General features: G+C 40.2%; 3 protein-coding genes and 7 long non-coding RNA genes across 17 annotated transcripts in view; 6 read left to right on the top strand and 4 right to left on the bottom strand.

The window, feature by feature from the left end:
- The first annotated feature begins 12574 nt into the window (after positions 1-12574).
- Positions 12575-19336, top strand: LOC133549739 (uncharacterized). Its single transcript, XR_009806156.1, has 4 exons — positions 12575-12711; positions 18929-18949; positions 19018-19122; positions 19197-19336. It is a non-coding gene; the product is annotated as an uncharacterized LOC133549739 (long non-coding RNA).
- Positions 19337-23804: 4468 nt separating this feature from the next.
- Positions 23805-25002, bottom strand: LOC133548778 (uncharacterized). The gene is made up of 2 exons (XR_009805961.1): positions 24836-25002; positions 23805-24403 (listed from the first exon to the last, which is right to left on the bottom strand). It is a non-coding gene; the product is annotated as an uncharacterized LOC133548778 (long non-coding RNA).
- Positions 25003-42268: 17266 nt separating this feature from the next.
- LOC133549744 (uncharacterized) lies at positions 42269-44810 on the top strand. The gene is made up of 2 exons (XR_009806160.1): positions 42269-42420; positions 42507-44810. It is a non-coding gene; the product is annotated as an uncharacterized LOC133549744 (long non-coding RNA).
- On the bottom strand, positions 44491-45234 carry LOC133549741 (uncharacterized). Its single transcript, XR_009806157.1, has 3 exons — positions 45119-45234; positions 44649-44810; positions 44491-44565 (listed from the first exon to the last, which is right to left on the bottom strand). It is a non-coding gene; the product is annotated as an uncharacterized LOC133549741 (long non-coding RNA).
- Positions 45235-47351: 2117 nt separating this feature from the next.
- Positions 47352-63630, top strand: LOC133549742 (uncharacterized). Its single transcript, XR_009806158.1, has 2 exons — positions 47352-61905; positions 63321-63630. It is a non-coding gene; the product is annotated as an uncharacterized LOC133549742 (long non-coding RNA).
- Positions 47602-104662, bottom strand: LOC133549745 (uncharacterized). Of its 4 annotated transcripts, none has more exons than XR_009806164.1 (4): positions 104128-104662; positions 96768-96856; positions 56150-56404; positions 47602-48972 (listed from the first exon to the last, which is right to left on the bottom strand). It is a non-coding gene; the product is annotated as an uncharacterized LOC133549745 (long non-coding RNA). The 4 variants fall into 4 exon arrangements; XR_009806163.1 differs by lacking the exon at positions 104128-104662 and adding an exon at positions 98809-99320; XR_009806162.1 differs by lacking the exon at positions 96768-96856 and having other exon boundaries at positions 104128-104660.
- On the top strand, positions 65700-73848 carry LOC133549743 (uncharacterized). Its single transcript, XR_009806159.1, has 2 exons — positions 65700-72123; positions 73539-73848. It is a non-coding gene; the product is annotated as an uncharacterized LOC133549743 (long non-coding RNA).
- LOC133549740 (interferon alpha-inducible protein 27-like protein 1) lies at positions 97612-99071 on the top strand. The gene is made up of 4 exons (XM_061895478.1): positions 97612-97746; positions 97851-97877; positions 97983-98144; positions 98843-99071. Exons 1-4 carry the CDS (start codon positions 97626-97628, stop codon positions 98923-98925), a joined length of 393 nt encoding a protein of 130 aa, XP_061751462.1. The 5' UTR covers positions 97612-97625; the 3' UTR covers positions 98926-99071.
- Positions 104663-130472: 25810 nt separating the features above from the next.
- Positions 130473-132142, top strand: LOC133549748 (interferon alpha-inducible protein 27-like protein 2A). Its single transcript, XM_061895484.1, has 4 exons — positions 130473-130599; positions 130699-130731; positions 130840-131001; positions 131915-132142. The coding sequence occupies exons 1-4, from the start codon at positions 130590-130592 to the stop codon at positions 131998-132000; spliced, it is 291 nt and encodes a 96-aa protein (XP_061751468.1). The 5' UTR covers positions 130473-130589; the 3' UTR covers positions 132001-132142.
- Positions 131909-135000, bottom strand: part of LOC133549747 (cytosolic 5'-nucleotidase 1A-like) — a 67602-nt gene continuing 64510 nt past the window's right edge. For 4 of the 5 annotated variants that reach the window (XM_061895483.1, XM_061895479.1, XM_061895480.1 and 1 more), the window contains one exon: positions 131909-133843. In XM_061895483.1, coding sequence (XP_061751467.1) covers positions 133508-133843 — 336 coding nt within the window. In that variant the 3' untranslated portion in view covers positions 131909-133507. The remainder of the gene's footprint in view (positions 133844-135000) is intronic. The other variant, XM_061895481.1, reaches the window with a different exon arrangement.

The following is a 135000-nucleotide window of genomic DNA, read 5'->3' on the forward strand; positions in this document are numbered from 1 at the left end:
GGGAAAATGTAGTGTTGCCAATCAACCTATCCCCAGGTGCATGTCTTTGGAGGTGGGAGGGAGTCACACAAACACAGGGAGGACTTGCAAACACCACACAGAAAGATCCCGAGCCCAGGATTGAACCCAGGACTACTCGGGACCTTCGTATTGTGAGGCAGACGCACTAACCCTCTGCCACCCATGGGTTAAATGTTGGAAAAAAAAAAAATACAAGTTGCCGCTACTGTAACTTTAATAAAAAAAAAGTAAAAATGGGCTCACTCTCTACACATATATCAGAGCATATAATCAAAATGGTATAAAACACTGGGTATGCCTTGAAAAAGCTATATTAATCATCTATATTATTAAGACTATTCTCTGCTAAAATACACCAGCTACGTAGTTGCATATCGAAAAATAAAATTGTCAATGCATTATATTGACAAGCGGTAGAAAATGATTGGATGGATATTTGAATAATGTCCAAGTTGGATTTCTAACAAAGACATGTTTGCTTGAGTTTAAAAGGTTGCTGATCACCCATTAATCACTCACCCATCTGAACAAAATATAAATACCATGAGTTGCAATGTGAAGTCTGGAATGTCTGCTCAACCCAACGACCCTTCCTCCCTTCCTTTTCCTGTAAACACTTTCGTTTCTTGAGAAATGAAACCTAAACATTGAAGGCCAGTCCTTTCCAACCAATAAGACTTCACTTGAGCTTTTGCTTTCAAATGTACTTTTTTTTAATTTCTTGGGTTGATCTTCAAATTCACCAAATAAGGCTGATTTTCTATACATATGAACATTGAAAATGATTAAACACAACTTTAAATATAAAACACATCAACCTAAATATACATGCATTGTCCAAGATAAACTGCATTCGTTTACATAAACGTAGACTTTATAAGCATGTACGGGTATATACTGTAGTTATATATATATATATATGTATATATATATATATATATATATATGTGTGTGTGTGTGTGTGTATATACTGCATTACTAGACTGTTCTCTAATCTAAATATAATGTCCTTATTACTGTTGTTGTTTTTTTTTTTTAAATCATATTTATTTTCAAGTTTAGCTAATCATTTAGCCATTTCAACAACAAAGTGTGTTGTTTGGAATGTCTTGAACCTAATGACCCCTCTTCTCCTCCGCCCCTCCCGTCTTTTTCCTGTAAACACTTTCGTTTCTTTTGAAACGAAACCTAACAATTGATTGACAGTCCAATTCAACCAATCAGAAGCCATTTGTACTTCTGACCAATCAGGTGAACTTTGTTGAGGTTAGTTCGATTAACTTTCTGAACGTCTTGTGTGGGCGTTTTTTTTTTTTCCTGCAACAACTTCCTTAAGGCCTACTGAAATGAGATTTTCTTATTTAAACGGGGATAGCAGGTCCATTCTATGTGTCATACTTGATTATTTCGCGATACTGTCATATTTTAGCTGAAAGGATTTAGTAGAGAACATCCACGATAAAGTTCGCAACTGTCGGTGTTAAGAGAAAAGCCCTGCCTTTACCGGAAGTCGCAAACGATGACGTCGCAAGTGTGGGGGCTCCTCACATATTCACATTGTTTTTAATGGGAGCCTCCAACAAAAAGTGCTATTCGGACAGAGAAAACGACAATTTCCCCATTAATTTGAGCGAGGAAGAAAGATTTGTGTTTGAGGATATTGATAGCGACGGACTAGAAAAAAAAAAAAAAAAAACGCGATTCATTTGGATGGATTCCGATGTTTTTAAACACATTTACTAGGATAATTCTGGGAAATCCCTTATCTTTCTATTGTGTTGCTAGTGTTTTAGTGAGTTTAATATTACCTGATAGTCGGAAGGGTGTCTCCACGGGTGTGTTGACGTGCAGTGTCTCAGGGGAGTCGACGGCAGCTATGGACGGCACAAGCTCAGCTTTTTTCCGGTAAGAACTGACTTTTTGACCACAATTTTCTCACCAAAACCTGCTGGTTGACATTCGGTTGGGATCCATGTTCTCTTGACAGCGCCCTGATCCATTGTAAAGTTTCAGCTCCGGGAATTTTAAACAAGGAATCACCGTGTGTTTGTGTGGCTAAAGGCTAAAGCTTCCCAACTCCATTTTTCTACTTTGACTTATCCAGTATTAATTGAACAAATTGCAATAGATTCAGCAACACAGATGTCCAAAATACTGTGTAATTTGCCGTTAAAGCAGACGACTTTTAGCTGTGTGTGTGCGCAGCGCTCATACTTCCTAAAAACCTGTGACGTCTTGCGTACACGTCATCATTACACAACGTTTTCAAGGCAAAACTCCCGGGAAATTTAAAATTGCAATTTAGTCAACTAAACTGGCCGTATTGGCATGTGTTGCAATGTTAATATTTCATCGTTGATGTATAAACTATCAGACTGCGTGGTGGGTGCTGAATCTTTTGCAATTTGTTCAATTAATATTGGGGAAGTCAAAGTAGAAAGATGTTGGAGGGAAGCTTTAGCCTTTAGCTACACAAACACATGATGATTCCTTGTTTAAAATTCCTGGAGGTGAAACTTTACTATGGATCAAAGCGCGGTCAAGCGAACATGGATCCTGACTACATGTCAACTAGCAGGTTTCGGTGAGAAAATTGTGGTTAAAAAGTCGCTTCTTAGCTGAGCTTGTGCCGTCCATAGCTGCCGTCGACTCCCCTGAGACATTGGCGTCAACACACCTGTAGAGACACACCCCTCCGACTATCAGGTACTGGTAAACTCACTAAAAGACTAGCAACACAATAGAAAGATAAGGGATTTTCCAGAATTATCCTAGTAAATGTGTCTAAAAACACCGGAATCCGTCCCAATGCAATCGCGTTTTTTTTTACTTTTTTTTTTTCTTGTAGTCCGTCGCTATCAATATCCTCAATCTTTCATCCTCGCTTAAATTAATGGAAAAAATTTTAGTTTTCTCGGTCCGAATAGCACTTTTTGTTGGAGGCTCCCATTAAAATCAATGTGAATATGTGAGGAGCCCCCACACTTGTGACGTCATCGTCTGCGACTTCCTGTAAAGGCTAAGGCTTTTCTCTTGACACCGAAAGTTGCGAACTTTATCGTGGATGTTCTTTACTAAATCCATCCATCTTCTTCCGCTTATCCGAGGTCGGGTCGCGGGGGCAACAGCCTAAGCAGGGAAACCCAGACTTCCCTCTCCCCAGCCACTTCGTCTAGCTCTTCCCGGGGGATCCCGAGGCGTTCCCAGGCCAGCCGGGAGACATAGTCTTCCCAACGTGTCCTGGGTCTTCCCCATGGCCTCCTACCGATTGGACGTGCCCTAAACACCTCCCTAGGGAGGCATTCGGGTGGCATCCTGACCAGATGCCCGGACCACCTCATCTGGCTCCTCCCGATGTGAAGGAGCAGCGGATTTACTTTGAGTTTCTCCCGGATGGCAGAGCTTCTCACCCTATCTCTAAGGGAGAGCCCTGCCACACGGCGGAGGAAACTCATTTTGGCCGCTTGTACCCGTGATCTTATCCTTTCGGTCATGACCCAAAGCTCATGACCATAGGTGAGGATGGGAACGTAAATCGACCGGTAAATTGAGAGCTTTGCCTTCTGGCTCAGCTCCTTCTTCACCACAACGGATTGGTACAACGTCCGCATTACTGAAGACGCCGCACCGATCCGCCTGTGGATCTCACGATCCACTCTTCCCTCACTCTTGAACAAGACTTCTAGGTACTTGAAGTCTTCCACTTGGGGCAGGGTCTCCTCCCCAACCCGGAGATGGCATTCCACCATTTTCCGGGCGGGAACCATGGACTTGGACTTGGAGGTGCTGATTCTCATTCCGGTCGCTTCACACTAGGCCGCGAACCGATCCAGCAAGAGCTGAAGATCCCGGTCAGATGAAGCCATCAGGACAACATAATCTGCAAAAAGCAGAGACCTAATCCTGCGGTCACCAAACCGGAACCCCTCAACGCCTTGACTGCGCCTAAAAATTCTGTCCATAAAAGTTATGAACAGAATCGGTGACAAAGGACAGCCTTGGCGGAATCCAACCCTCACTGGAAATGTGTTCGACTTACTGCCGGCAATGCGGACCAAGCTTTGGCACTGATCATACAGGGAGCGGACCGCCACAATAAGACAGTCCGATACCCCATACTCTCTGAGCACTCTCCACAGGACTTCCCGAGGGACACGGTCGAATGCCTTCTCCAAGTCCACAAAGCACATGTAGACTGGTTGGGCAAATTCCCATGCACCCTCAAGAACCCTGCCGAGAGTATAGAGCTGGTCCACAGTTCCACAACCAGGACGAAAACCACACTGTTCCTCCTGAATCCGAGGTTTGACTATCCGGCGTAGCCTCCTCTCCAGTACACCTGAATAAACCTTACCGGGAAGGCTGAGGAGTGTGATCCCACGATAGTTGGAACACACCCTCCGGTCACCCTTCTTAAAGAGAGGAACCACCACCCCGGTCTGCCAATCCAGAGGTACCGCCCCCAATGTCCACACGATGCTGCAGAGTCTTGTCAACCAAGACAGCCCCACAGCATCCAGAGCCTTAAGGAACTCCGGGCGGGTCTCATCCACCCCCGGGGCCTTGCCACCGAGGAGCATTTTAACTACCCCAGAGACCTCAGCCCCAGAAATAGGAGAGTCCACCACAGATTCCCCAGGCACTGCTTCCCCATAGGAAGACGTGTTGGTGGGATTGAGAAGGTCTTCGAAGTATTCCTTCCACCTATCCACAACATCCGCAGTTGAGGTCAGCAGAACACCATCCGCACCATACACGGTGTTGATAGTGCACTGCTTCCAATTCCTGAGGCGGCGGACGGTGGTCCAGAATCGCTTCGAAGCCGTCCGGAAGTCGTTTTCCATGGCTTCCCCGAACCCCTCCTATGTCCGAGTTTTTGCCTCCGCGACCGCTGATGCTGCACACCGATTGGTCTGTCGGTACCTGTCCACTGCCTCCGGAGTCCTATGAGCCAAAAGGACCCGATAGGACTCCTTCTTCAGCTTGACGGCATCCCTCACCGCTGGTGTCCACCAACGGGTTTTAGGATTTCCGCCCCGACAGGCACCAACTACCTTGCGGCCACAGCTCCGATCAGCCGCCTCGACAATAGAGGTGCGGAACATGGTCCACTCAGACTCAATGTCCAGCACCTCCCTCGTGACATGTTCAAAGTTCTTCCGGAGGTGGGAATTGAAACTTTCTCTGACAGGAGACTCTGCCAGACGTTCCCAGCAGACCCTCACAATGCGTTTGGGGCTCCCAGGTCTGTCCAGCATCCTCCCCCACCATCGCTGCCAACTCACCAACTGGTGGTGATCGGTAGAAAGCTCCGCCCCTCTCTTCACCCGAGTGTCCAAAACATAAGGCCGCAAATCCGATGACACAACTACAAAGTCGATCATGGAACTGCGGCCTAGGGTGTCCTTGTGCCAAGTGCACATATGGAGACCCTTATGTTTGAACATGGTGTTTGTTATGGACAAACTGTGACGAGCACAAAAGTCCAATAACAAAACACCACTCGGGTTCAGATCCGGGTGGCCATTCTTCCCAATCACGCCTCTCCAGGTTTCACTGTCGTTGCCAACGTGAGCGTTGAAGTCTCCCAGTAGGACAAGGGAATCACCTGGGGGAGCACTTTCCAGTACTCCCTCGAGTGTTCCCAAAATGGGTGGGTACTCTGAACTGCTGTTTGGTGCGTAAGCACAAACAACAGTCAGCACCCGTCACCCCACCCGAAGGCGGAGGGAGGCTACCCTTTCGTCCACCGGGTTGAACTCCAATGTGCAGGCTTTGAGCCGGGGGGCAACAAAAATTTCCACCCCAGCCCGTCGCCTCTCACTGCCGGCAATGCCAGAGTGGAAAAGGGTCCAATCCCTCTCGAGAGAAGGGGTTCCAGAGCCCTTGCTGTGCGTCGAAGTGAGTCCGACTATATCCAGCCGGAACTTCTCGACTTCGCGCACTAGCTCAGGCTCTTTCCCCCCCAGTGAGGTGACGTTCCACGTCCCAAGAGCTAGCTTCTGTAGCCGAGGATCAGACCGCCAAGTGCCCGGCCATCAGGCGCTCGCCATCGTGCCCCAACTCCGGGCCTGGCTCCAGAGGGGGGCCCCGGTGACCCGCGTCCGGGCGAGGGAAATCTGGGTCCATGCTATTTCTTCTTCATAAAGGTCTTCGAGCTGCTCTTTGTCTGATCCCTAACCTGGAACCTGTTTGCCTTGGGAGACCCTACCAGGGGGCATAAAGCCCCCGGACAACATAGCTCCTAGGATCATTGGGACACGCAAACTCCTCTACAACGATAAGGTGGCAGCTCAGAGAGGAGCTCTACTAAATCCTTTCAGCAAAAATATGGCAATATTGCGAAATGATCAAGTATGACACATAGAATGGACCTGCTATCCCCATTTAAATAAGAAAATCTCATTTCAGTAGGCCTTTAAATGATAAATGGGTTGTACTTGTAACTTTAAGGTACTCAAAGCGCTTTGACACTACTTCCACATTTACCCATTCACACACATATTCATACTGATGGAGGGAACTGCCATGCAAGGCGCTTACCAGCAAGTACTAACTGCAAGTACAGACGGTGCAACACAAAACAGGAAGCGACAAACGCACACACCCAACAACTGCCAGCTTAACTCACGCCCCTCACTGCTCGCCCCGCCCACACACTCAACCACACTAGCGTTCCTCATTTCTCAACTGATTTTCATGCAGTTCACTTAATTGTCAATGTCAAAACAGGTGCAATCAATACACAGCTATTGTTAAGTGTTTCCCAGCGACCTTTCTTTCTATCATACAGCAAGTGTGCAATCATATGTATGTGCAGATATTCTTGTTGTTATCATTTGTGTGTCTTATTCAACCACTGAATGACCTTTTCCCCCATGCAGCCCAAAGCGACTTATTCATGCCCATGAATATAATAAGGGCAATTTTACCGAATCGGTGTATTTTTGGGTATCTTGGAAGTCAAATATACAATGCATGATAAGAAAAATTGTATTGAGCTGTGAGCTCTTTTTACAACAAACGCTACATGTTGTTTCACAACCAGAGTCGTCATGTAAGGGGAAAAGGGAATGACAATTCCAAGGGCCCACACAAAGACCCCAGTGGTCTCTATGACAACATTATGCATACACTGAACTAATGTATATCAATCAATAAATCAATGTTTATTTATATAGCCCTAAATCACAATTGTCTACATATGAATAGATTAGAAAAAAAACAAAGATGCAAGTCATGCAATATTCTAATTTCAATAAAAAATGGTTAAGTCCACACCATGGTTTGTTCTTCCTCGTTGGAATGAAGTGAGGGCGAGCGAACTCCAGCAAGGTTGGGCTGCTCCTGAAAAAGCACAAGTCTGGACACCGGCTTAGAGTCCAACAGTAGACCAGGGGCAGGAGCAGCAGTGCGGGGATCCCAGGACATTAAAACTCTTTTCTAAGAATGGTGAGAAAGTAACACTACAGGAGGGCTGAAACAATTAGCCGACTTGTTTTATGTCTGTCATTTAATGTCTGTAACATCGCTATTGACGGGACACTGTGTGAAGTATGGAGCCTGCGTTAGCTGACATCTGCCCGGGCTACACCCTAGAAAAGTCGCCAGTTCATTTAAAAAAAGTTATCAGTTCATCGACCTACGATGTGCATGTGTGTTACACACACATCACTGTTGGGTAGTGCTCCAGTATAGATAGATAGTATTTTATTGATTCCTTCAAGAGAGTTCCTTCAGGAAAATTTAAAAAAATGCACCCATTCAGAGGCTGCATTGAATTGTATTATGACCCATTCAACTTCTACTCAGTGAGTAATAATTACTACATAATTATTAAACATTGTTAATAATTACTGTCTAATTAATAAATGACCTTTGTCAGATGCTCATAAGGACTAATTTTATTTGACGAAGAGCAGTTCCGTCATCATGATGTGTTCAATGTGGTCTGGTAAAATGCGTTATTAGTGTGACATTTAATAGCCTAAATACAAAAAAGGAAAATGTTCAATGATTTGTTGTTGTTTGTTTTCAAATCAATATAAAATAAGATACACCATAACAGCTGACAACAACAAAGTCCTGACATTTAAATGGTTTAAAAATACGTTTTGCCTTCAAAAGTGAAGCTGTCCAATAGAGCTATGTTTCAAAGAACACCATTTAGATTGTGTCCAATAATAAGTTAGTTCTGCATCAGTTTTTCCATGAAACATATAATATAATATTTACAATATATTGGAACAATACACCTTTGTGTTCTGCCGGTTCAGAATCAGCAGTGGCTGCTTCATCTGAGTTTAAACCCCACAGCAAACGGGACGGCGTGGCGCAGTGGGGAGAGTGGCCGTGCGCAACCCGAGCGTCCCTGGTTCAATTCCCACTTAGTACCAACCTCGTCACGTCCGTTGTGTCCTGAGCAAGACACTTCACCCTTGCTCCTGATGGGTGCTGGTTAGCGCCTTGCATGGCAGCTCCATCCATCAGTGTGTGAATGTGTGTGTGAATGGGTAAATGTGGAAGTAGTGTCAAAGCGCTTTGAGTACCTTGAAGGTAGAAAAGCGCTATACAAGTACAACCCATTTATTTATTTATTTAGCAAACACTCACTCTCAACAGTCCAATGATGCTTGTCAGTTGTGTAACACTGCTTGGCTGGTTTGATTAATTAGTGAACTGGTGTACCTGTAGCAGTGACTAAGACATTAATCAACACAATGGTGATTTTAATCAAACAAAACATATGCTACATTTTTATATCTAAATTTAAACTTTAATTGATATTAGATTAAAGGCCTACTGAAATGAGATTTTCTTATTCAGACGGGGATAGCAGGTCCATTCTATGTGTCATACTTGATCATTTCGCGATATTGACATATTTTTGCTGAAAGGATTTAGTAGAGAACATCGAAAATAAAGCTCGCAACTTTTGGTCGCTAATAAAAAAGCCTTGCCTTAACCGGATGTAGCAGACGATGTGCGCGTGACGTCACTGGTTGTAGAGCTCCTCACATCCGCACATTGTTTACAATTGTGGCCACCAACAGCTAGTGCGATTCGGACCGAGAAAGCGACAATTTCCCCATTAATTTGAGCAAGGATGAAAGATTTGTGGATGAGGATAGTGAGAGTGAAGGACTAGAAGACAGAAAAAAAAGACGAGGGCAGTGGGAGCGATTCAGATGTTGTTAGACACATTTACTAGGATAATTTTGGAAAATCCTTTCTGCTTATTGTATTTCTAGTGTTTTATTGAGATTACAGTATATAGTCATACCTGAAAGTCGGAGGGGTGTGGTGACCGCCAGTGTCTCTGAGGGAAGCCACGGAGGAGCCAAGTGAGTCCACAGCTGCCTCTTTGACAGCTGCAGGAGGAACGACACAAGCTACGCTCATGTCTACGGTAAGAGCTGACTTATTACCACAATTTTCTCATTGAAACCTGCCGGTTGACATGTGGTAGAGAACCATGTTCGCTTGACCGCTCCGTTTCATATTAAAGCTTCACCGTCATCTTTAGGCAATGTAAAAAAACAAAACACCGGCTGTTTGTTTAGCTACAGCCGACCGCAATACACCGCCTTCTACCAACATCTTTCTTCTTTGTAGTCTCCATTATTAATTGAACAAATTGCAAAAGATTCAGCAACAAAAATGTCAAGAGAACTGTGTAATTATGTGATTAAAGCAGACTACTTATAGCTTGGATCGGGCTGGAAGAACATGTCCGCTACAACCAGTGACGTCACGCGTCATCATACGCGTCATCATACGCGTTATCATCCCGCGACGTTTTCAACAGGATACTTTGCGGGAAATTTAAAATTGCAATTTAGTAAGCTAAACCGGCTGTATTGGCATGTGTTTCAATGTTAAGATTTCATCATTGATATATAAACTATCAGACTGTGTGGTCGGTAGTAGTGGGTTTCTGTAGGCCTTTAAGCTTGTTGTTGTTTTCAATATTTGTTTTACAATAATGTATTCCATGTGCTCTTTGTTTTACTTGCACATTTATGTTAAATTCTACATATTTACCCAGAGGACACTTTTTTTTGCATATTATTGCTTATTTTTTGATACAATAAAATACCCAATATACCAATTTGTTGAGAGGTTAATCGAATATAACAATAAAATAACTAATAATACATATTTTGCCAAATATTACCCTGTCTTGTAGAGTCGTTAATTGCAAAAAAAGGAAAACAATTGGGGTATTACACCGGACATCGTCAGGAACAGTAACAAACAAGAAAATTGAAGGCGCCCACATACCAACATGCTTTTAAGGGGCACATAATCAGGGGAAAACAAGCTGAGCCTGTAAGTTTCTACTCTTCTCTAGCTGCCATTTAACTCCTCACTCTGCTTCTTCTTCTTTGTTTTTTATGGCAGACGGCACCATGCGCAAATAACAGTAGCTCTTGCACCTTGAATTGACTCAGCTCCACCACTTGTCGGGTGCTTTGAGTGCAAGAGTGTGGATCACGCAGGGTGGAATATAACTGCTAAAAGTTTTAACTTGCAGAAAATTGTTTTTATACTTGTGAACCTTTTTTTTTTTAAATTTCAGTTGTTTTTATACTGCGAATCGCTTTTTTTTTAATTGACATTTTTATTCTCATTTTTTACTTGCACATCATTGGGTACGAGTAAAAAAAACTGTTTTGTGTTTGTGGAGTTTTGGCAGTAATTTCATACCATTTTTAACTTTATTTTACTCCCAGGAATATCATATATAGTAATGCTGGTGTAAGATACACAATCTTGGGAGTAACAGAAAGACGTTATTGACGGTATTGTTTTCCAGTAAAGAGAAATACGGTAGCCAAGAAGGGTTGCAACAAATGCAAATGCCGCAACACAACAACCTTCAGCCACAACATGTTTGCGAAAGCCACAACAAATGCATATGCTAAAACAGACCAACATTACGCAACAACATTATAATACAACAACACCATTACCTCCCTGCTTGGCAGTCAGCATCAACGGTTGGAATTGGGGGTTGAATCACCAAAAATGATTCCCGGGCGCGGCTGCCGCTGCTGCCCACTGCTGCTGCCCACTGCTCCCTTCACCTCCCAGGGGGTAATCAAGGGTGATGGGTCAAATGCAGAGGATAATTTTGTAAGCGGCCTTGCTGGAAACCAACATCGAATGACCCTGACCTTCGATCCCTCAGACGGCATTGTATCAAAAACCGACATCAATCTCTAAAGGATATCACCACATGGGCTCAGGAACACTTTAGAAAACCACTGTCACTAAATACAGTTTGTCGCTACATCTGTAAGTGCAGGTTAAAGCTCTACTATGCAAAGCGAAAGCCATTTATCAACAACATCCAGATATGCTGCCGGCTTCTCTGTACCCGAGATCGTCTAAGATGGACTGATGCAAAGTAGAAAAGTGTTCTGTGGTCTGACGAGTCCACATTTCAAATTGTTTTTGGAAATATTTGACATTGTGTAATCCGGACCAAAGGGGAAGCGAACCATCCAGACGCAAAGTTCAAAAGCCAGCATTTGTGATGGTATGGAGGTGTATTAGTGCCCAAGGCATGGGTAACTTACACATCTGTGAAGGCACCATTAATGCTGAAAGGTACATACAGGTTTTGGAACAACATATGCTGCCATCTAAGCGCCATCTTTTTCATGGACGCCCCTGCTTATTATAGCAAGACATTGCCAAGCCACATTCAGCACGTGTTACAACAGCGTGGCGTCGTAAAAAAAAGAGTGCGGGTACTTTCCTAGCCCGCCTGCAGTCCAGACCTGTCTCCCATTGAAAATGTGTGGCGCATTATGAAGCCTAAAATACGACAGCGGAGACCCCGGACTGTTGAACGACTGAAGCTCTACATAAAACAAGAATGGGAAAGAATTACTTTCCCCAGTTCCCAAATGTTTATTGAGTGTTGTTCAAAGAAAAGGTGTTGTAACACAGTGGTGAACATGCACTTTCCCAACTACTTTGGCACGTTTGGAGCCATGAAATTCTAAGTTAATTATTATTCGCAAAAAAAATAAAATAAAGTTTACGAGTTTGAACATCTAATATCTTGTCTTTGTAGTGCATTCAATTGAATATGGGTTGAAAAGGATTTGCAAATCATTGTATTCCGTTTATATTTACATCGAACACAATTTCCCAACTAAAATGGAAACGGGGTTTGTACAAGAAATGCAACAAGCTTAGCATACAAAGAGTACTTTGACACGCAGACAATTGTGTGTAGCAATAGTTCTATTTGGTAAGGTTAAGATAAGAAAAAGATGAAAACGTGAATCATAAAAGACAAGACACACTCAACCATAAAACAGAAAACAGGTTAGATAAAAATCAAATCATGTGTAGCATTTACAGTATATGTGGGATTACACAAACAAGGTGAATTCAATAAGGTCTTTGTTTGTGCAAGAAGAAATTCCCCTCACTGTCCCATGTTGATACATCTGTCTTGTTTTATTGCAACAAATCTTTGCACACTTTGCATGTGTTGGTCGTGACGTCATCGAAACCATCCCGCCCACATGTTCCCTGGTAGGTTGCTCTGCGGCCAATCAGAGGCGCTTCCTCCAGTCCTTCTCTTTGTATGTAAAGCCGAACGCACGACGAACAAACCAGATTATTCTCTACATAAACAACCCAAAAAAGAAAAGATCATGGGAAACGGTGAGTAAATAACTCTTACTATTTATCACTATGTACAACGTCTTTAAGTCAACAAATATAACCAATAAGGAGGACTGAACGTATAAATGTTATGTAGACAAGATTATTATTATTTTCCGGGAGAATTTTCAGTGCCCCTCCCGAAAATCCCAAGGTTGGCAAGTATGCAGTTTAAAGCCAAACAGGACATAAAAATTAAGTTTCTGAAAGGTGTAAAAACATGTTTGAACTTGATTGATCTTCCCATTCATCCATCTACATAAATGTTCTTCCGCTTATCCGAGGTTGGGTCGCGGGGGCAGCAGCCTAAGCAGGGAAGCCCAGACTTTTCTCACTTCGTCCAGCTCTTCCCGGGCTAGAACGGGATGTTTCTTCCAGCTATCAGCTTTGTCTCGGCATATGTTACACCCTCGGGTCTCCATTTAGCAAGGTGGCCCATAATACTGCGTTGCCGCCGCCTTGTGCTTCTCTGACCGTTCATGAGTGACTATATCCATTTGCCCACCGTGTTAAGGGTTATAGATAAACCTATGGATAACGTAGACACATATAATAGTCTCCTTTTCAGGTAAGAGAGGACGCTAAAGACAGTGCCTAAAGGCACACCCCCAGAATTTTTGCCGGCTGAAAATCGGGAGAAATTCGGGAGAATGGTTGTCCTGGGAGATTTTCGGGAGAGGCACTGAAATTCGTTAGTCTCCCGGAAAATTCGGAAGGGTTGGCAAGTATGCTCGAGGGAGGCGTTCGGTTGGCATCTCATCTTGTTTTGCTCATATTTCTCCTAAACAACAATATCAAACATGTAAAGGTTTTAAACAGTTTTACGCCTTTGAAAGCATTTTGATCAGATAATGTCACAAATTCAAACGAGTGAAATAACTAATGTTCTGCAAATGTATAGATAGTACTTGTGTTCAAAAGGCCTTTGAAGGTTAAAAGAAGTAATAAAGTCAATTGACAATTTTGAGGGAAACATTTTTATTTAATTTGAACAATAAAGGACTTTTATGTAGTGTATGGCTTCCTGTTTTGTGGAATAACGCCCGATGTGCTGTACACCTGGGAAATTATTGGAAGTTGAAATGTTAACATTTAACAACTCAAGAAAAAGTAAGCCCAAAATACTGAAAATTAATCATGGAAAATTTAAAAAAGTTAGCCTTTTCCCTATGAGGGTAATAAAGTCAAATGTCAACGGTAATTTGTAAAAAAAAAACAAATAAATAAAGTCTTAAAATGAAATGAAAACAATCACGTGATGCCTCATACTTGAACGTGTTTTATGTGCGTGTGTTACTTTTTACTTTTTAAAGTAGCTGTAACTTGCTCACAGTTACACTTTTTAATCCAAAACAATATTACAAAATCTATGTTATGTACCCATTAGTGGTTTGACCGAGCATGTGTTTTTCAAAATGTCTTTGTTTTTCACATTTACTAATCATGTTGAATAAAAAGTGCTTGTCAGACTGAGGAATTTGCACACACACAAAAGCAGTGCAAAAGTAGACCTTATTTGGGTTGGTCATTCCTCCTTGCGTAAACAGTAGATTCCCTTTCAGTTCTAAAACAGCCCACATACTGTATGTCACCATTGTCCAACAAGGAGATATGTTAGTAGCTGTAATGTCTTTAAAATATTTGGTAAACATAATGTATCTTTATTCTTTAATCTTAATATAGCTTTTACATGTGAGGGTGCAAGACTGAACCTAAAGGAAGAATGAAAAAAAAAAACAGCAGTAATTATATTTACTGTATATCATCATATAGTCAATATATTGAATAAAAGTCACATTAAAGTCATGATTTTACAAGAATAAAATCCAAATATTATAGAAAGTAAAAATATTTTACATATACAATAATATTGAATGATATTTTTTATAGCACCTTTTCACTAATGTCTCACATCACTTTACATTGAGTAACTCATACATTGAAACAAGGACACAACAGCACTGACTAGGATAGTGTCATAACGTGGACCTTGGTCTTTGTTTTCCCGGAAGGCAAAGGAAAGTTGGCGCAGGCAAGGCGTGAAGGTAGGGACATACTTATTTATTACTGTAAAAAAAGGAACAGAAGGCACGTTTAAGGCGGAAATACAAAAACTTGGCTAATAAAACAAAAACTTTCACAAAGGCAGAAACTATGAACATGAAACAAAACTCAAGAAATGTGACATAAAAAAACAAAAACTTACGTGGCATGGCATGAAGCAAAACTATGGACAGTATCAGAGGTAGCATGGCATGAAGTGAACAGAGGTAAAGTCACCAGGCTGACTTCCTGGCACCTTTCGGTTTGAATAATAGTAACATGATTAGTGAAAACAGGAACGTGACTCCAAATGTGAAACAGGTGAAACTATGGTTGCCATGGTGACAAAACAAAAGTGAAAAAACAGGAACTGAGTGTCCAAAAACCAAACAGAACATGACTTACACCAAAACATGATCACAGCAAAAGCTGGAATTGTGCCAGGAACTCTCATGTTTCTAGACAGCCACTCTATCCACTGAACCACACCGATAAAAAATGTAGCCTTGATAGTTATCAGGTGAAATTTCTATATCAATATCTAAATATCTGCGTGAAATTGAAATATTAAAGCAAAAATTATGTTTTTTTTCAACAGATAATATTATGAAAAATAAACAAAACAAGAATAAAACTGCAAGTATTGTAAAATTTGTTTGACAAAAAGTCATAATTTTTTTTAAATAATGGGAGGGAAATCTTGGTATTATGAGAAAAAACAAACATTCAGAAGAAGAATGTAAGGAGTAGAGGCTCACAAAGTAGATTAATATCTGAATTGATTCTTTTTTTTTTTTTTAAGTTTTTTTAGAACCAGTTTTTAAAAGGTGTTTTTTATGCGTACTCGCTGTGCCTATACATCATGGTTGCGTGATATATATGCTGTAGGACTTAATTGATAAAAATATGGCCAACGATTTGATGCTATCGTTTTACCGTTGCATGTTGTTGACACAAGTCTTGCATTGCAAATTTGACATAGACAAGCAGACGAACGCTTCCTCAACACAACGGAGCAGTCTTGCGAGTGGCTAACGTCTCTCCACAGTGCAAAGCTGCTTCTAAGTCATTGCCTCCATGGCGGCAAATAAAACATAGTTCTTACGAGTATCATTATCAATAATTGACGAGGAATAGCTAAACATGCTACACTGCACACGGTAGGAGGATATGCTAACCGCCAAAATAGAGCTCTTGAATGAAAGCAAAGGTTGGCGACAAGACCGAAACTTAACCAAGTAGTATTGTATTAGGTCTATACGGCAGTAGTTAGATTTGTATTTATTCTTTTACACAGGGGTGTCGGCCAGCAAATAGGTTTTATCCAGCCTGCGAGATGAGATTGCTATGTAAAAAAAGTGGCTGAAATTTTTGAATGCAAGACACTGCTGCTCTAAATGTGTCCACTGGATGTCGCAATAGCAATTTTTTTGTATGCCCTGTCACAAGACAGCAAATGACTTCAGAGGGGGCGAAGCTATCTGGCGTGTTAAAAAAGAGGCAACACTTCTGTGTTTGAACGCTATGCACTTGTGCTGACAGCAAAAAAAATGTGCTGAAATAATATGTATCCCCTTCTAACTTCATGCGTGATTTATAAAATTAGTCAAAATTCATAAGTTTTGTTGTTGATGACGCTAAATATGTACAGAATAAACCACATGATGTTAGTTCATCAGTTAACCACATGATGTTAGTTCATCAGTTGAGAAAAATTTGTAAATTACAATAACAACATCCAGTAATTTGATTTTAAGATTATCATTAATTTAATTTTCTGATACATTGAAAATGTTCACAGAAGGACCATTTTAAAACTTTGCCAGACTCCATTCCAATTATTTGACAGATGAGCATTATCATATAATGTATTCAAAAAGTATGAACAACAACAAATGAAGATAGAATACTTTTTTTTATTTTATTTTATCTTATTTGAATCTTCTATTTTTTTCTCCCATCCCCCCACTTGTTTACCTGTATCTCGTCTTTTTTGTAAGGGGCGCTGGAAGCCGGCAGACCCGTCACCGATCCTGTTCTGTCTCCCTGTAATGTTTTGTCCGATCTTGAATGGGATTGTGCTGAAAATTGTAATTTTCCTGAAGGAACTCTCCTGAAGGAATAAATAATGTACTATTTTATCTAATCTAATCTAATCTATTGACCACAACAAGCAAGTGTAAATAAAAACCATTAAGATTTGTAGTTTTTCAGAATGTGCTTGGTCTATTTTAAACAAAGAAAACAATCCCAAAGATGTCTTTATTTTTAAGTTGTCATGCCATGATTTAACCTGTCCAGCCCACTTGGAAATAGATTTTCCTCCATGTGGCCCCTGAGCTAAAATGAGTTTGACACCCCTGCTTTAACGTATTGTATTATATTGTATTATACAACCTGAACCTACCAACACGTTCATTGCCTTCTACTGAGAACCAGTGTTCTCTGCAAGGGACATTTGTAGGGATGTCCCGATCCGATATTGATATCGGATATCAGTTCGATATTAGCCAAAAAAGTGAATATCGGATTTTATCGTACTGAATCTAAAAACTCCGATATAAGCGCTCCGATATAAGCTGTCCATTTGCCGCTGCAGCACTTCTATTATAGGTGACTCTGGTTTGATCACACTCCAACACGTAGGTGCCGGCCGCGGAAGAAGAGCGTCTCTGATCCAGCATGCACAGCCCACGTGATCACAACAAGGACAACGCGTGTGCTTGCAGCAAATTGTAGTGATGTCGGCTGTGTGGAACTATTTTAATGTAAACTCGGACAAAGACGTTGCCGCTATATGCAACATTTGTCAGGCGCAAGTGTCCCGTGGAGGGTCAGAACCGGGAAGGTTCAATACAAGCAACCTCGTCGCACATTTGAAAAAACACCACAAAAAAGAACATGAGGATTTTCGCGAGAGCAGCAAGGCGAAGCAACAAACCTCTGGCTCGCTTTAGCAACCCACGCTGGCCGAAAGCTTTGCAAGACGTGACAAACTACCACGGGACAGCAAAAAGGAAATGGCCATAACAGAAAAGATAGCCCAGTTTATTGTGCTTGATTACCAGCCCCTGTCGGTGGTGAGTAATGTCGGGGTTAAACGCTTAATGGAGCACCTCGAACATCACTACATTATTCCTAGCCGCCACTACATTGTAGACAAAACTATACCCCAGATGCACGACGAGGTTAAAAAATGTATTGCCGCAAGCGTGGAGAAGGCAAATTCTATAAGCTTCTCCACAGACTGCACAGCATGCCGAAATGCTTATCTTCTTAAAAAAAAATCTCCACATTATGCTCGGACTGCAGAAAGTGGAGAAGGAGGAGGAGTAAGGGTAGTCAGCACTGACTGATTATTATTTGTTTTACGCTCTTGTTATTTTAGTGATATGTTTATTGTGTTTACACTATTATTTAGTGACGACTAAGAGTAATTACTACATTGTTTTGGGCACAATCAGTCAGTGAAACTGGAGCTGTGAACTCTTAACTTAGAGCAGTTGGACACTGGACAATATTGTGTTGTTTTTGTCCCTGCCCACAGCTGTTTCCAACATATGCTGACAGTAAAAAAATAACTGAAGTGAACCTGAATTGTTTGCACCTTAAAACATTTTTTTTTTTTAATTTTTTTATTTAGGTTATTTTTCAGGGTCTTCTAATTTATTTTTAATCTATTCTATTCAATTGTATATTTATGTTGGTATTAGTGGTTATTTTGCACTTTAAATATAACATTTAGTTTTTATTGGATTTGTTGAGGTAATACTCTTAAGTTGAAGGTTCAAATTTATGTAACCAATTGGTTAATAATAAATGGGTCAGTTTTTCCTATACCTACTCTTGCTGACTATTGTTTTCTGTTTTAACACTACAACATCAGTAACAGTAACATCACTTTATCAAGCCTTTTCTAACATTCCACACAACAAAATAAGGAATATGTATGATTCGTGCCTATATCGTATCGTATTGATATCGGTATCGGCCAACACTCAAGGCTACAATATCGGTATCGTATCGGAAGTGAAAAAGTTGTATCGGGACATCCCTAGACATTTGTTTATGGTCTATGTCCCCTGCAGAGGACGTTGGTTGTCTATAAGTCATCTTTTTTAAATGCTGTTAGAAAATGTAGGGAAAACTAATCAAAGCTTTTTTTCTCTTTCAGGCCCTTCCTCTGCTCCAACAGGTAAGATGTCCTTTCAGTATTAATATGGCAAAGGTGGAATGTGAATGTTTTATTCCTCCAATTTACAGGAATCCCATCAGGTGTAATGACGTTTGCATCACCTGCTGGTGCGACAATTGGTTATCCCCACCCAAGCCCTACTCCTCTCAGCACTGATATCACACTCCCATCAGGTACCTCATTGAGTAACACCTGAACATGGTCATAGACTTCTGTTTGCATGCTAAAGTTAGACATCTTATTGCAGGTCCACCACCAAGCGGTGGTCCACCACCAAGCGGTGGTCCACCACCGATGATGTAACCAAGGCTTTCTCCTTGAAGTCGTTGTGGTTTGTGAAGCTCTTTATGGGCTATAATAATAAAATTGGATTGATTGATGAACCTATGACCTGTTTTTCTTTCCAATGTCTACTTTACATCAAATACAATAGAGATGCGCGGTTTGCGGTCTCATCCGCGGAGTTTTATCCGCGGGTCGGGCGGGTGACATGACGAATAAATAGATTCGGGCGGGTGGCGGTTGAACCATTCGGGAATATTTAATATACATAGTTAAGGGATCGGCGACCTTTATAACTCAAAGAGACGTTTTGACCCATGTCTCAAAGTAAAAAAGACAATAGGAGCCGCAAATCATTCTCACATATATCTGTTAGTGGTCACCCAGTTAACAACAACAAGGGCTTGCTATGAAGCCATTGCCTTCGACGCCTTCTACATCGTGTACAAACTGCTTGCCAGCCCAGCAACATGTTGTATGAAGCCTTCGCAGACACACACACACACACACACGACTGCAAGGCATACTGGTTGACACAAAGTATACTGAAAGTTGTGATAAAACAATTTTAACACTCTAATTTGCACCACACTGTGAAGCCACACCAAACCAGAATGACAAACACATTTCTGGAGAACATCCTCACAGTAACACAACATAAACGCAACATAAAAATTACCCAGAATCCTTTGTATCCATGACCAACGTGCGTCGGTAAGGTGGGCGGGGTTGGGGGCGCGGGGGTGTAAAATATAGTCAGGAAGAGTCACATGTAGTGACTTTTCAAGTAGTGTCATAGTACTTGACACTACTCTTCAAGTAGTGTCAAGTAGTGTCAAAGCGCTTTGAGTATACTCAAAGCGCTTTGACACTACTTCTACATTTACCCATTCACACACACATTCACACACTGATGGAGGGAGCTGCCATGCAAGGCGCTAACCAGCACCCATCAAGAGCAAGGGTGATATGTCTTGCTCAAGGACACAACGGACGTGACGAGGTTGGTACTAGATGGGAATTGAACCAGGGACCCTCGGGTTGCGCACGGCAACTCTTCCACTGCGCCATGCCGTCCCCTATAACATGATGAGACTTGTTTTCTGCCCAAAAAAAATATATCCATTTGGCAAAAGTAAAATGATATACATATTTAAATCAGGACATACACATCATGCCACACACTCTGGAACATCTGAGCAATTATGATAAGAAAAACAAGTCCTATGAAATGGGCACAAACATTTTATAAACACTTTTATTTCCTGGGAAATAACCCAACACAGGTCCAAAGCTCGCTGCATTTTTAAGTGTACATGTGCTGTTGAATGAAAACTACATCAACTGCACTTGCAGCAGTGCACACAAGCCAAGTTGGAAATCCCCCATGAATATCTCCAAACGAGGTGAATAAGTAACCAACACACCGTGGAAAAAGTCCCTCTGCATGTCTGGACTTTAGGTTAGAGCGATTACAAGCCAGAATGATGGCGGTCAAAGGTTTGAAGGTTTGTTCAAGATACAACACATTGTGAACGATGTAATCCGGCCGTTTGTTTTTGAGCTCAGTAATGAATCAAGCAGTCGGGTAGTCTCTGAGACATAGTGCCATGCATCTGAGTCATTTCTGTTCCAACTATGTTTGTACTTCTATCAGTTCTAACTGGACTGAAGCCCAGAAGCCTTCACCCCTGCCAGGACAACAAGTCCATATAAGGGCGGAAAGTGAGGCCGGGATACTTTTCCAGGAGACACAAGTGTTCCTGCTGGCTTCATTGACATTTCTGATAAACACATACAATAAATACAGCAATGTAATAGTAAGCTACTTCCACACTGCAGGCCCACTCTGTTTTTTTCTGCCAATGTGTGACCCTTATCATATTTTTTTATTTTTTTTGTCCTGCCCAGCTTCTCGGGCAAGTCATATAGTTGATGTAGATGTCCATATCGGCTGTACACATTTACTAAGAAATGTGGGATACTTCTCTTGTTGCCTTATTTGTATTTAACTTTATTAAATTGATTTATATTAATATTTGGTGCAGCCGGGCTGGAGCAGGAGGGGATCGAAAGAGAAAAAAAGGCAGACAGAGAGGGAAATTGCGGGAAGAAGAGGGGAATAAGACGCGGAGATAAATACAACAGCAAACACAACAATGACAATTGCAACAACAACAACAACAGAGCAACATCAGCAAATAGGATATGTACAAATATGACGGTAAAAGTGATAGCTAAGAAGCAGTTAGTGAATAAAATATTAATACAGAAATGACCATGAACATTATTCAAGTACTATCTATTCACTACAAATCGGATTTTGAACATAGGGTGAACAGTACAATTCCGACTTTTTTATCCTTTTTTCATGTGGTCATACTTTCCGAAATGTGCGTTCATACGACCTATGCGTCCAGGGCTGCACCTCCCTTTAGCCCAGCGGCGTCAAACGAACGGCCCGCGGTACATAAGGTGCAAATTTTCATGGGAGAAACTGCTGTTTAAAGGGGAACATTATCACCAAACCTATGCAAGCGTCAATATATACCTTGATGTTGCAGAAAAAAGACCATGTATTTTTTTAACCGATTTCCGAACTCCAAATGGGTGGATTTTGGCAAATTAAACGCTTTTCTGTTTATCGGTCTTTTAGCGATGACGTCAGAACGGGATGTCACCGAGGTAACACACCCGACATTTTCATTTTCACATTACAAACACTGGGTCTCAGCTCTGTTATTTTCCGTTTTTTGGATTATTTTTTGGAACCTTGGAGACATCATGCCTCGTTGGTCTGTTGTCGGAGGGTGTAACAACACTAACAGGGAGGGATTCAAGTTGCCGCCGGACCCCCATTGAATTTGCCAGAGTGTCTGCTAAGGCAGACATGTCACAGAGATGTATGGATAACCTGCAGATGCATTTGCAACGATTAAGTCAACGAAATCACAAAGGTGAGTTTTGTTGATGTTGTTGACTTATGTGCTAATCAGATATATTTGGTCATGGCATGACTGCCAGCTAATTGATGCTAACATGCTACGCTAATCGATGCTAACATGCTATTTACGCTAGCTGTATGTACATTTGAAACTAGATACCCACATTTAATGCGAAACAAACACTTACCAATCGAGATATTTAAGTTGCTCCAGTGTCACAAGATGCGAAAGTCCTGATCGTTTGGTCCGCACATTTTACCGGCGATGCTAATAAGGCAGCCATTCTATGGGCCACTTCATTAGGTACACCCGTGCTATGGCCGAATAGCGTCAATAGCTATTCGCTCAATAGCTTCAATTTCTTCTTCAATTTCGTTTTCGCTTTCTGCCTCCATACTTCGACCATCTGTTTCAATACATAATCTGTTGAATTGCTTAAACCGCTGAAATCCGAGTCTGAATCCGAGCTAATGTCGCTATATCTTGCTGTGGTAACCACCATGTTGTTTGTATTGGCAGCCCTGTATGACGTCACAGGGAAATGGATAGTCGCATCGCAAATAGTGAAAATCAAGAACTTTAAAGCTTTTTTTAGGGATATTCCGGGAGGTGTAAAATTTTGAAAAAAACTTCAAAAAATAAAACAAGCCACAGGGAACTGATTTTTATTGCTTTTAACCCTTTTGAAATTGTGATAATGTTCCCCTTTAAAAAAAAAAATCCAGTGGGTGTCACAATAGCAATTCTGTTAGGCAAGCGAGCAAGTATGCGAAGCAAGAGGTAAACATTAAGCGTGGCTGCGGCTCCTCCCCTTCAACATACGTAAATGAAACCAGCTGTTTTACGTCATCTCCCTCGTGCTTTGGCGCTCATTGCCTCAAAATGTCTCCGTCAAAAAAAAATTGTGGGTGCACAGTGTAACTCAAACCTCTTGAATAAAGTCCGTGTACGTCTCGGGCAGCAGGCTAACCATTTTCAACCAATGTCCAGAGACATGGAAAGTGACTCATTTTATTGGTTACCAGGCAGGCAAACGTCGCTCTTCCTCTGTTGTTGTTGTTGTTGTTCCGGGTCACTCACAGGCAGGATACAGAAAAGAGACACTGCCAATGTGCAATCCATCATATATCCAAACATTGAACGGAGAATAGAGAAAATAGTTTTCCACTCGCTGATTTATTTCCTCTTTTCGATTTTCACACGCGCTAAAAAATTGCAATAATGGGTAACGATCCATTTACCTTGTTTTTGTTACTGATAATCAAACCAAAAAACCTAGAAAGTTGATTTTTATGTTAAATTATTTTTCTATTACAGGCATATGATACCTGGAAAACTTTTTATTATTGATCAACGATTTAATATTTTGTTCAATCCCAGATAGGCTGTGACTTAAAGTTTAAATTGCCTTGTATTTACACTGAGACAAAGTATGTATGTTCATTGTGTCCTTTGTTGTGTGTTTGAAACTGCACCAATTGTTTCCTTTAGAATTTCAAACTAACTTGAAGCGTTTTGTCAAGAGGATTGTTAGTGATATGCATATTTTTAGACTGTGCTTTGTTGGGTTAGTAACCAGCGCGTCCAAGAATCCGGCCAGAAAACAAAATAGAAGACGTCAGAGAATCTCAAAGTTAAGTCTTTATTCAGATATCTGGGCGATTTACAAAGATCAACATGTCAACACATGGGCAATTTAAGCAAAATGGCAATGGCTCTCTGGATGATTCGTGTTTTTATTCATTCAGATAGGCGGTGTCTTTTGCAATGTGTCAGTTAATGTAAAAGTACTGCGTTCACCAGAAGATTTAATCTGTGGCTGTTATATGAAGAACATCTGCCTGCCCTCTGTATGACCCGAAATTTGCACAGGATGTGGTGTTTGTCTGCAGGAGCTACATGTAAACACGTACAGGATGCGCTGCTTCTCTGCATGAACAGATACGTTTCGATTGAGCAGTATGTTAGCCACACAAGCTGTAGATAATGAATGAGGCAATATTATAACAATATTCTTCAGCTTGTTGTATTTTTGGCCAGAGTAAAACAAAAAACAATCTGAAGTTGTCCTTATTTTTTAAGTTATAACACTAAATGATTGGTCCCTAGTGTGTGAATGTTGTCTGTCTATCTGTGTTGGCCCTGTAATGAGGTGGCAACTTGTCCAGGGTGTACACCGCCTTCCGTCTCAATGCAGCTAAGATAGGCTCCAGCACCCCCCGCAACCCTGAAAGAGACATGCAGTAGAAAATGGATGCCATAATTTTACCAGTCCAACTGTCATGATCCATTGCATGGGTCACATTATGTTTAATTTGGTATATTCTTAGTTGTTGTTTATTTCTGTTTCATCACCCTCGTTAATTTTCTTGGTTTCCTTGGGTGCTGATTTTCTTCACCTGCCTCTGATTAGTGTTCGAGACGCTCACCTGCACCGGGTCAGTAATCAGAGAACTAATCTTGCCTCGCGCCACATGCTGTCTGGCGGTCTTGCTCACTTCATGCGGCACTTTGCGTTTGGTAATTTCTTCTTGTGAGTTTATGGTAGTAGCCTCTTGCTTGTTCAAGTGTTAAGCTTTGCCACAGTTTCCTGTGCCATCAGCATGTCTGCCTTTTTGTGTTTTTGCCCTCGACTTTTGTGAATAAGTAAGCATCTTACCTGCACTCTCCTTTTCCTGCGGTCCTTTCTGCATCTTGGGGACACGACCACCGCAACAATGCGACCAGAACGTAACACCGGCGGCCCACATGGGAGTAGATTTTCCTCCATGCGGCCCCTAAAATTAGTTTGACATCCCAGTTTGGGAATGGGGGCCCTGTTTTGAGACACATACACAATGCAAATAAATAAAATTTACTCTCAGCCCCCTTCCTGGTCTGTCATTGGTAAAAATGCAATGGCACTTTTCTCCAAATCTAGTGCTGTCAAATGATTGTTTTTTTTTGTTTTTTTAATCAGATTAATCACACTGCAAATTATTTCACACTTGCTAAAGTTTAAAATTTAATTTTTAGACATTTCTCTAGTTTTAAGAGCTATCTACTCATTTTTAGTCAATGACTAATCCTAATTTAGCATGAAAAATATTTTGTCTATTGTAGTTTAAAATGTTAAAATTCATTAAAAAAAACAATTCAATTAAGATACTTTGCCCCCCCCACCCCCCACACACACATAGAAAATCATGTTTAAAGATCCTGCAACATCTCTAAAATGCTTAATTTAAGAATTGCAAGTTGAATAATGCTTGTTTTCAGAATCAAATTATTAGTTCTATCTTAAAAGTCCTGCTAATTTCTAAACATACAAACCTTAATTTATCCGTCCATGCAGCTATTTAATTTCAGTAGTTTTTAGTCATTTTTTCCCCAAATCTAGTCTTTTTATCTTAAATTTTGACAGCTCTTTTTAACAGTGAACACTTTTGAATCTGGATTACTCATGCCTAATCCCAGGTCATTGCATAATTTAAATTAATTTGAAAAATAGCCCAATATTTTGGACACTAATGCAATTCTATAATCAGAATGTGATACAGGATTTTTTTTGGTATGTTTTACTTATATACAGTTACTTTTTTTTTACCAAAAACTTTGTAACAGTTTAATCTTAAATCTATTCATCCGTCCGTTTTCTATTGCTTGTCCCTCTCGGGTTCGCAGGGTGGCTGGAGCCTAACCCAGCTGTATTGGGGCGGAATGCAATGTACACTCTGGACAAGTCCCCACCTCATCACAGGGCCAACACAGATAGACAGACAACATTCACACTCACATTCACACACTAGGGCCAATTTAGTGTTGCCAATCAACATATCCCCAGGTGCATAATTTTGCAGACGGGAGGAAGCCGGAGTACCCGAAAGGAACCCACGCAGTCAGGGGGAGAACGCGCTAACTCCACACAGAAACACCAATCCAGTCGAGGTGTAAACTTGCCACTGCTCATTCATCTTTACACTGACATATGGATTGACCTGATCACTGATCATATAACAACTTGTGCTGCATATATAGTGGAAATAAATTGTGTGATTAATCTGTATATATACAGTATGATTAATGGGATATTTTTGGAATTATTCACATGATTTAACTCGTTATTTTTGAAGCTTTACTCCAAAGGTTGTTAATAGGGCTCTGAATCTTTGGGTGTCCCACGATTCGATTCAATATCGATTCTTGGGGTCACGATTCGATAATATATCGATTTTTTCGATTCGATTCGATTCTCGATTCAAAAACAATATTTTTTCGTTTATAAGGATTCTGTATTCATTCAATACATAGGATTTCAGCAGGATCTACCCCAGTCTGCTGACATGCAAGCAGAGTAGTAGATTTTCAAAAAAAAAGCTTTTATAATTGTAATGGACAATGTTTTATCAACTGATTGCAATAATGTAAACTTGTTTTAACTATTAAACAAACCAAAAATACGACTTATTTTATCTTTGTGAAAACATTGGACACATTGTGTTGTCAGGCTTATGAGATGCGATGCAAGTGTAAGCCACTGTGACACTATTGTTCTTTTTTATTTATTTTTATAAATGTCTAATGATAATGTTAATGAGGGATTTGTAATCACTGCTATGCTGAAATTATAACTAATATTGATAATGTTGTTGATAATATTCATTTTTGTTTCACTACTTTTGGTTTGTTCTGTGTCGTGTTTGTGTCTCCTCTCAATTGCTCTGTTAATTGCAGTTCTGAGTGTTGCTGGGTGAGGTTTGGTTTTGGAATTGGATTGCATAGTTATGGTATTGCTGTGTAGTGGTTTGTTGGATTGATTAAAAAAAAAAATCTATTTTTTAAAAATGAGAATCGATTCTGAATCGCACAATGTATTCGATTCGATTCGTAATCGAATCGATTTTTTCCCACACCCCTAGTTGTTATGGTCTCATTTGGCTTACAGCAGGGGTGCTCACACTTTTTCTGCAGGCGAGCGACTTTTCAATTGATCAAGTCGAGGAGATCTACCTCATTCATATTTATAATTTATATTTATTTATTTATGAAAGAGACATTTTGGTTAACAAGTTAACGGTGTTTAATGATAATACAAGCATGTTTAACATATAGATTCCTTTCTTTCATGAAGACAAGAATATAAGTTGGTGTATTTGATTCTGATGACTTGCATTGATTGGAATCAGACAGTGGTGCTGATAACGTCCGCATTTTCAAATAAAGGAGAAAAGAAAGTCCTCCTTTCTGTCCAATACCGCATGAAAGTGGTTGGATTTGGCATCTCATTTGTCCAACTAGCATACTAATTTTTAAAACTTTGTTTTGAGAGTAGCATATGTGTGTGTGGCCCTTTAATGTCTGGCAGCAGGTGAGTGACGTCAGTGAGTGTATGGGCGAGAGAGGAGAGGGAGCGGTCGCTGAGGGGCGGGGGAGTGGCTAGTGTTTTTGTGTTGGATTTTGACTGTGTGCAAGACGTAAAAAAAAAGCCACGATTTGCAACTAATCGCTGGACTCGTCATTTTGCCCTGGAGTCCGGAATTGTGAAAACCCACTGCCGGGTAAAGTAAAGGGTGATGCCCTGAGAATCCATCGGCCCTGGAGAAGTGTCTCCCCTTCGCTCCTTGACTACGGTCTAGGCGCCGGAAGCAGGAAAGGTGCAACACCTTTATAAGGAATACATTGGCATCAAACTCCGTAGCTTGCTAGCTTGTGCATATTAGCTTTCTGAGACTCTTATTTTGTTAGCACAGGCAGGATGAAGCAGGTCTTTTATGGTGAAGACAGGAACTGTACAGTCGGTCTTTAGAGTTTTGACAGCAGGTACGGCCCAAGAGTCTGTTGAAATAAAAAGTGTTTCTCTCCGTCCTGTCAGTGATTTTTTTCTTGTTAATGAGCTCGCAGCAGCCAGCGTCATCTCACAAGATCCTCGGGTGCCGAGAATGTCAAACAACTGACAAAAGTGAAGTCTTGGTGGAGATTGATGATTGCTAATTTTTATGTCTATTATTTTAATGCCTGGCTTGCGATCGACTGACACACCCTCCGCGATCGACCGGTAGTTCGCGATCGACGTAATGCACACCCCTGGCTTACAGTATCCAGCCATCCATTTTCTACCGCTTATTCCCTTTGGGGTTGCGGGGGGCGCTGGCGCCTATCTCAGCTACAATCGGGCGGAAGGCGTCGTACACCCTGGACAAGTCGCCACCTCATCGCAGTGGCTTACAGTAGTAGTGCTACTGTAGAATGGTTGTTTTAACGAGTCAGGGTTTTGCAACCGTCTTTTCATTATGTTAAATTTGTTGTTTTGCACTAAAACATATATGATTGAACAATTTATTTCCCATGAATGCATTTTTGTGCAAAACATGCATCAAATAAAATTTAAACTCAATTAAAGTATAAGAATAGATCAAATATGATGTAAAAATTTGGCCCTTAATAAGTAATCTAAAGGTGTGAAACATTACAACTCTATGCTAAAATAGACGAGCTGACAAGGAAACACAGGCGCTCCTTGAAACAGACACAATTCTTGCCCTCTTCCTTTTTAATCTCTCAATAATTTGTTTATTGATTACTCTGATAGCACAAAATCTTTGCATTGACTACAAATGTGCCAGGTGAGACCTACACTAACCGGGACCATGTTTACTTTTGTAAACACAACGTACCAAGTCGTGTTTTGTGTGCAAGTGGGTTATTGTCATTTCTGCACCGACTGCAAATATAAACCATACCCACCAGATTTTTGTACAAATTTTATGTCGTACATATTTTGGCCGCACAAGTCCATAAGTCACATGCGCACATGTGGAAACAGGAACTATTTACACAGGGTTCATTCGCACGTTTAACAAAACATAGTGGCAGCAACAAGGCATACCAGCATCATTGAGCGCTATCTTTGGACTTCTCCTCCTCCTGAGTGCATTACGTGCTAAATGGGTTCTAAGCTTGGAGGTCGGGGGGGAAGTAGCATTACAACAAATCCAGATAAATAATATGAAGGTGCATCACAGTTTGCAAAAGGCTCTTGTAATACAAGGAGTGTGGGTTTTAGACCTGTGTAGGCCATTAATTATTTATTAAGTTTTCTGTATTGATTGCCTGGATTTCGAACTACCTCACCGATAGGCCACAGTACATCAGACTGAAGGACATCACGTCTGACACTTTGATCAGCAGCACCGGACCACCGCAGGGAACGGTGCTGGCCCCTCTTCTCTTCAACCTCCACACCGCTGACTTCTGCTACAACTCAGAGCTGTGTCACATCCAGAAGTACGGGAATGACAAAGCCATCGTCGGGTGCATCAGGGACGGCAGAGAGGAAGAGTTTCGGAGTCTGGTGAGGGACTTTGCTGTCTGGTGCCACAGGAACCTCTTGCAGCTCAATCCGTCAAAGACGGATTGAGCTGCAAAGACCTTTTGGAGGTGGAGTCCAAGGTCACTACCTATTGTGATTGAGAGAGTTGAGGTACAGACCGTGGATTCATTCAAGTACCTCAGGGTGTGGGTGGACAATAAGCTGGACTGGACTGTTAACACGGACCACTTGTATAGGAAAGGAAAGAGCAGGCTGTACTTCCTGAGGGGGGGCGGGGGGTGGGGGGGGCAACACATCTAAGAAGGACAGCTCCACACTGGAGAAACAAATCATGCTGTCCGGTTCTACAATCGGAATAAAACTGGACTCACCGGTGACGGTGGCAGAAAAGAGGACTGTGGAAAAACTAGTGAACATCCTGGATGATGCCAGTCACCCTCAGCATACTCCTTTGTCCCACATGCCATTAGACTGTACAACTCCTCTCTGGAGTGTAATACTTTTTCATAACATGGTCACTACTTGCTAGTTTCTCTTGTTATATTCTTATTTTACTGTCATATCTTTATTCTCATTGTTGCTTTTTATTTGTATTCTTATCGTAATATTTTTCCATTTTGTTTCCATTTATACCCCCATTATTTACTTTTTAGTTTTTAAATTCGATCTCAACTCTGTGCACTGCAGCTGGAATTGTAATTTTCCTGAGGGAACTCTCCTGAAGGAATGAATAAAGTACTATCTATCTATCTATTGATTCAACATTTATTCATGATGAAAATGAAAAGCCCTTATTTTCCTGGGAAATTTCCCATAGTTTGAAACACAAAGTAATTGTTTCCATTCACATTTGACACAAAATGTATGGTTTTTTTTGGTATGTGAACTTGCATCACAATACCCCACAGTGGTGACTGTAGCTTAAAAGTCGTCCTGCATGAAACAGGAAAGTAGTCTGCCGACTGACAAACACAAATACACGCTACAAAATATTGACTTGTACATTTTGAGGTCTGTAGATAAGCGAATATGTGTTTGTTATTGTAGCAGGCCACTTCCTGTTTCATTGAGGGGTGACACCCTTATTTGGGGATAATGACTCAAACTATAAACTAAATCTCTGTATTATTACTCTATATCTGGATCTACACCAACATGGCTTCTTGCCGGTTTTCATACGATTAAACATGCGCTGTTGTTTTTTTTAAATGAGCATGACCACAAAATAAGCCAACATGACCCAAATAAAGTTACGCGTGCCAGCACTTTGAGAAAGAAGGTGAGAAACACTATTGAATGCAAAGGTGCTGTCCATGTGGCTTTTTCCTCCCCTCTCATCTCTGACTTCGCCAACAAGAGTCTGTAACAAGAATTCGTTACAGTCACAAGAATCTGTAACTGTAAGATTAAAATAATGTAAAACTATAATCATTTTGTATAAAATGTGTTTTGTGTTCATATGTTGGTGTGTCTGTAACAGGATTAATTAGATTTATATGTCTTGTTTTGGGAAAATTGGTTTGGGTTTTCAAATGATCGGTTTTCAGCAGCTTTCTGGCACGCCGTGCTCCCCATTGGAATCCATGCACCACCTGCATCTGCGCCTGTGTATGATTTAAATAAATGGATGAATGTAATTACCGTTAAAATGATCTCTTTGCGAGTTTTTCTAAATAACTCTACCTGCAGTATTTGTTCTATATTTAATATACATGTTTCACACTGTGAACTATAAGGAGATATTATGCACAATTGATTAGAAAATGGTTTCATGTGAATACGTGGAGCAGCAAAAAACAAAACACAGAACTTAATAAATTGTACATTTGATCATTTGTTGTGTGAAACATGTGTATTAAATGACAAAATATAAAAATATAGCATTATTTAGGGTAACGATTGTACTTGCATGAAATAATCTGCAATTATATTCCCACTGTTTATTGGATTTGTACACGCGCAGATGAAGAAAGTGCCTCACTTCCAATGGCGAGCATGTCCAGAACAAAACACTGGATTACAAAGGTCAACATGATTGCTCCAAAAAATAATTAACTCAATCACTATGCATGTAATTACAGTTTGTATACAAATGTATGTAGATGGATCCTCTCAAACATATACAGTGCATACTGTAGATTAGTTTACATTTGGACTTTTTTCCCAAAATGTATTCAGAATGGTAACAGCTACTCTGGCTCAAAAGATGGTACATTATCAGAATGTTTTATTTTTGACCACAATTGAGGCACAATACAAACATTCTGCTTATCTGGCAATGATGATGTAACAGAGGGCCTTTCAAGGGAATACTTCATTTTGTTTGAGAACTTTCAGTGATAATAAATCAGTCCTGCTGTGACTGAAATGAATTCTGGTCATTTTGAGAACTGTATCTTGAGTATTTGAAATAGGAGACTTTTTAAAACACTCCATTGTAACTCAGAAGAGTCTCATCACATGACAGGCGACAACTGTAGCCGAACCAGCGGAACCTAAAATGAAATGGCATACTTTTAGAACACAGATCATATCAAACACCTTCCATTGAAAAACATATATATTCATTAATTAGCAGGTACTGTAATCTACATTTCCAAGTGTGTTTATGATGTACATGTTTATTTTAATATTAACATTGCCTACTCAGTGGCCTTGTGGTTATAGTGTCTGCCCTGAGATCGATAGGTCGTGAATCAAAACCCCGGTCGAGTCATACCAAAGACTATAAAAATGGGACCCATTACCTCCCTGCTTGGCACTCAGCATCAAGGGTTAAAATTGGGGGTTGAATCACCAAAAATGATTCCCAGGCGTGACCACTGCTGCTGCTCACTGCTCCCCTCACCTCCCAGGGTGGGGGATCAAGGGTGATGGGTCAAATGCAGTGATTAATTAACCTAGTGTGTGTGACAATCATTGGTACTTTAACTTTAACTTTAAATGACAAAAAATACTTTGACAAACATATTTTTGTTAGATATACATGTGAAATGTTCAGATGTGAGTCGACATTAAACACAAACTTGACGTAGAACAAAAATACCCTCCAGCCTACTATCATCATTAAAACACTGTGTAGTGAGTCTAATAAATACTAATACAACTGCAGTAAATTGCAGACGTCCTTATTTGTCAAGTGCTAGCTTTAGTAGCTCGTATGCCAACTTGTCTGGTATGATATTATCTACAGGTAGCAACAGAGGGATGTTTCAATGCCAGTGTTAGAGAGATAGATAGAGATAGATAGAGAGAGAGAGAGATATCTACACACACTGTATATAGTACCTGATGCTCCCCCAGGCAACGGTATCAGCCCTGTTTCAGGCAATGATAGTCCTGTTCCAGGCAATTGTGTTGATGGATTACGGATCAACAGTGGAGGATTAGGGCGATGATATCCAATTGTCGTCCCGGCAGGGGATGGAAAAAGCAAAGCAGCTAGATGAGCCAAAATGTATGTTAGTGGTGCTCTATTTTTACCGAAGAGCTACTGTAAAAAAAATATTAGCAGCTACTGTACATCCATCCATTTTCTACCGGTTATGTAAGAGGCAAATTAAATCCAAAAACAACTTAACATTTCACGAACGCCTTGAGCTACGAGTTTAGAAATCGCTGCAAAACCATTGTTATTTTAGTAGGACTACTTTCAATATTCTAATAATTAATTTGTGCACCATTCGGTATATAAAGTGTTTGTGTTACCTCTACTGTCAAAGATGATCAAAAAAAGTTTTTAAAAACATTTTGGACCTAAATTCATGATTATGTTAGGCGAGAGGCCATTTTAAAAACACTGTTTTAAATAAGTGAGCGCGCGCGCACACACACACACCAAAAATAAATAAATAATAATAATTATATATATGTATATATATATATATATATATATATATATATGCATACATATATACACACACTTGTATACAACCACATATATACGCATACATATACGTATATAGTAGACAACAATAATAAAGAGCCGTAGATTTTAAGTATCTCTGCCTCTTGATCATTCATTTAAAACCTCCACAGCAACCTCGTTATTTTCATACTTTATTTAGTGATGTAAAAATTACAAGTACATACTGTATACAACCATTTGCACAATGTCATTGACATGTAAACCAACAATTACAAATAATTCATTTAGTTACACAGATCAATTTAAAGGCCTACTGAAATGAGATTTTCTTATTTAAACGGGGATAGCAGGTCCATTCTATGTGTCATACTTGATCATTTCGCGATATTGACAAATTTTTGCTGAAAGGATTTAGTAGAGAACATCGATGATAAAGTTCGCAACTTTTGGTCGCTAATAAAAAAGCCTTGCCTGTACCAGAAGTAGCAGACGATATGCGCGTGACATCACGGGTTGTAGGGCTCCTCACATCCTCACATTGTTTACAATCATAGCCACCAGCAGCGAGAGCGATTCGGACCGAGAAAGCGACAATTTCCCCATTAATTTGAGCGAGGATGAAAGATTCGTGGATGAGGATAATGAGAGTGAAGGACTATAAAAATAAATAAAAAAGGCAAGGCCAGTGAGAGCGATTCAGATGTTATTAGACCCATTTACTAGGATAATTCTGGAAAATCCCTTATCTGCCTATTGTGTTACTAGTGTTTTAGTGAGATTATATAGTACCTGAAAGTCGGTGGGGTGTGACCACGGGTGTAGTAACCACCAGTGTCTCTGAGGGAAGGAAGCCACGCAGCAGGACGCAAGCTCAGCTGATGACTACGGTAAGAGCCGACTTATTACCACAATTTTCTCACCGAAACCTGCCGGTTGACATGCGGTCGGGATCCATGTTCGCTAGACCGCTCTGTTCCATATTAAAGCTTCACCTTCGGGAATTTTAAACAAGGAAACACCGGCTGTGTTTGTGATGCTAAAGGCAGCTGCAGTGCACCGCTTCCCACCTCCATCTTTCTACTTTGAGTTCTGCATTATTAATTGAAGAAATTGCAATAGATTCAGCAACACAGATGTCCAAAATACTGTGTAATTATGCGATTAAAGCAGACAACTTATAGCTTGGATCAGGCTGGAAAAAAATATCCGCTACAACCCGAGACGTCACGCGCACACGTTATCATACGCGTCATCATTCCACAACGTTTTCAACAGGATACCTCGCGAGAAATTTACAATTGCAATTTAGTAAACTAAACCGGCCGTATTGGCATGTGTTGCAATGTTAATATTTCATCATTGATATATAAACTATCAGACTGCGTGGTCGGTAGTAGTGGGTTTCAGTAGGCCTTTAAGCTCGGCAGTTGAGGCACTATTGTAATATAAGTCTTGGATTTCCAATAGAACACTGTATTGACATTGAAATTCTCATTTTTTTTGTTATATTTTGACAATATGTCTTAGTGTGACACAGTGCAGTTGTACACTACTCACAATACAACTACAATAATAAATCTTTTGTTTACCACATTTCTCTCCGACAGTGTACACAGCTCTCAATCTGATTGTAGTTGAACTATACTTACAGTTTTTTTCCAATTGCTTACACACACAATTTTTTATTTTCACAGTTAACAAAGTCTACACACAGTAAGCAAAACCACTGTGCAGATTTGTCTAATATAAGGCATAGACTCTGCTTCACAGTTTTTGTGAAATACTACACGCAACGCTTTACACACACCTTCCCATCTTGCATATGTGATGTGGATGAGATACTGTGGCCTGATCCAGCTAGATGGGCAGGTGATGTTTAGAATCAGTAACTGAGGCTTTTTGAGTACGTAACAGTTTTTTTCCCAATTGCTTACACACTAAATTTTACATTTTCAATATTTTGGAAAACCTTGTTACATTGTTTCATGCATCCAGCGGGGCGTCACAACAAAATTAAGCATAATAATGTGTTCATTCCACGGCTGTATATATTGGTATCCGTTGATATTGGTATCTGTAATTAAGAATTGGACAATATCGGATATCAGTAAAAAAAAAAAAAAAAAAGCCATTACTGGACATCTCTAGTCCTTACGTATAGGCCCACTTCAAAGTAAACAATGGCAATTGCTATAGATTTGCCAATATATTTTGTCAAGTTACAGTAATCATTCATCACATATGCTAAAAAGGTTGGACAAAATGCCCCAAACATGTGATTCCTTACACATAGTAAAATATGTTTTTTTACAAATATGTTTGTATTTATCACTGTACTTGGTAACTCACTCAAATAGTGTCTTATCATTTGAAGTCTGTGTGAGTGAGATGAAAATACAACGGCATTTTTTTTTTACAAATGTTTGCTTTATTTTAATGAATTGTGAATTATATTTTATATAGCGCTTTTCTCTAGTGACTCAAAGAGCTTTACATGGTGAAACCCAATATCTAAGTTACATTTAAACCACTGTGGGTGGCACTGGGAACAGGTGGGTAAAGTGTCTTGCCCAAGGACACAACGGCAGGGACTAGGATGATGGAAGCGGGAATCGAACCTGCAACCCTCAAGTTGCTGACACGGCCGCTCTACCAACGGAGCTATGCCGCCTGTGGCATGTGTTTTGACCCAAGTGTGTCATTTTGCAAATAGTGTAGGACTTAATAAAATTGAATGTTGTGTTTGGAAAAGTGTCCTTTTGAAAAAAGACACACAGTTAGTAAAATAGGGTGTAAACAAATGGGAAAAAAAACTGTAAACTTTGTGAATGTTGCATTTTCTACGGCTACCAATAAGTTTCCCTACAGCGCGACAGCGCCCTCCAGTGGGCGTGATAGAGTCAAACAGTGACGTCCATCAATTCAGTTTCCTACCGCTTGTCGTGTGTGAATGTGAGTGAGAATGTTCTCTCTCTATCATAGAGAAAAGTGGTTCATAAAGTTAATAAAGTCAGGAAAAAACTAAATATTTTTAAAATATCACTTTCATCATCTTGTGGAATACAATTGGACCATGCTTGTGTCTGCAACGATAACTTTGCAAAATGTTTGTTTGAACATTTGATTTGTTTGAGAAACTTGCTATGATGCATTACAGTTTGTCTTCTACGATATAGTAGTCTTATAGCAGAATTAAACGTAAAGAAAGGAAAATAGATAGCCTTACTTTTTTGTTCTTTTGTGGTTCCTGTGATATTTAAACAGAAACATTACAGTGTCTATGCCTAAATATAACTAAAAAGACCTGCTATTGCTAATAAACTAACGTCATGTTAAGTCCTAATAACAAATGTAGTAATTTTTTGTCCAATCCACCATATTTTCGCTGACAATTTCATAACAGAAACTAAAATTTTAGTTGATGTTTTGCAGGAAAGCCAAGTGCTAGATTCCACACAGATGACACCACATTATAGCATCTTTGGTGATATTTGTTAGCATCATGAACATATCCTTAATAGTATTAATGCACTAGAAGAATACATTCCTCGTAGGCTCTACTTCATACACTGAATCTTGATGTTGCCAGTAAACATTGCTGAACTGCAGAGACATCTATAGCTAAATAATGTGACAAAATATGAACTTGACACCATAAAAATAAATGCAGACATGAATTGTAGAGGAGACTAACATTCGGAGCAAAAGTCAACTGCAAAAAAACTTATTTGTTTTCTCATTAGTGTCACGATCACAACAGCACGGCACTCGTTATGTCAATCAAATACTTTACCTAGCGTTGCATGGATAAGTCCAATTTTTCTTTGATGCATTAATGCTTAGTTTGTGGACCCCTCAGATGTAAAGACATGATGTGCCTCCAATCTTTTCTTCTCTAAATACCGTAAGTGTCAAGTGAAAGTGAGGTAGCATAACCTTTTGGTGATGCTAAATGGTTTAAATCTTTTTTTCTTTTTTTTTTAAAAGTTCTTCAGAGAGTAAAAATCCATTCCATCCCATTTAAAAAATGTTTCCATGGTCGCTTTTATATTTGCCTCTAAACATTTAAAAATCAGCCTAAATCTGCACCGATTCAGATAAATAAACAGTAACCTAATGGAGCTTAGACTATCGCCTGAAGCCTGGAAGTGCCCGGGTTTGCCTCTGTAGGCCACATGATTGCCACACACCTATTGTACTATTAGGAAAACATTGTATAAGTCATTTACAATTACATTTTAACAGAAGGGTAGATAAACACGTTACAACAGAAAGTAAGCATATATACAGGCCTTCGCTTAGGATGGTTTCCTGTTGGCTCCACTGTGGACGGAACTCTGGCGGCTGTGTTGGATCCACTTTGGACTGGACTCTCGCGGCTGTGTTGGATCCACTATGGATTGAACTTTCACAGTATCACGTTACAACAGAAAGTAAGCATATATACAGGCCTCCGCTTAGGATGGTTTCCTGTTGGCTTCACTGTGGACGGAACTCTGGCGGCTGTGTTGGATCCACTTTGGACTGGACTCTCGCGGCTGTGTTGGATCCACTAAGGATTGAACTTTCACAGTATCACGTTACAACAGAAAGTAAGCATATATATAGGCCTCCGCTTAGGATGGTTTCCTGTTGGCTTCACTGTGGACGGAACTCTGGCGGCTGTGTTGGATCCGCTTTGGACTGGACTCTCGCGGCTGTGTTGGATCCACTATTGATTGAACTTTCAAAGTATCATGTTTGACCCGCTCGACATCCATTGCTTTTGGTCCACTAGAGGGGGAGGGGTTGCCCACATATGCGGTCCTCTCCAAGGTTTCTCATAGTCATCATTGTCACCGACGTCCCACTGGGTGTGAGTTTTCCTTGCCCTTATGTGGGCCTACCGAGGATGTCGTAGTGGTTTGTGTTGTGGTTTGTGCAGCCCTTTGAGACACTAGTGATTTAGGGCTATATAAATAATCATTGATTGATTGATTGATTGATTGATTAACAGTAAGAATAATATTTTTTACGAGGAAATTATACAAAACCCAAAACCAGTGAAGTTGGCATGTTGTGTAAATCATAAATAACAACAGAATACAATTATTTGCAAATCCTTTTCAACCTATATTCAATTGAATAGACTGCAAAGACAAGATACTTAACGTTGCAACTGGTAAACTTTGTTGTTTTCTTGCAAAAACTGGCTCATTTGGAATGTAATGCCTGCAACATGTTTCAAAAAAGCTGGCACAAGTGGCAAAAAAGACTGAGAAAGTTGAAGAATGCTCATCAAACACTTATTTGGAACATCCCACAGGTGTGCAGGCTAATTGGGAACAGGTGGGTGGCATGATTGGGTATAAAAGCAGCTTCTATGAAATGCTCAGTCATTCACAAACAAGGATGGGGAGATGGTCACCACTTTGTGAACAAATGCGTGAGCAAATTCTCCAACAGTTCAAGAACAACATTTCTCAACCAGCTATTGCAAGAAATTGAGGGATTTCACCATCTACGGTCCGTAATATTATCAAAAAGTTCAGAGAATCTGGAGAAATCACTGCACATAAGCGACAAGGCCGAAAACCAACATTGAAAGCCTGTGACCTTCGATCCCTAGGGCCGTGGTGCATGAAAAAGCGGCGGTGGTGCCGGAAAAAGCGACAATAGTGTGTAAAGAACATCACCACGTAGGCTCAGGAACACTTCAGAAAACCACTGTCAGTAACTACAGTTCATCGCTACATCTGTAAGTGGAGGTTGAAACTTTACTATGCGAAGCGAAAGCCATTTATCAACAACACCCAGAAATGCCAAGCTTTGCTGGGCCCGAGCTCATCTAAGATGGACTGATGTAAAGTGGAAAAGTGTTCTGTGGTCTGATAAGTCCACATTTCAAATTCTTTTGGAAACTGTGAGAGGAGAAAAACCATCCGGACTTCTAGGCGAAACGTTCAAAAGCCAGCATCTGTGATGGTATGGGGGTGTATTAGTGCCCAAGGCATGGCTAACTTACACATCTGCTTTCGGCACCATTAATGCCGAAAGGAACATACAGGTTTTGGAGCAACATATCTTGCGATCCAAGCAACGTCTTTTTCATTATCGCCCCTCGTTATTTTAGCAAGACAATGCCAAGCCACATTCTGCACGTGTTACAACAGTGTGGCCTCATAGTCAAATAATGCAGGTACTAGACTGGCCTGCCTGTAGTCCAGACCTGTCTCCCATTGAAAATGTGTGGCACATTATGAAGCGTAAAATACAACTTAAGCTGTACATCAAGCAAGAATGGGAAAGAATTCCACCCGAAAAGCATCAAAAATTGGTCTCCTCAGTTCCCAAACTGAGTGTTGTTAAAAGGAAAGGCCATGTAACACAGTGGTAAAAATGCCCCTCTGCCAACTGTTTTGAAATGTGTTGCTGCCATTAAATTCTAAGTTAATGATTATTTGAAAAAAAAAAGGGAGTTTCTTACCATGGGGTACCATGCAGGTCTCAGTGCTGACACATTAGACTTTACAAAGAGAATAAATAAATACAATACATTACTGATGTGATGGTGAGTCACCCCTGATAATTGCTGCATTCGTGTTTTCAGAATGGAGAACGTTTTCCCATTAAGTAGCACACCTGTTAATCATCATTACAGACACACAACCAGTTTACACTCAGCAAGGTTTATTCTTCTGATTTATCTCATCACTTAGACTTAGACTTAAACTTAGACTTCATTTTATTGTCATTTAAATTTGAACTTTATAGTACAGATAGGAACAACTTTTCGTTGCATTAGCTCACTATAGTGCGGGATAAGAGAGCAATAAGGTGCAGATATAAATAAATAGATTACTGTATAGATAAATATATTGCATTTTTGCACCCTTTATGCATCCACATTTATGGATGTATGTTATATTGTGTTTGTATTCCAGTGAGTTAATCCGTTTTTGGGGGGAATTGAGGGAATTATTATGATGCATTCAAGAGTCTTAGGGTCGGAGGGAAGAAGCTGTTACAGAACCTGGAGGTTCTGCTTCGGAGGCTGCAGAACCTTTCTAGAGTCCAGCAGTGAAAACAGTCCTTGGTGGGAGTGGGAGGAGTCTCTGCAGATTTTCTGAGCCCTGCGATCTCCTGGATAGGAGGAAGGGGAGCCCTGATGATCTTTTCCGTCGTCTTCACCACTCTCTGCATAGACTTCCAGTCGGAGGCACTGCAGGCTCAAGTCCAGACAGAGATGTAGTTGGTCAGTAGGCTCTCTATAATGCCTCTGTAGAATGTGCTGAGAATGGGGGGAGGGAGCTTGCTCTTTTCATCCGACGCAAAAAGTGCATGCGCTGCTGAGCTCTTTTAAAAAGAGCTCCGGTGTGTAGGAACCAGGTCACAAAGTGACCAGTGATCAGATAGCGCACTCTGGTGCAAACACAATAAATAACGATAAAGTATTTATCAAACACTTTTTAGTCCCTTTACCTTTAATAAATAATAAAAAAAATACATAGAAGATTTTGTGTGTCTTATCTTTCTGTGTTTGTATGTGAAGCAGGACTATCTAGCCTCCATGAAAACATCCTTGGTATGATTACATTTGTTTTGTCTTAGAGTCCAGTTCAGAAATGTTTTGACCTTAGATATCATAGCCTCCACATTGGCAGACACTTTGATTTTCATTTCATTCAAAACAGTAAAGCAACATTTTTGCATCTCACAAAAAACCTACAAATGCTGACTTCCCAGGCTTCTCTTCCCAAGATGGTGCCGCTGTAGTGGTTCCTCTCTGTGGCAGTGCTGCCATCTACCCCAGCAGCCGATGGCATGGAGCACTGAGGCAACCTCGGTGTACAATAAGTGGGTCTTGAAATTGTGTTCTTGTTTTGTTGTTTATCTATGTCTACTTATTGCTCATTTTTGGGGTTTATTTTTGTAGCGGTATGTAGAAATGATACCGCAGAAGTGGCAGCCGGTTGTATCAGCTCTGTGCACTCTAAATTGATTTTAGATCATTTGCTTTTATTGATGTTTCCATTCTGTTTGCACATGTTTTTACATTATTTTTGTGGACTTTTTGTATCTGCGGTGGAACCACATAATTTCCCCATTGAGGGATAAATAAAGTCTATCCGATTTTGTAGTTGCTATTTTGGCTGGTCACTTTTTTCCCCGTCTGTGAAGCATAGTCCTGATACAACAACTTTAAAAGTGTTGACACTTCTTGTGGAGTCGGCTGGATGTCAACTCAAATGGTAGAACAACCGTGTTGCTCCACGTCCTCATCAACTTCTTTGTTGAAGTCAGGGAACCATCTATCCATCCATTTCTACCGCTTGTCCATTTTGGGGTTGCGGGGGTCAGAGAACCAATTTACATAAAACCCATCACTTTGTGTTCAGCTCACATACAGGCCAGAAGTCGCAAACCTTCAAATTAAAGAACAGTTGCAATTACACCATAAACGTTTACTTATACTGCACATATTTCTTAACCTAAAACGTAACTTAAATGACATCACATTTATTCTTGTTATATCACACATCACAATGACACAATATGAATATTGTCTTTTGTAGAAAATGGCGCTTACATACAGGTACTATCCTTCCTGCTGTGTTACAGATGCCATTATTATATCTAAACCTCCAGTTTCTCTTTTCTCTGGCAAATAATATTGTCAAACTCACATTAATAACATTAAACAGATTGGAGTTTCTACAGTGTACAACGCAGAAATGCATGTCAGTTTAGCAACATTGTTCAAGCAGAGCAGCAATAAAACCCCTCTTTTTTCTCTCTTCCATACACACACAAGTAAGGCAACAAAAACAAAAAACAGAGTTTGTGTGCAAATGTTGTAATTTTTACTCAAGTAAATGTTAAAAGTGTTATGGGTAAGACTTCAGCTGCTTCTCCCTCTTTTGCGCGTCCTTACGAGCGCGCCGCAGGCCACGCCCACAGGCGCTCCCTGTCCGCAGCGAGCAAACGCTCGGCAATCAACCCACCCGTCCGTGATCAGCGATCAGCCTTCATAGTCCAGCACAACCTGAGACCTAATGCCGGAACGTAGCTTCACGTACGCTGTCCAGTAAGCCCTCACGTCTCCAGCTCACCTGCATGCATTTGCTCTCTCCCTGTTATGCTCGTCGTCTCTTGTGTCGTGTCATTCTCCAGCTCCCCGTCGTCGTCATTCCTCGCTGTCGACTTGTGTGTCTCGTCAACCTTTAAAACCCCCCGTGAATCTTCCCTTGCCTCCCCGGACCTCGACATCACGCCTGCCTGCCAAGTACCGACCACGACGCTGCGCTCCTCCCCTTGATCCTCCGCCTGTCCTCCGACGCTCGAGCCTGCTTGCGCAAATTGGAAACCTCTGCCTGGATCAACACGCACCCTCAACACCCTCTGATCTCCACGCTCAGATAAGTCTCACACTTAGTTACATTTCATCTCTTTGGGTTCATTACACACTACACACACATTCCAAATTGTCAATAAATACGCTGATGAAGTAGTTATAAAATTGCTGTAAATGTGAACATGCAGACAGTAAACAAGAAGGAAGAAAAACAAAGCTTTATTCATTATGGAAAACAGGTTTAATTATAGTATCTGGTAAAAGTAAGAGAAAAAAGGAGAAAGAACATCATAACTAATTACTTTACAATGTTTTAAAAAAGGGTATGAAGACAAAAAGCTGTGATAAGGTGATCTGCCATCTATTACTTTTGACTGCTGCAGAATAGTGTAAAAAGAGAAATGGAAAAAATAGTAAACTGTGTTAAAAACAATGTTTGTTTGGAAAATACTTCCTGGATTTATGTTGTTTTTCTGTAGTACCTGCGTTTTAAAAATGTATAGTTGTTTTAGTCACTGATCGGGGTTCAACTACTTTTGCCTGGCTTACCCAGTAGATCAGGGGTAGGGAACCTATGGCTCTGGCTCTAGAGCCACATCTGGCTCTAGAGCCAGGTGTGGCTCTTTTGATGACTGCACCTGGCTCTCAGATAAATATTAGCTGACATTGCTTAACACGATAAGTAATGAATAATTCCGCTGGTAATCACAGTGTCAAAAATAACGTTCAAAATATAAAACATTCTCATGCATTTTAATCCATCCATCCGGTTTCAACCGCACCGGTTCAAGAAGTCGCATTAAGGGTCAGAAGTATTCTATTTATTGTTGGTTAGCTTCAGAATAACAATGTTATTAAAAAGAATAAAAGACGTATTATACTCTCAAAATGTTGGTCTTACTTAAAAATGCACAGGTTTAGTTGTATTCAGTCTGAAAGAAATATTATATGGCTCTCACGGAAATACTTTTTAAAATATTTGGCTTGTATGGCTCTCTCAGCCAAAAAGGTTCCCGACCCCTGCAGTAGAGGGAGATACATTCTTTCATTCGGCCATTACAGACTGGACCAGAATGAATAAACATTGTGTCCGTGTTTCTGTTCAATATCCCACTCCTCTACAGGTAAAAAAATGTGGTTATTCAACACTTTGCAATGTATTTTTGCTCTGTCTGTAAGGTACTTACCTACATGTTTTAAAGCTGACTGTGTGGTTGTGTGTGTGTGCGTGCATCTTCGCGTGTGTGTTGATTAGTTTGATCCAGAGATGTATTTTATTTTTTAATGTTGTGTAGTCGTTTTTCATAAGAGTAGATTTTGAGAGGAAAGTTTTGCTGATATTGTTATTTTGTAGAGGAAAATGTTAAAAAAATGTCAATGCTTTACCAGTTACATTTGTTGATGATAATTATGCATTTCTATTTGTGTTTACACTAAAGTAGTGTCAGTTCTTATCTGACTAACTATTGATAAAAATATTACATATTTTTACAGATTAAAGTTCCAGCACAAGGCTTTATTTTTCTACTTCTTTCATGTTTTGAATAGAGAAATGTAATTGTTTAAAAAGGTGCAATGTGTAAAAAGAATTGTTTACAAGTGTATGTTTTTGGAAAATTGCCATTACAAACTGAACCTGAATGAATAAACATTGTGTCCGTGTTTCTGTTCAATATCCCACTCCTCTACAGGGGCGTAAGACTGACAGCTAATGACGTCATCGTCTTCCAGTAGTCTTCTTCTCCCGCTGTACCGTCACAAAAAGGCGATTTTAGTCACACAGAAAATGCATTCAGAACACAGTTTAATAGACCAATATTATTTATTTCATGGTTTTGTTATTTGGTTATTTGTTTTTTCCACCATGTCCGCCCGCCCCTGTAAAAATGAACATATTGTCAAATGACAGGCATTTCTTCCTCAAATAGGTCATGACATAACATTATATTTACTGTATTTACCAATGGACTGATTGTTAGATACTGGGCCTCCTGACGGCACCCCTCCTCCGTTGTCGATGGCTTCAGATGACATCATATCTGCAGCAAAGGATCCTTTTGTTATCCCATCTGAGGTGAACCCCATCGCACTCACACCCGATTCAGCCTCATCCGACGAAGTACCTGGACCAAAGTGAACCACATTATTTAAAACGCCACAAAGGGAAGGGTGCATATATGTCTACAAATTGACTGAAACTTTTATTAGTAGATTGCATATATAATACAGTACATATTCTGTACAATTGACCACTAAATGGTAACACCCAAATAACTTTTTCCACTTGATTATGTCGGGCTCCACGTTAATCAAGTCATGGTAAATGATGAGGAAAGGTGAATATAGTAGTTGGTTTGTGTTTAAGCCATCTTATTTTTATTTCCATTCATCATTTTTCATGACGATGAAGAACAAAGAAAGGCATACTCACTCCAACTTGATCCCATGGTGTCGCCTTGTCTTTGCACGACCAGCCTGCGTGGAGTTTAAATAGTGGACTAGATGTGTGTGTGTGTGTGTGTGTGTGTGTGGGGGGGGGGGGGGTGCTTCTGGAAAACGAAACTTAACGAAACGAGCTCTCATCCATATACTGACGGAGGAAAGTTTCGTTTCTGGCAAACACATTCCCAACATAATGGTCATGTTCACATGGCAACGCACGTGAATTCTAATTAGAGATAGTCATTTTCATGATTAGGGTTTTATTTGTGGGTTTATATGGGTTATCGGTGGGCATCCTTCAAAACATCTTTTCAAGGACTGAGGAAAGCACGAGTAAAGATCAGTTTAGCGGTCACTACAACATCCGATGTGGATTCAAACACGCGCCACACTCTAAAACCACACCAAACAAGAATGACAAACACATTTTGGAAGAACATCCGCATCGCAACACAACACAAACTCAACAGAACAAATACCCAGAATCCTTTGCAGCTTCAAGTCTTCCGGGACACTACAATATATTAAATCCACCACAACATTTTGGTAACGAACTCCATTCATGTCCACAATACACACTTTCGAGTTTATTATTATATTAATATATTTAAAAGTTATTTACAAAAATTGTTGTCAGAGGTGGGTAGTAACGCGCTCCTTTTACTCCGTTACATGTACTTGAGTAACTTTTGGGATAAATTGTACTTCTAAGAGTAGTTTTTATGCAAAATACTTTTACTTGAGTATATTTATAGAGAAGAACTACTGCTTTTACTCCGCTCCATTTATCTGCAATCAGGTCACTAATCGCTACTTTTTTTTTTTTATCGATCTCTTAATGCACGCTTTGTTTGTTTTGATTTTGTCAGACACGCATTCAAAGTAGGAACTACGCATGCTTGTGTTTCACCAATCACATGCAGTCACTGGTGACATTGGACCAATCAAACAGAGCCAGATGGTCACGTGACCGTCATACGTAGAACCCGACATGTTGAAAAACGTATTCGGGTGTTACCATTTAGTGGTCAACTGTACAATATGTATGTACTGTGCAATCTACTAATAAAAGTTTCAATCAATCAACCAATCAAAAGTGTAAAGGAAAAAATACACTTTTTATTTCAACCGTACTTCCCGTCAAAAGCAGAGTTCCTGTCTTCACAATAAAAGTGCCGCTCCATCGCGCCTGCGCTTACAAAATAAGAGTCTCCGAAAGCCAGCGCAAACAAACTAGCAAGCTACGGAGTTTGCCGCCAATGTATTTCTTGTAAAGTGTACAAAAACAAATATGGAAGCTGGACAAATAAGATGCCAAAAACCAACGACTTTCATGATGTATTAGACAGGAAGGAGGAACTTTTTTTCTCCTCCATTTGAAAACCTGGACGTTTTCAGCACTATACTGTCTGATTCCAATCAATGCAAGTCATCAGAATCAGGTAATACACCAACTTATATTCTTGTCTTCATTAAAGATAGGAATCTATATGTTAAACATGCATGTATATTCATTAAAACACCTTTAACATGTGAACATGTTTACCATGAATTGATTAACGTGGACCCCGACTTAAACAAGTTGAAAAACTTATTCGGGTGTTACCATTTAGTGGTCAATTGTACGGAATATGTACTGTACTGTGCAATCTACTAATAAAAGTATCAATCAATCAATCAATCAACAAAAACGGCAAAATAAATAAATCTAAATTATATACTGTATATATAAATGTATATATATATATGATATGTGTGTGTGTATGTATATATATATAAATAAAATGATAAATGGGTTGTACTTGTATAGCGCTTTTCTACCTTCAAGGTACTCAAAGCGCTTTGACAATACTTCCACCTTCAAGGTACTCAAAGCGCTTTGACAATACTTCCACATTTACACACTGATGGAGGGAGCTGCCATGCAAGGCGCCAACCACCAGGAGCAAGGGTGAAGTGTCTTGCTCAGGACACAACGGACGTGACGAGGTTGGTTCTAGGTGGGATTTGAACCAGTGACCCTCGGGTTGCGCACGGCCACTCTCCCACTGCGCCACGCCGTCCCTACATACAGTATATATATATATATATATATATATATATATATATATATATATATATATATATATATATATATATATATATATATATATATATATATATATATATATATATATATATATATATATATATATATATATATATATACATACACACACACACACACACACACACACACACACTGTATATGATATGTGTGTATGTATATGTATGAGGTAGATCACCTCGACTTGGTCATTTATTAAGTAGTTGATTAACGTTGAAAAACTTATTCGGGTGTTACCATTTAGTGGTCAATTGTACGGAATATGTACTGTACTGTGCAATCTACTAATACAAGTTTCAATCAATCAATCAATCAATCAATCAATCAATGCCTACTGAGCCTATGGTGCTGTTAAGTTATTGTGGCTCAATTTGCCTTTTTTTAAAAATTCATTTTAATGTATTATTATTTAATATAAAATATTGTTTTAGTTGCTTAAGAGATTTTTCATTTTGATTTTCATTTTAATCATGATTATTTTGTTTTTGTTTTTGCTTTCTTGTAATATTGTATAAACCAGTGGTTCTCAAATGGGGGTACTTGAAAGGTATGCCAAGGGGTACGTGAGATTAAAAAAAAAAAAATTCTTAAAATAGCAACGATTAAAACATCCTTTATAAATATATTTATTGAATAATAAATACTTCAACAAAATATGAATGTAAGTTCATAAACTGAGAAAAGAAATGCAACAATGCAATATTCAGTGTTTACAGCTAGACTTTTTGTGGACATGTTCCATAAATATTGATGTTAAAGATTTATTTTTTTGTGAAGAAATGTTTAGAATTAAGTTCATGAATCCAGATGGATCTCTATTACAATCCCTAAAGAGGGCACTTTAAGTTGATGATTACTTCTATGTGTAAAAATATTTATTTATAATTGAATCACCTGTTTATTTTTCAACAAGTTTTTAGTTATTTTTATATCTTTTTTTCCAAATAGTTCAAGAAAGACCACTATACAAATGAACAATATTTTGCACTTTTATACAATTTAATAAATTGGAAACTGATGACATAGTGCTGTATTTGACTTCTTTATCTCTTTTTTTCAACCAAAAATGCTTTGCTCTGATTAGGGGGTACTTGAATTACAGAAATGTTCCCAGTGGGTACATCACTGAAAAAAGGTTGAGAACCACTGGTATAAACCACTTTGACTTGCTTCATGTACCAATTGTGCTCTATGAATAAACTTGCTTTGCCTTACTTGGTATTGGATTGTGCACCTAAAGTTGTGGTATCGTCCAAAACTAATTTCAAGTATCCAAAAAACAGAAAAATAAGTAATTATTACTCTCACTTACCGGGTTGGAAAAAATGGTCCCTCAAACTGATGGTTCTCAATCTTTATTCACCTTGAATACATTGTAATTGTCCTTTAAAGTTACACTTTTCACATTAAACATTGTGAACAATGCATTTTCGACTGCTACAAATAAGTTTTTATACAGTGCGACAGCACCCTCCAGTGGGCGTAATATCAAACAGTGACGTCCATCCATCCATTTTCTTACCGCTTGTAGTGTGTGAATGTGAGTGAGAATGTTCTCTCTCTATCATAGAGAAAAGTGGTTCATAAAGGTAATAAAGTCAGGAAAAAAACAAAAGTGCGATGAAGGAAAACATCTTCAAATATCACTTTCATCATCTTCTGGAATACAATCGGACCATCATGTGTTGCAGGTGTCAGTCCCAGGTAGCCAAGACAAGCAGTCAGATAATAATGTCCTGTTAAACAGGAGGAAAAAGCACACAGAACGTTTGAATTGTTCACAGACTGGTCGCTCTCATCAGAATTTATTAACAGAAATTACAAATCCACAATTGACTTCATTTCCTATATCTTTTGTCACTTTGTATCATGTCAGTGTCTTACTTTATATTCACCTCTATTTTCATCAAAACACTCAATAAACTATCATTTAACCTTTACTGTATCACTGGAGTTATAATTACCATAACAATACTGTATGCCTTTCCCACATATGTTCACATATCCTCATCATCACTCCAAAACATACAACATAGTGCCCAATAGACCTTATTTCACTGTCTTGTCTTTCTCAGGAAGATACACTGTTAACTTAGTGCACTTTTTAGCAACATTCATTTAAGCACTTCACTTTTCTTCATATTCTTTTTCTTATAATAACAACTTTGTAAGTGTAGTTGAAACTTACACCTAAGGGCCTACTGAAACCCTCTACTACCCACCACGCAGTCTGATAGTTTATATATCCATAATGAAATATTAACATTGCAACACATGCCAATACGGCCTTTTTAGTTTACTAAATTACAATTTTAAATTTCCCGGGAGTTTCGTCTTGAAAACGTTGTGTAATGTTGACGTGTACGCAAGACGTCACACGTTTTTAGGAAGTATGAGCGCTACGCACACACACAGCTAAATGTCTTCTGCTTTAACGGCATAATTATACAGTATTTTGGACATCTCTGTTGCTGAATATTTTGCAATTTGTTCAATTAATATTGGAGAAGTCAAAATAGCAAGATGGAGGTGGGAAGCTTTAGCCTTTAGCCACACAAACACGGTGATTCCTTGTTTAAAATTCCCGGAGGTGAAAATGTACTATGGATCAGAGCGCGGTCAAGCAAACATGAATCCAGACCACATGTCAACAAGCAGGTTTTGGTGAGAAAATTGTGGTTAAAAAGTCGCTTCTTACCGGAGAAAAGCTGAGCTTGTGCCGTCCATAGCTGCCGTCGACTCCCCTGAGACACTGCGCGTCAAGACACCCGTGGAGACACCCTTCCGACTATCAGGTACTATTAAACTCACTAGAACACTAGCAACACAATAGAAAGAATAGGGATTTCCCAGAATTATCCTAGTAAATGTGTTTAAAAACATCAGAATCGGTCCAAATGCATTTGCGTTTTTTTTCTTAACTTTTTTTTTTTTTTTTCTAGTCCGTCGCTATCAATATCCTCAAACACAAATCTTTCATCCTTGCTCAAATTAATGGGGAAATTGTTGTTTTCTCGGTCCGAATAGCAATTTTTGTTGGAGGCTCCCATTATAAACAATGTGAATATGTGAGGAGCCATCAACATGTGACGTCATCGTCTGCGACTTCCGGTAGAGGCAGGGCTTTTCTCTTAACACAGACAGTTGCGAACTTTATCGTGGATGTTCTCTACTAAATCCTTTCAGCAAAAATATGGCAATATCGCGAAATGATCAAGTATGACACATAGAATGGACCTGCTATCCCCGTTTAAATAAGAAAATCTCATTTCAGTAGGCCTTTAATATTTTTGTTTTAAGGGTTAATATTTCTTGTTGAAGATTATTATGGTTGTGAATTTGTTACATTTTTTATAAATACGGCAAATGTCGTTTGTTATAAAAGGGCAATGTATTTCCTTTTGTTACACCGCTATTCTCGCAAAGTTTTGGTTTTGTACAAGAGGCTGCGAGACCTGCATTCGCGCGGATATGCAGAGCACTTTGAGCGAGCCATCCACAGGAGTAAGAACATTTAGCCACAAGGTATTTTGTCATATTGTGTTGAATTATTCTGTATATTTGTAAAGTACGTTGGTGTTATTATTGTACGCTCATTTATTATGCACAAGACTGAATATATTTGCTACCTAAGAACCTCCGAAGTGGCAGGCGGCCATGAGGTAGCTCTTTTGTTTTGCACTTTATTTGCCTGTGACTGGACTATGTCTAAACTAAAGCATTGTATTTCATGTCTTGTCCTGTAGTTTTAACGGCATAAACCCAAGTAAAGCGCCTGTCTTTAAGAAGCTGTGCCTGTGTTGGCATTTCGGAGCCACAAGCTTTAAGTTACTGTACTTAAAATGTTCATTGACCATTCCTGAGAGCTTAACTTATGCAACCATGTCCAAACTAGGGCTGGGCGATATATCGATATAAACAATATATCGCGGGTTTGCCTCTGTGCGATATAGAAAATGACTATATTGTGAGTATTCGAGTATACATTCTCACGCAGTTGCTATTAGCTGCGGGCATTACTTTACAGGCGTTTCTCACTACTTCTCGTCTCTCCTTCTCACAGAGACGTAAAACAAGCCCACCTTCTTACATACGTCACATACTGCAGCGCGTGTAGCGTTTTTTGTTTTTTTTGATTGTTTGAAACTTTTATTAGTAGATTGCACAGTTCAGTACATGTTCCGTACAATTGACCACCAAATGGTAACACCCGAATAAGTTTTTCAACTTCTTGAAGTCACGGTCCATGTTAATCAATTCATGGTAACATGTCATACGCTCTCGCTGAGCAGAGAGGTAGCAGCATGGCTGACGTTAGCTGAGGCAGAAGGTGCAAGCGGAGCCGTGCGAGTGACATTACAAGAGAGAGAAGGTGCGGAACTGATCACAAATGGAGGAAGAACAATTAATGCCCAAAAAAAACAGCAGGGGGTCCATCATCTGGCGGTGGTTAGGCTTCAAGCGGGAAGATATTCAGCAGACAACAGCAATATACAAAGTATGCAGCTGAAGTGTTGCTACAAAAGGTAGCAGCACTACTAATTTGTTCTTTCATTTAAAAAGTCACCCGCGAGAGAATGAAGAGTATTTAATAAATACAGATTTGGTAAATTGACTTAGTTGTGCTTTCCCTCTCTGCATGGAAGTTTAAAGGCCTATTGAAACCCACTACTACCCGCCACGCAGTCTGATAGTTTATATATCAATGATGAAATCTTAACATTGCAACACGTGCCAATACGGCCGGTTTAGTTTACTGAATTGCAATTTTAAATTTCCTGCGAGGTATCTTGTTGAAAACGTCGCGGAATGATGACGCTTATGTTGAGGCGTGCTTGTGATGTCATTGTTTGAAACGGACATTTTAACCCAGCACCACTCACGGTTAAAAGTCGTCTGCTTTAATCGCATAATTACACAGTATTTTGGCCATCTGTGTTGCTGAATCTTTTGCAATTTCTTCAATTAATAATGGAGACTATAAAGAAGAATGCTGTTGGTGGAAAGCGGTGGATTGCAGCTGCCTTTAACAACCAAAACACAGCCGGTGTTTCTTTGTTTGTTGTGAAGCTTTAATATGGAACAGAGCAGTCAAGCGAACATGTTTCTCTACCACATGTCAACCAGCAAGTTTTTGGATGAGGAAATTGTGATATTAAGTCGGCTCTTACCGGAGACTTGAGCAGAGTTTGCGTCCTCCTGCAGCAGCTGTCAAAAAGGCAGCTGTGACTTTCTTGGCTCCTCCATATGGCTTCCCTCAGAGACACTGGCGGTCACCGAAGCCCTCCGACTTTCAGGTATGACTTTATAATCTCACTAAAACACTAGTAACATAATAAGCAGCGAAGGGATTTTCCAGAATTATCCTAGTAAATGTGTCTAATAACATATGAATTGCTCCAACTAACGTCACCTTTTTTTTTTCTTCTGGTGCTTCACTCCAACTTTCCTCATCCACAAATCTTTCATCCTCACTTAAATTAATGGGGAAATCGTCGTGTTCTCGGTCCAAATCGCTCTTGCTGCTGGTGGCTATGATTATAAACAATGTGAGGATGTGAGGAGCCCTACAACCCGTGACATCACGCGCACATCGTCTGCTACTTCCGGTACAGGCATGGCTTTTTTATTAGCGACCAAAAGTTGCGAACTTTATTGTCTATGTTCTCTACTAAATCCTTTCAGCAAAAATATGGCAATATCGCGAAATGATCAAGTATGACACATTGAATAGACCTGCTATCCCCGTTTAAATAAGAAAATCTAATTTCAGTAGGCCTTTAAAATGCGCATATATTAATGTAGTATGAAGAAGAATGTTTTAATGTAGACACATAGAATCATCATACTGCTGTGATTATATGCATCAGGTGTTCATGCAAGGCTAAGGCATAATATCGAGATATATATATTGTAAATCGCGGTATGGCATAAAAATATTGAGATATTGATAAAAGCCAATATCGCCCAGCCCTAGTCTAAACACAATAAAACAGCATGTAAAACCTATTTCAGAACAAACACATTATACAAAATACATTATAAAATCAATAAGAAAACAGGAGGTCTAATTTGGGAGTCTGAATTAGGATCAGAAGTTCCTATATAAAGATTACGCACTCATGTCGCCATTTTGTATTAATTACTGCAGCCAGTACTGTACTCTGCACTGGATTCATTCACAAACACTAACTACACCTTGCAAACAATTTAGAGTTAGGCTCCACCTTCAGAACATGTACTTAAAGTTCTAATGACCACATTGATATCATTCAGTGAGTTGATTCATCAAAAGTAACCTGTTAAACATGAGGAAAAAGCACACAGGACGTTTCAATTGTTTACAGCAGGGGTCTCAGGCACGCGGCCCGCGAGACATTATTTTGCGGCCTTTAATAGAGATTAGATGAGGCGTGTTGTTGTTGTTAATATTTGTTGTGTATAAAAATTTATTCAATGTGCTCTATGTTTTACTTGGACATTTGTTGAATTCTACATATTTACCTGAGGACCATCTCAATCCAGGCACTTTGCTTTTTTGTTTTTTTGTTTTTGCATATCAGTGCTTAATTGTTAAAAACAATAAAATAGCCACTACCTATTAGGTAAATTGTTATTTGAAAATGTATTTGCAATGAGAGGTGTAATAACACGTTGCAAATTGGAGAAATGACAATAAGTAAATGGTTATACTTGTATAGCGCTTTTCTACCTTTTTTTTTTTAAGGAACTCAAAGCGCTTTGACACTATTTCCACCCATTCACACACACACATTCACACACTGATGACGGGAGCTGCCATGCAAGGCGCTAACCAGGACCCTTCAGGAGCAAGGGTGAAGTGTCTTGCTCAAGGACACAAGGGACGTTACTAGGATGGTAGAAGGTGGGGATTGACGCATTAACCCTCAGATTGCTGGCACGGCCACTTTCTCAACTTCGCCACGCCGTCCCAACTAATAATACATCATTTACATAATAATACTCTGACTTGTTAAGTCGGTAATCTTAACTAAGGAAACAAATTGGGTGTATTACACCAGGCAACATCAAGAACACTGAAAAACAACTAATTTAAAGGTGGCAATAAATGGGTTAGAGGGGCCTACACCAATATTATTTAAGGGGGCCCAGAATTCCTAGCAAGCATAATGATGTCATACTTACATAAAAACATTGAACAGGCTGTAGTGTACAAACTACAAATTTGTGGTGTAAAAATGTATTTGCAAACAATATTTTACCGACTTTGTACAAGCAGACCGGCAGTAAGCCATGCCCTCTTTCTTTTTCTCTCGGTGAAGGAGCAACACACGCAGAAGTCACATGATCGGTTTGTGTGAAATGTATTAATTGTTACTCAAGTAAATGTTAAAAAGGCGGTTTTAATGACACAGAATATACATTCAGAACACAGTTTAATGCAGTGGTTCTCAACCTTTTTTCAGTGATGTACCCCCTGTGAACATGTTTTTAATTTAAGTACCCCCTAATCAGATCAAAGCATTTTTGGTTGAAAAAAAGAGATAAAGAAGTAAAATACAGCACTATGTCATCAGTTTCTGATCTATTAAATTGTATACCAGGGCAAAATAATGCTCATTTGTAGTGGTCTTTCTTGAACTATTTGGAAAAAAAGATATACAAATAACTAAGAACTTGTTGAAAAGTAAACAAGGGATTCAATTATAAGTAAATATTTCTACACATAGAAGTAATCATCAACTTAAAGTGCCCTCTTTGGGGATTGTAATAGAGATCCATCTGGATTCATGAACTTCATTCTAAACACTTCTTCATTAAAAAAAAATCTTTAACAACAATATTTATGGAACATGTCCACAAAAAAACCTAACTGTCAACACTGAATATTGCATTGTTGCATTTCTTTTCACAGTTTATGAACTTACATTCATATTTTGATGGAAGTATTATTCAATAAATATATTTAAAAAGGATTTTTGAATTGTTGCTAGTTTTAGAATATTTAAAAAAAATCTCAGGTACCCCTTGGCATACCTTCAAGCACCCCCAGGGGTATGCATACCCCCATTTGAGAACCAATGGTTTAATGGACCAATGTTTAGTTCATGGCTAGTTTTTTTGTTTTCCACCATGTCCGCCCATTGTCAGGCTTGCCCCTGACAGTTTGTCTATGTTTTAGTTTTTTCCTCTGCATTTGTCTGTTTCCTGTGTTTAGTATTTCCTGTCTTTTAGTTCCTGTCAATTGCTCTTAATTTGTCAGCATTCTGTTTTGTTCCCTGAGTGCTGTTTTCCTCCTCAGTGTGTTTAGTATTTCCTGTCCTTAGTTCCTGTCTAGTGCTCTTATTTTGTCAGCTTCCTGTCTTATTCCCTGAGTGCTGTGTTCCCCTTCAGCTGCGGCTGATTGGCATCTGGCCACACCTTTTGCCAATCAGCCGGCTCCTTTTTGTACCTCCTTTGTCTTGTGCCAGTTGCTGGATCATTGTATTGTCATTTGTATTGTCGTTGCCACATGTTGCTCTTGTCGTGTCATTTTGATTTCAGCTATTACCTGTCGTGCTACATCTTGTCCTGGTCGTTGTAGCGGTAAGCTGTTATTGTTAGCCATAGCTATTTCCAGTTTTTCTGTTTGTTATCCTCTAGCTTCCATGCTACAGTTTCTTTTTGTTTCTTGTTAGCTTCTATGCTAAAGGCTTTTGTTCTTTATCCGCCCACGTGCGCGCTTTTGGTTTGAACCCTTTGTTTGGTTTTGTCTTAGTATTTATATTAAAATCATGTTTGCTCACTCCATGCCTGCCTCCATCTCTGCATCCTGGGGTTCGTCACCAAATAACCTTGAAACCCATCCTTGTAAAAATTAACATATCGTTAAATTACAGGCAATTCTTCCTAGAATAGGTCATGAAATGATATTATATTTACTGTATTTACCAATAGACCGAGGGGTAGCCACCTGGCCCGGGAATGGCAACCCTCCTCCATTGTTGATGGCTTCAGATGACATCATATCTGCAGCCCAGGATCTTTTTGTTATCCCACCTGAGGTGAACCCCATCGCTCTCACATCCGATGGAGTCTCATTCGTCGAAGTACCTAGACCAAAGTGAACCACATCATAGGCGCCGATCCAGTGGGTGCTACGGGGCCGGGAAAAGACGAATGTCTACTGTACAAGACGCTGGTTCTCTGGAATATACAAAACAATACTAATAGTGAAGTGAAGGTAAAAACAGTGACAGGATGTTTGGCCTTTTTAAAAAAAAATAGAAACGGACTTTCACATTTTCTTAAAAAGTTAAGAAAACATCTTTAGCTGCTCCTATCCACCTCTGTTGATTGTGATAAACAAGGCAGAAAGCCTATTGAAGCAAAGTAACATTACCATTACAGTTTTTTCCATTTGCTTACACACAATTGTACTAAAAACCCCGTTTTCATATGAGTTGGGAAATTGTGTTGGATGTAAATATAAACGGAATACAATGATTTGCACATCCTTTTCAACCCATATTCAATTGAATGCACTACAAAGACAAGATATTTGATGTTCAAACTCATAAACTTTATTTATTTTTTTTGCAAATAATAATTAACTTAGAATTTCATGGCTGCATCACGTGCCAAAGTAGTTGGGAAAAGGCATGTTCACCACTGTGTTGTAACACCTTTTCTTTTAAAAACACTCAATAAACGTTTGGGAACTGAGGAAACTAATTGTTGAAGCTTTGAAAATGGAATTCTTTCCCATTCTTGTTTTATGTAGAGCTTCAGTCGTTCAACAGTCCGGGGTCTCCGTTGTCGTATTTTAGGCTTCATAATGCGCCACACGTTTTCGTTGGGAGTCAAGTCTGGACTGCAGGCAGGCCAGGAAAATACCCGCATTCTTTTTTTACGAAGCCACGCTGTTGTAACACGTGCTGAATGTGGCTTGGCATTATCTTGTTGAAATAAGCAGGGGTGTCCATGAAAAAGACGGTGCTTATATAGCAGCATGAGTTGTTCCAAAACCTGTATGTATCTTTCAGCATTAATGGTGCCTTCACAGATGAGTAAGTTACCCATGCCTTGGGCACTAATGCACCCCCATACCATCACAGATGCTGACTTTTAAACTTTGCGTCGATAACAGTCTGGTTTGGATGACACAATGTCGAGTATTTCCAAAAACTATCTTAAATGTGGACTCGTCATACCACAGAACACTTTTCCACTTTGCATCAGTCCATCTTAGATGATCTCGGGCCAGAGAAGCTGGCGGCGTTTCTGGATGTTGTTGATAAATGGTTTTCGCTTTGCATAGTAGAGCTTTAACTTGCACTTACAGATGTAGCGACAAAATGTATTTAGTGATAGTGGTTTTCTGAAGTGTTCCTGAGCCCATGTGGTGATATCCTTTAGAGATTGATGTCGTTTTTTTGATACAGTACCGTCTGAGGGATCAAAGGTCACGGTCATTCAATGTTGGTTTCCGGCCATGCCGCTTACGTGGAGTGATTTCTCCAGATTCTCTGAACCTTTTGAGGATATTATGGACTGTTGATGTTGAAATCCCTAAATTCCTTGCAATTGCACTTTGAGAAACGTTGTTCTTAAACTGTTTGACTATTTGCTCACGCTGTTGTAGACAAAGGAGTGTACCTCGCCCCATCCTTTCTTGTGAAAGACTGAGCATTTTTTGGGAAGCTGCTTTTATACCCAATCATGGCACCCACCCTTTCTCAATTAGCCTGCACACCTGTGGAATGTTCCAAATAAGTGTTTGATGAGCATTCCTCAACTTTATCAGTATTTATTGCCACCTTTCCCAACTTCGTTGTCACGTGTTGCTGACATTAAATTCTAAAGTTAATGATTATTTGCAAAAAAAAAATGTATATCAGTTTGAACATCAACTATGTTGTCTTTGTAGCATATTCAACTGAATATGGGTTGAAAATGATTTGCAAATCATTGTATTTCGTTTATATTTACATCTAACACAATTTCCCAACTCATATGGAAACAGAGTTTGGAACTGTGTGTCTATTTTCAAAAGATATACACTGTCACGATCCGCTACACGGATCGTTTATTGTTTTGCTTTGGATTTGTTTTGATCACGTTTGGACTCTGCCGATCCCTTCAGTTGAACACTTCCTTGTTTACATTCGTCACCATGGCTACTTAATTACGCCTCCTGCACGCACTCCCGAAACACACCTGTTTTGATTTATTGTGTTGTATTTAAGACCGCCTGCTACCTCAGTTCCTCGTCGCCAGTTTGTTTGCATCCCGCAACAGTTACGTTAGTTTTGTCTTTCTGTATTCTCTCTGCTAAGTATGGCTTAGCCTCCGCGCGCTCGGCTCTCGCTGTATGGACTTTTTGAACTCTGCCTTTTGCTCACGTTTGTGTTCTGCTTCCCGTGCGTTGGCACACCTTTTCTTTCCGCGTTGTACAAGTGTTCTTTTAGTTGTATTTTATAATTAAAACCTGTTCCTACCTTCAATTCTGCCTGCTGTTATCCCGTGCATCGAGGGGTGACACTCCCCGCACATCCGCGATGCGACGCTATCGTAACATACACACTTTTCCAAACACCACATTCAATTTTCTTACTTCCTATGTTTGCAAAATGACACACTTATGTCAAAACGTATGCCCATTCATCAAAATAAAGCAAGCATTTGTACCCTGCGATGAGGTGGCGACTTGTCCAGGGTGTACCCTGCCTTCCGCCCGATTGTAGCTGAGATAGGCGCCAGCGCCCCCCGCGACCCCGAAAGGGAATAAGCGGTAGAAATGGATGGATGGACAGTTTCATTTTCATCTCTCTCACACAGACTTCAAATGATAAGACACTATTGGAGTGAGTTACCCAGAACAGTGACAAATACAAAACACATTTGTAAAAAAACCCTATTTTACTATGAGAAATCACATGTTTGGGGCTATTTGTCTAACCTTTTTAGCATATGTGATGAATGATTACTGTAACTTGAAAAAATATATTAGCAAATCCATAGCAATCATTATTATTTACTTTGAAGTGGGCCTATACTTAAGGACCTAAATTAAAACTAGAAATATCCTGTAAACCTTTGAAGAACTGCTCAAAAATGATGTTACAAACAGAAAATATTTATTTTTACCACAGTCAGGTAAAGTAACATATCACAGTTGTCAACAATGATATGCAGTACAAATTCAAATCCGAGATAAAAGGGTTCGAAAAAAATTCTGGAGAAAAAAATTACAAATGGAAAAAAACTGTACAGTTGTAGCAACCACTTGAAAGCTGTATTTCCAATGTACCACCTGTGTGTCTTTACACCTGGTGGATGTGATCATCCAATGTGTCCAATTGTGCGCTCGATGGCGAGCCAGCCATTTGGATTGACCAGGAAGTAACTTGATTGATTGATTGATTGATTGAAACTTTAATTAGCAGATTGCACAGTACAGTACATATTCCGTACAATTGCCCACTAAATGGTAACACCCGAATAATTTTTTCAATTTGTATAAGTCAGGGTCCACTTAAAGCAATTCATGGCACAAATATATACTATCGGCATTATACAGTCATCAAACAAGTTAATCATCAGAGTATATATGACAGCTTATTAACTAGAGTTGTGGCTATGCTGGTGAAAAACGTGTTAAGTCTGCTTCCTACCTCCATTTTGTCTGTAATGAGGGAGTCGCCCTCCTGGATGTTGATGTTGGTGAGTCTGGTTTTAAGTTTCTGGCTGCAGCCAGGAAGCTGGTTGTTGAGGATTTACCAGAGCTCACGTGGCTTATTTGTGTTTTCCTCTATTTTGTCGTTAATGTAATTTTTTTTTTAAAGGATTTAGTCAGGTTGGTTGTCTTGTTTTTTGATTTATTGCATTGCTTTTTGAGTGTTGAAAGGGGTGATTTGAGGTTATTATTGGGTTATTTATCTACTTCGGTTTTACACTTTTGATATTCGAAATAATTTTTGTCTCTGTCTTTTATGGCACCTAATAGGTCCGGATTCATCCATGGTTCAGAGCAGGCTTTGATCCTGGGAGCCATATCATTTACTATTGCTAGGAACGCTGTTTTGAAGCGATCCCAAGCATCATTGACCAGGTTGCTCGTGAGCACAGGGGAACAGTCCCACTCACCTAATTTTAGGTTGAAATTATAACTGGAGTATGTTTTAAGGGATGTGGATGGAGCTGTTATGTGGCCGTTGGCTTTGTTTTTAGGTATTTTGCGGGTGCAGAATGTCATGATCCCACTTCACAATCCTTATCTTTGTGTAAGGTGTAAAGATGTGTGTATCACAATCTTAGTGTGTGTGTAATGTGTTCAAATGTGTGTATCACAATCGTTATCTGTGTGCAAGATGGGAAGGTGTGTGGAAAGCGTTCTGTGTATTATTTAGCAAAAAATGTGACGCAGTCTATGCCTAATATTGGACAAATTTGTAAAGTGGTTTTGTTTACTGTGTGTAGACTTTTGTTAACTGTGAAAATTTAAAATTTAGTGTGTAAGCAATTGGAAAAAACTAATGTGAATAGTGTATAGGGACGGTTACAATGTATATAAGGTGAATAAATGTTGTGAACCATCGGTTTGAGGACCATCTTTTCAACCGTGGATGCGAGAGTAATAATCACATATTTTTCTGTTGTTTGGATACTTGACATTATTTTTGGGCTGTACCACAACTTTAGGTGCACAACCCAACACCAAGTAAGGCAAGGCAAGTTTATTCATGGAGCACAATTGGTACATAAAGCAAGTAAAAGTGGTTTATAAAATAATACAAGAAGGCAAAAATAAAAACAAAACAATCATGATTGAAATTTAAATCAAATAATATATTCATCATAAACGATCACGTTTGAATTAAAATCAAAGAGTGTAGATAACATACATTCAGTAGACATAAATAAATAAAAGCTTGGGAGGGACAAGTGGTAGGAAATGGATGGATGGATGTTGCCAGCCTGGATTTGATCATTGATGTACTGTACGTAAAAAGTACAACAATGTATTGTAAATAATAACTTTTAAATATATTAATATAATAATAAACTTGAACGTGTTTACCGTGGGCATGAATGGAGTGCGTTACTAAAATGTTGTGGTGGATTAAATATATTGTAGCGTTCCGGAAGAGTTGGTGCTACAAGGGGTTCTGTGTATTTGTTCTGTTGATTTTATGTTGTGTTGCGATGCGGATGTTCTTCCAAATAGTGTTTGTCATTCTTGTTTGGTGTGGTTTTAGGGTGTGGCGCATGTTCGTGACAGTGTTGGAGTTGTTTATGTGGCCACTCTTAGTGTGACACGTATATCTGTTAAACGAGTATGCCTTTCATTCGTGTATGCCATCACAGTGAAATTAATTTCAATCATGCAGTTTTTCAGCATTCCTAGGCATCTTTTAGGTAAAGCCCATTGACAACCCGTCCAACCCTATAATATAAATTCCTAACCTTGAAAATGACTCACTTTAATCATGAAAATGACTCACTCGGAGCCACGTGCGTTGCCATGTGAACATTGCCCATGTTTATGTTGTGAATGTGTTCTCCAGAAACGAAACTTTTTCTGACAGTAAATGCGTGAAAGCACATTTCGTTTCCAGAAGCGCCCTCTCACATCTAGTCCACTATTTGAACTCCATGCAGGCTGGTAGTGCAAAGACTAGGCGACACCATGGGATTGAGTTCGAGTGAGTATACCTTTCTATATTCTTTATCATCATGAAAAGTGATGATAAACGAAATTAAAAAGACGATGGCGTAAACACCAGAGGTGGGACCAGGCCATTGTTTTGCAAGTCATAAAAAGTAAGTCTCAATTGTTTGCCCTCAAGTCCTGAGTCAAGTCCAAAGTCAAGACTGGAAAGTCTCAAGTAAAGTACCAAGTCCTGCATTTTGAGTTTCAAGTCCTTTCAACCACAGACTAATATATTTACACAGATTGTGTATGCTTTTAAAACACTGTATTTATTTATTAACACAAGTGCATTTGAAATTGCAGGGAAAAAAATAGTGCTGACATTGCACTTCATAATAGCACTATTGACCAATCATTTTCAGAATACACACATTTGAAAAAACAAGTGCAACTATACTTATTTGTACAAAATTGTTAACATTGTTTTTCAGTGGCATATTTTATTTTAAATAGTTCCACAGCAGTTTCTTATGAGGGGCCGTTAGGGACATTATTGTATCCTTTTCTTACCTTATCTCATTGATCTCATCTTATATTGTATGTGTGTGTATGTGTGCGTACACATGAAAAAAATAACAAATACATGAATATAACAATAAACAGAGTTGTACTTTTCATATGTCAGGGCCCTATGCTGCATTGCATTTGCAAAAGACCAAATTGGCCAAGAGTCTGTCAATCATTTGTGCACGATTGGGGCCTCAGTTTACAGCCTCACTGATCTAACTACAGAGCAAATAAATGTTATGTTCCTTAGCCAATAAACGTTAGCTTACATTCAAAATTTACCGTTCTTTGTGTAACTTCAAATGTCGAAAGAAGTTGTTGCATCTCCGTCTGTAATCTTCGAACCGCATGTTTTGCATACTGCAATTATTTTTTTGTTGACCACCTCATAGTTTTTAATACCCGAACGAAACTATCTTTGGTGTCATTTTTTTCTCACTGGCGTTGTTTGACAGCTCCTCTTCGTTGGTTGTCCTACAATTTAATTGGATGAATGCTGTCGATCTAATTGGATTGTATGTTGTACCGACAGCACACACGCTGACAGACACACATGTACATAATGAAAGATACAGAGCGCTCTTGAATAACTTTTTAACCTTTGATTTTGGGGGAAAGTAGAAAGTCTTGTCAAGTCAAAAGGCTTAAGTCCAAGTGAAGTCACAAGTCATTGATGTTAAAGTCTAAGTCGAGTTGCAAGACTCTTTAAATTTTGTCAGGTCCAGTCTTAAGTCATCAAATTCATGACTTGAGTCTGACTCGATTTCAAATCATGTGACTCGAGTCCACACCTCTGGTAAACACAAACCAACTGCTATATTCACCTTTCCTCATCATTTGTAGACATATATGCACACTTCCTTTTGTGGGGTTTTAAATAATGTGGTACACTTGGTCCAGGTACTTCGTCGGATGAGGCTGAATCGGATGTGAGAAGAATGGGGTTCACCTCAGATGGGATAACAAAATGATCCCAAAGGGCTGCAGATATGATGTCATCTGAAGCCATCGACAATGGAGGAGGGGTTCCATCAGGGGGCCCGGTATCTAACTATCAGTCCATTGGTAAATACAGTAAATATAATGTTATGTCATGACCTATTTGAGGAAGAAATGCCTGTAATTTAACATTAGGTTCAAACAAATAACCAAATAACAAAACCATGAAATAAATGATAATATTGGTCTATTAAACTGTGTTCTGAACGCATTTTCTGTGTGATTAAAATCGTTTTTTAACATTTACTTGAGTGAAAGTTACAACATTTGCACACAAACTGTGTTTTTTGTGTTTGTTGCCTTAACTTGTGTGTGTATAGAAGAGAAAAAGAAAGAAGATTTTTTACTGTTGCTCTGCTTGAACAATGTTGCTAAAGTACAAACTGTAACGTTTGCAGATACATTTTTTGACATTAATTTCTGCGTTGTACACTGTAGAAACTCCAATCTGTTTAATGTAATTAATGTGAGTTTGACAACATTATTTGCAATAGAATAGAGAAACTGGAGGTTTAGATATAAATATGGCATTTGTAACACAGGAAGGATAGTACCTGTATATGTAAGCGCCATTTGCGACAAAAGACATTATTTATATTGTGTCATTGTGATGTGTGATATAACATAAGAAACGTGATGTAATTTAAATTACGTGTTAAGTTAAGGAATATGTACAGTATAAGTAAACGTTTATGGTGTAATTGCAACTGTACTTTAATTTGAAGGTTTGCAACTTCCGCCTGTATGTGAGCTGAACAGAAAGTGATGTGTTTTATGTAAATTGGTTCTCTGACCCCCGCAACCCCGAAAGGGACAAGTGGTAGAAAATGAATGGATAAATGGTTCTCTGACTTCAATAGATATGTTGATGAGGACGGGGAGCAACACGGTTGTTCTACCATTTGAGTTGACATCCAGCCGACTCAACAAGAAGTGTCAACACTTTTAAAGTGGTTGTATTAGGACTATGCTTCACAGACGGGAAAAAAGTGACAAACCAAAATAGCCACTCAAAATCGGATAGATTTTTTTTTTATCCCACAATGGGGAAATGATGTGGTTCCAGTGCAGATACAAAAAGTCAACAAAAATAATGTAAAAACATGTGCATTGTGCAAACAGAATGGAAACATCAATAAAAACGAAAGATCTGACACCCCCAATTTCAACCCTTGATGCTGAGTGCCAAGCAGGCAGGTAATCCTGGGGGTGCAGATAACTGACAATATAACCTGGTCCCTACACACCGGAGCTCTTGTAAAAAGAGCTCAGCAGCACATAGACTTTTTGCGTTGGATGAAAAGAGCACAGTTCCCTCCCCCCATTCACACCACATTCTACACAGGCACTATAGAGAGCCTGCTGACCAACAGCATCTCTGTCTGGACTGGAGCCTGCAAGGCCTCAGACGGTAAATGTGTCTCCAGAGAGTGGTGAGGACGGCGGAAAAGATTATCAGGACTCATCTTTCTCCTATCCAGGAGATCGCAAAAAGCCGATGCCTGACCACGGTTCAGAAAATCTGCAAAGACTCCTCCCACCCCCACCAAAGACTGTTTTCACTGCTGGACTCTAGGAAGAGGTTCCGCAGCCTCCGAAGCAGAACCTCCAGGTTCTGTAACAGCTTCTTGCCTCTGGCCGTAAAACTCTTGAACGCATCATAACTATTCCCTCAATTCCCCCAAAATGGATTAACTCGCTGGAATAAATAGACAATATAACATACATCCATAAACCTGGATGCATATGCAAAAGTGCAATATGTTTATCTGTACAGTAATCTATTTATTTATGTCTGCACCTTATTGCTTTTTTTATCCTTTACTACCAAGAGCTAATGCAACAAAATGTTGTTCTTATTTGTACTGTAAAGTTCAAATTTGAAGGACAATAAAAAAGAAGTACAAGTCTAAGCTTATGTAGATTTAGAAGAAACATTCAATTTGTCCCTTTGTGTGGCGATTTAATCTCTGACATTTAATCTCCAGTCATTTATTCTCTGAATAATCAGACAACAGTTTCTTGACATCATTGCAGTCATCCATCCATCCATCTATCCATCTTCTTCCGCTTATCCGGGGTCGGGTCGCAGGGGCAGCAGCCTAAGCAGGGAAGCCCAGACTTCCCTCTCCCCAGCCACTTCGTCTAGCTCTTCCCGGGGGATCCCGAGGCGTTCCCAGGCCAGCCGGGAGACATAGTCTTCTCAACGCGTCCTGGGTCTTCCCCGTGGCCTCCTACCGGTTGGACGTGCTCTAAACACCTCCAACGGGTGGCGTTTGGGTGGCATCCTGACCAGATGCCTGAACCTCCTCATCTGGCTCCTCTCGATGTGGAGGAGCAGCGGCTTTACTTTGAGTTCCTCTCGGATGACAGAGCTTCTCACCCTATCTCTAAGGGAGAGCCCCGCCACCCGGCGGAGAAAACTCATTTCGGCCGCTTGTACCCATGATCTTATCCTTTCGGTCATGACCCAAAGCTCATGACCATAGGTGAGGATGGGAACGTATATCGACCGGTAAATTGAGAGCTTTGCCTTCTGGCTCAGCTCCTTCTTCACCACAACGGATCGGTACAATGTACGCATTACTGAAGACGCCGCACCGATCCGCCTGTCAATCTCACAATCCACTCTTCCACCGCTCGTGAACAAAATTCCTAGGTACTTGAACTCCTCCACTTGGGGCAGGGTCTCCTCGCCAATCCGGATATGGCACTCCACCCATTTCCGGGAGAGAACCATGGACTCACACTTGGAGGTGTGTTTCTCATTATGGTCGCTTCACACTCGGCTGCGAACCGATCCAGTGAAGCTGAAGATCCCGGCCAGATGAAGCCATCAGGACCACATCATCTGCAAAAAGCAGGGACCTAATCCCACGGTCACCAAACCGGAACCCCTCACCGCCTTGACTGCGCCTAGAAATTCTGTCCATATAAGTTATGAACAGAATCGGTGACAAAGGGCAGCCTTGGCGGAGTCCAACCCTCATTGGAAACGTGTCCGACTTACTGCCGGCAATGCGGACCAAGCTCTGACACTGATCGTATGGGGAGCGGACCGCCACAATCAGACAGTCCGATTCCCCATACTCTCTGAGCACTCCTCACAGGACTTCCCGAGGGACACGGTCGAATGCCTTCGCCAAGTCCACAAAGCACATGTAGACTGGTTGGGCAAACTCCAATGGACCCTCAAGAACCCTGCCGAGAGTAAAGAGCTGGTCCACAGTTCCATGACCAGGACGAAAACCACACTGTTCCTCCTGAATCCGAGGTTCGACTATCCGGCGTAGCCTCCTCTCCAGTACACCTGAATAAACCTTACCGGGGAGGCTGAGTCACTGCAGTCACTACACCAGAATGTTGTGGGGAATTTACCGGTCAATCTACATTCCTACCCTTAAAAAAAACGCCTCCTACAAACCCTATTTCCATATGAGGTGGGAAATTGTGTTTAGATGTAAATATCAACAAAATACAATGATTTGCAAATCCTTTTAAACCTATATTCAAATGAATGCACTACAAAGACAAGATATTTGATGTTCAAACTCATAAACTTTATTTTTTTTTGCAAATAATAATTAACTTAGAATTTCATGGCTGCAACACGTGCCAAAGTAGTTGGGAAAGGGCATGTTCACATCTGTGTTACATCACCTTTTCCTTTAACAACACTCAATAAACGTTTGGCAACTGAGGAAACTAATTGTTGAAGCTTTGAAAGTGGACTTCTTTCCCATTCTTGTTTTATGTAGAGCTTCAGTCATTCAACAGTCCGGGGTCTCCGCTGTCGTATTTTACGCTTCATATTGCGCCACACATTTTTGATGGGAGACAGGTCTGGACTGCAGGCGGGCCAGGAAAATACACGCACTCTTTTTTTTACGAAGCCACGCTGTCTTAACATGTGTTGAATGTGGCTTGGCATTGTCTTGCTGAAATAAGCAGGAGCATCTATGAAAAAGACTGCACTTAGATGGCAGCATATGTTGTTCCAAAACCTGGATGGTACCTTTCAGCATCAATGGTGCCTTCACAGATGTGTAGGTTACCCATGCCTTGGACACTAATGCACCCCCATACCATCACAGATGCTGGCTTTTGAACTTTACGTCGATAACAGAGTGGATGGTTTGCTTCCCCTTTGGTCCGGATGACACGATGTCGAATATTTCCCAAAAAAATTTGAAATGTGGACTCGTCATACCACAAAACACTTCTCCACTTTGCATCAGTCCATCTTAGATGATCTCGGGCCAGAGAAGCCGGTGGCGTTTCTGGATGTTGTTGATAAATGGCTTTCGATTTACATAGTAGAGCTTTAACTTGCACTTACAGATGTAGCGACAAAATGTATTTAGTGACAGTGGTTTTCTGAAGTGTTCCTGAGCCCAAGTGGTGATATCCTTTAGAGATTGATGTCGTTTTTTTGATACAGTACCGTCTGAGGGATCAAAGGTCACGGTCATTCAATGTTGGTTTCCGGCCATGCCGCTTACGTGGAGTGATTTCTCCAGATTCTCTGAACCTTTTGAGGATATTATGGACTGTTGATGTTGAAATCCCTAAATTCCTTGCAATTGCACTTTGAGAAACGTTGTTCTTAAACTGTTTGACTATTTGCTCACGCTGTTGTAGACAAAGGAGTGTACCTCGCCCCATCCTTTCTTGTGAAAGACTGAGCATTTTTTGGGAAGCTGCTTTTATACCCAATCATGGCACCCACCCTTTCTCAATTAGCCTGCACACCTGTGGAATGTTCCAAATAAGTGTTTGATGAGCATTCCTCAACTTTATCAGTATTTATTGCCACCTTTCCCAACTTCGTTGTCACGTGTTGCTGACATTAAATTCTAAAGTTAATGATTATTTGCAAAAAAAAAATGTATATCAGTTTGAACATCAACTATGTTGTCTTTGTAGCATATTCAACTGAATATGGGTTGAAAATGATTTGCAAATCATTGTATTTCGTTTATATTTACATCTAACACAATTTCCCAACTCATATGGAAACAGAGTTTGGAACTGTGTGTCTATTTTCAAAAGATATACACTGTCACGATCCGCTACACGGATCGTTTATTGTTTTGCTTTGGATTTGTTTTGATCACGTTTGGACTCTGCCGATCCCTTCAGTTGAACACTTCCTTGTTTACATTCGTCACCATGGCTACTTAATTACGCCTCCTGCACGCACTCCCGAAACACACCTGTTTTGATTTATTGTGTTGTATTTAAGACCGCCTGCTACCTCAGTTCCTCGTCGCCAGTTTGTTTGCATCCCGCAACAGTTACGTTAGTTTTGTCTTTCTGTATTCTCTCTGCTAAGTATGGCTTAGCCTCCGCGCGCTCGGCTCTCGCTGTATGGACTTTTTGAACTCTGCCTTTTGCTCACGTTTGTGTTCTGCTTCCCGTGCGTTGGCACACCTTTTCTTTCCGCGTTGTACAAGTGTTCTTTTAGTTGTATTTTATAATTAAAACCTGTTCCTACCTTCAATTCTGCCTGCTGTTATCCCGTGCATCGAGGGGTGACACTCCCCGCACATCCGCGATGCGACGCTATCGTAACATACACACTTTTCCAAACACCACATTCAATTTTCTTACTTCCTATGTTTGCAAAATGACACACTTATGTCAAAACGTATGCCCATTCATCAAAATAAAGCAAGCATTTGTACCCTGCGATGAGGTGGCGACTTGTCCAGGGTGTACCCTGCCTTCCGCCCGATTGTAGCTGAGATAGGCGCCAGCGCCCCCCGCGACCCCGAAAGGGAATAAGCGGTAGAAATGGATGGATGGACAGTTTCATTTTCATCTCTCTCACACAGACTTCAAATGATAAGACACTATTGGAGTGAGTTACCCAGAACAGTGACAAATACAAAACACATTTGTAAAAAAACCCTATTTTACTATGAGAAATCACATGTTTGGGGCTATTTGTCTAACCTTTTTAGCATATGTGATGAATGATTACTGTAACTTGAAAAAATATATTAGCAAATCCATAGCAATCATTATTATTTACTTTGAAGTGGGCCTATACTTAAGGACCTAAATTAAAACTAGAAATATCCTGTAAACCTTTGAAGAACTGCTCAAAAATGATGTTACAAACAGAAAATATTTATTTTTACCACAGTCAGGTAAAGTAACATATCACAGTTGTCAACAATGATATGCAGTACAAATTCAAATCCGAGATAAAAGGGTTCGAAAAAAATTCTGGAGAAAAAAATTACAAATGGAAAAAAACTGTACAGTTGTAGCAACCACTTGAAAGCTGTATTTCCAATGTACCACCTGTGTGTCTTTACACCTGGTGGATGTGATCATCCAATGTGTCCAATTGTGCGCTCGATGGCGAGCCAGCCATTTGGATTGACCAGGAAGTAACTTGATTGATTGATTGATTGATTGAAACTTTAATTAGCAGATTGCACAGTACAGTACATATTCCGTACAATTGCCCACTAAATGGTAACACCCGAATAATTTTTTCAATTTGTATAAGTCAGGGTCCACTTAAAGCAATTCATGGCACAAATATATACTATCGGCATTATACAGTCATCAAACAAGTTAATCATCAGAGTATATATGACAGCTTATTAACTAGAGTTGTGGCTATGCTGGTGAAAAACGTGTTAAGTCTGCTTCCTACCTCCATTTTGTCTGTAATGAGGGAGTCGCCCTCCTGGATGTTGATGTTGGTGAGTCTGGTTTTAAGTTTCTGGCTGCAGCCAGGAAGCTGGTTGTTGAGGATTTACCAGAGCTCACGTGGCTTATTTGTGTTTTCCTCTATTTTGTCGTTAATGTAATTTTTTTTTTAAAGGATTTAGTCAGGTTGGTTGTCTTGTTTTTTGATTTATTGCATTGCTTTTTGAGTGTTGAAAGGGGTGATTTGAGGTTATTATTGGGTTATTTATCTACTTCGGTTTTACACTTTTGATATTCGAAATAATTTTTGTCTCTGTCTTTTATGGCACCTAATAGGTCCGGATTCATCCATGGTTCAGAGCAGGCTTTGATCCTGGGAGCCATATCATTTACTATTGCTAGGAACGCTGTTTTGAAGCGATCCCAAGCATCATTGACCAGGTTGCTCGTGAGCACAGGGGAACAGTCCCACTCACCTAATTTTAGGTTGAAATTATAACTGGAGTATGTTTTAAGGGATGTGGATGGAGCTGTTATGTGGCCGTTGGCTTTGTTTTTAGGTATTTTGCGGGTGCAGAATGTCATGATCCCACTTCACAATCCTTATCTTTGTGTAAGGTGTAAAGATGTGTGTATCACAATCTTAGTGTGTGTGTAATGTGTTCAAATGTGTGTATCACAATCGTTATCTGTGTGCAAGATGGGAAGGTGTGTGGAAAGCGTTCTGTGTATTATTTAGCAAAAAATGTGACGCAGTCTATGCCTAATATTGGACAAATTTGTAAAGTGGTTTTGTTTACTGTGTGTAGACTTTTGTTAACTGTGAAAATTTAAAATTTAGTGTGTAAGCAATTGGAAAAAACTAATGTGAATAGTGTATAGGGACGGTTACAATGTATATAAGGTGAATAAATGTTGTGAACCATCGGTTTGAGGACCATCTTTTCAACCGTGGATGCGAGAGTAATAATCACATATTTTTCTGTTGTTTGGATACTTGACATTATTTTTGGGCTGTACCACAACTTTAGGTGCACAACCCAACACCAAGTAAGGCAAGGCAAGTTTATTCATGGAGCACAATTGGTACATAAAGCAAGTAAAAGTGGTTTATAAAATAATACAAGAAGGCAAAAATAAAAACAAAACAATCATGATTGAAATTTAAATCAAATAATATATTCATCATAAACGATCACGTTTGAATTAAAATCAAAGAGTGTAGATAACATACATTCAGTAGACATAAATAAATAAAAGCTTGGGAGGGACAAGTGGTAGGAAATGGATGGATGGATGTTGCCAGCCTGGATTTGATCATTGATGTACTGTACGTAAAAAGTACAACAATGTATTGTAAATAATAACTTTTAAATATATTAATATAATAATAAACTTGAACGTGTTTACCGTGGGCATGAATGGAGTGCGTTACTAAAATGTTGTGGTGGATTAAATATATTGTAGCGTTCCGGAAGAGTTGGTGCTACAAGGGGTTCTGTGTATTTGTTCTGTTGATTTTATGTTGTGTTGCGATGCGGATGTTCTTCCAAATAGTGTTTGTCATTCTTGTTTGGTGTGGTTTTAGGGTGTGGCGCATGTTCGTGACAGTGTTGGAGTTGTTTATGTGGCCACTCTTAGTGTGACACGTATATCTGTTAAACGAGTATGCCTTTCATTCGTGTATGCCATCACAGTGAAATTAATTTCAATCATGCAGTTTTTCAGCATTCCTAGGCATCTTTTAGGTAAAGCCCATTGACAACCCGTCCAACCCTATAATATAAATTCCTAACCTTGAAAATGACTCACTTTAATCATGAAAATGACTCACTCGGAGCCACGTGCGTTGCCATGTGAACATTGCCCATGTTTATGTTGTGAATGTGTTCTCCAGAAACGAAACTTTTTCTGACAGTAAATGCGTGAAAGCACATTTCGTTTCCAGAAGCGCCCTCTCACATCTAGTCCACTATTTGAACTCCATGCAGGCTGGTAGTGCAAAGACTAGGCGACACCATGGGATTGAGTTCGAGTGAGTATACCTTTCTATATTCTTTATCATCATGAAAAGTGATGATAAACGAAATTAAAAAGACGATGGCGTAAACACCAGAGGTGGGACCAGGCCATTGTTTTGCAAGTCATAAAAAGTAAGTCTCAATTGTTTGCCCTCAAGTCCTGAGTCAAGTCCAAAGTCAAGACTGGAAAGTCTCAAGTAAAGTACCAAGTCCTGCATTTTGAGTTTCAAGTCCTTTCAACCACAGACTAATATATTTACACAGATTGTGTATGCTTTTAAAACACTGTATTTATTTATTAACACAAGTGCATTTGAAATTGCAGGGAAAAAAATAGTGCTGACATTGCACTTCATAATAGCACTATTGACCAATCATTTTCAGAATACACACATTTGAAAAAACAAGTGCAACTATACTTATTTGTACAAAATTGTTAACATTGTTTTTCAGTGGCATATTTTATTTTAAATAGTTCCACAGCAGTTTCTTATGAGGGGCCGTTAGGGACATTATTGTATCCTTTTCTTACCTTATCTCATTGATCTCATCTTATATTGTATGTGTGTGTATGTGTGCGTACACATGAAAAAAATAACAAATACATGAATATAACAATAAACAGAGTTGTACTTTTCATATGTCAGGGCCCTATGCTGCATTGCATTTGCAAAAGACCAAATTGGCCAAGAGTCTGTCAATCATTTGTGCACGATTGGGGCCTCAGTTTACAGCCTCACTGATCTAACTACAGAGCAAATAAATGTTATGTTCCTTAGCCAATAAACGTTAGCTTACATTCAAAATTTACCGTTCTTTGTGTAACTTCAAATGTCGAAAGAAGTTGTTGCATCTCCGTCTGTAATCTTCGAACCGCATGTTTTGCATACTGCAATTATTTTTTTGTTGACCACCTCATAGTTTTTAATACCCGAACGAAACTATCTTTGGTGTCATTTTTTTCTCACTGGCGTTGTTTGACAGCTCCTCTTCGTTGGTTGTCCTACAATTTAATTGGATGAATGCTGTCGATCTAATTGGATTGTATGTTGTACCGACAGCACACACGCTGACAGACACACATGTACATAATGAAAGATACAGAGCGCTCTTGAATAACTTTTTAACCTTTGATTTTGGGGGAAAGTAGAAAGTCTTGTCAAGTCAAAAGGCTTAAGTCCAAGTGAAGTCACAAGTCATTGATGTTAAAGTCTAAGTCGAGTTGCAAGACTCTTTAAATTTTGTCAGGTCCAGTCTTAAGTCATCAAATTCATGACTTGAGTCTGACTCGATTTCAAATCATGTGACTCGAGTCCACACCTCTGGTAAACACAAACCAACTGCTATATTCACCTTTCCTCATCATTTGTAGACATATATGCACACTTCCTTTTGTGGGGTTTTAAATAATGTGGTACACTTGGTCCAGGTACTTCGTCGGATGAGGCTGAATCGGATGTGAGAAGAATGGGGTTCACCTCAGATGGGATAACAAAATGATCCCAAAGGGCTGCAGATATGATGTCATCTGAAGCCATCGACAATGGAGGAGGGGTTCCATCAGGGGGCCCGGTATCTAACTATCAGTCCATTGGTAAATACAGTAAATATAATGTTATGTCATGACCTATTTGAGGAAGAAATGCCTGTAATTTAACATTAGGTTCAAACAAATAACCAAATAACAAAACCATGAAATAAATGATAATATTGGTCTATTAAACTGTGTTCTGAACGCATTTTCTGTGTGATTAAAATCGTTTTTTAACATTTACTTGAGTGAAAGTTACAACATTTGCACACAAACTGTGTTTTTTGTGTTTGTTGCCTTAACTTGTGTGTGTATAGAAGAGAAAAAGAAAGAAGATTTTTTACTGTTGCTCTGCTTGAACAATGTTGCTAAAGTACAAACTGTAACGTTTGCAGATACATTTTTTGACATTAATTTCTGCGTTGTACACTGTAGAAACTCCAATCTGTTTAATGTAATTAATGTGAGTTTGACAACATTATTTGCAATAGAATAGAGAAACTGGAGGTTTAGATATAAATATGGCATTTGTAACACAGGAAGGATAGTACCTGTATATGTAAGCGCCATTTGCGACAAAAGACATTATTTATATTGTGTCATTGTGATGTGTGATATAACATAAGAAACGTGATGTAATTTAAATTACGTGTTAAGTTAAGGAATATGTACAGTATAAGTAAACGTTTATGGTGTAATTGCAACTGTACTTTAATTTGAAGGTTTGCAACTTCCGCCTGTATGTGAGCTGAACAGAAAGTGATGTGTTTTATGTAAATTGGTTCTCTGACCCCCGCAACCCCGAAAGGGACAAGTGGTAGAAAATGAATGGATAAATGGTTCTCTGACTTCAATAGATATGTTGATGAGGACGGGGAGCAACACGGTTGTTCTACCATTTGAGTTGACATCCAGCCGACTCAACAAGAAGTGTCAACACTTTTAAAGTGGTTGTATTAGGACTATGCTTCACAGACGGGAAAAAAGTGACAAACCAAAATAGCCACTCAAAATCGGATAGATTTTTTTTTTATCCCACAATGGGGAAATGATGTGGTTCCAGTGCAGATACAAAAAGTCAACAAAAATAATGTAAAAACATGTGCATTGTGCAAACAGAATGGAAACATCAATAAAAACGAAAGATCTGACACCCCCAATTTCAACCCTTGATGCTGAGTGCCAAGCAGGCAGGTAATCCTGGGGGTGCAGATAACTGACAATATAACCTGGTCCCTACACACCGGAGCTCTTGTAAAAAGAGCTCAGCAGCACATAGACTTTTTGCGTTGGATGAAAAGAGCACAGTTCCCTCCCCCCATTCACACCACATTCTACACAGGCACTATAGAGAGCCTGCTGACCAACAGCATCTCTGTCTGGACTGGAGCCTGCAAGGCCTCAGACGGTAAATGTGTCTCCAGAGAGTGGTGAGGACGGCGGAAAAGATTATCAGGACTCATCTTTCTCCTATCCAGGAGATCGCAAAAAGCCGATGCCTGACCACGGTTCAGAAAATCTGCAAAGACTCCTCCCACCCCCACCAAAGACTGTTTTCACTGCTGGACTCTAGGAAGAGGTTCCGCAGCCTCCGAAGCAGAACCTCCAGGTTCTGTAACAGCTTCTTGCCTCTGGCCGTAAAACTCTTGAACGCATCATAACTATTCCCTCAATTCCCCCAAAATGGATTAACTCGCTGGAATAAATAGACAATATAACATACATCCATAAACCTGGATGCATATGCAAAAGTGCAATATGTTTATCTGTACAGTAATCTATTTATTTATGTCTGCACCTTATTGCTTTTTTTATCCTTTACTACCAAGAGCTAATGCAACAAAATGTTGTTCTTATTTGTACTGTAAAGTTCAAATTTGAAGGACAATAAAAAAGAAGTACAAGTCTAAGCTTATGTAGATTTAGAAGAAACATTCAATTTGTCCCTTTGTGTGGCGATTTAATCTCTGACATTTAATCTCCAGTCATTTATTCTCTGAATAATCAGACAACAGTTTCTTGACATCATTGCAGTCATCCATCCATCCATCTATCCATCTTCTTCCGCTTATCCGGGGTCGGGTCGCAGGGGCAGCAGCCTAAGCAGGGAAGCCCAGACTTCCCTCTCCCCAGCCACTTCGTCTAGCTCTTCCCGGGGGATCCCGAGGCGTTCCCAGGCCAGCCGGGAGACATAGTCTTCTCAACGCGTCCTGGGTCTTCCCCGTGGCCTCCTACCGGTTGGACGTGCTCTAAACACCTCCAACGGGTGGCGTTTGGGTGGCATCCTGACCAGATGCCTGAACCTCCTCATCTGGCTCCTCTCGATGTGGAGGAGCAGCGGCTTTACTTTGAGTTCCTCTCGGATGACAGAGCTTCTCACCCTATCTCTAAGGGAGAGCCCCGCCACCCGGCGGAGAAAACTCATTTCGGCCGCTTGTACCCATGATCTTATCCTTTCGGTCATGACCCAAAGCTCATGACCATAGGTGAGGATGGGAACGTATATCGACCGGTAAATTGAGAGCTTTGCCTTCTGGCTCAGCTCCTTCTTCACCACAACGGATCGGTACAATGTACGCATTACTGAAGACGCCGCACCGATCCGCCTGTCAATCTCACAATCCACTCTTCCACCGCTCGTGAACAAAATTCCTAGGTACTTGAACTCCTCCACTTGGGGCAGGGTCTCCTCGCCAATCCGGATATGGCACTCCACCCATTTCCGGGAGAGAACCATGGACTCACACTTGGAGGTGTGTTTCTCATTATGGTCGCTTCACACTCGGCTGCGAACCGATCCAGTGAAGCTGAAGATCCCGGCCAGATGAAGCCATCAGGACCACATCATCTGCAAAAAGCAGGGACCTAATCCCACGGTCACCAAACCGGAACCCCTCACCGCCTTGACTGCGCCTAGAAATTCTGTCCATATAAGTTATGAACAGAATCGGTGACAAAGGGCAGCCTTGGCGGAGTCCAACCCTCATTGGAAACGTGTCCGACTTACTGCCGGCAATGCGGACCAAGCTCTGACACTGATCGTATGGGGAGCGGACCGCCACAATCAGACAGTCCGATTCCCCATACTCTCTGAGCACTCCTCACAGGACTTCCCGAGGGACACGGTCGAATGCCTTCGCCAAGTCCACAAAGCACATGTAGACTGGTTGGGCAAACTCCAATGGACCCTCAAGAACCCTGCCGAGAGTAAAGAGCTGGTCCACAGTTCCATGACCAGGACGAAAACCACACTGTTCCTCCTGAATCCGAGGTTCGACTATCCGGCGTAGCCTCCTCTCCAGTACACCTGAATAAACCTTACCGGGGAGGCTGAGTCACTGCAGTCACTACACCAGAATGTTGTGGGGAATTTACCGGTCAATCTACATTCCTACCCTTAAAAAAAACGCCTCCTACAAACCCTATTTCCATATGAGGTGGGAAATTGTGTTTAGATGTAAATATCAACAAAATACAATGATTTGCAAATCCTTTTAAACCTATATTCAAATGAATGCACTACAAAGACAAGATATTTGATGTTCAAACTCATAAACTTTATTTTTTTTTGCAAATAATAATTAACTTAGAATTTCATGGCTGCAACACGTGCCAAAGTAGTTGGGAAAGGGCATGTTCACATCTGTGTTACATCACCTTTTCCTTTAACAACACTCAATAAACGTTTGGCAACTGAGGAAACTAATTGTTGAAGCTTTGAAAGTGGACTTCTTTCCCATTCTTGTTTTATGTAGAGCTTCAGTCATTCAACAGTCCGGGGTCTCCGCTGTCGTATTTTACGCTTCATATTGCGCCACACATTTTTGATGGGAGACAGGTCTGGACTGCAGGCGGGCCAGGAAAATACACGCACTCTTTTTTTTACGAAGCCACGCTGTCTTAACATGTGTTGAATGTGGCTTGGCATTGTCTTGCTGAAATAAGCAGGAGCATCTATGAAAAAGACTGCACTTAGATGGCAGCATATGTTGTTCCAAAACCTGGATGGTACCTTTCAGCATCAATGGTGCCTTCACAGATGTGTAGGTTACCCATGCCTTGGACACTAATGCACCCCCATACCATCACAGATGCTGGCTTTTGAACTTTACGTCGATAACAGAGTGGATGGTTTGCTTCCCCTTTGGTCCGGATGACACGATGTCGAATATTTCCCAAAAAAATTTGAAATGTGGACTCGTCATACCACAAAACACTTCTCCACTTTGCATCAGTCCATCTTAGATGATCTCAGGCCCAGAGAAGCCGGTGGCATTTCTGGATGTTGTTGATAAATGGCTTTCGATTTACATAGTAGAGCTTTAACTTGCACTTACAGATGTAGCAACAAACGGTATTTAGTGACAGTGGTTTTCTGAAGTGTTCCTGAGCCCAAGTGGTGATATCCTTTAGATATTGATGTCACTTTTTGATACAGTGCTGTCTGAGGGATCGAAGGTCACGGTCATTCAATGTTGGTTTCCGGCCATGCCGCTTACGTTGAGTGATTTCTCCAGATTCTCTGAACCTTTTGATTATATTATGGACCGTAGATGTTGAAATCCCTAAATTTCTTGCAATTGCATTTTGAGAAACGTTGTTCTTAAACTGTTTGACTATTTGCTCACGCTGTTGTGGACAAAGGGGTGTACCTTGCCCCATCCTTTCTTGTGAAAGACTGAGCATTTTTTGGGAAGCTGTTTTTATACCCAATCATGGCACCCACAAGTTCCCAATCAGCCTGCACACTGGTGGGATGTTCCAAATAAGTGTTTGATGAGTATTTCTAAACTTTATCAGTATTTATTTCCACCTTTCCCAACTTTTTTGTCACGTGTTGCTGGCATCGAATTCTAAAGTTAATGATTATTTGCAAAAATATAAAAAAGGTTTATCAGTCTGAACATCAAATATGTTGTTTTTGTAGTATATTCAACTGAATATGGGTTGAAAATGATTTGCAAATTATTGTATATTGTTTATATTTACATCTAACACTATTTCCCAACTCATATGGAAACGGGATTTGTTATACAATTGTAATATGTCATACAACCTATCAGGGTTTTCATAAACGCCCAAGTTTATATTTTGGGAAAAAAAATGGAAGACGTCGATTATCAACATTAGGCAACGATACTTCTGAACTCCATGCAACCTTTTAGGGGTTGATTTCTGATTTTTTTTTTTCTACATTTAAAACACTTCCGTGTGGTTCACATCAATGGTTCTCAAATGCAGAGGTGGGTAGTAACGCGCTACATTTACTCCGTTACATCTACTTGAGTAACTTTTGGGATAAATTGTACTTCTAAGAGTAGTTTTTATACAACATACTTTTACTTTTACTTGAGTATATTTATAGAGAAGGAACGCTACTTTTACTCCGCTCCATTTATCTGCAATCAGGTCGCTACTCGCTACTTTTTTTTTTATCGATCTCTTAATGCACGCTTTGTTTGTTTTGATTTTGTCAGACACGCATTCAAAGTAGGAACTACACATGCTTGCGTTTCACCAATCACATGCAGCCACTGGTGACGTTGGACCAATCAAACAGAGCCAGCTGGTCACGTGACCGTCACACGTAGAACCCGACATGTTGAAAAACTTATTGGGGTGTCACCATTTAGTGGTCAACTGTACGGAATATGTACTGTACTGTGCAATCTACTAATAAAAGTTTCAATCAATCAACTAATCAATCAAAAGTGTAAAGGAAAAAAGACACTTTTTTATTTCAACCGTACTTCTCGTCAAAAGCCTAAAGACTGATCGCCCAGTTCCCGTCTTCACAATAAAAGTGCCGATCCGTCGCGCCTGCGCTAACAAAATAAGAGTCTCCGAAAGCCAGCGCAAACAAGCGAGCAAGCTACGGAGTTTCCCGCCAATGTATTTCTTGTAAAGTGTATAAAAACGAATATGGAAGCTGGACAAATAAGATGCCAAAAACCAACGACTTTCATGTGGTATTAGACAGGAGGGAGGAACTTTTTTTCTCCTCCATTTTGAAAACCGGGACGTTATCAGCACTATACTGTCTATAATTGATAGCTGTGGTCTTACACAAATAATAAATGAACCGACGCATCGCAGCGGTAATACGATAGACCTAGTGCTTGTCAGAGGTATCACCGTCTCCAAAGTTATGATACTCCCGTATACTAAAGTAATGTCCGATCATTACCTTATAAAATTCGAAGTTCAGACTCATGTTCGGCAAGCTAATAATAATAATAACTGCTATAGCAGCCGCAACATTAATGCTGCCACAACGACGACTCTTGCGGACCTACTGCCCTCGGTAATGGCACCGTTCCCAAAGTATGTGGGCTCTATTGATAACCTCACTAACAACTTTAACAACGCCCTGCGCGAAACCATTGATAGTACAGCACCGCTGAAGTTAAAAAAGGTTTCAAAAAGGCGTACGCCATGGTTTACTGAAGAAACTAGAGCTCAGAAATTATTATGTAGAAAGCTGGAACGCAAATGGCGCACGACTAAACTTGAGGTGCACCATCAAGCATGGATTGATAGTTTAATAACTTATAAACGCATGCTTACCTTAGCTAAAACAAATTATTACTCAAATCTCATCCGCATTAATAAAAACGATCCAAAATTTTTGTTTAGTACAGTAGCATCGCTAACCCAACAAGGGACTCCTTCCAGTAGGTCCACCCATTCGGCAGATGACTTTATGAAGTTCTTTAATAAGAAAATAGAACTTATTAGAAAGGAGATTAAAGACAATGCGTCCCAGTTACAACGGGGTTATAGTAACACAGATACGATTGTATATACGGCGGATACTGCAAATATCCAAAATAGTTTCTCTCGTTTTGATGAAATAACATTAGAAGGATTGTTACAACGTGTAAATGGAATAAAACAAACAACATGTTTACTTGACCCACTTCCTGGGAAACTTATCAAGGAGCTTTTTGTATTATTAGGTCCATCAGTGCTAAATATTATAAACTTATCACTTTCCTCGGGCACTGTTCCCGTTGCATTCAAAAAAGCGGTTATTCATCCTCTCCTTAAAAGACCTAACCTCGATCCTGACCTCATGGTAAACTACCGACCGGTGTCTCACCTTCCCTTTATTTCGAAAATCCTCGAAAAAATTGTTGCAGAGCAGCTAAATGAGCACTTAGCGTTTAACAATCTATGTGAAACCTTTCAATCCGGTTTCAGGGCAAATCACTCGACTGAGACAGCCCTCGCAAAATTGACTAATGATCTATTGCTAACGATGGACTCTGATGCGTCATCTATGTTGCTGCTCCTCGATCTTAGCGCTGCTTTCGATACCGTCGATCATAATATTTTATTAGAGCGTATCAAAATACGAATTGGTATGTCAGACTCAGCCCTGTCATGGTTTAACTCTTATCTTACTGATAGGATGCAGTGCGTCTCCTATAACAGTGTGACCTCGGACTATGTTAAGGTAACGTGTGGAGTTCCTCAGGGTTCGGTCCTTGGCCCTGTACTCTTCAGCATCTACATGCTGCCGCTAGGTGACGTCATACGCAAATACGGTATTAGCTTTCACTGTTATGCTGATGACACCCAACTTTACATGCCCCTAAAGCTGACCAACACGCCGGACTGTAGTCAGTTGGAAGCGTGTCTTAATGAAATTAAACAATGGATGTCCGCTAACTTTTTGCAACTTAATGCCAAAAAAACGGAAATGCTGATTATCGGTCCTGCTAGACACCGACCTCTATTTAATAATACAACTTTAACATTTGACAACCAAATCATAAAACAAGGTGACTCTGTAAAAAATCTGGGTATTATCTTCGACCCAACTCTCTCCTTTGAGTCACACATTAAAAGCGTTACTAAAACGGCCTTCTTTCATCTCCGTAATATCGCTAAAATTCGCTCCATTCTGTCCACTAAAGACGCTGAGATCATTATCCATGCGTTTGTTACGTCTCGTCTCGATTACTGTAACGTATTATTTTCGGGTCTCCCCATGTCTAGCATTAAAAGATTACAGTTGGTACAAAATGCGGCTGCTAGACTTTTGACAAGAACAAGAAAGTTTGATCATATTACGCCTGTACTTGCTCACCTGCACTGGCTTCCTGTGCACTTAAGATGTGACTTTAAGGTTTTACTACTTACGTATAAAATACTACACGGTCTAGCTCCAGCCTATCTTGCCGATTGTATTGTACCGTATGTCCCGGCAAGAAATCTGCGTTCAAAAGACTCCGGCTTATTAGTGATTCCTAGAGCTCAAAAAAAGTCTGCGGGCTACAGAGCGTTTTCCGTTCGGGCTCCAGTACTCTGGATGCCCTCCCGGTAACAGTTCGAGATGCTACCTCAGTAGAAGCATTTAAGTCTCATCTTAAAACTCATCTGTATACTCTAGCCTTTAAATAGACCTCCTTTTTAGACCAGTTGATCTGCCGCTTCTTTTCTTTCTCCTATGTCCCCCCCTCCCTTGTGGAGGGGGTCCGGTCCGATGACCATGGATGAAGTACTGACTGTCCAGAGTCGAGACCCAGGATGGACCGCTCGTCGGGACCCAGGATGGACCGCTCGCCTGTATCGGTTGGGGACATCTCTACGCTGCTGATCCGCTTGAGATGGTTTCCTGTGGACGGGACTCTCACTGCTGTCTTGGAGCCACTATGGATTGAACTTTCACAGTATCATGTTAGACCCGCTCGACATCCATTGCTTTCGGTCCCCTAGAGGGGGGGGGGGGTTGCCCACATCTGAGGTCCTCTCCAAGGTTTCTCATAGTCAGCATTGTCACTGGCGTCCCACTGAATGTGAATTCTCCCTGCCCACTGGGTGTGAGTTTTCCTTGCCCTTTTGTGGGTTCTTCCGAGGATGTTGTAGTCGTAATGATTTGTGCAGTCCTTTGAGACATTTGTGATTTGGGGCTATATAAATAAACATTGATTGATTGATTGATTGATTCCAATCAATGCAAGTCATCAGAATCAGGTAATACACCAACTTATATTTTTGTCTTCCTTAAAGATAGGAATCTATACGTTAAACATGCATGTATATTCATTAAAACACCTTTAACATGTGAACAAAAACCGCAAAAAAAAATAAATATAAATTATATACTGTATGGTATATATATATATATGTATATATATATGTATATATATATATATATATATATATATATATATATGTATATATATATATATATATGTATATATATATGTATATATATATATATAAATATGTATATATATATATATATATATATATATATATATATATATATATATATGATATGTGTGTATGTATATGCATATATGAGGTAGATCACCTCGACTTGGTCATTTATTAAGTAATTGATAAACGTTGAAAAACCTATTGGGGTGTTACCATTTAGTGGTCAATTGTACGGAATATGTACTGTACTGCAATCTACTAATACAAGTTTCAATCAATCAATCAATCAATGAATGCCTACTGAGCCTATGGTGCTGTTAAGTTCTTGTGGCTCAATTTGCCTTAATTTATTTTTATTTTAATGTATTATTATTTAATATATACAATATTGTTTTAGTTGCTTAAGAGATATTCCTGGCTCTGAATTTGCTCATTGCTATTTTTATGTTTTTGTGCATTATTTGTCGCTGGAATCATTAAACGAACAGGTTACTCATCAGTTACTCAGTACTTGAGTAGTTTTTTCACAACATACTTTTTACTTTTACTCAAGTGAATATTTGGGTGACTACTCCTTACTTTTACTTGAGTAATAAATCTCTAAAGTAACAGTACTCTTACTTGAGTACAATTTCTGGCTACTCTACCCACCTCTGCTCAAATGGGGGTACGCATACCCCTGGGGGTACTTGAATGTATGCCAAGGGGTCTGTGAGATTTTTTTAAATATTCTCAAAATAGCAACAATTCAAAAATCCTTTATAAATATATTTATTGAATAATACTTCACAAAATATGAATGTAAGTTCATAAACTGTGAAAAGAAATGCAACAATGCAATATTCAGTGTTGACAGCTACGTTTTTTTGTGGACATGTTCCATAAATGTTGATGTTAAAGATTTATTTTTTTGTGAAGAAATGTTTGGAATTAAGTTCATGAATCCAGATGGATCTCTAGTACAATCTCCAAAGAGGGTACTTTAAATTGATGATTACTTCTATGTGTAGAAATCTTTATTTATAATTGAGTCACTTGTTTGTTTTTCAACAAGTTTTTAGTTATTTTTATTTATTTTTTCCAAATAGTTCGAGAAAGACCACTACAAATGAGCAATATGTTGCACTGTTTTACAGTTTAATAAATCATAAACTGATGATATGGGGCTGTATTTTACTTCTTCATCTCTTTTTTTCCAACCAAAAACAATTTGCTCTGATTAGGGGGTACTTGAATTAAAAAAATGTTCACAGGGGTACATCACTGGAAAAAGGTTGAGAACCACTGGTTTACATAACATGTAAACAGTGTTTTTTTGCTCAAACTGTTGCATAGAGAATGTTTTGTTTTCAAGTCGCTTTCTGACCATGTCTTATCTCTGGGAATCCTTAAAAAGCCGTTCTGGCCGAGACATATGGTACAATACAATCAGCAAGGTAGGATGGAGTGGGACCGTTTAGTATTTTAGACATAAGTAACAAAAACTTAAAGGGGAACATTATCACCAGACTTATGTAAGCGTCAATATATACCTTGATGGTGCAGAAAAAAAGACCATATATTTTTTAACCGAGTTCCGAACTCTAAATGGGTGAATTTTGGCGAATTAAACGCCTTTCTGTTTATCGCTCTTTTTGCGATGACGTCAGAACGTGACGTCTCCGAGGTAATACAGCCGCCATTTTCATTTTCAACACATTGCAAACACCGGATCTCAGCTCTGTTATTTTCCGTTTTTTCGACTATTTTTTGGAACCTTGGAGACATTATGCCTCGCTGGTGTGTTGTCGGAGGGTGTAACAACACTAACAGGGCGGGATTCAAGTTGCGCCACTGGCCCAAAGATGCGAAAGTGTCTGCTGCCTCATTGTACCAAAGTGTCTCCACATTTTACCGGCGATGACAGACATGACACAGAGATGTATGGATAACCTGCAGATGCATTTGCAACGATAAAGTCAACGAAATCACAAAGGTGAGTTTTGTTGATGTTGACTTATGTGCTAATCAGACATATTTGGTTGCGGCGTGACTGCCAGCTAATCGATGCTAACACGCTACGCAAACCGACGCTATCATGCTATTTTTTTTTTTTTTTTTTATTAAATCAACACAAAAACACACAAAATACACTTTCCATCAGTGCATCAACCCCCCCAAAGAAAACCCCTCCCTCCCCCATTCACACCCAGCCACACCCACTCACACAAAAAAGGGTTGTTTCTTTCTGCTACCAAAATGCTGGTTCCCACAACATATATAACACAGTCTGCAAGGGACATAATCATGTGTGTTTCAGGGACTGTGTGTGTCGCCGGTCCACTAACACTATCATTAATTACTATTTTTTATGTAATTGTTTTATATGATTTTACTTTCTTTTTTATCCAAAAAAAATGTCATTGTTTTCCTTTTTTTTTAATCTCATTTTATTTTATTAAAAAAAAATAAAAAAAAATAACCTTATCTTCATCAGACCAGGTTGTTAATGGAATTAGACTTGTCTAAAAGGTTTTTAAAACCAGGTCCAGTCCAGACAATGTCAAAGTGGGCCTCAGCAACACACACCCTCATCCATGTGCAACAACAAAAATTAGGGAAACAACAGATTGCATATAAGTTATAAACAAAATTACATTTTCATAAAAAGCATTTGTGTATAGTCCATATTATGTCCAAGTCAGATTCAACACACACCGTCATTTTGTACACTCAAAAAAAGGGAACACAACAACAGATAGCATATATGTTGCTGTTGTTGCATATCTATAAACATTATTACATTTTCATAATAAGCCTTTAAGGATTTCCCATCTTTTTTCATGTTTTTTGGCATCATTATCGTTGTCAATCATGTATCTTTCTAAAGTTAAAAAATACTGAATAAATGTTTTAAAGAAAGTAATACTAAGTGAATATCTATTTTTGGCCTTAAAAATAAACCTTTTACCAAGTACTATAATTATATTAACTAAGTCATGCTTGTCAATAAACTCTCCTAAAATAACAGAAACTATATCAAGCTTCATAAACAAACCAATCCTTGAACACGTTTTTTCAACTTCCACCCAAAAGGAAGACACAATATGACAATACCAAAACAAATGCAGGGTGGATTCAGATTCCTGACAGCAAAAGCGGCAATCATCTGACTCAGTCATATTCCATAGTTTTAACATTTTCCCCGTTGGTAAGAAGTTATAAATAATTTTAATTTGAAAATAACGGTTTTGCACATCGATAGTAGTTTTGTAGATTAGTTTGAATATGGCATCCCACGGCAACGGGCAGTCAAAAAAGTCCTCCCATTTTCCATATGTGTTATATGGGACAGCCTTCAAAGATTTCTTTATTAAATAAAAATTATATATTTTTTTATTAATTTTAGTTCCTTTTTGCCAACTAGAATTTCTTATTAGAGGTTTACAAACTAGTAATTTAGTAGTTCCATAATTAATTATTTGTTTCCATCTTTTCCTAATTACTCCAGTTAGTTGATTAAAAGAAAAGCTTGAACAAGCATCACCATACATAGTTCTAAATTCATCATACTTCATAATTTTACCATTCTCATTGATCATATCATTGACAAAAATTATTCCTCTTTCAAACATATTTTTCCAAAAGAAAGGCTTTCCATCTATTAAAATATTAGAGTTCATCCATATTATCTGCTGCAAAATATCATCTCTTTTTTTTTGGCACATGAAATTGAAAACACCACCATGAGTGGATTGTTTCCTTTATGAACCCCTCCATGTTTCCCAGCAGATTCTCTACATAAGAATAATGGGAGGGGATCACTTGTAAAAAAGGATACAATTTTCTTTGATACATTACATGTTTTCTGTCCAACAGGACACTTGTGTACCACTCAGTATTTAAGTACATCTTTGGAACAATTGATGCTTTTAAAGAGAGACACATAGCTTCGAGGTTGAGAAGTTTTAGGCCCCCATATTCATACTCATTGTACAAAACCTTTCTTTTAATCTTTTCTGGTTTGCCGTCCCAGACAAAATCAAAGACCCTCCGTTCATAAACCTTAAAGAAGTTTTGTGATGGAGCTGGTAATGACAAAAACAAAAAAATAAACTGAGGAATAATTAACGTGTTGACAATAGATATTTTACCATATAAGGTTAAGGATTTCCCTTTCCATAGTTGCATAATTTTGTCCAGCTTTCTTAGTCGATTATCATAATTTACTGAGCATGGATCTTCCAGATTCTCTGGTACAACAACACCAAGTATGTTAACAGGTCCATCTGTCCACAAAACAGGCACTTTGCATTCCATTCGGAAGGATGTTCCCTTTAGATTTCCGATCCTTAAAATTTTACATTTATCATAATTAAGCTTAAGCCCAGATTGCTGTGAAAATATATCCAAAAGATCAAGGAGGTTCCGCAAACAATGAGGATTGGGGCTGATAAAGAAGCTTGTATCGTCTGCATACATTGTTATTTTACTTTCACTATTATTATTGCTGAGCCCTTCAATATTTCGATTCAATCTAACTTTAATCGCCAATATTTCCATAGCAATAATAAATAGGTATGGAGACAAAGCGCACCCTTGTTTTAGACCTCTTAATAGAGGTATTGTCCCAGAGATGTATCCATTATTGATAATTTTACAGTTAGTTTTATTATATAGTGTCTTGATCCAATGTAATAGAGAGTTGCCAAAATTGAAAAAAACTAAGCTTTTACAAATAAAATCTAAGCTAATTTTGTCAAAAGCCTTCTCCAGGTCGGCTACAAAAATTAAGCCTCTTTTATTCTCCATATTATAATTTTCAATAATTTCTAATAACTGTCTAATATTATTTCCTATGTTTCTTCCTTGTAGGAAACCTGATTGATCTTGGTGAATAATATTTGACAAAACAGACTTAAGTCGTGTAGCCAAACATTTTGCCAGTATTTTAGCATCATAACATTGAAGTGTTATTGGTCTCCAATTTTTAAGATAAACTGGGTCTTTATACTGACCATTTATTTCCTGTTTCAACAATAAAGAAATAATACCTTCTGTTTGAGTGTTAGACAAATAACCTATTTTATATGAGTAATTAAAACTAGAAAGCAATGGTTTCTTAATCTCTTCATAAAATACTTGATAAACCTCAATAGGTATTCCATCTAATCCTGGGGTTTTCCCTGGATGAAAAGATTTAACAGCTTCCACAAGTTCTTCCTCTCCAATGAGGCCTTCACATAAAAGGCTTTCCTCAGAATTCAATTTTCTTTCATAATTTTCTGGAAAAAAATTTGTAGTTTTAGGAGGATTTACCGGATTAGAAAAAATATTTTTAAAGTAATTTTCCATTTCTTTCAACAATGTGGTGTGCGTATTCAATACCTTTCCATTTGTTTTAATAAGCTTGGAAATGTTCTTTTTAGAACGATTTTTTGTTTGGATATTTAAGAAGAATTTAGAACACTTCTCACCTTTTTTCATCCAGATTGCTCTGTTGCAGTCATAACTTTTCAATAAATTTTTTTCAACTAAGTCTGCTAACTCTTCTTGTTTGGCTGTAAAGGAATTTAGTTGCTCACTAGTTGGATTATCATTACCATCTATATTTTTTTGTAAGTCCTCAATTTCTTTCTTTAATTCCTGTTCTGCCATTTTAAATTGTTTTTTTTTCCATGAAGAGTACGCAATTGCGTATCCCCTAAAACAACATTTGAAGGCTTCCCAAACTGTTTGAGGGTTTGATGATCCTACATTGTTTTTAAAAAAGTCAGTAATAAATTGCTTTGTTTTTTCAATAAATGTATCATCCTGTATAAGCATTTGATTAAACTTCCAATATCCGGGTCCACGTGTATTATCTTCAATTGAAATAGTTAATCCTATACAATTATGATCCGAACGCAATTTATCATCGATTGATATTGCAGTTACTTTGTTTAGCAATGAAAATGATATCAAAAAATAGTCAATACGACTTGCCTGGTTTTGTCTTCTCCATGTATACCGTACTAACCTATCATGCTATTTACCGGCGGTGCTAAAGCAGACATGACACAGAGATGTATGGATAACCTGCAGAAGCATTTGCAACGATAAAGTCAACAAAATCACAAAGGTGAGTTTTGTTGATGTTGACTGCCAGCTAATCGATGCTAACATGCTATGCTAATCGATGCTAACATGCTATTTACCGGCGGTGCTAAAGCAGACATGGCACAGAGATGTATGGATAACCTTCAGATGCATTTGCAACTATATTACGTTTCCTTCCACCCACATTTAATGCGAAAAAAACACCTACCAATCGAAGGATTTAAGTTGCTCCAGTGTCACGAGATACGAAAGTCCTGATCGTTTGGTCCGTACATTTTACCGGCGATGCTAACGCAGCTATTCGACCATGCTATGGCTATGAATAGCGTCAATAGCTATTCGCTCAATAGCTTCAGTTTCTTCTTCAATACTTTCATACTCCAACCATCCGTTTCAATACATGCGTAATCTGTTGAATCGCTTAAGCCGCTGAAATCCGAGTCTGAATCCGAGCTAATATCGCTATATCTTGCTGTGCTATTCGCCATTGTTTGTTTACATTGGCAGCACTGTATGACGTCACAGGGAAATGTATAGTCGCATCGCAAATAGCGAAAATCAAGCACTTTAAAGCTTTTTTTTGGGATTTTCCAGGACCGGTAAAATTTTGAAAAAAACTTCAAAAAATACAACAAGCCACTGGGAACTGATTTTTATTGTTTTTAACCCTTTTGAAGTTGTGAGAATGTTCCCCTTTAAAGTCACATCTTAAGTGCACAGGAAGCCAGCTCAGGTGAGCCAGTATAGGCCTAATTTGATCAAACTTTCTTGTTCTTATCAAAAGTCTAGTAGCCGCATTTTGTACCAACTGTAATCTTTCAATGCTAGACATAGGGACACCCGAAAATAATATGTTACAGTAATCAAGACGAGACATAAACGCATGAATAATGATCCCAGCATCGGTGGTGGACAAAATGGGATGAATTTTAGCGATATTACAGAGATGAAAGAAGGCCGTTTTAGAAACATTCCTAATGTGTGACTCAAATGTTTTGTATAATTTTTTGGTTGTCAAATGTTAAGGTGTTAATATTAAATAGGCGCCCTAGTCTATCAGGACTGATAATCAGCATTTCCGTTTTCCTTGCGTTAAGATGCAAAATGTTTCTGGACATCCATCCATTTCCTACCGCTTGTCCCTTTTGGGGTAACGGGGGGTGCTGTAGCCTATCTCAGTTGGACATTCATTGTTTAATTTCAGTTAGGCAGGCCTCCAAGTGACTACAATCTGGCGTGTTGGTCACCTTTAGGAGCATGTAGAGTTGGGTGTCATCAGCATAGTATTTGCGTATGATCTCACCTAGCAGCAGCATAAATATGCTGTAAAGTGCAGGGCCAAGAACCGAACCCTGTGGAACTCCGCACATTACCTTGACAAACTCAGAGGTCACGTTATTATGGAAGACACACTGCATCCTCTTAGTAAGATAGGAGTTTAACCCAGATTAGGCAAAGTCTGATATACCAAAACATGTTTTGATACATTTTAATAGAATGCTAAAATGGACGGTATCGAAAGCAGTGCAAAGATAAAGTATCAGCAACAAGGATGACACATCAGCATCCTATATAGATCAGCTATTGATCATTAGTCACTCTTGCAAGGGTTGTCTCCGTAGAGTGATCTGCCCTGAAACCAGACTGAAAGGGTTCAGAGTGATTGTCAGATGCTAAGTGTTTATTTAGCTGCTGTGCAACATTTTTTTTCGAGGATTTTCGAGATAAAGGGAAGGTGGGACACCGGTCGGTAGTTAGTATGAGGTCAGGATTGAGGTTAAGTCTTTTGAGCAGAGGATGAATAACCATTTTTTTTATGCTAAGGGAACAGTACCGTAGGAAAGTGATAAGTTAATAATATTTGGCACTGATGGTCCTGTGGAGGAGCAGCAACTTCACTCTGCACTCCTCCCATATGACATAACTTCTCAACTTATTTCTAAGGAAGAACCCCACCACACGATGAAAGAAACTCATTTCGGCTGCTTGTACCCAACCATCACGGTGGTCCTGCGGTCGGCGCCATAAAGCATGTTGGTCCTGCAGACGCTGCCATTCACCCCAGTGTGCCTGCGGAGGCCGCCATCAACCCCGGTGGGCCCCCTGACGCCGGCAGATGAGACACCTGCTCCTTTAGTTCCATGCCCACGCCGGCAGACATGCCGCCTGCTCCATGGCTCCGCCCACTCCGGGAGATAGGCGGCCTGCTCCTCTGGCTCCGCCCACGCCGACAACATCGTCTTCCTCGTCTCTGGCTTCGCCCACGGTCACGATATCGTCTTCCTCGTCTCTGGCTCCGCCTACACCGACATCAGCTTCCCTGTTTCTGGCGGACCGTCCCACAGCTTCGCCAGCATCTCCAGCATTGTCGCCTCTGCAGCCTCCAGTTGGCCTGACGCACATGCAGCCATCAGGCCCCGGCATGCGGCCCTCTCGTCGGACACGGATGTGACCGTTCCCTGGGCGACTGCCTCGCCAATTGCTGCAGTGTTCAACTCGCCGTCGCCACCTGACTCTTTCCCGCTGGTTGCGGGGACACTTGGCCTGGCAGCCCACCGCTTTGTCCTCCCTCTGCCCTCCCATGACTTTGGACTTTTTTTTTTCCTTAGCACGTCTGGTATCCGTTATCAGAAGGGGGGCTACTGTCAGGCTTGTCACTGACATTTTGGTTATGTTATGTTTTTTCCTCTGTTTGTGTTTTATTTCCTGTCGGCGCTCTTATTTTGGTTCCTTTTCCTGCACGTCTCCCTGAGCACTTGTTTCCCTCACCTGTATTGATTGGCAGTCTGACACACCTGGTGGCATTTGCCAATCAGGCTGCTATTTATACCTGCCTCGCCCCCCAGTCAGTGCTGGGTTAATGTTTGCTGTGAGCTGTTCCTGTTTGCTGGTTCCTGATAGCTGTTTGCAGTTTGCTGTCTCCTGGCTCCTTGTTCCTTGGTTTTCCGTTAGCTGTTTCCAGTTTGCCTGTTTCCTGATTCCTGTTTTCCCGCATTTTCTTTTGGACATTAAATTATTATTTCCTGCATCCAGCCTGCTGTCTCTGCATCTTGGGGTTTGTCACCACCACTTCCTAACAGACTGCTTCCAGAGTCCTAGCTGTGCGTCGAAGTGAGACAGAAAAGATCCAGCTGTAACTTCCCTACCTTGTGCACCAGCTCAGGCTCCTTGCCCCCCAGCAAGGTGACATTCCACCTCCCAAGAGCTAGCTTCTGTAGCTGAGGATCGGACCACATATGGCCCTGCTTTTGACTGTCGCCCAACTTACAGAGCACCCGACTTCTATGGCCCTTCCTAGGGGTGATAAGTCCATTAAAAGGGAGGAGCCACGTTGCCTCTTCAGGCTGTGCTCGGCTGGGCCCCACGGGGCACCAGGCGCTTGGCATTGAGCCCCAGCTCCAGGCCTGCCTCAAGAGAGGGGCACCCGGTGACCCACGTTCGGGCGAGGGAAACCACGGTCTTTGATATTGTCCATTCATAGAAGTATTTGAACTGCTATTTGTCGAGTCCCTCACCTAGGACTTGTTGGTCATGGGAGACCCTACCAGGGGCATAGAAGACCCCAGACAACATCACTCCTAGGATCATTGGGACAAGCAAACTCCTCCACCACAATAAGGTTGCAACTCAGGGAAGAGGAAAGCTCAATCATCATAATTCCGTGATAAGAGATTGATATTGTCCATTCATAGAAGTATTTGAACTGCTGTTTGTCGAGTCCCTCACCTAGGACTTGTTGGTCATGGGAGACCCTACCAGGGGCATAGAAGACCCCAGACAACATCACTCCTAGGATCATTGGGACAAGCAAACTCCTCCACCACAATAAGGTAGCAGCTCAGGGAAGAGGAAAGCTCAATCATCGTAATTCCATGATAAGAGAGCACAGCTTGTAGGTTCAATGCGCATAACTGAATAGCTTAGTTGCTCAGACAGTAATGTGTTTATAGAAGTTTAGATTGGGCTATGTTCTTTTTAACTGAGAAAGACGGATATCTCTAGTTTTCATGTTAGCATTTAAAATAGCGGGCAGGCACCAGTCAGTCGTGAAGTAGGCCTGTGCTGTATACTGGTACTAATAAAGTACCGCAATACTATTTAATTGAAATCTCCCGTTGAAAAATACAGGTACCGTTCTTTCATCCGAATGCCACTGTTCGGCGGTGACTACAGAGCCGAAGTGCAAGTTGTTGAGTGTGTCAAAACACACACACAAAGGGCATACAATCAATGACATCTTGGAGAGGAAGAATGGCAAAAAATTGAAATTCTACTGGTTAATAAAGAGGGTGATGAAGCACAATTTGGAGGTATTTGGGCTTCAAAACTAACAATAAACGGGATTCTTTAAACAAGGAGGCGTCAAGCTGCAAGTGTTGCTTTAAAACACACCTCGCCAAATGTGGCAATTAGTATTACCACCTTTGCTTCAACCATACGTAAACATTTAAATAGTAGGCGTTCAGATCTGCCCAAGGAGTTTTAAAGAGTGACAGGTAATAATGTAGTTGTTACACCTGTCCTGCTGTTCGGCTTTGGTGCAGACCGTAGTCGAGGAGCACAGGACAGTCGTTCCTTCCAGGGCGGATGTATTGGTCGGGGATAACACCCTTCACTTTACCTGGCACTGGATCTGCTACACTCTGCTTTCGGGTCTGAATGACAAGGCCGCTGATTTGTGACATTCTGGTTGCTTTATTATTAGCTTTGCAGGACACAACCGGACCCGTTCATCACTCTACTGCACAGTGCACGCGTTTCTTCTTTCTCTCTTTACTTGCCCACTCACTCACTGACATCACTCAGTCAACTCGTTGCCATTCTCGCAAACATACATACTGTATGCTACTCTCATGAGCTAACCAGCTCCCCTGTTGTGCACATGTAGATACATAGACGCGCACACAGCTGCTTGGCTTGATGTTGAATATAGGCAGAGTAAAGACCACCCCTCTAACGTCAACTACTGCAAGTGAAAATAGTACATTTTTAAACAAATTCCTACAATTTGTGTTTTATCTTTAACGATGTGTGTTTTGCCTGCTACATGCCTTATCTGTGTGCATGTATCCATAGTTTTGATTTTAGTACATACTAATAATTGTATTTTTCTTAAAGAACAGACCAGGAGTGGCAACTATAAATCATGAATAATTTAACATAATGTCAGTAAAACTTTGTTCTATTTTAACCTAATCATTGATTATGACAGAGTTTATATAATATGGAAGATATTAAATTGTTCTTTGAGTGCAACCAGGAAAGCCCAATGTGTTTAGCCCAATGTGTTTAATGCCTTTTAATTTATATTTTAACCTTGTAAAATTGTTATTTGAGTACAAATTTGTTATTTTATTGTAAGATTTCCTGTTTTGATACTTTATTTGGAAAAGTATCGCATAGTATCGATATATATTTTGGGACCGGTACCGGTACAAAATTATTGGTATCGACACAACCCTAGTCGTGAGTATATCAAAGTGCAGTTATCAATCTCGGTTTTTAGATCAGTTTAATTTAAAAGGATAATACTAACCGTCAAGAATGTTGTCGCCGTCATCATTATTACGTTTATTGTTACATCCCTACAATATAGTTTTGTTTCCCGGTGAAAAATCCAAACACTGATTCCTAGTAGTTGTAGTTCTGATTGGATCCCCACTGTGATTTACCCCCGCCCCTCTCCTGCATGATACTTTATTTGGATGGATTCCTAACTTGTCCACTCGTCAAAAGACAAAATTAAATATGATTGGATTTCGTCTCTGTCAAAATTTTTGTCTCGTTTTTATTTTCGTCTAATAAATAGTCAATTAATTTCATCACTGTTTTTGTCGACGTGCATTTGTTGTGATTCGTTATCGTCCTACTTTAGTCAGGGGAAAGTAGGATGATGATAACTAAGGCAACATTTTTATTACCTGGGAGTAACCTTGGACAACCTTCTGTGTGGAGTTTGCATGTTCTCCCCGTGACTGCGTGGGTTCCTCCCACTTCCAAAAACATGCACCTGGGGATACGTTGATTGGCAACACTAAATAGGCCCTAGTGTGTGAATGTGAGTGTGAATGTTGTCTGTCTATCTGTGTTGGTCCTGCGATGAGGTGGCGACTCGTCCAGGATGTACCCTGCCTTCCGTCCGAATGCAGCTGAGATAGGCTCCAGCATCCCCCGCGACCCCGATCGGGACAAGCAGTAGGAAATGGATGGATGGATGGATGGAACCTTGGACAATAAACTCACCCTTGATCAGCACACCACAGACATTCAAAAAAGAAGTCAACAAAGACTGTCAGCTCTCCGTAAATTTAAAGGACTATACGTTGCACCTCACCTCCTGTTATTACTGTACCAAATCGTTGTTCAACCCATCCTTCTGTACTGTTCCACATCTTTCTCCACTATGCTTTCTGTAACCAACCGGCCCAAACTCACACGCATTACAAACACACCAACTAAAATCATCAGCCTACCCACACCCAACATCTCAGATCTAAACCACAGGTCCATCATTCGACCGGCAAACACAATAGTCCAGGATATCACTCACCCACCACACCTCTACGTCATCCCACTACCATCAGGGCGCAGGTACAGAACCATTAAATTCCAGAGGGCCCGCCTGGGGAAAAGCCTTATCCCTGCAGCTATTGCCGCCCTAAACGCAGGCCAGGCCGACCTGTCTGACAAGCCTGTAAATGTGTTGGTGCCATCACTGTCATATATAATGTCTTTTTGCTGTTTTTGTCTGTGATGTATAATGTTTATAGTCTAAATGTACGGTCAGTGAAAACCCATCCATCCATTTCTACCGCTTATTCACTTTGGGGTCGCTGGTGCCTATCTCAGCTACAATCGGGCGGAATGCGGGGTACCAATAAATCTAAATCTAAATCTATTTCAACAAAATGAACCCTGCCACCGGATAGCAAGGAAGAATGCCCGGCTCATTTTGATAGGTGAAATTGAGTCAAACGTCACTAAAGCTAACATTGGATTGGCGAAACCGAGTCATGTAAAAGTGCCGGCCAGAAAACGGCTGGCTGACAAATGGATTTGTCTTTGCAAGTTTTAGTCAATAGATTTTTAATATTTATGATATCAATAAATGTAATGATTGGAATGAAACTCAATGTAACAGAGTAAAAGTAGTGTTTCTTCGTCAAAAAAATACTCAAGTGAAAAGTATGTTACATTAAAACTACTCTGGAAACTACACTTTTTTTCAAAATGTCTCTAAAGTAAATGTAACAGAGTAAATTTAGCGCTTAACTACTAGGTAAGAAAAGTTGTATTTGCATAATACAGTGTAGGTTCGCTTTAAGCTTTGGACAATAATAAACCAATTATCAAGTCATAAAACTGTGAATTGCTATTTTTAAAGACATACATTACATCTACATCATATTGTATCGGACTAGACTGCATGCAATGCTGTTGTCATGTATAGTGTATTGTTGTCCTTCATGGTGTTTCAGGTGCAAGGCAGGGTACACGTCATCACAGGGCCAACACTATGAAGCTTAATTTGTGTCTTTATTGTGAAAGCTTTTTTTTTGGCACTGGATTTATGAAACGGAATTTTTTTTCGTTTTAACATTGGGGACTCATTGCTTGTTTGTTTTAACATCAAATTATGCGGACAATTTAATTGAAATAACAAATTTGCTGGCAAAATGCGTGTGTTTAAAAAGTAAGTGTTTTTAAATCATGTATTATACTATTGAGCGGTGTATAAAAATTCTGTGTAAAAAAACTCAGAGTATAAAAATGCAGTGTTTTAAAATGCGTTGTAAAAAAAAATCAGTGTAAGAAAATTCAGTGTAAAAAAAATAATTCAGTGTCAGAAAATGTGCTGCTGCAAAAGGCAATACTCACTTCCTGAAGCAAACAGAGTCAGACTGAAGCAATCGATCTTGTCTCAGAACCAGCCAATAAGGTGTCAAGTTTGAAGTCGTGGCACGGATCTTGCAAAACGTCATAAAAAAAGCAATTAACTGGGCTCCCTTGGCATTATACAGCATTATTTACATTTCAATGCGGCCAGCTGGATATTTTCTAGCTATAGAAATGATTCCACTGGTTAGAAACTGCACTTTTGAGTGACATATAAAGCTCTGCCTCATGCAGACCAGAAGAGAATGGGGAATAGTGGGTGGGAAAAAAAGCCTGATAGCGAGTGTCAGAGGGAGGTAGACTTCTACAGTTAAGTTCTGCAGTAGTGATATTATATCAAATATGTGGATGTTCTTTTTTACCCTTGGCGTTTATGTTTCGCCGCGTTTGTTGCATCTTTGTTGTTCTTGCTCAATAATAAAAGATGTCGATCAAGGAAGTGGTCCGGAAAGTAAAGGGGCAAAGTTGATATATTCTCAATATTCAGTGTTTTATTGTTCATACTTCATATTGTAAATCCCACTTTCTATGTTTTATGTACATTCTGACAGTCATAATTCACTAAAGTTTACTTAGTTTTTTTAAATGGTCTGTTTAGGTTTTTACTGGATTTGTGAAAACAAATTTTTTTGCTTGCAAACTTTAGCATTACACTTACTCGAGAAACAGTTTGCATCCGGTAAAAACGTGTAAACTGTGGTACCGCTGTTGGTACTTGAAGGTGTTTACCGTGGACAAGAATGGAGAAATACGTTACCAAAACGTTGTGGTGAATTTACCGGTCGATCTACATTCCTAACCTTCAAAATGACACAAAACTTTCATCTGTCTGTTGAACGAATGAAAGGAAAGCCTTTTTTGTTAGGTTTGGTTTTCCACAACCGCCCTCTCACAGCTAGTATATATATAAACTCCATGCAGACTGGAAGTGTACGGCAAATAGTCAACAACATGGCATTAGGTGGGTATCCTTCTTTATACTTTCATCATCATGAAAAGTCATTTGAAATTACAATATCATGTATTTGATGATATCTAATAAGTGTGGGGTGTTTTGTATTCCAGCGACGGCCGCTGCTGCTGCAGGTGCAGGTAAGATGGTGGTATAAACACAAATACCTCATGACTAACAGCCTTTTGTAGACATCCACACATCTTTGTGTTTTTTTTTCAATAATGTGGTTCACTTCGGTCCAGCTGCTTTAGTGGTTGCGCCTCCAGCGGCTCTGGGAGCATTGGGTTTCACCTCAGCTGGGATAGCAGCAGGATCTACTGCTTCAGCCATGATGTCATTATCAGCCATCGCCAACGGAGGAGGGGTGGCAGCAGGTAGCGTGGTGGCTGTCTGCCAATCTATTGGTAAGTATTGTAAATATAATATGCTACAATTTCCTATTTTGGTGGAAAAATGCCTAATTTGACAATTTGTTCATTATTATTATTTTGGTTGTAGTTTGTAGTGGCATAAAACCGCATTATGTTGGTGTTTACTAGTTGTCTTTGCTGCTAAATAAGGAAACGACAGTAAAAATAGAACACCAATAGAAACACAAACTCAACTAAACAAAAAACACTAAAAAACAATTGTGTGTGTATATATATATATATATATATATATATATATACATGCAATATCATCAATAAAAACTCCTCATATATAACTAAAGTAAAAACACAGATTTTAATGTATCTTTAAGCTTATTTTTATTTGACTCCTATACAAGGCAACCTATTCTGCTGAGCAGCAGTGGTGCAATACAATAGTTTATATGAAACATGTTCTTGCTCCTGGAGTAAGAACATGTTTCATTAGTATGTTGTCGAGTGGCGTGTATGTGTCTTTTATACACATAATAGTTTAGAATACAAGTTATTGGATTCATTGCAGTACGAATAGAAACTGATCAAAACTTTATTTTGCAAGTTTTAATGGTAAAGATGACTTCTCTTGTATCTGAATAGCCACTTTGCAGCGATGTGCCCATGTAGTGTATTCTCTAAGTTAATAAAGTACTTTATTTACTTAGCTGAATGGAGTGTTTTTCATCTCAATGTAGGTGCAGCTGGTCTGGGCGCTGCCTCTGGAGTTGTGGCTGGTGTAGGAGCTACTGCAGCAGTGCTCTTCTCGTCATTCTTCTGAATCAAAAGTTTTTTTTGGACACAACTACATCAGGAGTGTCAAACTCATTTTAGCTAGCTCAGCGGTCGCATGGAGGACAATCTGTGCACACGTGGGCCAAACTATGAAAATCATGACAATAAAAGAAAATAAAAAATACAACTTCAGATTGTTTTCTTTGTCTTACTTTGGCCAAAAATAGAACAAACACATTCTAAAAATATTACAATAAAAATATAGAAAAAAATACCAGCAGTGGTAAAGAGTCAGATCCATGTAGGAAAGAAGAAAGTGAATGAATGTTTATAACTGAATACATTTGAATTTGCATTAAAAATGTGTTTTCTTTTGTATTATTTTTTTAATGAATGAAGTAACGCTTATGACTAACTTTTTCCAAAACACAATATAGAATGTGAGATGTAACAGGAAAATGCATACATTTATCATTTGTTTTAAAAAACGTTATAATAAAGTGGGACCCCAAAAATTTACAATGGAACTCCTTTTTTATGACTTGATGGCGTCCCAGGGATCCCATTTTGAAAATTCCTAGTGCCAACTCTGATGGAGGAGTATTGGTGCGTGTAAAAGAGCAGCAGGTGTCTGTGGCCTGCGGCGTGTTCTAATACTAATCAAATATCATCCCAGGGTTCATAGATAATTCATAATTCAGGGCCTTGACTTTGACACGTAAGAATTACAAACCCTGTTTCCATATGAGTTGGGAAATTGTGTTAGATGTAAATATAAACGGAATACAATGATTTGCAAATCCTTTTCAACCCATATTCAATTGAATGCACTACAAGGACAAGATATTTGATGTTCAAACTCATGAACTTTAATTTTTTTTTGCAAATAATAATTAACTTAGAATTTCAAGGCTGCAACACGTACCAAAGTAGTTCTCAAGTTGTGAGCCTGCACTCGTCTTATAAAAATATGTTGTAGATTAGGCGGCAATAGTTTGTTAAATGCTTTATATAAGATTATCAATGTACTATATTTAAAAAGGTCATCAAATTTGAGCAACTTTGATTGCATAAACAGATTATGAGTATGTTCTAAATAACCAACGTTGTGAATGATACGCACTGCTTTTTTCTGTAATATGATCAGAGGATGAATTGTGTTGTGGTTAGTATTCTCCCATACTTCAACACAGTATGTAAGGTATGGCAGTACCAAGGTGCAGTATAGAGTACGGAGTACATTTTCATTGAGGTATAGTTTTGCTTTGTTTAGAATTGAGAGGCTTTTGGAGATTTTTGTTTTAATGTGTCTGACATGAGGTTTCCATGATAATTTACTATCAATTATTACTCCCAAAAATGTATTCTCATTTACGATTTCAATTTGGGTACCATCATTACTCTTTTTCTGTTCAGACGTTATGTTGCGATTTCCAAACATCACTATCTTAGTTTTATTTATATTCAAAGATAATTTATTTGTGTCCATCCATTTTTTTACTATATTTAGCTCTGTTTTTATTGTATTTATGAGCTCATTATAGTCATCACTACTGTAGAATATATTTGTGTCGTCTGCGAATAGTATAAATTTCAGTGCTTTAGATGTATTAAACATATCATTAATATATACATTAAACAGTTTGGGCCCCAACACGGACCCTTGGGGGACACCACAAGCAATGCCAAGAGTATCAGACAAAAATTTACCCATTTTTCCAAACTGTACCCTTCCTGTTAAATAACTTTTTAAACAGTCACCAGCCAGCCCCTTAATTCCATATCTTTCCATGTTATCTAGTAGAATTGAATGATTAATGGTATCAAAGGCTTTCTTTAGATCAATAAAGATACCAACTGCAAAGCTTTTATGCTCCAGTGCATTAGTCATTTCTTCATTAGCTTCAGTTATCGCCATTGAGCTTGTTTGTTTGGACCGAAAGCCATATTGACCGTCATTGATTATATGATGCTTCTCAAGAAAAGATTCAAGTCGAGAGTTAAATAGTTTCTCTAAGATTTTTGAGAACTGAGACAAAAGAGAGATTGGTCGGTAATTGGTGAAATCGTGTTTGCTGTCACTTTTGAAGAGCGGAGTTACCTTAAGTGATTTTCATTTGACTTGGAAATCGGCCAGCCTGGAATGATAGGTTACATATATAAGTTAAGGGTTTTACAATATTCAGTATAACCTTTTGAAGCAATATCATGTTGATATTATGGCAGTCAGTAGAGCACTTACTTTTACACTTCCGCACAATGTTTGTCACTTACTGCTAATTTGTAGCTGAGAGGAAGAATGACGAAGAATTCTGTTCAATAGTTGATTTTGTAACTCGAGGGCGTAGAATTGGGTAGGGACGCTAGGGACACGTCCCTACCAATATCCAGCCGCTACTGTGTAGTCACTATCCATACAAGCGCTGCCCGTAATGTTTAGTCAATGATTATGGCACAGAAAGGGTTAAATGTCGGTCTCTGCTAGAAGTCCCGCCTCTAACCTAAATATCGCTCCCTGATTGGTTGCCGCTTTCATGCTAACTTACGTGTGTTTGGCTGTCCCCGCTGTCACTCCTTCTGCTTGTAAAAGCTAGCCTACATGCTAGTTGCTAGCGAGCGGACGAGGGGCAGTGCAACTCGGTGTAAGTTGTAAGTTCTAACTTGGAAGTAAGTGTAAGTTGTAAGTTGTAAGTAAGTGTAAGTTGTAAGTAAGTGTAAGTTGTAAGTTGTAAGTAAGTGTAAGTTGTCAACATTTGTTGTTCGTGGCACACGGTAGCTAGATGGATTTTAATATCAGTGCTGTGATTTACATTGTGTTTGTGTCTGCGTGCGTGTGTGCTGTAAGTTTTGAAGGATGTCAATGAAAACAAAACTGGATATAAGAGACTTATTTAGGAGTCAAACTGTAAGTTACTTCAAGGGTGTATAGAGGCTCAACAATATTGAATAATTCAACAATATATCACTCCAGTCACGCCCCTTAGAGTGCTATAATGAGCATATACCATGGACTGGAGTGATATATATCTTTTATAAAACGGTTACAAATAAAGGCAATATGAAATAGGAATACTCAATCAATTTAATGTAGTTTTATTCAACCAGAAATACATATTATCCAATAAAATAGCCCCACTGTGCAAAAAATAGTCCCACCTATCCAGACGTTAGCTCCAAATTAGCACTGCATCTCGTCTTTTCCTCCGCTTTTTTTCAGGTGAAAGTCAATGCTCAGTCCCCTCTACCATTGTTAACCCTCCCCGGAGGTGAAAGTTAACCTTAAACATGTGAATTCAACTACTTTAGTCCGTTTTTTAACATCGTAAAAACATCAGCTGTCTTTTACTACGGACTGCAACAGTCCGTTGTCATGGATACATGACAACAACTTCCAATCATACCAGTCATGCGTGCCTGAGGCGGAGTGATAGCCTACGCTGTGATAAGGCTTTAGAATATTTAAACCACGGTTAACAGCCAATCAGATCGCCGGATTTCACCTTTCCGTTTTATTTTTGAAATTATTTTTTAGTTTCATGGATTTGTGTAGAAGTGAGCAACGGTTTGAAAATACCAAAGTGGTGGAAATACAATAAACCCTCACTATATGATCATGTGATTTTACAATGCTAAAATATAATTCATTAATATGAAGTAATATTCACATTTAGTAAAAGCCTTTTTGCTCAGGCAGTAACTGTGCCATCAAGCTTTATGGTCATTGTCCTTAATGTATCTGTCATGCATCAACATATTTTTGGCCAGCAGTTAATTTCTGTGACAGACCGGCGGAGGCATGTGTTTGGCTCTTTCAAATAGGAACAACCAGTGGACACTAGTCTGCTTGTATTTGAGTATTAGTGACAAACATATTTTCAGTACAAAAGCAGCAATAGAAAGAAGTAGTTGAAGGGAAAAATTGTGAGTGATTTAAACACATGTTGGGGAAAAGATTATTACAGTTAATTTATGTTTATTTACAATGTTGTATTGCATGAATGTATTTCTGATGTTGTTGATGGACAGTAGGCTATGTTTAATTGACAGTATGATGCACAGTTGCACTACAGCCCTACACTAAAGAGTAAAGATGAGAACTCTTCCAAGTTGTCTCCTTTGCTTTCATTTTAGTTGCTTTACCCTATAACATCTGCATGATGTGAAATTATGATTGCTAATGTAAAAAAAAAAAAAAGGAAACTTTCAGAGTGCTGCCTTGGAGCACTTTTGTGTCCCCACCAATCTCAAAATCAAACCTACTCCCCTGTTGTAACTCCATTGTCTGGGATATCAACAGCCAACTTAGGACCAATACTTACAAAAAAAAACTATTGAACTTATTCACTACATTACTCATATTATAATCTTCACCGTTTTCATCAATAAAGTAATCAGGGTAAGTCAACTTTGAATATCCTTGTTTGATTAGACTATTCAAAACAAGTTCCTTTTATATATTGTATTAGTTTTCATACAGTTTTTTGATAATATAACCATTTTTTTGTTCTAATGATATCAGTTAATTTATCTTTGTACTTCTTGTATCGTTGTTCGACTTCTTTAGTTTTTATTTTGATGAAAAGTTTGGAGAGACTGTTTTTCTTTTTACAGGCATTAATTATACCATTTGTGATCCAAGGGCTATTTTTATTTTTTCCTTTTATTAAATATTCTTTCACAGGGCAGTATTTATTATGCATCTAAGTAAAGATGTCTAAAAAATGACAATAAGCACCGTCCACGTTTACAAACCCTGTTTCCATATGAGTTGGGAAATTGTGTTAGATGTAAATATAAACGGAATACTGTTGCGATCTGCTGCTCAGATCTTCACGTGTTTGTTTTTTCATTCTCAGTCTGACCCGTTTATTTCCTGTTTTTGTCCATCACTATGGTTACACATCAGTCCACCTGTTAGTCTCGCCCCGCACACCTGCTACTAATTTTCACCCTCCTATTTAAGCTCACCTTTTCTGTTTACTCATTCTCGGATCCTAATTTGCCCACGCGCATCAGTGACGACTCTCATCATTCGTATGTATTTTCTCGCTAGCTCTCACGCCAAGCCACTTTATTGTCTAGCTTTCATGCTAAATGTTTTGTTTACTCTTTTGTGTCCTCGTACCAAGTTTTAGTTTTCCTTGTTTTATCCTAGCCTTCACGCTAGCGTCTTTTGTTTACTTTTTCTCTTTACACCAGTATTTTTGTTCATAGACTTTTGTTATTAAATAAATACCTTATATCTTACCTTTGCTGTGTTCTGCTCCGACGCATCCACGGGAAAACTACACCGGCATTACCATGCCGAAGAAGAGTCCTCACAGTAGGATCCGAGCATCAAGTTGTTTTTCCGCGTCGAAACCACGGGAGGAACCCTTCGACTTAGGGTTGTGGTTGGAGCTCGTGGCTTGGGAGCAGGAAAGACTCGACTGTGGGCCTGAAGTCTCCTCCGAAGCCGTTCGCGCTGCCCCGAAGAAGCGGGGGGTCCAGTGGAGAGGTCCCCCGCGCGGCAGTAATGTTCCAGCACCACTTATTCCTCCCCATGGACACAGCAAGTTTCACCCCGTCCAGGATTCACCCGTCATTACCGGTAATCCTGCTTGTTTTTTTTCAAATCATTCCTTAAGCTGCCATGACACTTTTTCTGACACAAGCGATGACGTCATTTGGGGAACGCCCACCGGTGTCGCAACACCGGCCTCTGTTGATGACATTTTTTCAGAAGATTTTTTTATTGTGGACGATATATCTCAGCCATTTTCCAAAAACTTGGACAGTAATAATACTTTCACACAGTATCAGGACATTTATATTGATTCTAGTCACCCTCAGTGTATTGTTAATTGTCAAGATCAGCCTCCCATTACTTTGGCCCCGCCCACATCTCAGCCTATTTCACGTCCTACCCCTACGTCACCTGATTTTGAAACTGACCTAGAAAGATATAGTCCTGCCTGGATGGACGAGTGGTACAGGAGAGTTTTGATTGAACTGGAGCTGGAGGAGAAATTTCTTGCTGCTCAGAACAATCCTCTCCTCATACAGACTAATGGGGTGGAGTCTGCCCTCCTCCAAACCTCCCACCGCCCGCCCTTACGGTCAGCCTCTATCCAACGGGACCCCGTCTGGAATCCGGGTCTCGAGGGGAGGGCCAGTACTACTACTAAGCCTCCTAGACCTCCACCACCGGTGTTCACCCCTGTTAAACCTGTTAAGCCACTACGGCCTCCTAGACCTCCTCCACCGGTGTTCTCCCCGGTCAAGTCACGCCCTCTTAGACCTCCTCCACCTGTGTTCCGTCCGTGCCCTAGTTCTAGTTTTAGTCACAGTCTCTCTCAGAGTTCGAGTCCCAGCCTTCTTCGTAGCCCATGCTCTAGTCCTACTCGTAGACCGACTTGTAGACTGAGTCGTAGTCCAAGTCCTGGTCCGAGTTTCCGTTCTGATTCTAGTTGTAGTCCTAGTCTTTCTCGTAGTCGTCGTAGTCCTAGTTCCACTCGTAGACTGATCCGTAGTCCGAGTCCTGTTTCGAGTCCGGTCCCGAGTCTTGTTTCTTGCCTTTGTAATATTAGTACTGATTCCCCTCGTGGTCTTAGTCCGAACCCTAGTCCTTACCCAAGTTCTTGTCCGAGCCCCAGTGTTACTGTAAGTCCTAGTCTTTGTCCTAGTCCTTGCCCGAGCACCAGTTTGATTGTTAGTCCCAGTCCTTGCCCAAGCCCTAGTTTGACCGTTTGTCCTAGTTCTTGCCCAAGCCCTGGTATGACTGTAAGTCCTGGTCATTGCCCAAGCCCTTCTCAAAGCACTAGTGTGATTGTAAGTCCTGGTCCTCTCTCAAGTCCTTGCCCGAGTCCTAGTGTTTGTCTTATCACTCATCATAGTCCTAGTCCTGCTCACAGCCAGTCCCCTAGTTCTCCTCGGCAGACCCCTGTGCCTGCTCCTCGGCTGAAGCCGACACCTGCTCCTCGGCTGAAGCCGACACCTGCTCCTCGGCTGAAGCCGACACCTGCTCCTCGGCTGAAGCCGACACCTGCTCCTCGGCTGAAGCCGACACCTGCTCCTCGGCTGAAGCCGACACCTGCTCCTCGGCTGAAGCCGACACCTGCTCCCAGTCTGGTTCTCACGCCAGAACATGACACTAACCTGGTTTTCACGCCAGAATTCGACTCTCGCCTGGTTCACACACCAGCAGCTTTTTCGGGCCTGGTTCTCACACCAGTTTTGAACTCTAGTCTGGTTCTCGCACCAGAAACTGACGTTAGCCTGGTTCTCACACCAGCCTCCGACCCAGAACTGGTTCTCATACCAATTACAGACTTTAACCTGGATCTCACTCCAGCAACAGCTCCAAAGCTGGAGCCGACTCCAGCAACAGCTCCAAAGCTGGAGCCGACTCCAGCAACAGCTCCAAAGCTGGAGCCGACTCCAGCAACAGCTCCAGAGCTGGAGCCCACACCAGCGTCGACGACGGGGCTGGAGCCCACACCAGCGTCGACGACGGGGCTGGAGCCCACACCAGCGTCGACGACTCCTGCGGCTCCCAGGCCGCCTCCGACGACTCCTGCGGCTCCCAGGCCGCCTCCGACGACTCCTGCGGCTCCCAGGCCGCCTCCGACGACTCCTGCGGCTCCCAGGCCGCCTCCGACGACTCCTGCGGCTCCCAGGCCGCCTCCGACGACTCCTGCGGCTCCCAGGCCGCCTCCGACGACTCCTGCGGCTCCCAGGCCGCCTCCGACGCCTTCTTCGGCTGCAGCACCCGCATCATCCTCGCCAGCTGCTTCCAAGCCTGCTGGGATTTCGGTGCTGAGGCGTCGTCCACCACGTCGACCACGGGCGTGGCCTCTGCGAGGTCATCCTCCTCGCCAGATACTCCATCCTCCATGTCGGCCACGGATGTGGCCGTGCCCGGGTCGTCCGCCTCGCCGGGCACCTCATCCTGCGAGGCGGCCACTAATGTGGCCTTTTCGAGGTCGCCCGCCAAGACTTTTTCGGCAGCAGCGTTCCACCCGCCGCCGCCACATGATGTGTCCTCGGTGGATTCGGGGACATGCGATCTGGCGACCCTCCACCGTGGACTCCCTCCGCCCTCCCTTCGTTTGTGAACTTTCTGGTTTTGGGGAGGGGGTTCAAGTTTTTGTTTGTTTTTTAAGACATCTGGTATCTGTCTTTTGTTGGGGGGGAATACTGTTGCGATCTGCTGCTCAGATCTTCACGTGTTTGTTTTTTCATTCTCAGTCTGACCCGTTTATTTCCTGTTTTTGTCCATCACTATGGTTACACATCAGTCCACCTGTTAGTCTCGCCCCGCACACCTGCTACTAATTTTCACCCTCCTATTTAAGCTCACCTTTTCTGTTTACTCATTCTCGGATCCTAATTTGCCCACGCGCATCAGTGACGACTCTCATCATTCGTATGTATTTTCTCGCTAGCTCTCACGCCAAGCCACTTTATTGTCTAGCTTTCATGCTAAATGTTTTGTTTACTCTTTTGTGTCCTCGTACCAAGTTTTAGTTTTCCTTGTTTTATCCTAGCCTTCACGCTAGCGTCTTTTGTTTACTTTTTCTCTTTACACCAGTATTTTTGTTCATAGACTTTTGTTATTAAATAAATACCTTATATCTTACCTTTGCTGTGTTCTGCTTCGACGCATCCACGGGAAAACTACACCGGCATTACCATGCCGAAGAAGAGTCCTCACAAATACAATGATTTGCAAATCATTTTCAACCCATATTCAGTTGAATATGCTACAAAGACAATTTTTTATTTTTTTTTTGCAAATAATCATTCATTTTAGAATTTGATGCCAGCAACACGTGACAAAGAAGTTGGGAAAGGTGGCAATAAATACTGATAAAGTTGAGGAATGCTCATCAAACACATATTTGGAATATCCCACAGGTGTGCAGGCTAATTGGGAACAGGTAGGTGCCATGATTGGGTAAAAAAACAACTTCCCAAAAAATGCTCAGTCTTTCATGAGAAAGGATGGGGCGAGGTACACCCCTTTGTCCAGAACTGCGTGAGCAAATAGTCAAACAGTTAAAGAACAACGTTTCTCAAAATGCAATTGCAAGGAATTTAGGGATTTCAACATCTACGGTCCATAATATCATCAAAAGTTTCAGAGAATCTGGAGAAATCACTCCACGTAAGCGGCGTGGCCGGAAACCAACATTGAATGACCGTGACCTTTGATCCCTCAGACGGCACTGTATCAAAACCCGACATTAATCTCTAAGGATATCACCACATGGGCTGAAGAACACTTCAGAAAACCACTGTCACTAAATACAGTTTGTCACTACATCTGTAAGTGCAAGTTAAAGCTCTACTATGCAAAGCGAAAGCCATTTATCAAAGACACCCAGAAACGCCGCCAGGAAAAGTGTTCTGTGGTCTGACGAGTCCACATTTAAATTTTTGGGGGGAAACTGTGGACGTTGTGTCCTCCAGATCAAAGAGGAAAAGAACCATCCGGATTGTTCTAGGCGCAAAGATTAAAAGCCAGCATGTGTGATGGTATGAGGGTGTATTAGTGGCCAAGGCATGAGTAATTTACACATCTGTGAAGGCACCATTAATGCTGAAAGGTACATACAGGTTTTGGAGCAACATATGTTGCCGTCCAAGCAACGTTATCATGGACGCCCCTGCTTATTTCAGCAAGAAAATTCCAACCTACGTGTTACAACAGTGTGGCCTAGTAGTAAAAGAGTGCGGGTACTAGACTGACCTGTCTCCCATTGAAAATGTGTGGCGCATTATGAAGCGTAAAATATGACAGCGGAGACCCCAGACTGTTGAACGACTGAATCTCTAATAAAACAAGAATGGGAAAGAATTCCACTTTCAAAGGTTCAACAATTAGTTTCCTCAGTTCCTAAACGTTTTTTGAGTGTTGTTAAAAGAAAAGGTGATGTTACACAGTGGTTAACACGCCCTTTCCCAACTACTTTGGCACGTGTTGCAGCCATGAAAATCTAAGTTAATTACTATTTGCAAAAAAAAAAAATAAAGTTTTTGAGTTTGAACATCAAATATGTTGTCTTTGTAGTGCATTCAACTGAATATGGGTTGAAGAGGATTTGTAAATCATTGTATTCCGTTTATATTTACATCTAACACAATTTCCCAACGGGGTTTGTAGTTCTCTGTAAACTGAAGTCCAATCCTTAACTGCTAAACCATTGTTTAGGGCACAGATTGTTTCCTCAGTTGTTATTTGTTTAAAGATGTTTGCCATTGTGTCTCTGGTTTTCTTGAGATGACAGTCATATAAAGTAAAAACAGGTAAATGGTCAGTGATGCTATCACATATAAAAAGGTCACTGGTGATTTTATTTCCCACAATGTTAGTTGTGGATGATTGTGGCACTATTTGTTGTTATTCTGCTTGCTTTGGTCATGGTAGGATATAGAGACAAGCTGTACAGTGTCAATGAAGTCATCAACATGTTTTTGCTTGGTTAATGTTTAACAAATCAATGTTAAAATCACCACAGATAAATATGGTTTTATGGTTCACAGAGGAAAATAGTTTACCCATCTATTCATGGAAAGTTTCTATGCTTGAACCAGGTGCCCGGTATACACAACTCATGAAGATATTTGTCTTTTTGTCATTTAGGATTTCCACTGTTAAACATTCAAATTATCCATCGACTGCTATGGTCATGTTTGCGTAAACTTTAAATGAAACAGATTTATGAATGTATAATGCGACCCCTCCTCCTATTTTATTAATTCTGTTTATGTATCTTAATTCAAACTCATTCAGACAAAAATCAATACCGTTATCATTGTTGAACCATATTTCAGTGATTGCAATAATGCTAAATGGATGAGTAACTTCTTTCAAGTAATCCTTGATAGCCTCAAAGTTAGTGTGCATGCTTGGACAATTGAAATGTATTATTGACAGACTATCTTCTGATTTTACACTGTTTTCATATTGTTCACAGGCACTTTTTTTTTTTACAATCGCAGAGAAAAAATTCTTATCGGGGTCTATCTCCATATCAGTCTCTGTTGTGGCATGCTCTTGATACTCACACATTTCCAGTTCTTTTTGTTGATGTTGTAGGATCTTCTGTATCATGTCCATATCAATACTTGGTGTGGTCTGTGTTCTTGCTGTGGGTAACATTGAGATGATGTAAAAGTTACAAAACTACATTGATACCAAGTACTGCATCAATGTCAATACTTATCAAAATCTTCTATTTTTCTCACCACCAAGACTTTTGCTTCCTCCAACGTCCCCTTTAGTTTGATGAAGTCCTTACCGTTCGTTAGCCAGGTTTGTTGAATCTTTTCCTTGGCGGAGGCATTCTGATGGTCTATATGCCGACGCATCCAGCAACACAATAAATCCACACCTGTGTATGTCAGGCTGCTAATGCTAGCCGGCTTCGGTGTGCTAGCCCGCAGCACCGATCGACACAGACAGCACAGCGACACAGTGAAGCCAAAAAAGTAGAAAAAAAGTACAAAAAAGAACAAAAAAAGCAAACAAGATGTGCTGGTTTTGCACAAAGTGATCGTAAAACTACACAGTCAGGCGCGCGCAAACTCCAAACAGGAAGTGACGTAAACAAGTGGAATGGATTGGATACCGACGCACTAAAGGCTCTCTACCTTACGCTCTGAAGCGACGGGAAACTGAGTGAATAATGACAGGTTATATGATTGTTTATTTTAAACTCATATCCGGGCCACTTTATAATGAACATGTCGGCATGTATTTGTAAAAAAAATAAAAGAAAAAATAAATATATAACGATAAATTATTTAGGGGGGCTTAAGAATATTTTAGGTCTAACTACGCCAATTACCTGTGGGATGTTCCAATTAAGTGTTTGATGAGCATTCCTCAACTTTATCAGTATTAATTGCCACCTCTCCCAACTTCTTTGTCACGTGTTGCTGTCATCAAATTCTAAAGTTAATGATTATTTGCAAAAAAAAATGTTCATCAGTTTGAACATCAAATATGTTGTCTTTGTAGCATATTCAACTGAATATGGGTTGAAAATAATTTGCAAATCATTGTATTCCGTTTATATTTACATCTAACACAGTTAAACAACTCATATGGAAACGGGGTTTGTACATAGTTTGAGAACCTGTGTATGTGTAAGTATCCTATGTATGCTATGTATCCATCTATCTATCCATTTTTCTACTGCTTGTCCCTCTCGGGGTCGCAGGAGTGGCTGGAGCCTATCCCAGCTACTTTCAGTCGCCACCTCATCACAGGGCCAACACAAACAAACAGACAACATTCACACTCACATTTATGCTATGTATCCAGTATCTAAATTGTTTCTTATATTCGGAGAAGTTTTTGGCACAGTAGATTGCATGTTTGCCTTCACATGTTTTGGCTGTTACCGTGGAGCATATGCTCTCTCACACCTGAGACTCTATCCAAAAGAGACGAGCAAGCTGCAGGGGGCGTGGAAGAACGCCTAGGAAGAACATCCAGATAGGCAACACATCCAAGTAGTAAGTTGACCCTTCTTAAGACTGCGGATGTCGGTAAAAACTCCATTTATTATCAGAAACTTACTTGAATATAATAAACCAAACATATATTCAATAAGATGACATAATTAACATGTTTGAGTCAAATTAAATATAAAATCTCAGTTCATTTTCTGTGGTGCTTATTCTTTTCAGGTTTACAGGGGAGCCAGAGTCTATCCCAGCTGATTCAAGGTGAGAGGCAGGCTACATCCTACACCAGGGTCAGCCACTTTTGCTATCAAAAGAGCCATATTGTCCCAAGAGGGAACATTGTGGAGAATTTGTCAGCGCTTATTACCCAAACCAGTAACGCCTACCTTTTTGAAAATCCGGTCCATGTTTTCACTGTTACCTTAGTAAGAGTGAAAAGTGACGGCGTGGCGAAGTTGGGAGAGTGGCCGTGCCAGCAATGTGAGGGTTACTGGTTCAATCCCCACTTTCTACCATCCTAGTCACGTCCGTTGTGTCCTTGAGCAAGACACTTCACCCTTGCTCCTATAGGTCCTGGTTAGCGCTTTGCATGACAGTTCCCGCCATCAATGTGTGAATGTGTGTGTGTGAATGGGTGAATGTGGAAATACCGTCAAAGCGCTTTGGGCTCCTTAAAAAGGGGTAGAAAAGCGCTATACAAGTACAACCATTTTACCATTTAAAACTGTGAGCAGTAGCATTAAGAGAACCAGCCTATAAAATGGGCATACGGACATTTTTCAAGAGAGCAAGGTTTTACAACTGCTGGAAGCAACAATTAATTCCAGCTGAGAGCTCATAGCTAACAGCTAACAGTCATATGTAATTAATGAACCATGTGCTCCCCATTTTGATAAATAAAAAGCTGGCTAGCAAACCAAGTCAAATAGTTAGCATGGTGGTGACTGATTTCTGTCACTTGTTTTAGTTGTGCGAAAAAGAAGAGAGGAGAGCTCATTCACATATGATTATCATCAGAAATTATGATACACTAATGACCTTCTTGCAAGTGCAGAAACTCTGAATCAGAGGTTGTGTACAGACAAGATATCTCAGTGGACATCCAACCCTCAATTTCCAGGAAAGAACATTTATTTCCAGCAGAACCTCCTCTGCAGTGAAGTACAAGTTTGTTTACTCTGCTATGATCTTAGTTAAGTTAAAGTACCAATGATTGTCACACACACACAAGTTGTGGTGAAATTTTTCCTCTGCATTTGACCCATTCCCTTGATCACCCCCCGGAAAGTGAGGGGAGCAGTGAGCAGCAGCGGTGCCGCGCCCGGGAATCTCTTATGGTGTTTTAACCCCCAATTCCAACCCTTGATGCTGAGTGCCAAGCAGGGAGGAAATGGGTCCCATTTTTTCATAGTCCTCGGCAGGGGCGTCACTAGACCTAATACTGTACTGGGGCACACCTGGGGCACAAACAATTCATGTGAGCGTGCAAAGCGCGCAAGCAAAAACATTTTTAGCACTTATTTATCATAAAAAATACATAAATAGTGCTTTAAACTATGAAATCATATCAGATTATGTTGTATGGATCTTTGATTAACCACCTGAAATTAGCTCATGCATTTGACCTACTTGTGCACTTTTTTACTCCAGACTTGTAAACTGCTACTGGTAAAAGCAAAAAGGAAGAGCAATTAATCTTTTTGAAATATTTATTGCAGTAATCATCTGCAAATTTAACATCTACAAAAGTAAAACAAAAAATAAAGCACCCCTACATCTCTGGGTTCTTTTATATTATTTAATTTCCATTTATGGCAATGTGGCTAATCCTACTTCAAATACACAAAACTATAAAATATACACAAAACAATAAAGCCACAGTAGTAGAATAAATGAACAACTGTTGTGTGTCTGTTCAGGGAATCATTTTCTGAGAAGTAAACTGTAATGTCTCCTTTTCATTTTTGCGAAGTGGTCAATCACTCCGGACAGACATGGAAATATTACAGTAACTGTTATACAGTTGACCAGTGGTTCCAGACTGCTGGCTCCTGACATAAAAGTGGATTGTGTGTCATTTTCATTGTGTGTCATTTTCAGTGTGCATGAAAAAAAAGTTTAGGGAGAAAAAAATGAAATTGTGGCAACAAAACCAGATTATTTTAGCCTTTTTTCAAGTGACTATTATTGAGTATTTTAACAAAAGGCAAACCGACTAACAAGTTGGAGGAGGACTCAGGACAGACATGGAAATATCCATCCATCCATCCATTTTCTACCGCTTATTCCCTTTCGGGGTCGCGGGGGGCGCTGGCGCCTATCTCAGCTACAATCGGGCGGAAGGCAGGGTATACCCTGGACAAGTCGCCACTTCATCGCAGGGCCAACACAGATAGACAGACAACATTCACACTCACGTTCACACACTAGGGCCAATTCAGTGTTGCCAATCAACCTATCCCCAGGTGCATGTCTTTGGAAGTGGGAGGAAGCCGGAGTACCCGGAGGGAACCCACGCATTCACGGGGAGAACATGCAAACTCCACACAGAAAGATCCCGAGCCTGGATTTGAACCCAGGACTGCAGGAACTTCGTATTGTGAGGCAGACGCACTAACCCCTCTGCCACCGTGAAGCCCTGACATGGAAATATATTTAAAAAAAATCTAAATGGGGCAACAAAACCCAATATTTTCAGCCATCTTTCTGAAAACAAATACAGAAGTATTACTATTTTTTCTGGAAACAAAACCAGATGCTTTAGCTGTAGCTATTTTTCTGGTGACAAAACAAGATTATTTTAGTCAAAGTCGCACCGATTAACAAGACAAGTCTACTGTGCTATTTTTCTGTGAAATAAACTTGAATGATTTAAAAATGTGGCTCACGACTTGATGATATGGAAAAATGTTTTTCTTCCTGAAGATAAACCATTTGAGAAGCACTCAACTCACACATGCTGACTCCAAATCCTCATTGATGCAGAACCAGCAGACAATAACCAACATTATGTTTCATGTTCATTGGAAATTCCCCCGACAGCTCGTACAGTAAATGAATATGTTTGTCTTGATACAAGGAATAACGTTAGCAAACTTAGCATCAATTTAAGACAATGATATTGCCTAGCTAGCTAGGACTTCACTTACATCTCTCATTCCTGCTGCTTCCTCTCTGCTGCGGGCAAATAACTTTCTGATATCCATCTAGGAGTTACAGATTGAGTCAAATCAAAATCAAAATAATGTCATTAACAAATTGTTGTTGGCTAACGTTACCTACCTCAGCAGTGATTCGCATCGCCTCTCTCTCTCTCTCTCTCTCTCTCTCTCTCTTTCTCTCTCTCTCTGTCTCTCTCTCTCTCTCTCTCTCTCAACCGAAGTCTCGATCCACACGTGAATAAATTACCATATTAAGTAGCCATGTGCTCACTGTTTCGTGGAGTGAATACAGTAGCAAACAATTACCATACTAAGTAGTATGTGCGCTGATGTCTATGTTATGTAGACTTAAAACTCTGAAGCGTTTTCTTTTTTAATGGTGAAATTTTTACTGGGGCACTGCAGATCAACAGTGGGGGCACGTGCCCCACTGAAATATGTCTGGCGACGCCCCTGGTCCTCTGTATGACTCGGCCGATGTTTGAACTCCCAACCTACCGATCTCAGGGCGGACACTAACCACTAGGCCACTGAGTAGGCTGTGCAACTTTTCCCTGTTTGCAAGTTGCCAGATAAATTTTCCATGCAATAACACTGTCCTTGTGTGGTTAAGCCATCTCATGCTTACTAAAGATAACTATAGCTTTCTTTCAGTTTTAGTTTCAACCATTTGGATGTATTCATTGTCTGTTGCATGATTCTAATACAGTGCCAAAAAGTTTTGAGCGAAAAGATTTAGCAAGTGCTCAAATGTTTCCCTCGCACGCTTTGCACACTGTAAATCTCCTGGGGGCTAAGACCCCCGGTTCTTAAAACCTGGTTTGTGATGCCCATGAGGGGTGATTTATAGACAGAAACACCTCAAGTAACACTAAAAATGGAGCATATGCTAATGAGTGAATCTTATCTTAGTGCACGCTAATTAACTCATACAGTGTGTTGCAGTGTTATGCTAACTGCCATTTATCACCACAAACAACTTAAAGGTTGGAATAAAACGATTTACTCTTGACCAATTGTAGAAATATTATTATAACTTTTTTCTTTCAAATGTTTCTCTGTCACTTGTTCGTTACTTTTGTCTCAATCAATATGGATAGAGAGGCAAAATTTCATTAATCAAAATAACGGAAGAGATTACCAATGCAACCTGGTAAACAGTGTGCAGCTGCAAGGTTTATGGATCTAACTTAAGCATTTGATACAATTAATTCTAATATTTCAATGACAAATTAGAACAGTATGTCACCGGATAGTTGGTCTTGAACTGGGTAAGCAGCTACTTAAAAAGAAGCAATACGTGACGCGAAGCAAACATTTTTACAACTCTAATAATATCTTGCGGTATACCCCAGGGATCAATACTGGCACCAAAATTGTTCAATCTTTGTATTAACGACATTAAAGTCACTTAAAGTAAGTCGTATTTGCAGATGACACAACGGCATTCTGTTCAGGATGTCACGACCAGATTTGTACTGTCAACACAGGCGCAGGATATCAAAAGAAGTTCTTTATTTTGACAAGGTAAGGGATCCAAAAACGGGAGAAACAAAACAGGCTATAAAAACAGACCTAACCTGACCACTAAATTAAAAAAAAATTTCATCTGCCTCACAATACAAAGGTCCTGAGTAGTCCTGAGTTCAATCCCGGGCTCGGGATCTTTCTGTGTGCGGTTTGCATGTCCTCCCCATGACTGCGTGGGTTCCCTCCGGGTATTCCGGCTTCCTCCTACATCCAAAGACATGCACCTGGGGATAGGTTGATTGGCAACACCAAATTGGCCCTAGTGTGTGAATGTGAGTATGAATGTTGTCTGTCTATCTGTGTTGGCCCTGCGATGAGGTGGCGCCTTGTCCAGGGTGTACGCCGCCTTCCGTCCGATTGTAGCTCAGATAGGGTCCAGCGCCCCCCATAACCCTGAAGGGAATAAGTGGTAGAAAATAGATGGATGGTTGGATTAACAAACACAAAGCACTCCGGCTACGGAGGGAAAACGTTGCTAAGAAATGAAACTACTAAATACAACAAAGGGCTCTCCAACTGAGGTAATACTAAGATGCTAATCTTACCTGAAAACGTTACAAACCAAAAACTCGCTCGAGGATCCAAAAGGCACACGAAAACGTGGCTATGGCTCTGGACAGTACTGTGGCAAAGAAACGCTCGAGGTACACACATGGAGATATGAAACACTTGTTACAGGGTGATTGTATTTACATTCTGCTCCAGCCACAGAGCCCTCACCTATAATATATGCCTGCGTCGCATGTGTTTACCTCAGTTGTATTTCCTACATGTAGCCTGAATACACAGTACTATGACACAGCTTGACTCTTGTCTTCTTTATCCTGCACCACATATATAACATGGTGTCAGAAGTCCGAGCAGGACCCGATTATGCCCCACATTCTGACCGTTGTTGAGACAGCGTGTGTTTATTTGTTTTTGTGAGTTTTAGCAGTTATATTTAGCCTGTTAGCTTTATCACTGTGTTGGTATAATGGTTACAAACATCCCGCCTCCGGAACCCATGAAGATGGCTGGGGACACTCACGGCAACTGGAAAAACGTCCGAGCAGAGATTGAGGATTATCTGCTAGCGACTGGGCTTAACGAGATGGAGAAGCCCGACCAAGCAGCGGTGCTGAGACAGCTAATGGGGAACGGCTGAATCCATGTTTACAAACACAAGCTGGAACTCACTGCCAACCAGCAGAGAACTGCGGGAGCTATACTGGAGGCACTGGAGAAATACTTCATCCCCGCGAAGAACGTCACATTCGAGAGGTAAGTTTTTGGAAACTTAAAGCAAGAGGAAGGAGAACCCATAGATGCTTTTGTTACAAAGCTGAGAGAAAAGGCTGCCTTTTGTGAATACGGAGCTATAAAAGATAACTCATAAATGACAGGCTTGTGTTTGCATTGCTGATGAGGGTGCCAGACGTCAATTACTAAGAGAAAATTATCTCAAATTGGATCAGGCAATCATGATATGCCATGCAGCCGAGGTCAAAGACAATAAATGAAAGACTATGTCACTGGGCAACTCTGGGCCTGGAGAAACCATCAATGCCCCGCAGGGGGGACAAAGATATGGACGCAGGTCTGCCGGTAGGCCATCGGAACCCACCAACACCAGTTCACAGACCCAGGGCATGAGAGACAGGGTAATGCAAGTACTGTGGCACAACACAAAAACCTGAGCCAGACCAGTGCTCTACATTTGGTAAATCCTGCCGCTCTTTTGGCACTGCCAACCATTTTGCTAAAGTATGCATGAAGAGAGGTCAGCACGCACGCCAATTGAACACTATGGATGACCCGTCGACAGAGGAACAGGAGGACAGTGATGGAGATGAGAGAGATGTGTACACAGCAGAGAGCATGGGACCTATGAACACTCAAGGGAAGAAGTGGTTTGTCAATCTGCCACTGCAACAGTGGGACCAGAGGTGCCAGCTGGACCATTGGAGCCACCTGCAATGTGATGAGCATGACTGACAAGATGAGACTGGCGCCCAGAATGCCTCTTCAGAAGAGTCCGCCTCTTCAGAAGAGTTTCACCATATTGAAGCTGTACAACAGTGAGTGGATAAACTCGCTGGGGTTGTACAGCACACAGTGTGTGGACTTTGAAGTTGTGCATACAGGCCAGAGACCTTTGCTTTCAGGGGAGACATGTGAGAGACTGAGCCTGATAGGCTGATGTGATTCACCATTCCTGAGGAGCTAAATAAGGCGGAACACTGCAGGAGGGGAGACCTGACCAAAGAGCGTCTCATCAACACATACCATGACGTGTTCACCAGCCCAGTTGAGTCCCTGCCTGGTGATGTTCACTTTGAGCTGGACAGCAGTGTGGCGACTGTACAGTGTGACCCCGGGAAATTTCCAGTGGTCCTCAAGGCAGCTGTTAAAGCGCATCTCGATCGATACAAAAAGGATGGACATTTAACCACAGTCACACAGCCCACAGACTGGATCAGCAATCTGGTCATAGTGAAAAAGCCGGAACAATTGAGACCATGCATTGACCCGAAGCCACTCAACCGAGCCCTGAAACGGTCCCACTACCTCATGCCCACTTTAGATAACGTGCTGTGCAAGCTGCCTAAGGCGCGTATATACACGCTGGTGAATGCGCATGATGCATTCCTGCAGTGTCGACTGGATGAGGAGAGCAGCCTGATGACAATGTTCTGGACACCATGGGGCAGAAAACGGTGGCTGAAGCTCCCCTTTGGTGTGTCACTTGCTTCGGAACTGTACCCGAGAAAGCAACATGAGCTCCTAGCTGGATTAACAGGGACTGAGCCCATAGCCGATGATATCCTCATAGTTGTCTGCAGAGATACGGATGATGATGCCAACCGTGACAATGACGCAAACCTCATTGCCCTGATGGACAGATGCAGAGAAGTTAGGCTCAGGATGAGCCTGAAAAAGTTGCAGTTCCGAGTGAAGGAAGTCCATATCCACCGCCACATACTGTCTGCCGAGGGCCTCAAAGCTGACCATGACAAGGGACAGGCCGAACCCCACAGACGTTAAAGGGCTCCAGCGGTGTGTCAGCTTTGTGAACTATCTTTCCAGATGTATGCCCCGCCTGTCAGATGTATGTGAGCCATTGAGGAGGCTGCTAGACAAAGACGTGCCGTGGCACTGGCTGACAAAACATGATGCTGCCATGAGGGAAATAAAGACACTGGTCACAGCAGTACCGGTCTTGCGTGATTATGACACCAACAAGCTAGTCACCATACAGAGCGACTCCTGGCAGACAGGCCTGGGCTGATGCCTAGTACAGGAAGGGCAACCTGTCACTTTTGCCTCTTGCGCCCTGACCCAGGCGGAACAAAACTATGCACGGATAGAAAAGGAGTGTCTGGGCATCGTATTTGCCTGTCAACGCTTCCACTACTACCTAAGAACCCCTTTTCCATATGATTTGGGAAATTGTGTTGGATGTAAATATAAACGGAATACAATGATTTGCAAATCATTTTCAATCTACATTCAATTGAATGCACTACAAAGACAAGATATTTGATGTTCAAACTCATAAAGTTTATTCTTTTTTTTGCAAATAATAATTAACTTATAATTTCATGGCTGCAACACATGCCAAAGTAGTTGGGAAAAGGCATGTTCACCACTGTGTTACATCACCTTTTCTTTTAACAACGTCGATAACAGTCTGGATGGTTCGCTTCCCCTTTGGTCCGGATGACACGATGTCGAATATTTCCAAAAACAATTTGAAATGTGGACTCGTCAGATCACAGAACACTTCTCCACTTTGCATCAGTCCATTTTAGATGATCTCGGGCTCAGAGATGTCGGCGGCGTTTCTGGATGTTGTTGATAAATGGCTTTCGCTTTGCATAGTAGAGCTTTAGCTTGCACTTACATATGTAGCGACAAACTGTATTTAGTGACAGTGGTTTTCTGAAGTGTTCCTGAGCCCATGTGGTGATATCCTTTAGAGATTGATGTCGATTTTTAATACAGTGCCGTCTGAGGGATCGAAGGTCACGGTCATTCAATGTTGGTTTCCGGCAATGCTGCTTACGTGGAGTGATTTCCTCAAATTCTCTGAACCTTTTGATGATATTATGGACCGTAGATGTTGAAATCCCTAAATTTCTTGCAATTGCACGTTGAGAAACGTTGTTCTTAAACTGTTTGACTATTTGCTCACACAGTTGTGGACAAAGGGGTGTACCTCGCCCCATCCTTTCTTTTGAAAGACTGAGCATTTTTTGGGAAGCTGTTTTTATACCCAATCATGGCACCCACCTGTTCCCAATTAGCCTGCACACCTGTGGGATGTTCCAAATAAGTGTTTGATGAGCATTCTTCAACTTTATCAGTATTTATTGCCACCTTTCCCAACTTCTGTCACGTGTTGCTGGCATAAAAATCTAAAGTTAAAGATTATATGCAAAAAAAAAAAAGTTTATTAGTTTGAACATCAAATATGTTGTCTTTGTAGCATATTCAACTGAATATGGGTTGAAAATGATTTGCAAATCATTGTATTACGTTTATTTTTACATCTAACACAATTTCCCAACTCATATGGAAACGGGGTTTGTATATGGACGGGGTGATGTGACAGCAAAGACTGCCACCGCCCATGATTGTCCATCTTCAGTAAGCCCCTCCTCAGCACGCCCAAGCGCCTACAGAGCATAATCCTGAGACTTCAGAACTATTGCTTTACGGTGGTGTTCAAGCCAGGCCCTGAAATATACATAAGTGACACACTTAGTAGATCCACCACCCCGCCTCGGAATACAGACACACTGTACCGGCGAGAAATGGTCTGTACCATGGAACAGGAGCAGTGTGACACAGCGGCCATTCAGCAGGCTGGCTACATCAATGTCAGCAGACAGCGCCTGGCACAGATCCGAGCACACACAGAGGAGGATTTGTGTCTCCAAATGCTCAAGGTAGTCGTACTGCAGGGATGCCCGGAACACAAAGAGGAGGCCCCCGTACTCATCAGGGACTACTGGGCCATCAGATATTAAATTAGCACACAGGATGGCGTGCTCTTGTCAGGTTTAAGAACCAAACTGTCAAACAGAACAAGAAGCAAGGAATCAGGCAGAAACAGACTTCAATTTAGCTCATGAGGAGAATGAATGGAGCTGCACACTCAGTTACTGTCTCACCCTACACTCTGAGGAACAATCCACGCGTTCCTCTATTTTTTCAGTTTGGGAGTTCCCTAGTTACATACTGAGGCTGCTTCTAAAGGGAGGGGTCACACATTATGCAAGCAGCTCCAGTATGCACAATACGTGACGGAACGTGCTGGGGCATTGTGATTTCCCCATGTCTCTGCTTTGTCTGCCTGCTGTGCCATATCTCCATTGAGGTGCTGGTTCGTCCTTGGCTGTTAGCAAGGCTGAAAGACAGAAAACAGCTGCGGCAAAGCCACTCCTCACATGCCATGAAATATAACAAGTTGAGTGCCCTTGCATGAAGCAGAAAAAGTACAGAATAGATAATAACTAGAGCAACGGCCTTTTGTTTACGTGCAGTGAATTCCGGGCATTTGCGAGGGAGTGGGGCTTCTAACACGTCATGTCACCCAAAAGGTAATGGCAAAGTAGAGTCAGCAGTAAAGATTGTGAAAGGCCTGTGCAAAAAGGCTGACCGTGCCAAGGAGGACCCCTGGAAGGCCATTTTGCATTTGCTAAACGCGACCACTGAGGGCATGCATTGCAGCCCAGCACAGCGGCTCATGTCACAAGGGCTGAGAACCCTTCTTCCGGTGGCCGACCAGCTCCTTACATCTCAGGTCATCACAGGGGTTCCCGACAAACTGAGGGGGAAGCACCAGGCGGCAAAATTAGTGTATGACAAATTGGCACGGTATCTGCCGGAGCTGAACGTCGGCCAGTCCATCAGGATGAAGCCGCTCCCGGGAGACAGGACGGGCAGATGGAGGCGAGGGGTGTGCCTGCAGCAGTTGGGACTCCGGTCCCATCTGGTAGACGTAGAGGGGACCACATATCGACGCAACAGAATTGACCGAAGCGACTCCTGCCCAACTGTCGGCTCGACCAGAATTGACCCCAGAGCAGCCTGCGAGTGGAGGTGGCAACATAGACAGCTTTGGCGGTCCTGGGGAGTCTACGAGGTCTTCACCTGCCCCAAGGTCACCGCCGTCTTCTCTGCAGGCCAGGTACACACCACGCCGTGTGCTCCCGGAGTGGGAGGCTGAAGAAGCCTCCTGACAGACTTAACCTCTAGGTCACACTTGGACTGTGACACGCAGACACAACCACACACACACACTGACATACATTCGTATAAAACATACAAGGACTGTGTGCACTTTCAAACACACATGGACTGTGAATTTTGTTGAATTAAAAAAAAGAAAAAAGGAAGTGAGTGATGTAACAAACCAAAAAAGTGATGGTCTGATAGATTGAGATTTTGATGACAGGTGTGTTCCCTTCCTGCTACTATGTAGTGTCACGTTCTATATATTTGCCATATATTTGATACCTGATATTTGATGTTGAACCAGGTATTGCTATCTGAGGTTGAGTCTGGTGTTACTAGTATGTTGATGGTCTACAGTTGATTTACATACAGCATTGTTCCAGTGTGGATTCTTTACTAAAGGAAGGGAGATGTTACAGGGTGATTGTATACTGTGGAAAAACAGAGTCCTCACCCATAATATATGGCTGCGTCACACAGCTGGACTCTTTTCTTCTTTATCATGCACCACTCCTTATAACAACACTCTGGCACAGACAAGACTTTACCCAGGTGTGACCCGGGAAAGGACACACAGACGTTAATACAAATAATAACAGAAGAAATTAACAAATTAAAAAGATGGTTTGACAAAAACAGACTATCTTTGAATCTCACTAAAAACTAAAATAATGTTTTTCGGTAACAGTAGAAAAGAAAGTCAAACACAAATTCATAGGGAGAACATGCACACTTTACACAAAAAGACCCTATTGCCTATTGAAAGAGTAAAAAAACACAACTTTGGGGTGAAATAATAGAAGATTAAATGAACTACTAATCTCGTATAAAAATATGCAACATAATGTGCCAATAAAAACGTCAATAATGAATAAAACGAAAATATTTTCGGGACCAAAGATCACTTCATATTTTCTACTGCTAACTAGTGTTACCATACCTGAGTTATTGTGTATAAATATGGGGAAATAACTACAAAAGTACACTTCATTCACTGACAGTGTTACAAAAAAGGTCACTTAGAATAATACATAATGTTGGATGTAGAGAACATTCAAACCCTTTATTTACTGAAGAAAAAATTAAATGATTTGATTTGGTGCATTTGCAAACAGCTCAAATGATGTGCAAAACAAACTATAATCTGCTACCCAAAAATATACATCAAACTTTTATCATCAAACTGTTATTGCGGACTCCAGTGTCCAAGTAGACCTACAATCACACACAGTACATAAAACAAACAAAATCCAGTATAAAAGGCATTATCACATAATATTAAAAACAGTGATTGTGCATATTCAGTAAAAGGCATCTAATAAATAAATATAAGCAGCAATAAAAATAAAAACATTTTTTAAATAGAAAATAAAACATTTAAAATAAAAGTGAAAAATAAATGATATATATATATATATATATATATATATATATATATATATATATATATATATACAGTATATATATATACAGTATATATATATACTGTATATATATATATATGTATGTATGTATATATATATATATATATACTCCAAATGCATCTACACATTCTATAAAAAGCACAGATACCAGTGTTTCCATTTATACGATTGGTACCTAACAGAACTACACCTAGGATTGGTTATCTGTACAATAAGATCATTCTCGGACCCCTGCAGTCTACGTATAAACTTAAACATCAGTATTCTCAGGGTGGTGTGGAAGGTGTTTATCCCTAAATCACAAAAAAGCTTGCTGGCACTACTGGCCTGGGCTTTCCAAGCAGGATTCTGAGACAGTCATTATATGCGCCTGGAGTTTGCGCAAGCTCTCTTTTTGGAACCTCACCCAAAGGGGTGCTGTGTACAGAGGGGTGCAGTAAGCTCTAGACAAGTACACCTTCACTTCATCAGAATAGTAATGAAATTTTCTCACCAGGATATTGGCTTGGACATACAGCATTGTTCTCTGTCTAAGCATGTTGGCATCATCCTCCATCTTGTCACAGATGATGTAGCCTAAGTATTTGACATTGTTGCACACGGATAGGGTTTAGTAGAAACCTGGTAAACTATAAGGTCTTGATCCTCCTTCGTCCTACATATCATTACCATACTCTTGTTGGCATTATACTTGATGTCAAACTTGATTCCATAGTCTGAGCATATGTTTAGAAGCTGTCGGAACCCAGCACTACTGGGAGATGTAATGACCAAATCATCAGCGCACATAAGGTGGTTGATTAAGGTGTTCCCTATGATGAACCCTGTTCTGCAATCTCTCAACTGCCTTGACAGATCATACATATACAGACCACATAGGCCTGGGAACAAAATCCCACTCTGCCGTACCCCATTGCCAACTCTAAAAAGAGAGAATAAACTATTCCCCAATTTTACCTGCATAGTCTGCCTGTCATACCAATATGCCAGAATAATTAGCCTCTGCATGTGGGCCAGCTACATACCTGTTCCACCCAGGCTTGGTGTTTTTAGCTTTACCAAAATGAGTGAGTAGAGGTCTGCTGGCCTCTAGTAAAGTATGCACAATATAAGTGTACATTTCACAGAGGTCAGCACAGTGAGAGGTGACATTACAGTTGACATTGGAACATAGACGGGGTGTGACAAGGGGTGGCACTTTCGTGACCTCTGCGGTGCTTTTTTTTGTGGACTTCTGGATCTGCCTCCCGGGAGCATTTTGGCCTTGGAGACCAGCTGCTTGGGTCTCTGCCACACCGGAGTCGGTTTGGAGGGACTGGAGGAGATGCGTATGAGGAGACAGGGCTGCGGAGCTAGCACTGAGCGCCGGGACGGAGAGGCTTCGCGATGTCTTGGCTGGGTGAGTAGGTGTCGGACACCTCAGTCTCCTTGGACGTACCCTCGCTCATCCATGCGGACAGGAAACTGGCCGAGAGTTGGTTGGCGGCCGAGAGTGAAGTCGGCTCTCTTGGTTGCTTTGTTTGGTCTGCCCCTGTCTCTGGCCATGCTCTCCCTCCACCCCAGCGGACGATGGCGTGGAACACCGCAGAGTCCACCACAGTGTATATGTTTCTTTTACTTTTTATTCATAGCTGTATGTAGAAGTGGCTGGTTGTATCCACTGCTTTAATGTCTAAATGTTCTTTGTGTTCTTTGATGTTTGATGTTTCCCTCTTACACACATGTGACAGGGATGTGTACTATGGCTATGAGTTGTTGTTTTTTCCCTTGGCCTCAGTCTCTACCCCCTCTCAAGGGCCCAGGCTTAGACCGATTTTTTTATTTAATTTAATTTAATTTTATTTTATTTTATTTTAATCTTCTATTTTTTTCTCCCATTCCCCCCACTTGTTTACCTGTATCTCAACTTTTTTGTAAGGGGCGCTGGAAGCTGGCAGACCCGTCAGCGATCCTGTTCTGTCTCCCTGTAATGTTTGTCTGAACTTGAATAGGATTGTGCTGAACATTTTATTTTTCCTGAAGGAACTCTCCTGAAGGAATAAAAAAAAGTACTCTCTAATCTAATCTAATCTAATTTAGAATGGCATGCATAGGTAAATGTATTTTGCTCAAGAGTTCATCTGATCCCTCACAATACAATACCACATCCTCTGAGGAGAATTTAGACCAGTTTATCTTAGCCTCACTTGCACTACTGTCCCTCTCAGGGGCGTCACTATGCTATTTTAGGGGGGCTAAATCCCCCCTAAAATATTCTAAAAAAAAAAACATAAATAATTTGGCGTTATATTTTATTTTTATTTATTTTCTTTTTTTAAATACATGCCAAAATATTCATTTTAAAGTGGCCCGAATAAGAGTTTAAAATAAATAATCACATAACCTGTCATCATTCACTCAGTTTCCCCTCACTTCATAGCGTAAACAGCGCTACTGCCTACTGGCGCTGACGAGACGAGACGTGCGGCCACCATCTTGGAGTGGTGATCCACTCCAATCAATGCAATTCTTTTGGCAGGAGCAATGAACTGTCAGCGCATTTTATCTCACTGAATACCACTGATTTTCACGCGTTTTTTTGTCATGCGTGTAACTATGATAAAGGACACATGTTTTGGCGTGTTAAAAGTTTGCTTAACAGTAATAGAATATTCTTATATGCTATAAGTGACCACACGTCAAAGATCAAAACTGGGGATAATAATCCCAGAGATGGGGGAAAAAACGGTCAGATATTTTTAAATTGAAGAAACAATATGATTAGGTTATATATACTTGCATATATCCTGCGTAAACAATCTATGAATATGTTAGATATCTATATATCTTATGGACCAATAGACTCTCTGTTGCTGCAACAACAGAGTTTATTCTGTCTTGACACTTTGGATTGATATTTTCTATTACATTCTTCCCGTAAACGCTCATGTTTACAGTTATTGTTTTATATGTATTTTTCATATATGTTGCTTTGTATAAAAGTGTCTGCCAAATACTTAAACATATATAAACACCTGAAAGTCTTTATATCAGCTAAAACCACCAATCAGTTTCACTGGATTCAGAATAAAACCAAAGTCTGTCTTACCCTACAAAGTTAGTATTTGAATATTGTTACTTGAAGACTTATTCCTGGTTACAGTTGTACTGTTAAGAGAGTATTGTCTTATGTTTTCCCTAAGATTGGAATGCATCATAATCAGTGGTGGCTGGTGAATTTTGTTTTAGGTGGGGCTGAAAGTTTGTAAACCAAATACCTGTAGGGGCGTCATCCTCCCCCAGAAGATTTCTTTGTGATTTTCACATACAAATATTGAAGATCTTTGCTCCTTTTCAAATCTGTGGTCAAGCTGCACAAAACCTTGTGTCTGCAATTGTAAATATTTTAGTTTTTAAGTTTTGTGTTTCTTGTAGAATCTATATAAAGTAGTATATATAAGCCTATTGTTAAAAAAATGAAAAAAAACCTAATTAAAAATATATGTGTTTTATTGTATTGATTTGTTAAATTAATAGCTGTTGTATTATTATAGGATGGCTTGTTAAACATTTCATAGGATTTTCAGAGGGAGGAAAATCTAAGACATTTAATATAAATGTAAAATTAATAAAACATAAAGAGAAAAAAAAAATGGTTATAAGCGATTGTCCCGTGCATTTTTTTTACTGTCCCCGGGACGACGGGACATCATTAATGTCAAGCCCTGGAAGTTAAATTTTATTGTTTGCACTATTTGTTTCAGTATTGCACTTTGAAGATGGTCCCTCAGCTCTTTGACAGCGTTGGCTCTTTTTCCGGTCAGCAGACGGACTCTAAGTCTTTCTTACAGTATACATAAACATTTCTCGCTTCTATTCAGACTTCCATATATATTTAATTTCCTTAACCGATTGAAATAATAATAATAATAACAAAGAAAAGTTTCTAAGTCTTTGTTAGCCGTTTGTGAAGTTTTGTACTTGTGCGCTACGTTCGCTCACATCCTGTTCATCTCACCCCCCCCCCCCCCCCCCCCCCCCCCCGTCCTTAAAAGCTAGTGACGCCCCTGGTCCCCCTCATTATCTCAGGGAGACTGCCAGTGTCAAGCGTAATCTCAACAGAGAAATGATCAGATGTAGTAGCCTCATACAGTACTTTCATAGAACCAAGTGTTGCATGAGCATCTGCAGTACAAATCAGATGATCAAGCCAGCTAGCTGTTCTGTGGGTTTTCCTGCAAAAAGTGAAGCTGTCTGCAGGTAGAAACACCTGGCTAGATAGTACCAGATTGTATTCACACATCTTGATCATGTGTTTGGCAATGGAGGAAACATGATCAAAAATATCAGCACTCGTGTATCCCAAAACATGAATGGTCGTGCAACAATTATCATCAATAAAATCATTAATAAATGCCAGCCTATTCACATATTCATCATCATTATGTCTAGACTCAAATGGTGTGTATATGTTCAGAAAAATTAACTCTGTGTTATTCATCTTGACCTTAACACCAACACACCGGCCAGTTTCCAGTCTTACCACATGAATCACTACGTCAAACCTTTTATGCCACAAGGTAGCAACGCCCCCAGGAATTCTCTCTCTGACGATGCCCTTAGAGAGATCTGTAGTTGACTCTCCTGCGTCGTGAAAATCATCATGAACAGAGTTCAACTCCCCTAAATCCTGTTTGGAGAGGAATGTCTCTGGTAGACATAGAATGTCACAATTTTGAAGAAGTTTATCCACCGTGATACATCACGCTTTGGCCACTGCGCGCAACTCACGGCAGTTATTTGAGACAACACAAATTAGAGTATATGAGGATGCAGCCACAGCTTCGATTCTTGCCACAGAAATATTGCTAGCAGAGAGTCTGTGCCCACGGGGTTCAAAATACCTCCTAACATATACTGATACAACAATTATTTTCAAGAAAAGAGGTGAAATATAAACTTACAGAAAAATCTCACTTGTAGCGTAACAGTATGTGGAATTAAATTGTGAAATGGATTAAGCGAAGAAATCCAACAATGTACTAATATGATTCAGTTAAGAAACTGTTCAAACGCAACATGTTTACAAAGTACAGATAACAACAATTATGATGAACATCTTGAACTTTGTTGAACATTTAGCTAATCTTATTCACCTAATTATGTGAATTACAACTTATTCAACTATGTTTTGACAACTTTATTATTCATTTTTCATGGATTTAAATAGTGTACAAATTGAGACCAGGAAGTTAACAAATGAATTCGTAATTGCTAAGAAATGGACAAAGGGGATAGGAATAAATTAAATCTGCTATTTCCTACTACATGTTGTAAATAGAAAATGGACATTTGTGATTTTATTGTATTGTATTTATGTGTTCACATGTTTGAAATAAACTTACACCATCTATTTAGCGGCCAACAAAATGTTTATGACCTCACTTACAGCTTTGGCTTTATATACTTTTTTTAACTGGTTGAACGAATGTGACACAGATTATTTTAGTTCACCAAGTAACAAAAGGTATATTTTTATTTGGGACCGATATGTTAAAGAATAAATTACCTAGGTGGCCACTTCTCCACGGTTTACGATGCCTTCCGCCCGATTGTAGCTGAGATAAGCGCCAGCACCCCCCGCGACCCCAAAAGGGAATAAGCGGTAGAAAATGGATGGATGAATGGATGGATCTTTTTTTTTTCCATTGATGGAGCGGCTGTGATGTAGGGCAGTGGTTCTCAACCTTTTTTCAGTGATGTACCCCCTGTGAACATTTCATTCATTCAAGTACCCCCTAATCAGAGCAAAGCATTTTTGGTTGAAAAAAAAGGAGATAAAGAAGTGAATTACAGCACTATGCCATCAGTTTCTGATTTATTTAATTGTATAAGAGTGCAAACTATTGGTTATTTGTAGTGGTCTTTCTTGAACTATTTGGAAAAAAAGATATAAGAATAACTAAAAACTTGTTCAAAATATGCTTAGGCTGCTGCCCCCGCGACCCGACCTCGGATAAGCGGAAGAAGATGGATGGATGGATGGATGGATTCAATTATAAATAAAAAATGTCTACACACAGAAGTAATCATCAACTTAAAGTGCCCTCTTTGGGGATTTTAATAGAGATCCTTCTGGATTCATGAACTTAATTCTAAACATTTCTTCACAAAGCAAATCTTTAACATTAATATTTATGGGACATGTCCACAAAAAATCTATCCGTCAACACTGAATATTGCCTAGTTGCTTTTCTTTTCACAGTTTATGATTCATATTTTGTGGAAGTATTATTCAATAAATTTATTTATAAAGGATTTTTGAATCGTTGCTGTTTTTAGAATATTTAAAAAAAATCTCACGTACCCCTTGGCATACCTTCAAGTACCCCCATTTGAGAAACTCTGATGTAGGGATCTAGTTTATGGGCAATTATACTACAGAATATCCATGTTGTACGCATGTGTGTAATCTGTATCATTCCGCCGAGTCGAGCCTAGGGTAGGTGCCTATAAGTGTTCTATGAAGTTCAGTCAACAAGTTAAAAGAAACAGATCTTCCTCGTTTTATCAACTTCCCAGCAGCTAAACATTCATGTATTATTTACGAACGGCTGCAGTGCCCTCTATTGGCTAAAAGGCAGTATTGCAACACTGACACATAAATAACGACGTAGATGTTGTAGTTATTTTAAACATACACTCAGTCCAGTGGCGACAACGACGTCACAGAATTGTCACAAATCATTGATAGCTGAATGTGAGTGTGTTGTGTTAGTCGTACATTCATCCCGAAATGACGCCCTGTTGGGTTGCCTCTATTCTATTCTGGAGAAACGAAAGTTAAGGAAACGACATCCCTTGACCCCGCCTCTTACACTTTAAATAACACCGACCCAGACCGAGAGAGCACACTTACTAAGAAAGACAACATGGGGTTATGTGAGTATCTCTACACTTATTCAGCATGGAAAGTAATATATAACGTCAATATCAGCAATTTGACCATAACCATGTTGGGGGGGTTATTTTGTATTTCAGTGACGTTTACAGCAGCTACAATTGTAGGCGCAGGTAAGATGATGTAAAAACAAGTATTTCTTAGGCAAATTCACATTTCTCCCCTGCTGTTTGTAGACATTTTTTTTGTGTCTTCGCCGATGTGGTTGACTTTGGTTTCAGGGACTTCGGTGGCTCTGGCTCCACTGGTTCTGGGAGCAGTGGGCTTCACCTCAGCTGGGATAGCAGTAGGATCCTACGCTGCAGGCATGATGTCAAGTGCGGCCATCGCCAACGGAGGAGGGGTGGCGGTAGGGGGCTTGGTGGCGGTCTTACAGTCTGCTGGTAAGTACATCCATCCATCCATTCTACCGCTTATTCCCTTTGGGCTCGCGGGGAGCGCTGGTACCTATCTCAGTACAGTCCGTATAATATCAAGTACTCACATGTCATAATCCAGGAAGAAGTACAAATTGTGTTTTGGAATATCTAGTGTGCAGTAAACACTGAAATGGCCTTTGTAAATGTTGAAGTATTAATTTGAAAATATAATTATTATTTTGTTGGTAGTAGTTTTCATTACATCAGTGTATCAGAAACGGCTTATAAAGTCCATCCATTCATTCATTTTCTTTTGCTTATCCTAAGTCGGGTCGCGGGGGTAGCAGCCTAAGCAGAGAAGCCCAGACTTCCCTCTCCCCAGTCACTCCATACAGGTCCTCCCGGGGGATGCCCAAGCGTTCGCAGTCCAGCCGGGAGACATAGTCTTCACAACATGTCCTGGGTCTTCCCTGTGGCCTCCTGCCGGTCGGACGTGCCCTAAACACCTCCCTGGGGAGGCGTTCGGGTGGCATCCTGACCTGAACCACCTCATCTGGCTCCTCTCCATGTGGAGGAGCAGCGGCTTTACTCTGAGCTCCTCCCTGGTGACAGATCTTCACACCCTATCCCGAAGGAAGAGACCCGCCACTCAGCACAGGAAACTCATTTCGGCCGCTTGTACCCGTGATCTTGTCCTTTCGGTCATTGCCCAAAGCTCATGACCATAGAGGTGAAGATGGGAACGTAGATCGACCGGTAAATTTTGAGCTTTGCTTTTCGGCTCAGCTCCTTCTTCCCCACAACCAACGGCTTATATAGTGTATTTCTGAACTCCATGCAACTTAAAATATGACTCGTCTGTTAACCGTAGCACTAACGTAGTTGTGCATAAGATAAGAAAAGGTGAATAAATGCTATGTTTTTCCTCTCACTGTAGGTATGGCTGGTCTGTCAACCGCTGCCACTGCATGTGTTGGTGGTACAGGAGCGACTGTAGCAGGACTCATTGCTGCAATTGTCTGAGACCAAAGCCTTTTGGTCAAAGGGATACCACGACATCATATTATAGTCGTATAAAGAAGTGAACTTCTGTTCATGTTTATGCAAATCATAGAATAGTGCATCTCCTGACAAAATCCTAATAAAATCACAGTTCAGACATTCACTTTTTATGCTGCATATTCTATTCCTGGTTACAAGAATGCTGGATCAGGTTCTTCAACTGGTGGCCTGAGTGCCAAATCTGTCTTGGGAATGACGCCATACCAGCCCCGAGTTCAGGACTAATCCTGGGAGACAAACATTTTTACAGCAAATTCCTAAAAACACAAATGTGCTCTTCTTGTACAAAGGAACTTGGACCCAAACACATTAGCAGATCCTTGCATTGACATTTTCACCTTGCTCTTAAACATATAACATGGGGTCCAAATTACTGATGTACATAATTAAAGTGTTCCTCAAGGCAGCCCTTTTAGTCCTCTGCTTTTTGGCAGTTACAATTTTTTGGTAATGTGATGTATTTAACTAAGGTGTTATAGCGTGTTTACTTCAGATGCATTCAGTCATTTGTTCAACGTCTTTAGTTATACAAGTGGTGTTCCTCAAGGCTCCATTTAAGGTCCTCTCTCTTTCATCAAATGGTCTTGTCAACTGGTGGCCCATGAGTTGAGTTCAAACAACTTGAGAGAGACTCACATTTTTATAGCAGATTTTATAAAGCACTATAAGTTCTGCCATAGAGGTGATCTTTGTCCAGCCTTTTTGCAGAAGGTCCTAAAAAACAGCAGAGCGCTCCTGTAACTGACAAAATAAAATGGAACAAAATCAAATGTCTACTGTAGAGGACATTGGTTCTCCAGAATATACAAAATAAGACTGATAGTGAAGGGAAAAGCTCCTTAGCTTTCTGGTAATGTGGCTCAAAATCAAATTAGTTAAATATCCTTGTCCTTGGCGGACTACCTGTCAATTATACAATTCAGATAGTCTTAATTTGTGTAATTTACAATCAGAATACTCCAAGCTCAACTATTAACAATAAGTTCTGAAAGTGCTACAATGTCCTTAAGGCTATATGCCCTATTAACTTAGCTTGTTAGTGATGATAATGATTAACTGCAGCTGGTAGTGTATCTTGTTTTTATTTTTGTAAGACATGTGCCACACTATTAAATGTCCAAACAAGAAAGGACACACAACTAGCTCAGTTAGAATCTTACTCACACAACATATCTGGTACATTTTGATATATGTTTTCCTTTTACCAATATGCCACATTTCCGAGCAAAAAATACCTTAATAGTAATTGAGCACATTTACAACATGCCACCGACATGCAAGACTATAATAAACACAACATATGAGACAATGCACCCAAATGACAAAATTATTTACAAGTGTTAAAATACAAAAAGAAATAAAATATAACTTTATATGTAACCTTCTGTTAGTATACCCAACTGACTGACTGTTATTGCCTCTTCAACACACGTTGATACCTTGATGTGCTCAAAACTGCTTCTCGGAGTCATTTCATAGCAACTTTTTGAGCAATACCGTAGGGAACGTGACAGGCCACCGTGCCGAACTCGGCCGCACCTTCCACGTGAAACATCTGATCGTCATAGAAGATGTGTGGTCTGATCTTCTCCAGCATGGGGCCCTTGGGTGCTCCTGCTAGAAAAAGGGCCTCGTCGATTTCCAGGCCCCAGGAACGCAGAGTTTTTAAGGCTCGGGTACCTGAACTAGCGGCGCTGCGAGCCGTCACCAGGTAGGTACGGATTGGGCAATCCATGCGCAGCCCTTTGTCAAAAAACTTCCTCTGTAGTTTTCCCAAAGCCTCCAAGAAGCCCTTCAGGGGGCCCTGCAGCAAGAAGGAAGAAAGTATACTGTGTATGTAACATTAGCACGTTGTTATACAGCTCATACTGTATCACATTGACAAGGGTTTATACATTGTTTGGGTATAGGTTACCTTCATAGACGCTTTGACATTTTTTGAAACAAAAAGTTAGTACAACTGTTCAAAAAGGCCCTCGTTGTATAGTTTGTCGCAGGCTATTTTTTTTTGTAATTCTTGCGTCTCCAAGTGCCTAAATTGACAGCAGCTTTTTAAGAAAATTGCGACGTATTAAGGCTTATTTTTTTCAACATTTGATCAACTTGTGATTTTATGAATTTCTTTTAAATGCATTAAGCGATTCTTGTAACCTCACAAAGCACACGATTGCAACAGAAATTGGAAAACAAATAACGTATTGATGTCTTAACCTAAATGTAGATAGTAAGATGGCATTAAACGCATATACTCAGAGCTCAAATTATCATACTGTTTTAATGAATGATAACTTATAATAGCGATAAATATATATTACAGAAATAAAAATCACTGCTCTGTTATCCACAGGTTGCAGTCATTCTCTGTATATATTTTACTCTTGAAAAGTGTACCTCTTAAGGATTCATTATTGTTCAATCACATGTTAAAAGCATTTTTGAACTGCTGAGAGCAATTTGTAGCGCTATTTTATGTTGGTAAATAAGCGATGAAGAGGGACTATCATCACACTTCAACATCTCTAACAAGTAAACGCTACCATGAATTGATTAACGTAGACCCCGACTTAAACATGTTGAAAAACGTATTCGGGTGTTACCATTTAGTGGTCAATATATGGAATATGTACTGTATTGTGCAATCTACTAATAAAAGTTTCAATCAATCAATCAAACTTGTTTGCCAGGTCAGGACAAAAAAGAAAGTATGTTCTTGATTGCCTTACCCTGCATAAACAAATTTCAAATCCATATATGAATAAACCAGGAAATACATGTTTATTTACTACATTACCCAGAAGGCTTAACGTTGTAGTTGACAACAATTGTGACGTTTGAGCAGAGGTGGGTATTAACGCGCTAAATTTACTCCGTTACATCTACTTGAGTAACTTTAGGGATAAATTGTACTTCTAAGAGTAGTTTTTATGCAACATACTTTTGCTTTTACTTGATTATATTTAT

This window comes from Nerophis ophidion, linkage group LG03 (assembly GCF_033978795.1).
Source record: "Nerophis ophidion isolate RoL-2023_Sa linkage group LG03, RoL_Noph_v1.0, whole genome shotgun sequence".
In the NCBI taxonomy this organism is placed as follows: Eukaryota; Metazoa; Chordata; class Actinopteri; order Syngnathiformes; family Syngnathidae; genus Nerophis; species Nerophis ophidion.

What these genes read in the sequence shown, in the direction of transcription:
- LOC133549740 (XM_061895478.1), top strand. Translation starts at nt 97,626, where the DNA reads ATGAAAGGAAAGCCTTTTTTGTTAGGTTTGGTTTTCCACAACCGCCCT. An exon ending in AGTCAACAACATGGCATTAG is followed by an intron (nt 97,747 to 97,850) that starts GTGGGTATCCTT and finishes TTTGTATTCCAG; the next exon opens with CGACGGCCGCTGCTGCTGCA. An exon ending in CGCTGCTGCTGCAGGTGCAG is followed by an intron (nt 97,878 to 97,982) that starts GTAAGATGGTGG and finishes ACTTCGGTCCAG; the next exon opens with CTGCTTTAGTGGTTGCGCCT.
- LOC133549748 (XM_061895484.1), top strand. An exon ending in AGCTACAATTGTAGGCGCAG is followed by an intron (nt 130,732 to 130,839) that starts GTAAGATGATGT and finishes CTTTGGTTTCAG; the next exon opens with GGACTTCGGTGGCTCTGGCT. An exon ending in GGCGGTCTTACAGTCTGCTG is followed by an intron (nt 131,002 to 131,914) that starts GTAAGTACATCC and finishes CTCTCACTGTAG; the next exon opens with GTATGGCTGGTCTGTCAACC.